Below are 144179 nucleotides of genomic sequence, written 5' to 3' on the forward strand. Positions count from 1 at the left end.
CGTGAGATGAAGCTCAAGCATGATCCTTTTCTGGATGGACATGAAGAGCATGGATTCCCTCGATAGAGAAAACCATGATGGGACTGAGAAAACTATCTCGTCGAAACGAGGAACCTCGTCGGAACAAGGCTCAGGTTTAACCCAAACCTAAGCGGAAGATACCTCATGGGGTGAGGTTCAGGCTTAACCCTTAAACTGAAAGGGACGATACCTCGAGGAGGGAGGTTCAGGCTTAATCCTTATCTTGAAAGGGACGACCATACAGAATCTTCGAACGAAAAAACCATGATGGGACCTTCGGAATTTGGACAAACAAATCCAAGAGGGGTTTGCGAAAGGAGGAAAATGGGGTTCCCTAAAGCTTGGAAAAAGGATGATCTTGGGCGCCTCATTGCTGAGACTAAATCAGCTTTTAAAAACATATGACCTTTCGCAGAAAATTCAGGTTTGACCCTTAACCTAAGCGGGTGGGCAAGGAAAATGAGATAGTAAGAGGAAGGTGAATAAGGCAATTCTTTTTTAAAAAGGGTAAGGTGAAAATCTATCAATGCGAACAAATGAATAGGGAGACATGAGGCAATTCTTTCGACAATGCGAAAGATGAAAATAAGAAAACATGAGGCAATTCTTTCGACAAATGCAAAAGATGAATGAGGCAACAGGAGGCAATTCTTTCGACAACGCGAAAGATGAACAAGGCAATTCTTTCGACAATGCGAAAGACGAATAAGGCAATCCAAAAGGAGCAGGGTGATTCTTTCGACAATGCGAAAGACAAAATAAGGCAATCCAGAAGGAGCAGGGTGATTCTTTCGACAATGCGAAGGACGAAAAAGGCCATCCAAAAGGAGCATGATGATTCTTTCGACAATACGAAAGATGAATAAGGCAATCCTTTCGACAGGAGCAAGGCGATTCTTTCGACAATGCGAAAGATGGGTAAGGCGATCCCTTTGACAGGAGCAAGGTGATCCTTTCGACAATGCTAAAGACGAACAAGGCAATCCTTTCAATAGGAGGAGGCAATTCTTTCGATAAAGTGAAAGATGAAGAAGGCGATCCTTTTGGCAAGGAGAAGGCAAATCTTTCGACAAAGCGAAAGATGAAGAAGGTGCTTTTTTTTGCAAGGAGAAGGTGAATCTTTCGACAAAGCGGAAAATGAAGAGGGTGATCCTTTTAAAAAGGAGAAGGCAAGTCTTTCGATCAATACGAAAGATGAAGGAGGCGATCCTTTTAGCAATGAGAAGGTGAATCTTTCGGCAAAGCAAAAGATGAAGAAGGCGATCCTTTTAGCAAGGAGAAGGCGAATCTTTCGACAAAGCGAAAGATGAAGAAGGTAATCCTTTTAGCAAGGAGAAGACGAATTTTTCGACAAGGCGAAAGATGAAGAGGGTGATCCTTTTAGCAAGGAGAAGGCAAATATTTTGACAAGGCGAAAGATGAAGAAGGCGATCCTTTTAGCAAGGAGAAGGCGAATCTTTCGACAAAGCGAAAGATGAAGAAGGTAATCCTTTTAGCAAGGAGAAGACGAATTTTTTGACAAGGCGAAAGATGAAGAGGGCGATCCTTTTAGCAAGGAGAATGTGAATCTTTTAAGAAAGCGAAAGATGAAGAAGGTGATCCTTTTAGCAAGGAGAAGGCGAATCTTTCGACCAAGCGAAAAGATGAAGAAGGCGATCCTTTTAGCAAGAAGAAGGTGAATCTTTCGACAAAGCGAAAGATGAAGAAGGCGAATATTTCGACAAAGCGAAAGATGAAGAAGGTGATCCTTTTAGCAAGAAGAAGGTGAATCTTTCGACAAAATGAAAGATTAAGAGGGCAATTCTTTTAGCAAGGAGAAGGCAAATCTTTCGACAAGGCTAAAGACGAATAAGGCAATTCTTTTAACAGGAGAAAGACAAATCTTTTGGCAATGCAAAAGATGAATAAGGCAATCCTTTTAACAGGAGAAAGGCAAATCTTTCGGCAATGCGAAAGATGAATAAGGCAATCCTTTTAGAAAGGAGAAAGGCAAATCTTTTGGCAATGTGAAAGACAGATAAGGCAACTCTATGAAAGATAGATAAGGCAACTCTTTCGACTATGCAAAAGAAGGAAAAGGCAACATCAAGATGTATCAAAATGAACATCAAGTTTTTATTTCTTATCAGGAAAGCTGGAAAATATTACCAAAATGACAAAAATGATAGTTGATTCAAGGTAATTAAAGGCAAGCACACTTGTTTTAAAATATATTCCCTCTTTTACCTAGAGTATTACCTCCAACTGGGCTAACTCTGTAGAATCAAGAATCAGATTTAAATTTGTTGTTGTTGAGTTTCTTCAAGAAAGCTATCCATTTCCTTGATATGAAAAGAGAGGAAATATTCTTAACTTCATAAAAGCAATTGAGTGAAAAGATATTGATAGAGGAATTTCACATGAATAAAGAAGATTCTTGGCAGTTTTGGCAGTTTGATATCCTAGGGTTTTTCCCATGATGATCTTTTTGCACTCTTTTTTTGAGTCATTAAGCTCTCTTGGGTTTCAAGGAGAAGTTTATTACATCATCCTTCATTTTGGAGATGTCATGACTTTTCTTTTTTTCTGAGAAGGGTACGTCACAAACTCCTTCATCTTGGAGATGCTCTGATCCTTCTTTTTCTCATGAATTATACTGGTGATATTGGCTCATTGGTAAAAAATCTCTAGATGATAGTAGAAATCAAATATCTTTTAGGGTTTGTTGGGAGGTTCGTCGTATCCGCCTTCATCTTGACGGTGATCTGAACTTTCCCTGGAAGGATCCGTCACAAACTCCTTCATCTCGAAGATGATCCAAATCTTATTTGGCCCTGGGGGTCTAGCTCGCATATTCGTCTTCATCTTGACGACAATTGAGAGATCCCTTTTACAGATATTTGATTGTAGCTTAAATGACAAAAGACATGGATTGGGTAGATTCTTTTACTGCCCAGGATATTTTCACTGCCTTACTGTCAGAAGAATAGTCTTTAAAAATGTGCCATAGCTATGATCAATATCGATTCACTTATGGCTTTTCAACATCTTTGAATTTTCTTTTGCCGGTCATATCGAAGATTTTTCTTCATCCTCTTGGTTGACCAACAGAAAATCTGAATTTTGAGTCTTTCTTCACAAAAGCTTCTCCCTTTTGGAAAGAATACTAATGGAGACTCGAGGAAATTCTTTATGCAATAAAAGCTTGAGATCAACAACTATTTTTTATGGCAATTTGGCAAAATATTCCTGAAATTCTTAATGACGAAAATTGCTTAACATCGAGTCTTGACACATCAGTGGGACTCTAGAGGAAAATCCAACACGAAGCCGAATTCTGAAGGTAAATACAAAATTGGAATTCTGAAGGCAAGCCTGGCACAATACTGGATTTTGAAGGTAAGCCCAACTCAGAGGTTGGTTTTGACAGAACATCTGAATCAGAACTCGGATTCTGCAAGGAAAGCTGGAAAAATTCGAGTCAAAACTTGAGCCTTCAAAGGAAAGCTAGGAAGTTTGGTTTATAAGGAGAGAAAATTTGGGTCGAAACCCAAATCTTCAAAGGAAAACTAGATCAACTTGGATTTTGAAGGAAAAGAAAATTCGAGTCGAAACTCAAATCTTCAAAGGAAAGTTGGAAGGTTCGAGTCGGGGCTTAAATCTCAAAGGAAAACTGAAAAGTTCAGATTTTGAAGGAAGGAAAACTCGAGTTAAAACTCAAATTTTCAAAGAAAAGCTAGAAACTTTGAGTCAGAGCTCGAATCTTAAAGGGAAATTGGAAAGTTTGGGTCGAAACTCGAATCTCGAAGGAAAATTGGAAGTTTGAGTCGAAACTCGAATCTCGAAGGAAGATTGGAAGTTCGAGTCGAGCTTGAATCAAAAAAGGAGAGTTGGAAGTTCGAGTCAGAACTCGAATCCCAAAGGAAAATCTTTAATCAGAAGATTGAATTTTGAAAATCGCCAGAGCAAGGACTGGGATTGAAAGTTTTGAGAATGACTAGTTCGAGGATTGGATTATTTGACTTGCAATGAAGAAGACCATCATAGTTAATTGTATGTGGTCTTATTTCAGGATTAACCCCTTATCCTGAATGAGGATGGATAAAATTATGGAGAATTAATCAAAAGGGATAGAAATTGATGAAAGATTGACAGAAATTGAGGAAAAATCAGGAAGGATTGATGAAGATTGTAACCTGAAGGCTTGAAATTGAGAATTGGATGACCCGAAGGTCGAAATTGAAATTAGAGCTTTGATCTTTGATAAATGGTTAGTGCAAAGACAGAACCTGGGGGGCCAACTGATCAATTAGCCAAACACTAGCACGAGCGCTAGGCATACCAGTACGAGCACTGGATTTTTGCAAATGTACCAGAACGATCCCTGGATTTTTTAAAATACACCAGTTGCTAACTCAGAATTTTTGAAGATGCATCAGTACGAGTACTAGTTTTTTTGAAAATGCCCCAGTATGAGCACTGGGTTTGTGAAAGATGTACCAGTACGAGCACTAGATTTTGAAAGCATACCAGTACGAGCACTGGATTTTGAAAATGCACCAGTACGAGCATTGGATTTTGAAAATACACCAGTACGAGCACTGGATTTTGAAAGATATACTAGTACGAGCACTGGATTTTGAAAGCGTGCCAGTACGAACATTGGATTTTGAAAATGCACCAGGATGAGCACTGAATTTTGAAAATGCACCAGTATGAGCACTGGATTTTGAAAGATGTACCAGTACGAGCACTGAATTTTGAAAATGCACCAGTACGAGCACTGGATTTTGAAAATACATTAGTATGAGCACTGGATTTTAAAAATGCACCAGTACGAGCACTGGATTTTGAAAGATGTACAAGTGCGAGCACTGAATTTTGAAAACATACCATTACGAGCACTGGATTTTGAAAATGCACCAGTACGAGCACTGGATTTTGAAAATGCACCAGTACGAGCACTGGATTTTGAAAATACACCTGTACGAGCACTCGATTTTGAAAGATGTATTAGTGCGAGCACTGGATTTTGAAAGCATACCAGTACGAGCACTGGATTTTGAAAATGCACCAGTTGCGAACTATGGATTTTTTAAGATGCATGAGTATGAGTACTAGTTTTTTTGAAAATGCCCCAGTATGAGCATCAGGTTTTTTAAAGATGTACCAGTACGAGCACTGAATTTTGAAAGCATACCAGTATGAGCACTAGATTTTGAAAATACACCAGTACGAGCATTGGATTTTGAAAATACACCAGTATGAGCATTAGATTTTGAAAGCATACAAGTACAAGCATTGGATTTTGAAAATGCACCAGTACGAGCACTGGATTTTGAAAATGCACCAGTACGAGCACTGGATTTTGAAAGATGTACCAGTACAAGCACTGGATTTTGAAAATACACCAGTACGAGCAATGGATTTTGAAAATACACCAGTACGAGAACTGGATTTTGAAAGATGTACCAGTGCGAGCATTGGATTTTGAAAGATGTACCAGTGCGAGCATTGGATTTTGAAAGCATACCAATACGAGCACTGGATTTTGAAAATGCACCAGTACGAGCATTGGATTTTGAAAATACACCAGTACTAACACTGGATTTTGAAAGATGTACCAATGCGAGCACTGGATTTTGAAAGATATACCAATGCAAGCACTGGATTTTGAAAATGCACTAGTATGAGCACTGGATTTTGAAAATACACCAGTACGAATGCTGGATTTTTAAAAATGCACCAGTACGAGCACTAGATTTTGAAAAACACACCAGTACGAGCACTGTGTTTTGAAAATGTATCAGTATGAGCACTGGATTTGGAAAATGCACCAATACGAGCACTAGATTTTAAAAAACACACCAGTACGAGCACTAGGTTTTGAAAATTTACCAATACGAGCACTAGGTTTTGAAAATGTACCAGTACGAGCACTGGATTTGGAAAATGCACCAGTACGAGCACTGGGTTTTTAAAGAAGAGACCGACACTCCTAAGATATTTGGAAATCGAAGCGGGAATGATTGTTGGTGTTTCAGGATTATCCCTTATCCTGAAGGGAAAGAAAGAAATAAATTGACAAAATTTGACACAAGTTGATGAAGAATAAAATTGATAAAAATTAATAACTAAAAGATTGATAAAGATTGACAAAGCATCAATAAAATTGATAAAAAATGATAAAGAATCAATAAAATTGATAAAAATTGACAAGAATAAAAATTGACAAGAATAAAAATTGATAAAGACTGACGAAAGTCTAGTGAAAAATTGGTAAAAAAAATGGTGGAAAATTGAAAGATGATAAAAGATTTCAGGATTATCCCTTATCCTGAAGGGAAAGAAGAAAATGCCTTGACGAACAAGGTTCAAGTGTATCCCTTAACCTGAGAGGGAAGAAGGAGATACCTCGAAGGCCGAGGTTGAGGTTTATCCCTTAATCTGAAAGGGAAAAAGAATACCTCGAAAGATGAGGTTCAAGTTTATCCCTTAACCTGAAAGGGAAAAGAATAAAATTTGAGGAGAACAAAATAAAAAAAGTTTGAAGAAAAAATGTTTTGCAAAAGAATTCTCATAGGTAGCAATATTGCTCCTATGAGGGGTCTCAGGATTATCCCTTATCCTGAGTGGGAAAGAAGAAAATACCTCGAAGGCTGAGGTTCAGGTTTATCCCTTAACCTGAAAGGGAAAAAGAATAAAGGAATACCTCATGGGAAAGAGGCATTAGGTTTATCTCTTAACCTGAAAGGGTATTGGGAATAAAGATTGATAAAATTTAATAAAATTGATGAAGAATTGATAAAACTTTATAAACTTGATAAAATTGATAGTAAATTGATGAAAATTTGATCAAATTGAAAAATGAATAAAATAGATGAAACTAATAAAGATAACAAGATTAACTGAAAATTGATAAGATTTGAGAAAAAAGAGTTTGTATGATCCTGCCTGCATATGGGATCTTTAAAGTGAGAGGAGAATATTCATTTGAAAGACAAGTGAGAAATCCACTTTGGGAAGAAGATCAACCGCAAGGTTGATTTTGAAAAATGATCAGCGCGAGAGCTGATCTTTGAAAGGGGAATCAACACGAGGATTGATTTTGAAGAGAGATCAACATGAGGGTTGATTTTTGAAGACAATGGTTCGAAACCAATTTTGGAAGAGAAGATCAACACAGGGGTTGATTTTGAAGACAAATGATTTGAAACCAATTTTGAAAAAGAAAATCAACACAAGGGTTGATTTTTGAAGATAATGATTCGAAACCAATTTTGGAAAAGAAAATCAACACAAGGTTTGATTTTTGAAGATAATGGTTTGAAACCAATTTTGGAAAAGAAAATCAACACAAGGGTTGATTTTTGAAGACAATGGCTTGAAACCAATTTTGGAAAAGAAAATCAACACAAGGGTTGATTTTTGAAGATAATGGATCGAAACCAATTTTGGAAAAGAAAATCAACACAAAGGTTGATTTTTGAAGATAATGGCTCGAAACCAATTTTGGGAAAGAAGATCAACACAAGGGTTGATTTTTTGAAGATGATGGCTCAAAACCAATTTTGGAAAAGAAGATCACTGCGATGGTTGATTTTAAAAAGGATTGGACCAAAATATTGAGCTCTTGGTGATCATAACAAAGATTTTGCAGAAATTTTCAAAATTTTATGATTTTAAAAAAGCCCTCATAGGTAATTTCATTTCTCTCATGAATGATGTCGGGATTGTTCCTCATTTTGAAAAGAATAGGAATTTAATGTGGCCTAATGGAAGCCAATGGCAAAGAAGATTCTTGAAATGAAAATATAATTTTTCAAAAATAAATACCCCTAGTGTGGCAATGGAAAGAAGTATTTGATATCAAAGATATGAAGAAAATTGACATTTCATTGATAAGTAAAGCTGATAACAAAAGACTGTATATTTACAAATACTTGACCAGAGGTCACAAAAAGGACTGGGGCTAACTTTCCCCTACTAGCAAAAAGGGAAGAAAGCAGACAACTTTGGCATGATCAATTTTCTGAGTGGTCTGGGAAAGGCTTGGTCATGATGGCCAGCTCGTCTTCCTCTTCGTCTTCAATAAGGAGACTCTCATCAATGCGGTCATGAACAATATTTTTAAAGACAAAACAATGATCAATGTCATGCCCTACTGCCCGATGGAACTTGCATAACTGATTCATGAACCTTCTCATGATTATGGGAGGATTCGTGGCTTTTGGGAGTTTCACTAATCCCTTGGTAACCATGAATTCAAGGGCTTCTTCGAGTGATTGTTTCAGAGGAGTGAATGCACGATCATTACTCCAACCTTCACGCTTTATCTTTTTCTTTTGTGGAAAGTTAGACTGAGACGACTTGTCATTCTGCTTGGAAGACTTTTCTCCTTGAGTTGCATTGTGGTTCTGTCCACTTATACTGTTATTTTTGTTTCTTCTACTGTTGTTGTCATGATCATTGCTGGAGGTATCAGCTGAGTGAGTGAACGGTGTCTTCTTCTTCTGGTCTTGGATATTTTTTACCAGAGGCATGCCCTCGTAGAGCCCATTTTACATTCCTTACTCGAGTCATTCGGCTCACTCAATCAATTTGATGAAGGATTTCATCGGAAAAGTGGCGATGAGGCTCCTTAGAGGCTAAGAGAAATTGTTGAGGATTATCTGCAGCGCGTGCTCCTCTGGAATGGTAACCTTCATCTTGTTACATGTGCTTCTCCACCTGTGTATGAATTCTCTTACTCTTTCACTCTCATTCTGCTTCAGATTATACAAATGATTGAGAGTGGGTGAGGCCTCAACATTAAACATGAAGCGCTCGATGAACAAGTTCACTACTTTATCGAACTCTCGTAATTCGATAGGGTTGATGTGGTATGCATACCACCTTACTGTCGTTCCCTCCAGACTGCGAGGGAAGCAAATGAACAGGCCCTGTTATCCTTCCTGAAATGATTGTATTCTGCATAGAACATGGTCAGATGATTTTTCAGATTGCCCGTTTTGTCAAATTCAAGGAATTTGCAAAGAAGATTCTCCAGATTATCATCCCCGTCGAGGCCATTGTAGAAATCTTCGCCTGAATATGTTTGCTTGTCCTTGCTCTTGGCTTGAATATCTTTGATTGATTGAGTCATTTCCCTCAATTGCTCGCGCATCGGGTCCTCAGTTGGAGTCCCATACTTAGGCTTGTTCACAGATTTGGGCTCTTCAGTTGCTATCTTCACAAGCTGCCGCAGAGGATTCTGACTAAAGACAAACTGTTCTTCCTCTTTTGACTCTTCTTCTACTACTGAAGACAAACTGTTCTTCCTCTTTTGACTCTTCTTCTACTGATTCAGTATCTTTAGAAGGTTTGTTTGGCAGAACCTTCTTTTTTATGATCCTGGCATGCTTTTTCGCAGCTTTCTTTTTCAGTTTGCTCTTAAGAACTGCCTTTTTCAGATTGGCCTTGGCTTGCTCTGACATCATCTTGGCCATCATCTTTTGGAGCAGACCATACATAGCAGGATCATCATCATCCCCCTTGTTCTAATTTTGTCCTTTGGATGCCTGGGGAGAATCCATTCCTTCTATCTCACTGTCGTTGTATTGCTGAGCAGTCTTCTTTCATGTCCTCGTCTGAACCATATTTTTTCTGCAGAGTATAGGAAGGGTTTAGACTGAAAAATTTTTGTGAGAATTTTTGACAAGAGAAAGAATCAGGTTAAATAGATCTGAAAAAAATGATATCCCATTACTAGGGATTGAGTCATCACAGAATTCGTGACAATTGTGTTGTTACTCCATTTGGAGGAATAAACAACTGAAAATATGAAGAACGAATGCTATTTTGAAAAGAGCTATCTCTTGATAAAAGGCGACTTAAAAAAAATGCGAAAGAATTTCTTGGAATAGAATCATAAGATACGTTGGAAGGATAGGAGGAAAAAGGTTTGAAAGTAGAAGGCAAGGTTTTTTAAAATTTTGAAAAATTGCAGGCAAGATTAGAAAAATTGAGGAAATCAAAAGAAGAAAAGAAAAAGTACACCTGGGTTTTGAAAGTAAAGAGAAAATTTTGAATAATATACCCAGGGTCTTTGGAAAATATAAGAAAATAAAATAAATATCACAGAATCACAAATGTACAAACAAGGATGCACAAACAACAATCCATAAAGCCGACTCTAAATGCAATATTTGAAATGGCTTGTAGGACCTTAATCCTAACCTTAGGGTTCAAATCATCTGATTCCAATCAAGGTACGCCAATATACTCAAGCCGAAGCTCGAAGTACGTGGCAAAAAAATATTTCTCCGGTTCTAAGGTAATGGCTTCCCAACATCCTTGAGCACCTACCGATATACTTCAGACTATGGCCCTTAAGTACGTGGTAGGGGGCATTTAACCCAAATAAGTGGTCCAGTTGTGAGGCTCTCTCCCAAACTATGGTTCAGTGAGACAACCCAACAACGTGAAGACCGAGACAATATAGGTAGGGATGTTTTCAAAAACATGTTCAACATTCAAGAAATCAGATGGCTCTAATGCAAGTCATAAAGAAATAGAATTTAAAATGAAGAGAAACATACACTGGCATACATTGTTTGCATTCAATCCATAGAATTGAGGAGAGTTATATTTCAGACCTAAGTCTAAGTGAGCATGAAATAATCTCCTCAATATGGTCCTACCAAACCATACTTAGATCCTATATGCATTATGTCTGCTAGGACATCATCTAGGCTCCTAAGGTTTGCATGAAAATGAAGCTGACATTTGTAGAATAAAGACTTTAGATAATGTTAAAGCAAAGCAAAAGACACAAATTCAACCGAACGGAGACGAGGTTTCATCTCGGTCGCCAACTTCTGTGATCATTGTAAAAATTTTCCTCTTATTATTTCTCTTCATTCTCTTTTCTTTTCTAGCCTCTATCTCCCTTTTGAAGGGGAAATCAAAGACAAGAAAAGAAGAGAGAAAGAGAAAAGAAAAGAAAGAAGAGAGGAACTCTTTTGCAAAGGTCTCACTTGACCTTAATTTTGAAAATATTTTGAAATTACTTGCCTCCGTTTTGAAAATTTTGTGGGAAAATAGAGAGTCGAGATTCGCTCGTTGGTACGAGGTTCGATCGTTCTTGGCACCTTTACCAAAGGTAATCGAACCAAGGATCAAATTTATACCTTTTGCTTTGCCTAAATATTGTCTAAGAATTTATTCTAAGTTTAAAATGCACAAAGAATCATGCTTGTGCAATAAAAATGCAAAGATGTATGCATTTGAGAAAAATAGTTTAGAAATTTTGGGATTTTCTAAGTGATTCTGAAATAAATTTGATAATGTAGTTAAAAAATGATTCAAAGAGTTGAAAATTGGTTTGAAAAAGTTAGATTTTTTAATCTAACTCAGAATTTGAAATAGATCCGGAAGAAGAGACTTTGAAATTTTAAGTCTTAGGATAATCAGAGTAAATTTTGAATGAAGAAAAAAGGAGAATTGGAATTTGAATTTAGAAGTAAGAATAAAATTTCAAATTCAAGATGAACTTTGAATTTGGATCAATTTTCAAGAATCGATTTTAAAAAGGGATCTTTGGTCTTGAGTTCTGGATTCAGAACCTGAAATAGTAATTGAATTGGAATTGAAATCCAGATAAAATTTGAAAATGAGACTGGATTTGAGAAATTTGGATGAAATTTGAAAATGGAATTGGTTTTGAAATCTAGAATTCAAGATAGAATTTGGATTTAAAATTTGGAATCCTAAATGGAGTTGAATTTGAAATATGAGGTCTTAGATGGAATTGGATCCGAAGTCTGGAATCCAAGATGGAAATAAATCTGAAATCTGGAACCCTAAATGGAATTGGATCCGAAGTCTAGAATCCAAAACGGAATTGAATTCGAAATCTGGAATCCTAAATAGAACTCGATCTGAAGTCTGGAATCCAAGAGGGATTTGAATCCAAAATCTGGAATCCTAAATGGGATTGGATTTGAAAATCTGAATCCAAGGTGGAATTGGTTTTTGAAAATCCAAATGGGACTTTGAGGATGGATCTGGATTTTAGAAATCCAGATCTGAATTTAAAAGCGCTCTTTAAACTTAAGGAAAATCAAAATTTGAGATTTTAGAATCAATCTCAAAACTTTGATTTGAGAATCAAGATTTAAATTTGAAATTGGATAGAATTTTTGGAATTTTTTGATTTTTTGGAAATAAAGAATAAATTTGATTTTAAACTTGAGTTTTGAAATCAGGAGATGAATCAAGAATTTCAAAGTTAAATTGAACTTTGAAATTTGATCTGAGGTGTTAATTTGAATTTTGAAATTGAATCCTGGAAATGAAAATGAATTTGAATTTTTAAAGTTGAATTGAACTTTGAAATTGGATTTGAATTGGAAATTGAATTCGGAATATGGAAGTGAATTTGAATTTTCAAAGTCAAATGGGACCTTGAAATTGAATTTTTGAATTTTGAAATGATACAGAAGGCTGAGTTGAAATAAAAATTAAAGATTGGTTTGAGAAATGAAGAAGATATTTGAAAATATATCTCAAAAATCACTTGGATTTGGAAAAGAAATTTTTGAAAATAGGATGTAATTCTATCCTAAATGATGAATGAATTAAAAAGAATTTGAAATTGGGTTTTGAAAAGCATATTTCATTCTTTAAATGAATTGAAATAAGATTGAAGATATAATACATTTCTAACTATGGTTATAAAATGTGTTATATAATAATCATATTTAAATTCAAATGAAGAATAAAACACATTTTGGTGCCTTCATAGAGTTTAAAATAAAATTAATTCTCAATATATCCTGACTATGGCTATTGATATATATCTTGAGTAAATTTTAAATTAAACTCTGATAAAGGAAAAAAATATTTTTAAAATATGATGGTTTTTTAAAAGGATCGAATGTGGATCCAATGTTATCCCATAAAAGATGAAAATCATAAGTTTTGGTCACACCCTGACTATGGCCATTGATGTAAATCATCAACTTAGGATTTAATAACCTTTTATTATAATGGTGCACGTGCCATTCGTATTCTCATTTGTGAAATTTTGTAATAAAAGAGGAAAATAATATGAAAACAAGCAATTTCTAAGATATATGCATGCTCATACATTCTAATCTAGTGCTTGAAATGTAAAATTCTCATTATAGTCTAGCTATTACAATTCAAAATTGAAACTGAGATTACAACTTCTAAGCAAAGAAGATAAGTCACCCTTTTCATACATTCTCTGCAAAAGGTAGGGCTAGCATCCAAGCAAACACAGCATATAGAAGGAGAGCTGAAAGTACAGCATCAAAACCAAAGATATATTAAGATATCTATCATAATAGGGAAATGCATACCTCCCATGCCATTTTTGAGCTAAATGGAAAAATGCATATGGCATATCTAATATAAGATCAAAAGAAAGAAGAATCCATATGATGTGGTGAAATGGAATGGAGATGATGTATGGGATGCAGTAGACTTACAGAAATTGTACTAAATGTGTATAACCATGCCTACTACAATATGATATACTAGATGTTGGGTGATATTGGGTGTGTAAAGGGTGAAGGTGACACACAAGTGAGGTGATACTTAGGTGCAGGATGTATGTGATAGCAATACATGGTGCTATATGCTTATTGTAGTACAGGGAAATGATACACAAAAGAATGGATGTTGTATATTTTGACAGGTGAGCCTAAAGAGGTGTGTGCCAACAGGGCACAAATGCCGTTACAATGATGTCTGCAGGAAATGTAATACTATGAATATATGCAGGTGGAGAAGGTAAGTGGGCCAGTGTGCTGATGATGGGAGGTCTGGGCAATGATGTTTTGTAGCAGAGAGAATAAGAAGGGTGTAAGTGCACAGCAATAGCAATGGGCAATGAGTAGTATGCCGAGGAATAGTCTTGCGGTGATGGAAGTGCAGGGAGCTGTGATAGTAATCGGTGAACATGCTGAAAATGCAGTGGAATGTGATGGTATACACTGTGGTAGGCTCACTTAGATTTAATTTACTATGAAAAATGAAATGAAGTTCCTGTTTTATATATTTTTTTACAAGTTTAGTATAATTTGTCCAACTGAGACAAGTTGTGTATGACCCCTTTGATTTTAATGTTTTTCAGGTGATGAATAGTTGCTTACATGTGAAGGCAGAAGGTTGTGATGGGGACCGAGCCTACCTTTCCTTTGCCTTCACAAGAATTTTGGACTCTAATTTTATTTTAATTCAATTCAAGGGCAATTGTAATAAATTTTGGATATTGTGGACATTTAATTTTATTCTATGCATGGTTAATTAGTTGTTAAATTCTAAATTCCATAATTATATGTTTGCAACTGTTCATGTGAAGTAGCACGCCAAATTTTTGACCCGATGTATTTTTCTGCTATATTTGTTAAAGTATTTAAAAAAAAATCTACCATTTTTCAGGTTATAAAAATTAGGGTGTTACAACTAAATTCAAGTCCAGATCTGACCTACATTCGTAAAATAAAATCCACTTTCAATAGACTCTAGAAACTCAAATTTAAATACTTGAATATCAATTAATACTTCAAATTTAAAATACACACTTAGTTCAAATCTCGTCTAATATTTAAAACTCAAATTATGATTCGATAAAAATAAAAAACCTGATCCATAATAAATTCTCAACTCGAGATTTATTCTGAATATGAATTAATACTTGAATTATAATTAAATTTCTAGCTTAATTTTGAATAATATTTTAGCCTTAATTTACTATTATTTTTCATAAAGTATCAAAAAACTATGGGTTTTACATCCTTCCCTTCTTAAAGAAATTTCATCCTCAAATTTTAACTAAGGTTATTTATCAAATGTTTTGTATTTATTAATTATTTGTTTAATAATTATAGAAAATCTACAAGTATTACAATTGACCCCTACCAAATTACAAGCATTGAATGATCTTCCAGAGTAGTGTCGGGAAGCTGAGGTGGAGTCAAAGTGTAACGACCCCAACTCATCTTCATTGAAAAGTGATTTTTTTTTAAACAATTACAAAAACAATCTCAGAGACCTGAGGTCTTACAGTCATAACCACAACCACCAGGGAGCTTACACCACCATTTTTCCAAACCAAAACAACTTTATTCATTATTAATGAAAGTCTAAGAACAATAGCAATGAATGTCAAATAAAACTAAATGGAGCCACTTTGTCCAAAAGTGAAATGTTCATTAGTCTTATGGTCCCCGTAGCTTGCAGTAGCAGTCTGTCTCATCACTCATCAGAGGTTGTGAAAAATATAAGAAATACGGTGTCACAATTATAGATTCTGCGTACGAATTCATCTAATGAATCAAATAAGCAAGAAGGGCATAAATCAAATTCATGCAACATTTTTAGAAGAAATATAACAACTATCTCATACTTCAAATAATCATTTATGCATTTTAAGAACAAGAATCATGCAACAAAAACATATCATATGTAACAAAACAAGTAAAGATGCATGATCTAATGCAGAACAGTAAAGATGCATGCAATCAATGCACATACATGAATAACTTATTAAGTTATTATCAGAGTTTTATTTTGTATGCATGTCCCTATCAAATGCACACACTTTTAGTTTTACTTTCATTAAAACTCGCGGATACTAAAAAACGGGTACAACAAATTTCTGAGTTCAAGTTAGGTTCCAAGTTGTAGCTTAACACATAATTTATATTTTATTACTAGGCCCCACACTTGGCCCTCGACCAATATCAGAAATCAACAACATCCATCGGAATATTAGAAATCAATATCTAATGTCGGAACACTAGGAAAATCAGCATCCACTAATACCACTTTCTTGGCATACCAATAACAACAGTTGTGTCTACACATCACCCCCAGGCAAAGTGGTAGAATCTCTCTAAAACCATGACCGAAAGTTGAACCACCTAGTTGGGTTCAGGAGCACAAATGCACGCGGAGTTTTAGTATCCTCACGGTTCCCAAAAACTACAGTCTTGGATTCCCACACTAAAGAAGGGCTATTCAGAAAAAAACATTAATTACACTATTTTCTTTTTTTATCTTTTTATCAAAGAATGATTTATTTCACAACACTCATTTTGCAAATCAACCTGCAAAACACAACAACATTCGTTTCACAAATTAACATAAGAAACTCATCACGGGACCTTAGCCCATTACAACATAAAACAGTGTAATTTAATTGAAAGAATATCAGTTGATTTTTGCGATGTACGAAAACTAAACATGGAGCAACACTTTCTTGAGGCCCACATGGTCTACAGTGGTTCACTTTTGACTACTGATGCATCTAATGCAAAAACCATAATGAGCATGCCATTTATAAAATCATTCAACATGCTCTCACATGCACATTCACACAACCAAATAAGAATATACAAGAATAACAATTTTTCACATGTATATGATCACATGATTGCAAAGATACATCTTTCTTTTCATGATTCATTTTGTGCTCAATGTGCAATCATATGTGTGATCATATGAATGCAACACAAACAGACGTTTTGGGGTTCGCGTATTCATTTCATGCATAAGTATGTAAGCATTTTATATAAGTGAATCTGGAAATAACATAAGCATTCTACACATGTGAAGCTGGACATAACTATGTGTATTTGACATATGAAATTCCAAACATAATAAAAAACATTTACATATGTAATTTTGGACGTCTAGCATGCATATTCACGAGCATAAAATCCGATCATACTTGTAAATTTGCACCTTTATACAAATCTGCACATATATGTAAGACTGCATACGCATGTCATTCTGGTCATGAACATGAGTACTTAACGTGGGAGATTCTGGACTTCTAATATGCATAGGCATGAGTATTTAACCTGAGCATACATGTCACCTTGCATATTCACTATTTATTTTGTAAACTGCCCAGTCCTTTCTTTTCAATTTATGTCTCTATGTGATTCTTGAACATGCCTTATTTATTTATTTTTTCTACGTTTCAGTGTGATTCCTGACAGAATGTGAATTTGTCCGGCCTGTACCAATGTTGCAGGCCTACTTATATATTTTGTGTTCTCTGCTCAGCCAAACCGAGTTGGGTTGAGCCTGACAAACTGCCTACATGCCCAGATGAACTCAGATCGGTTGGGCCTGACAGACCCAATACCTGCCCAACCGAACCTAGAGCGGCTTGTCCTGGCAGCCTGTATGCCTGCCGAGAAATTCCTTTCATTTTTTTTGTATGATCAGCTAAACTGAGTTCGGTTGAGCCTGACAGATTGCACACTTTCCTAGCCGAACCCAGAAGAGGTTGGGCCTGGCAGGCCATATACCTACCCAGCTGAACATAGAATCGGTTGGGCCTGGCAGGCTGCAAAATGACCTAGTGTCTTTTTTTTCTTTTGACAATTGCACAGTCATTGTCAGTCGACTAGGCCTATTAGTTTATAACCCTGCCCAGCCGACTGTGTCAGTTGGGCTTAGCAGCTTTAGAAAGTGTAGGTTTATTAGCCATGATAAGGAAAGAAAGGTTAGAAATGCATTGAATCTATTGCATAATGAGTCTGTAAAATTACAGTATTCAATAAATAGGTTTCTTAATGACACTTAAAAAAACGTGATGATGCAGTAGGCCTGATCATATGACGGGAACTTTAATTTGTTTTTCACAAAAACATATTGCAGAAAAGTTAGAACCTGATCATACGATGAAGCTAAGGGCATCGATGAGTGGGAACCTACTAATTAGAGAAGAAGATAACCCTGGAATGCAACTTGCGACCTAATGTCTTCCCTAAATGACGATGAACTTATTTTTGTTCTTTTGCAAGTGGATATAGACTAGAGCATATGGGTGTTGGCTTCATTTATCAATTTCATAAAGGCTTATGAGATCTAATTCTGTAGTTAGATTGACTTTCATTGAAGTGTTCTCTCTGTGGTTGTTAGTTGCAGCCAAAAAATTCTTTTTTTTTTACAAGCAAGGTACTGCCCAACCGATAGTTGGCTCGGCCCGTTTTCTGACTGGGACTCAGCCCAACTGAACATAGTCAGTTGGGTCTTATCAATACCCAGAACTGTCCAGCCGATCGCATGGAGTTGAGCCATGTTAATCCAGGCTAGCTCATTATATATATATATATATATATATATATATATATATATATATATATATATATATATATATATATTCAACTCTTACTTCCCAAAAAGAGAAGTCGATATCAAGTAAATATACATATACATTGATGAGAAAGAGTAAATCAGATTTCTTCATTCTTTTGTATTTCCACTAATATGCTACATAGAACTTGATCTACGCACTCTTTTTCTCATTTGAAAGAAGAGAAACCGTACCTTATTTTTAAAGTTTGAAAACGATGCTGGAAAACTGTTGAATGATCGGAGAAGAAAAAACTCCTCCTCCTTCTTTTCTCTCTTTCTTTCCTTCCTATCTTTATTTTCTTTCTTTCTTCTCCTTTTTTTTTAGTTTATATAGGGTCAATAGGGGGTGACACCCCCCCCCCCCCACACACACACACACCCCACCCCAGTTTCTTCTAAAAAGGGACTGGAGAGAGGACTTCCCATATGGGAGTCCTTCTTCACCCTTCTTTCCAATTTTCTAAAACTCTAAGTTTGACTTTTCTAAAATTTCTTTCCTAATTTCATAAAAACTTTATTCTTTCTATATTGTTTCCTTACCTTCTTTTGATTCTTATCTCTTGGCAAATTTGGACTCTTCTAGATACTTACCATTAGATGACTACTGAAATTTTGAATTAATTATTATTTAATATTAATTTAATTAATTACTAATTGTTTATTAATAAATAAATATTCAAAACCTTCTAGAGGGTGTCTTATCCCTCTGAGAGTCTTTTTAACTTAAAATATCTTCAAATTAGACCTGTATTTTAAACTTAAGATTGTATTTTCATTGAATATGGATTTTGGATCTGAATCGAGATACAAGATCCAAACCTATTTCCAAAATTCATTTGGATTTTAAGTTGGATTAGATCCTAATTAATATGGGTCTTGGACTGAGTCCAGATCCATATTAATTTGGACAATATAGATTGGATCCAGTCCAATCCAAATCTGGACCCAGCCTGTCGAAGCGGGCCCTTTTTTATAAAATTATGATTTTTCGGCCAACCGTAACCCTAATTTAGAAAAGTAAAATATTGTTGAACTCAGAATTTTGACGCGCATCTAATGGTATATAATTTGAATTTTGCCTCCAAAATTCGATTGAATTTAACCCAAATTTTGCTTGAATTTTGCTTGAATTTAAAGGTTGAAAGTAAAACTTTTTATTACCCTTTAATTGGCTCATTTAGGTATTATTGATGAGAACTAGGCCAAGCTCAAACTTAATTATTATATTCCTAATATCAAGGGTTTTCCTATGTTTCTTCAACACAGCCAAAATTCAAAAATCTCACAATTTAACTAAGTGTAAAAATATTTGATATTACATTCCTACCCCCTTAAAATAATTTTGTCCACGAAATTAGAACCTACCGAATAAGTGTGGGTATACATCTAAAACATGAAAAGTTATTAAAATTCTATACCATGATCTATCCTCCCCCCTTAGGATTGATACCCACAATAATCAAAATCATGCAATCATATCAAATTCCTAATTTACACAAAAAAGAATTCAATTAAACTACTCATGCATGTCATCATAAGAAATTCAAACATTCTCATAAAAAGTGTCTAATAGCCTTACCAGTGATTAAGACAGTCTGGAGCATGAGACGTGACTTACTGGCATCTCGGACAGGGTTCAACTCACCAAAAAAAAATGGTACACAAAAATGGTTAAAATGTAAGATTTTATGGTGTGCTCTGATACTAAAGTTGTAACGACCCCAACTCATCCTGGTTGAAAAGTGATTTTTTTTAAACAAATATGGAAACAATCTTAAAGACCCAGGGTCTTATAGTCATAACCACATCTACAACCACAAGAGAGCTTACACCACCAATTTTTCCAAACTAAAACAACTTTATTTATTATTAATGAAAGTCAAAGAACAATAGCAATGAATATCAAATAAAACTAAATGGAGTCACTCTATCCAAAAGTGAAATATTTAGTAGTCATATGGTCCCCGTAGCTCACAGTAACAATCTGTCTCATCACTCATTAGAAGTGAAAAACATGAGAAATATGGTATCAGAATCATAGATCCTGCGTACGAATTCATCTAATGAATCAAATAAGCAAGAAGGGCATAAATCAAATTCATGCAATATTTTAGAAGAAATATAACAACTATCTCATACTTCAAATAACCATTTATGCATTTTAAGAACAGGAATCATGCAACAAAAACATATCACATATAGCGAAACAGGTAAAGATGCATGATCGAATGCAGAACAGTAAAGATGTATACAATCAATGCACATGCATGAATAACTTATTAAGTTATTATCAGAGTTTTCTTTTGTATGCATGTCTCTATTAAATGCACACAATTTTAGTTTCACTTTCATTAAAACATGCAGATACAAAAAAATGGGTACAACAAATTCTTGAGTTCAAGTTAGGTTTTGAGTTATAGCTTAATACACAATTTGTATTTTATTATTGGGTCTCATACTTGGCCCTCGACCAATATCAAGAATCAACATCATCCATCAGAATATTAGAAATCAACATCTAATGTCGGGATACTAGAGAAATCAACATCCACTAATGTCACTTTCTTGGTATATCAATAACAATAGTTGTGTCTATATTCCACCCCTAGGCAAAGTGGCAGAATCTCTCTAAAATCGTGGTCGGGAGGTGAACCACCTAGTTGAGTTTAGGGCACAAACGCACATAGAGTTTTAGTATTCTCAAGGTTCCCCAAAACCGTAGTCTCGGATTCCCACACTAAAGAAGGGCTATCCAGGAAAAAAACAGTAATTACATTGTTTTCTCTTTTTATCTTTTTATCAAAGAATGATTTATTTCACAATACTCATTTTGCAAATCAACCTGCAAAACACAACATTTGTTTCACAAATCAACATAAGAAACTCATCACGGGACCTCAGCCCATTACAACATAAAACAATGTAATTTAATTCAAAGAATATCAGTTGATTTTTGTGATGCAGAAAAACTAGACATGGAGCAACAACTGCTCGAGGCCCACACGGCCTATAGTGGTTCACTTTTGACCACCAATGCATCTAATGCAAAAACCATAATGAGCATGTCATTTATGAAATCATTCAACATGCTCTCACATGCATATTCATGCAGCTGAATAAGAATGTACAAAAATAACAAATTTTCACATGTATATGATCACAGGATTGCAAAGATACATCTTTCTTTTCATGATTCATTTTGTGCTCAATGTGCAATCATATGTGTGATCACGTGAATGCAACACAAACAAACGTTTTGGAGTTCGCGTATTCATTTCGTGCATAAGTACGTAAGCATTTTACATAAGTGAATCTGGAAATAACATAAGCATTATACACATGTGAAGCTGGGCATAACTATGTGTATTTGACATATGAAATTTCGAACATAATCATAAACATTTACATATGTAATTTTGGACATCTAGTATGCATATTCACGAGCATACTTGTAAATCTACACATTTGTACAAATCTGCACATATTTGTAAGATTGCATATGCATGTAGTTTTGGTCATGAACATGAGCACTTAATGTGGGCAATTTTGGAATTCTAATATGCATAGGCATGAGTATTTAACCTACATGTCACCTTGCATATTCACTATTTATTTTATAAATTGCCCAGTCCTTTTTTTTCAATTTCTGTCTCTATGTGATTCTTGAACCTGCCATATTTGTTTATTTTTTCTATGTTTCAGTGTGATTCCTGATAGAATGTGAATTTGTCCAGCGTGTACCAGTTTTGCAGGTCTGCCCATATATTTTTCTTTCTCTGCTCAGCTGAACTGAGTTGGGTGAAGCCTGACAAACTACTTACATGCACAGCTGAACTCGTATCGGTTGGAACTGACAGGCCCTATACCTGCCGAGCCAAACCCAGAGCGTCTGGGCCTGGCAGGTTGTGTGCCTGCCCAACCGAACCTAGAATTGGCTAGGCCTGGCAAGCTGCATACCGACCCAGTGGTTTTTTTTTTTGCTTTTGACAATTGCACAGCCGATGAGAGTGGGTTGGGCCTATTAGTTTGTGACCTGCCCAGCCGTCTGTGTCAACTGGGCTTAGCGGCTTTAAAAAGGGTAGATTTATTAGCTATGATAAGGAAAGAAAGGTTAGAAATGCATTGAATCTATTGCATAACGGGTCTGTAAATTTACAGTATTCAATAAATAGGTTTCTTAACGACACTTAAAAAAAATGTAATGATGTAGTAGGCTTGATCATATGATGGGAACTTTAATTTGTTTTTCACAAAAACATATTGTAGAAATGTTAGAACATGGTCGTACGATGGGCTAAAGTCATTGATGAGTGGGAACCTGCTAATTAGAGAAGAATATAACCCTTGAATGCAACTTGGGAACTAATGTCCTCCCTAAATGACGTTGAACTTATTTTTGTTCTTTTGCAAGTAGATATAAACTAGAGCATATGGGTGTTGGCTCCATTATATCAATTTCATAAAAGCTTATGAGATCTAATTATGTAGCTATTGACTTCTATTGAAGTGTTCTCTATATGGTTGTTAGCTGCAGTCAAATTTGTTTTTTTATAGGCAAGGTATTGCCCACTCGATAGTCAGCTGGGCCCATTTTTGACAGGGACTCAGCCCAGCCGAACACAGTCAGTTGGGTCTAATCAGTACCCAAAACTAGGGGTGGCAAAACCTGACATGACCCGCCAACCCGCCTCTTAGGCGGGTTTGGGTTGGGCTTAAACTAACTCGTTTAATAAACGGGTCAACCCGCCTAACCCATTTATTAAACGGGTCGGGTTCGTGTTAGGGGTATGCCAACCCGCCAACCGGCTGACTCGTTTAATAAACGGGTTCGGCAGGCGGGTCAACCCGCCAACCTGACACACCAATCTGCCCGCCAACCCATTTACCCGACCCAACCCATTTATTAAACGGGTTGGCGGGACGTGTCGAGTTACACAGCCGGCCCGTTTAATAAACAGATCGGGTTCAGGTTGAGGTATGCTGACCCGCCAACCCGCCGGGTCGACCTGCCAATCCGACCCGATTGCCACCCCTACCCAAAATTGTCTAGCCAATCGCGTCGGCTGGAGTTGAGCCATGTTAACCCAAGCTTGCTCATATATATATATATATAGATATATATATATATATATATATATATATATATATATATATATATATATATATATATATATATCCAGCTCTTACTTCCTGAAAAGAAAAGTCAATATCAAGTAAATATACATATACATTGATGAGAAAGAGTAAATCAAATTTCTTCTTTCTTTTGTATTTTCACTAATATGCTATATAAAACTTGATTTGTGCTCTCTTTTCCTCATTTGAAACTAGAGAAGAACCTTACCTTGTTTTTAAAGTTTGAAAACGATGCCGAAAAACCATTGGACGATCGAAGAAGAAAAAATTCCTCCTCTTTTTCTTCTTCTTCTTTTCCCTTTTCCTTCTTCTCTTTCTTCTCTCTGTCTCATCTCTTTCTTTCTTTCTTTCTTTCTTTCTTTCTTTCTTTTTTTTTTAGTTTATATAGGGTCTATAGGGGGCGACGCCCCCACCTTTTCTATTTTTTTCTAAAAAGGGGCTGGAGAGTGGACTTCCCATATGGGAGTCCTTCTCCACCCTTCTTTCCAATTTTCTAAATCTCTAAGTTTGACTTTTCTAAATTTTCTTTCCTAATTTCATAAAAAAAAAAATCTTTCGATATTGTTTCCTTACCTTCTTTTGATTATTATCTTTTGGCAAATTTGGACTCTTCTAGAGACTTACCATTAGATGACTATTGAAATTTAGAATTAATTATTATTTAATATTAATTTAATTAATTACTAATTATTTATTAGACCTGTATTTTAAATATCTCTCTATGAGTCTTTTTAACTTTAAATATCTTCAAATTAGACCTGTATTTTAAATTTAAGGTTGTATTTTCATTGGATCTGGATTTTGGATCTATATATGAATCGAAGATCCAAATCTATATCCAAAATCCATTTGTATTTTAAATTAGATCAGATTCTAATAATATGGGTCTTGGACTAAGTCCAGGTCCATATTAATTTGAGCAATATGTATTGGATCCAGTTTGATCCAAATCCGGACTTGGCCCATCGAAGCGGGCCTTTTTTTATAAAATTGTGATTTTCGGGCCAACCGTAGCCCGAATTCAAAAAAGTAAAATGCCATTGAACTCAGAATTTCAAGGCGCATCTAACAGTATATAATTCAAAATTTGCCTCTGAAATTTGCCTGAATTTAACCTAGATTTTGCTTGAATTTAAAGGTTGAAAGTAAAACTTTTTATCACTCTTTAATTGGCTCGTTTAGGTCTTGTTGATGAGACCTGGGCCAAGCCCAGACTCAATTATCATATTTCGAATATCGAGGGTTTTCCTATGTTTCTACAACACTTAGCCAAATTTTAGAAATCTCACAATTTAACTATGTGTAAAAATATGCAATATTACATAGAGGGCCAGATCATTTTCCTTTCCTGGTGGCTGGATTTTTACAACTCCTGTTATTTTCTTTTTGAGAATTTTAGTTTTGTTTATTTACATGTTAGACAATACTCGTGAAAATGAAAGTTATTTTATGTTTGAGCATATTCCTTTTAATACGAGTATGCTTGATTGATTTGTAACCCGCCCAAGGTTTTGATCCAAGAAGTTGAAAAACAAGGTTTTTGATGATTAAAAGAAAAGAAAATTCAGATTTTTTGGGTTAAAAATCTTGGGGTGTGAAAATATTACCAATATTCAAGTAATGAGTATAAAGCTGAAGAGATGGTGGAATGTTGCAGTTAATGCCAAGAATCAAAATCTTTAGACCTGGTATTCATTTTTTTAAACAATTTATGATTTGTTAAGACTTGTTATTCTATTTAATTATGTTTTCAAAAGTTTCAATTAAATTTATGAATTATTGTTTCATTGTTATCTTGGATATCAGATTCTTGAGTTAGAACCAAATTACGAGTTGGACCTAGACTCAAGTCCAATACAAAAATTGGATCCAGTCCCATGCTGAGTTTAAATACTTGTAACCCACCCAAAATTCTAACCAAAACAAAAGAAAAATAAATATTTTTTGTTGTGTTTTCTGTATTTTATTTTGAGAAAGGGATCTTGTCTTTGGCGTCTCTTTCACGAACTTAGTTCTAGTGGGATGTTAAATGCTAACGCTTGTGTACAAGTTGACCCCTTAGAGCTTAGTTCGGTTAGAGCAGAATCCGATTGAGCATCTTGAAAATCTGCACATTGAAGGCAAGTTGGATCCATATCCAACTCATCAGATTCGATTCAGGATGTGATCTATGGCAGATCCAATCATACAGGACTATCTGGGTCCAATTCGATCTTCGCATACCCAGATCCACTTTGAATATCATGTTCCAATTTCTAGGATATTTTGTTTGTTTCTCAGAAATTGTGTTTCTACGTTTGATTTCATTTTGTATGTCTGGAATTATTTAGACTTTTTTTATATTTTATTTCTATTATTTTTCTTTTTTTTAAGTGTCAGATTCTACGGATCCGGATAGTTTTAGTGCCCTGTAGGATCTTTTTATGGCACTAGAAGGTGTACAAGGTAATTGGGTAGTTTTATTTTTGTTTTTTATAATTTTAATGTCGGATCCAAAATAATATGTGTGTAAAGATCCAGTTTGAGTATTAGATCTTGTAACAAGATCCAATACCACCACCTGGATCCATATTGGTAGAGCTACAGCAATATGGACTTGGGTCAATGATATTCAAGCTTCTCTTGACCAGCCACATCAGCCCATCCTCATTGGCCGTGATTGAGGTGCCGCCCAGCTGGTCCAATTAATTCAAAAGGGTGTGGTACCATTGGGCCAACTTGAGGTGCAACGAGAGTTGGAACTTGTTTGAATTAAACTTTCATTGGCCTCAAAGGAGGCTACCCTCATTGGCCTCAAGGGAGGCTGCCTCTCATATAGCTAATGAGAGAACTTGCTCTCTTTATGCCCCTTAAATTCCAGTAGAAAAATTAGTGGAGGGTTTTTTTTGTTGTCTAAAGAAATTTTTTGCAAGTATTCTGAAGAAGAAAGAAAAAAACGTGAAGAAGAGTGGCCTTTGTGGAGCTTTTGCCTTTGAAGAAAATTCAAAATTGTGAGGAGACATGGGAAGAAGGTCAGCGACTTGAGGAGGAGAGATTTTTGTTTGATGGTGGACTGCTGAGCCTGAGCCCTAATTGTCTTCGTGGAGTGCTCTTCAACCTTGTTGCTGCCAACAAGATAACATCTGTAGACTTAGTTTCCTTGGTGTTGTTTGCTTGTGTTCTGTCATTTTCTATTATATTATGTATAAAATTTATGAGGTTGTTGTCTAAGTGAATGTGATACAGTTATAAGTTGCTGATTATTTCAAATCTCATTTTCAATTGACGCATGTTTGAGTGTTGTTTGAATCTCGTTTCTGCAAGAAACACGTTGTTTTGCACTCGGGTTGTCAGACACGACCCCAGTGTTTCGATCGTATCAGCCTGGATACTGGTCTAAATTGGGAGTTTTTTAGCTTGCTGGAAAGCTAAGATCTATCCCGACATCTTTATGGTTGATGGTTTCATGTGAATCACCTTATTTAGTCTTCCAAAATTGCTAGCAAATTTTGGATAGACAGAATCATTCTGAGTCATGTCCTTTGCAAAACACCTCTACAATTGTTCTATATTTTCATCGTATTTTTCTGACTACTGAATAAAAGTTTGCAAAGTTTATTTGAGTGGAAAGTTAATACATAGGGCTACAATTTTCATGTTTATGAGTTTTCTTAAATCGCATTCATTGTTAGCCTAAAATAGTCGACAACCTCTGCCTGTAGAAAGTTATTTTGCTCTGTCCTGTCTGTCTTATTTCCTGATAGTTCTTCGTATTTGCTTGATATTTCTGTCATCCATGCTTAGTTTCATGATCTAAAACTTGTTCTAAATAGATATCGCTCTATCAGATTTTTCTCATGTTTTGAGTTTCTGATGAATTGATTGTTTGTTGAGTGGAAATCTTGCTTTCTTTTCTGCATGCTTGGAACTCAGTTTTCTAATTCATTTATCTTGAAAAAGAAAATACAACAGAGTAAATTAATCACAAACCTCAAAATATTTACCCAAAAATTACAAATTTTGGTGTTCTGGAAAGATCACAGAGTGATCTACGATTCATCTGTTCAAAGTTTTATGAAACTCTTTCGTCTGAAGGTTTGAAAACCTTCTCGAAGACAACTATATGCTTTCGAGTCAGTCTATCAAAGATCAATCCTACCGGTTCAGAAATCTGTTCGTGGATCGAATAATCCATATCCGATTTCTAAGTTCTTGCATTCATTGAAAAGGTGTGGTTGTCGTGCATATTTTCTGTGTTTATCATTTCTATTGAAATAGAGGTCTACTACCTTGAATTGACCCGAGACTGAGTCTTGTTCGGACTCAACAGTCAGTCTTCTTAAAGCTTCCCCGCGTATAGAGATCCAGTTGGATCTTGGATCGTGGATCGGCTCTTGTGTTGGGGCAACCGTCATTATTTGGTATCAAAGTCGGTTGTCAGGTTTCTTAATCCGACACAATTTGTGGGTCTAGAAGTCAGAGCGAGGGTTGTCGGGTTTCTTAATCTGACACGATTCTCGATGTTGTTAGAGGTCAAAAAAATTTAGGATCTATTCACCGTGGATGTGCCAATGAGTTGGTGGGATCGTAACGAGAATAAAATTTGGGATCTGAAATCTCAACTTCTCAAAGTGAAAAACGACCTTTGTAGTTATGATATAAAATTGCATGAAATAGAGTTAGAGGAAGAGCGTCGATCCAAGTTTGGGGTGCATGGATCCCTGAGGTCCTATAGGTGGCATGACTATGTTTGTGAGTCTGACCTGCATCATTTCTTGTATTCGGATAAAGATGGATCTGCCCAGAAGATCCATTTGGGAGTCCCGTGCTCCAAATCTGAAGGCCATATATGCTAATTCTTCGCATAGGGAATCGTGGCAGAGTCCTCGTATGCTTGTGTCATTATTTAGGCCCCAACTCAACCCCACCTTATTCAAGAATATTAATGCTAGGGTCAGGTTAGAGGAAACCTTGTATGTGAGTTTTGAGGATGAAGAAAAGTCTGTTTCTTATGACTTAGAACCTCAAAAAATCCAAGAAGTCATAGGCGAGGATTTTGAAATTGATTCGATAGCGAAAAGGTGTCCTAGTGTGATGAAATTAATTGCACTCTTGTCATTTCCATAAAGAATCCTCCTGAGGTGCATTTTCAAGAAATTATTGGTGACCCAATATTTGATGAGGAACATATTCTCGATGTAGCGTTCGATATGTTGTCCGATGAAGTTGATAAAATCGAGAAGGAACCCTCACCTAAAATTGAGGATGTTTCTATGTGTAAAATTCTTGATGAACCAATTTTTGAGAAGATGTATAAGGATATGTCCCACATTTCTTCATTTTAGAAAATTGAACCTATAAGAGACCAGTCTAGTGTCAGTCCTAATGATCCGGTCTTCGAGAAATTTTATGAGCACATAGAAGAAACGGCTTTCCCTCAAGATGCAACTGACATTATTGTCAACAAAGACCTTCCAAGTCTCATTAATGAATCCATTTTCTGAAAAGATGTCAAATTTGCAAAGTCCTCTCAAAGTATTAAAAATTCTATTGAAATGCATGTCAATGAATGCTTAAACATTGAACATTCTCATGTTGAATCGTTTGAGAGTTTAGAGACTCATTCTAGTCTGAAAAATGAGTCTACCATATTAGGTCTTGTTAACATTAAAACCCCAAATTTATTTTGGAAACATCAGGATTTCATAGATAAGGTGGATTTTGCATCTTTAATAAATTCTAATAGTAAGTCTAAATTGTTGCTTCATTATATTGTGTGTGAACTATCGTGTGATTATCAACATCTCAGTATCAAATTTAAAATATTAAATAGCATTATTCATAGGCAAATTTTATCTGTGGTTGATCCAAATTTTTTTACTATTTGTAGAGTGTTGATGCAAGGTAAGGTTGTTAAATTCAATGTCTTAGATGCTTTTGTACTTCAATCGCATTTTTCTAAATTTTATGTCGTAAAGAATATTAAGTTGCATTGCATAAATTATTATTGTCATTCTTATATGAAATTTCTTGCCCTACATAGTTTAGTTCTTATTGCCTTGGACAATTTCTGTGTTGATTATATTTTAAATTGGTGCAGGGATTATGGAGTTGCCCTTGAGAAGAACCAGGCTTCGAGGATGAAGCCTTTCGACCTAGGAATGAATGATGCAGAGCATTCTGAAAATCCGTGCATTATAGGTGCCAGATTTTACAGATCCGGATAGTTCTAGTGCCCCGATTGCGCATCCTAAAAATCTGCACATTGAAGGCAAGTTGGATCCATATCCAACTCATCAGATCCAATTCAGGATGCGATTCGTGGCAGATCCAATCGTGCAGGACTATCTGGGTCCAATTGGATCTCCGCATACCCAGATCCACTTTGAATATCATGTTCCAATTTCTAGGATATTTTGTTTGTTTCTCAGAAATTGTATTTCTATGTATGATTTCATTTTGTATGTCTGGGATCATTTAGACTTTTTTGTATTTTATTTATATTGTTTTTCTTATTTTTTTAGGTGTTGAATTCTATGGATCTGGATAGTTCTAGTGCCCTGTAGGATCTGTTTGTGGCACTAGAGGGTGTACAGAGTAATCGGGTAGTTTTATTTTTGTTTTTTACAATTTTGATGTTGGATCCAAAGTAATATGTGTGTAAAGATCCAATTTGAGTATTAGATCTCGTAACAAGATTCAATACCACCACCTGGATCCATATTGGTACCCTAGAGCTGGACCAATATGGACTTGGGTCAATGATATTCAAGCTTATTTTGACCAGCCACATCAGCCCATCCTCATTGGGCGTGATTGAGGTGTCGCTCAGCTGGTCCAATTAATTCAAATGGGTGTGGTGCCATTTGGCCAACTTGAGGTGCAACGAGAGCTTGAACTTGTTTGAATTAAACTCTCATTGGCCTGAAAGGAGGCTACCCTCATTAGCCTCAAGGGAGGTTGCCTCTCACATAGCCAATGAGAGAACTTGCTCTCTTTATGCCCCTTAAATTCCAGGAGAAAAAATAGTGGAGGGTTCTTTTTGCTGTCTAAAGAAATTTTCTGAAAGTATTGTGAAGAAGAAAGAAAAAAACATGAAGAAGAGTGGCCTTTGTGGAGCTTTTGCCTTTGAAGAAAATTCAAAATTGTGAGGAGACATGGGAAGAAGGTCGATGACTTGAGGAGGAGAGATTTTTGTTTGATGGTGGACTGCTGAGCATGAGCCCTGGTTATCTTCGTGGAGTGCTCTTCAACCTTGTTGCTGCCAACAAGATAACATTTGCAAACTTAGTTTCCTTGGTGTTGTTTGTTTGTGTTCTGTCATTTTCTATAATATTATGTATAAAGTTTATGAGGTTGTCATCTAAGTGAATGTGATACAGTTATAAGTTATTGATTATTCCAAATCTCATTTTCAATTGATGCATATTTGAGTGTTGCTTGAATCTCGTTTCTGCAAGAAACACATTGGTCTGCACTCGGGTTGTCAGACATGATGTCAGTGTTTCGACCGTATCAGCCTAGATACTGGTCCAAATTGGGAGTTCTTTAGCTTGTTGGAAATCTAAAACCTAGTTTGACATATTTGCTGTTGATGGTTTCATGTGAATCACCTTATTTAGTCTTCCAAAATTGCTGGCAAATTTTGGACAGACAGAATCATTCTGAGTCATGTCCTGTGCAAAACACCTCTACAATTGTTTCGTATTGCAGCGTATTTTCCTGACTACTGAATGAAAGTTTGCAAAGTTTATTTGGGTAGAAAGTTAATACATAGGGATACAATTTTCATGTTTATGAGTTTTCTTGAATCGCAGTTATTGTTAGCCTAAAATAGTCGACAACCTTTGCCTGTAGAAAGTTATTTCGCTCTGTCCTGTCTGTCTTATTTTCTGATAGTTCTTCTTATTTGCTTGATATTTCTGTCATACATGCTTAGTTTCATGATCTAAAACATGTTATGAATAGATATCACTCATTTTTCTCATGTTTTGAGTTTCTGATGAATCGATTGTTTGTTGAGTGGAAATCCTGCTTTCTTTTCTGCATACTTGGAACTCAGTTTTCTAATTCGTTTATCTTGGAAAAGAAAATACAACAGAGTAAATTAATCACAAATCTCAGAATATTTACTCAAAAATTACAAATTTCAATGTTCTGGAAAGATCACGGAGTGATCTACGATTCATCTGTTTAGAGTTTTGTGAAATTTTTTTGTCTGAAGGTTCAAAAACCTTCTCAAAGACAACTGAATGCTTTTGAATCAGTCTGTCAAAGACCAGTCCTACCAGTTCAGAAATCTGCTCGTGGATCAGATAATCTAGATCCGATTTCTGAGTTCTTGCATTTTTTGGAAAGGTGTGCCTGTCCTGCACATTTTTCGTGTTTATCATTTCTATTGAAACAAAGGTCTACTACATTGAATCAACCCGATACTAAGTCTTATTCAGACTCTACAATCAGTCTTCTTAAAGCTTCTGCATGTATGGAGATCCAGTTGGATTTTGGATCGTGGATCGGCTCCTATGTCGGGGCCACCGTCATTACCATTTATATAGCTTTCATACATTCAATTCATACAACTGCCTACACCAACAACAATTATTGTCTCACACTGAAAACCAATATGTTCAACCTTAATTGCATTACCTCAATTGAATGCTTGTGCAGATACAACCCTAACCCCATTACCCTAAAATAAAAACAACTATAAATGTACAATCCAATGCCAAATATTAAATAAAACTTAAGCTAACAAACATAAGTCATCATCAACAATAACCAAATGCAAATACTACAAGGCCAACAAATATATATCTTTAAAGAAGCCTTAATCCAACAAGAAAACATATGGAACTCACTCTTCATCTTAAGTTTTTGGAGATCAAAAGCTGAGAAAGGTTGACAAAAAAGTTGTTGCAACCTAGCCAGAATGTTGCAAGATGAAATGACTAGGAATCGAAGTAAAGATAGAAGAAAAAATGTTAGGGTTCTAAAGTAAAAAGGGTTAGGGTTCTAACGAGAAACATAAAAAAAAACTTGTCAGTGACTTTATATATAAATCAGAAAGCATGTGAAGGCAAGAACATTTACACGTTAAAATAGATTGACATTGCATTAATAGGAGGTTCGCAACACATATTTGTGAAATTCATGACATATATTTGTGGGCGTATGTCCAAACTTTATGTGAGTGTTTAGTTAAAGGAGATTTGCATGGTATCTATGCAAAGGTTATGACGTCTGCAAATGTGTGATGTGAACTTGCAATAAGAAAACATGTGAAGGTAAGGACACATTTGCAAATGTCAGACACACATTTTCATACGCACATCCAGACTTTATGTGTTTTTAGTTAAAAGAGGTTTGCATGGTATTTACGCGAAGGTCATGATATTCACAAATAGGTAACGCGAATCTACTGAGCTCAAATCAGAAAACATGTGAAAGTAAGGGCATTCACAACAGACATTTGTGAAGGTCGGTTAGACATTTGCAAATATACATCCTAACTTTAAGCGAGTTTTTAGTTAAAGGAGGTTCGCATAACATCTGCGTGAATGTCAAGACTGCCATATATGTATGGAACAAAACTGCTAAGCTCAAACTTTTAAAATCTATAAGGTTCGCATTGGGCTTGCGAATATCAGAAGATTTGTGCATTTCAGATGTGAATATCGTATATTGTGATTCAAGTTAGTCATGTTCAAAAATACTTTATGCAAATTTCATCATATCTGTGAAATGTTCATGTGAATCTCCTTTTTATTGAGATGTTGCAACCTTCGGATGACATACGTATCTATTATGTGAATATTAGCATGTTCGCTTGTGCGAAGGATAAAAATATTCTAAAAAAGTTAGGAATCAGTTTGGCATTTTCAAAATCGCGCCATTTTATAAGGGCAATAAAATAATTTTTCTCCTAGAATATAAGTGTCTAATCGTTATGAGCTAACCAAAAAAACACAATCTATAAATCCTTTGTAAGCATAGAGGGTTTTGATCCTTTTGTTACGAGGTAAATAAATTATCATATTGCAGCTGGCATTTTAGATATACTAGTGGATCTATTCCATCTTAGTATCTGCCCACACCAACATCTATACAAAGTATTATGTATGGGCAATATTGAAACTGTGTTTTTCACTGCTGTGCTTCTTGCAGAATTCATTGTTATTGGAGCTATAAGGTATGGTTCAGCAACTAGTTTGATCGAATTATTTGCTCCTATTCGTTATCAGTAGGATCAAGGATATTTTCAGCAAAAAATATATCAAAGAGTCAACACCGGGTTGGCCAAATATCTAAGTGCTACAAGTGTGAATTTTCCTCTCATCAGAAGAAAGAAGGGTCATCCAAGTATCTCTATTTTTGGAGAAACAAGCTTTGTGTTACGATGTATTTTAGTTGTTTTGAAGGCATAAAAAGGCCACCAAGCCATTTCATGCTGGCTATCGATTCATTTTTGTCTTGAATCACGAACCGACAGGCTTTTAGTTAACCTTTTGGAAGCTTGTTGGGTATTCTTACATCTTGATTAAGCAAAGACTGGTTCCTAATGAACCACAGATTTAGCTCCATCTTAAATCTAATTAACGTGGCATTTACTCCATCTGCAGTGAAACCTTAATCAAGAAAACCTTTCCCGTTTTTATTAGCAGTTTCATTATAATCTGCTGTAGGTTGTTAGCTCATTAATGCATATTAAACCAACTATGGATTCTTTCTAACTAACCGTTCAAAAGTTTGAGGCTAGACCAGCCGCTTGTAAGAACTCAAAGGCTCACATCCGAGACCCATTTACTTAACCCTTTGGAAGCTTGTTGGATATTCTTACATCTTGATTAAGCAAAGAATGGTTCCTAATGAACCACAGATTAGCTCCATCTTAAATCTAATTAACGTGGCATTTACTCCATCTGCAGTGAAACCTTAATCAAGAAAACCTTTCCCATTTTTATTAGTAGTTTCATTCTAATCTGCTGTAGGTTGTTAGCTCATTAATGCATATTAAACCAACTAATGATTCTTTCTAACAAACCGTTCAAAAGTTTGAGGCTAGACCAGCCACTGGAAAGGCCTCAAAGGCTCACATCCGAGACCCATTTAGGATACAATGAGTGTCAAGACCGAGAAGCAAGATTTTCCAACCAAGTCTATCTAGACTTTCCCCGTCATCCAGTCATCTGCATTCCAACTTACCTGAATTTTCTATACAAGGTTAGATTCATATCATATGAAACATAACCAAGTGCATCAACTGCAACATTTCTATCAATAACAACAATTTAATGAGATCTCTCCCGCAGGGTCGCCCAGTTGGTTAGAATGAGTGCTGGGTGTCCAGAGGTCCCAGATCTCACTAGTTTGATTCTTCCTAAGATCAAACCCAGGACAGCCATGAAGCAGCTCTGTGGTGCCGGTTCAGTTTCTTGGGGTTTGGCAGTATAGGGTGGGACCAATTAGGGGTCAAATTGAAAACAGCTTTACCATTGGATATGAGTTTAGGTAAATTAAGTTGTTGTATACAAACATAGAATGGGAAAACTATAATGACTTGGCAAGTTACTGTCTTTCCTGGTTTCCCATGTCCAAAAACCACTTCACCTAAGCAAGGTCAAGAGGCAGCTCTTGAGCTAAACGAGTCAACAGCAAGCAACAATATTAGCCAGAATTGATATAACCAAGAGTGATTGACTTCAACTAAGTAATCTATTGTATATCAAAACCCAGCCAAGTTGATCAATTCTCAACTCAGCCAGTTTGCATAATTTTGATTTTAAATTCTGATAACAATGAAGGATTTTTTGGCATCATATAGTTAAAAAAAAAATTGTGATGTGCAAAATAATTGATTTCTTCCTCTAACTTGAAAAAAGAAAACTTCGGACACCACCAGTTGGAGATATGAAGCACATACGGCACAATTCAAGAAGGCCAAACTCTTCTTTTCATCGGCCAACTGATCCTTTTAACAGGAAGAGATAATGGTCACTGCAAAATGTTGGCCCTTGTCCTCACTTCCTGTCACTCTGTGACCATTCCATGGCTCACAAGCTCTTCTATCCCCTTCCTTAGCCTCCCAGCAGCAGCAATACAATCTTCTTCTTTCAACCCTCCAAAGGATACTCTGATATATCCTGGACCACCGCTTGCACTCCCAGGAATCACGACTACGCCATGCCGTTTAGCGAGCCAGTGGACGACAGAGAAATCATCAGACAAGTGGTTAGGAAGCTTTGCCCACAAGTAAATAGCACCCTCTCCACCTTTGACAGCATCATCACCTAGTGGTGATAAAGCATCCCGGAGCAGGTCCCGACGCTTGACCAGGGTTTGGACCTTGGCTGAAATCCACTCACGGCCATCTTCTAATGAGTAGAGAGCAAGGCGCTGGCTGATAATGGAGGCACAAATGGGGATGTTGTCTTGGACCTTGAGAAGTTGCTCACCGAGCCCTTCTGCACTTGAAGGATAGGCTATCTGCACATATGCATTAATCGCACATGAGAGATAACTAACATATCAAAGTACTGTAAGCTTGAAACATTTATAAAAAGATGTTCTTATGGATGTAAAATGTCAAATGATGCTGCACTAGGTAGTCCACAGTGACTCGTTAAGTTGATCACATTGAGCAAATTGGATTGCAGGAAAGCTTTCTGATAGACTTACTGATGCATATGCCCTCTAGCTAAAGGCCGGCATGAACCATGGGCTTCCATTATATATTTCCTACATTATATTCACAAGAATGGAAGGTGCAGGAATCTGCCAAGATTTTAATTTCCAATACAGGAAATGGCTTATATTTTATATGAATATCCATCAGCTGGAGAGATACAGATCTCTCAATGAAATGCCCTCACGATCACCAAGTCAAGATGATGAGCCAAGCATCTCAGACACCAGATGTATCATTTTACTAAAGAAGTTTAGACTCTGTAACTGATCAGAATATGATCATGCTATGCCTGCACCGAGCTATTGTAAATAATCTCACAAATAATCAAGTTTATAAAAACTTGACAAGAACATTCACTCATCAAATGCACTAAGGCATAAATATTACAAAGTACACTGAGGCACAAATATCACAAAGTGCACTAAGGCACAAAACACATGAGAAATACCGAATAATATTGAGAGAAAAAACTCACTTGAAAGATGCTTTACAAAGGGAAAATAGTCCATTATTTATAGACATGAGAGAAGGCTGTAGCCGTTGAGCTACTTCCCAACGGCTCTAATTAGAGCCGTTGGGAACAGCCCAACGGCTGGTCAACTAGTCAAACTTTGACTATTGACTTTGGCTAAAAAACAAAAAAGACAAATAAAATAAGAAATATATAAATACATATTACAAAATTGTATTTAATACGTATAGACTTTATATATATATATATATATATATTCATACATATTACAAAATTGTATTTAATACGTATAGACTTTATATATATATATATATATATATATATATATATATATATATATATATATATATATATATATATATATATTCAAGTATATACATATATATATGCGACTTTCTAACAGTCCCCCTCAAACTTATGGTGCAATCACCGAAAGATTGTCAAGTAAAAAATTGAATCTTGGTGAGCACAGTGTCGTGGTGAAGAAATCAGCAAGTTGATATTCTGATGTCACATAGGGAAGATCAAGTCTTTAAGTATTCTTCACGAACGAAGTGGCAGTCCATTTCTATATGCTTAGTCCTTTCATGAAACGTATGATTTCGAGCAATATATATAGAACTCTTGTTGTCAAAGCATAATCTTATAGGTTTCTGAAGATGAACTCCCATATCTGAAATTAGTTGTTTGAGCCACACAATTCTCATGGTAGTAGTCATCGTTGCTCTATACTCTGCTTTCGTAGATAATAGTGACATTTTTTGTTGTTTCTTGCACTTCCATGAAATCAATGATTCACCTAAAAACACACAAAAACCAGTTGTTGAGCGCTTGTTATTTGGATCCCCTCCCCAATCAGCATCTCAGTATGCAATAAGATCTAATGAGGAAGAAGAGGATAAGAAGACTCCCTTATGTATTGTACCTCTGATGTATTTGATATTTCTCATGATTGCACCCATATGAGCTGATGTTGGAGCATGCTGAAATAGACTAGCTATAAGTACAAAATGAGCGATGTCAGGTTTTGTAATACTTAGATACATAAGAGATCCCACAGGTTGTCTTAAGGGAGTTGGGTTGTCCAAAGGAACTTTATCATCCGCTCGCATCTTCATTCTAACAATCTCTGGAGTGTCAACGACTTTGTCATCTGATAATCCTGACTTGTCAATGATATCTAAAGCAAATTTTATTTGTGACAATATATATCCTCTGTTAGAATATGACACTTTTATCCCAAGAAAGTATCTTATAAACCCAAGATCAGTCATTTTAAAAGAGTTTTTAAAAAACTATTTTACTTTTTTAGTTTCTTCTTTGTCACTTCCTGTAATCAACATATAAAAGTAAAATTATAATACCTGCAGAAGAGTTCTTAATAAATAAATTTGAGTCAGTGTAACATGGTTTGAAACCATATCTTGTAATAACATGGTTGAATGTGTCAAACCAAGCTTTATGCACTTGTTTGAGTCCATACAATGCCTTTTTTAATTTAAGCACTTTACTTGTAGGAACTATCAATCCAGGTGGAACATCCATGTATACTTCTTCATTGAAATTGTCATTTAAAAAGAGATTTTTAACATCCATTTGAAATATATTCAAATTTTTAATAGTTGTAATAGCTACAATAGCTACAGGAATTCGAACAGTTGTCATCCTGGCAACAGGAGCAAAGGTTTCTTCGTAATCTACTCTATATTCTTGAGAATAACCTTTGGCAACTAACCTGGCTTTATGTCTTTCCAAGGATCCATCGCTTTTTGTCTTAACTTTGAAAACTCATCTACAACCTATGGTTTTCTTTCCGATGGGTAGACTTAGGATTTCCCAAGTGTCGGCTTCTTCAAGAGCATCAAATTCTATATGCATGGCTTTTACCCATTCAAGTAGATTTTTGGCTTCATTATAACAGTAGGGTTTAAAATATGAATGAATAGCTATAAGATATGCTCTATATTTAGGAGAGAATGAGTCATAAGAAACAAATCTATTTGGAATCCTTGAGGTTCATTCAGATCTACGAATGATGATTTGTTCAAACGAAATTTCTAAGGCTTCATGATTATCTTGATTTATACTTTCACCGGATATATTTTTATTTCTTATAGTGTATAATACTATTGGTTCAACTGTTGTTCTATTCTCAATAGAGGGTTCTACATAAGCATCTTCATCATTAGACAGTAGTTTAAATAAGAAGGAATAGTCAGAATTTATGTCTTGAGACATATTTCCTTCAAATCCACTTTCATTTTCAACAAAGTTAACATTCCTTGAGACAAAGAGTTTATCACTTTTGATATCATAGCATTTAAACCCTTTTTGTGTTTCAGAGTAACCAATGAAAGCACAGGGAATAGCCTTAGAAGATAGTTTATCTCATTTATCATTTATGAAATAAATGTCATTGCGGTTGAAGGGGAAGCTTGGTGAGCAAGAAATAGCGGTGGATGACTGTTTCAAATATTTGGGATCTATCATTCAAAAGAATGGAGAAATTGATGGAGATGTAAATCATAGGATTAAGGTTGGGTGGATGAAACGGAAAAGTGCAACTGGAGTGTTGTGCGATCATAGAATGTCATTGCAGTTGAAGGGGAAGTTTTATAGGATGACAATTAGACCCGCTTTACTATATGGTACGGAATGTTAGGCTACCAAGAGACATCATGTTCAAAAAATGAGTGTAACTGAGATGCGTATGCTTCGATGGATGTGTGGAAATACACTAAAAGATAAGATTCGAAACGAGAAAATACGTAAGAAGGTAGGCATTGCATCCATTGAAAATAAGATGAGTGAGAATCGTTTACGATGGTTTGGGCATATTCGGCGAAGGCCTAATGATGCTCCGGTTAGAAGGATGGAGAAATGAAAAAATATATTAGCTAAAAGAGGTTGGGGTAGGCCTAAGAAGACTTGGATGGAGATGATAAGAAAGGATATGAATGCTTTGAACCTCACCGAGGACATGACATTGGATAGAAATGATTAGAGGAGAAGGATTCTTGTGGAGGACCCATAATGATTTTCCTTTTGGTTCATATCGCCGACCCCAATTGTTTGGGATGAAGGCGTTGTTGTTGTTGTTGTTGTTGTTGTTGTTGTTGTTGTTGTTGTTGTTGTTGTTGTATCATTTATGAAATAACATTTGCAACCAAAGATTCTCAGTCTTTGATAGTCAGGTTGGTATTTGAATAATTTTTCAAAAGAAATTTCATTTGGATAAAGTTTTTTAATGCATCCTATTCATGAGATATACTAAAGTTAAGGTAGCTTCAGCTCAAAGATTTTTAGGAACATTCCTAGCAATAAATAGTGTGCTTGTAGTTTCCATAATATGTCTATGTTTTCTTTCTAAAATCCTGTTTTGTTGTGGAGTTCTAAGACACGATCTTTGATGCAAAATTCCTTCATTTTCTAAGAATTGTTTAAAATCATTTGACAAATATTTTCCCCCAGAGTCAATTTTTAGGATTTTGATCTTGCTTTCAAATTGATTTTTAATCATGTTATGAAAAGTTTTGAAGGTTGCAGATACATCAGATTTAAACTTAAGAAAGTAAATCCAACAATATCTAGTGAAATCATCGACAAATACAACATAATAGGTGATCATGCATACATATTCGCATTTTACACATCTCTATTGATGCATGATCCATGATAAAATCGCATTAAAAACCCATCTTTATCGTGGTTTTCGAGGTTTTGTTTTAAATTGAATTTTTCGGGAAAATATCGCATTTTCTGATCTAGTCCTGCATTTTTAGTGTTTTTAGCTAGTTTAGAATTTTCTTAATTGTAGTCTAATTAGATTAGGACTTAACTAACTAATTTTAATTAATTTAGAAAAACCTCTTTTAAAAAACACGTTTTTGAGGAAGACCCTTTTTGGAAATTGTAAAATTTTATCGAACTTTTTATAAAAAAACATGTTTTGCCCTAAGAGGAGTATAAATATTAATTTTTTTCCCAGCAGCCTTGTTTTTTCCACCTTAAGAATCACGCCCCCTCTTTTTGTCTCTCTCCTCTTGTTCTTTCTCTTTTCTCTCTCTTTTCCCTCTCTCTACCAGCCGGTTTCTTCTTCCCCTCTCTTCTACTTCTTCTTCCTCTTTTCCTCTTTTTCTTTCTCTCCTCTATTCTTTTTCCTCACCGGCGATCTTCTTCCTCTTTTCCTCTTTTTCTTTCTCTCCTCTATCCTTTTTCCTCACCGGCGGTTTCTTCTTCTTTCATCAAAGGTTGTAGCGTGACGAGCCTAGATCGTGGACGACCGCTCTTTTCTCTCAATCCATCTGTTGGAAGCAGACCAGTAGGTACGTCACTTTCTCCCTCTTTTCCTTACGCAGTATTGCATGCATTAGCTTTCTAGGTTCTTATTTATTCTTTTTCTTTTGCTGCATAATAGAAATCCCTGTTTCATTAATTTTTAGCATAGGTGGTCTGCCGTCAGTTTGGTTAATCATAATACTAAAAAGAAAAGAGCTGTATTGCACAGGCTGCGTGCTTGTGTCAGATTGGGGCAATCTAATATTTTGATCGGATTGACCAGATTTGATCCGATCTGCTGCCTGGGCAGCCGAGCAGCCTGATCTGATCAGGTTGTGGGTTAGTAGTGGTTGTATAACACAAGGCTCAGCAGCACAACGTGCGCAGCAATCAGATCAACTTGATCGGCCATTGCTGGCCTGAGTCCAAGAGTACATCGATCATATTTTGCTTCAGGTCGGCATAGCTGAATATCCTGCGTCAATCAGAATAGTTATTGTGTTAACCACTTGACTTCTCTAGATAGATTTAATGTAACTTTGTGCACAGTCAGTTAGGCTGGACATGTTTTATTGTTATTCTTTGGCATTTAGTTAGTTTGCTTAGATTCTGTCATAGTTCATACGTGTAATCCGCTAGGTAAACTGAGTCAACATTTTATTCAATTTAGCTTGTTTTGATTTGCTATACGGTAGTTAGCTATAATAGTTTTAATTCTTAGTGTAGTCGAATTATTCTTGAATCATTAGTAGTTCAATTTGTTTCACCGTTAATTATTCTCAGCTAGTAGATTAGATCAGAATAGTATAGTATATTACTTCATATCCTTCATTAGGTAGACTGCTGTATGTTTCTTAGAGTTAGTTTTGACTTTGTTTTACAATCGGTTAGTTTATTTTAGATTGTTCTATGGTGATTGCATTGTGGTTTGATTAGGTAGATTTGCTAAATTCTAATGTACACGTCCCTTGTTTAGTGTCTAATGCATTCAGCTGTGGGTATTTGTTTATTTCAATTCTAGTCTAGTGTGCTTCAGATTTTTTTTATTAGCTTTGCATCAGCATGTTTTCAAGGTAGTCATATAGAAGTTACTTAGTTTGCTGCATAAGTAGTAGATTTAATTAGAAGTGATGAATGAATTAAAGTTAGATTCACGATTTTCTGGAATTAGAATTATTAATCTATTTTAGTTTCATTCGTACTAAGATAGATTAAGTGAGTTCATGTTTCTTTTTATTTCTTTATGAATAGTTTGTTTAATAGCTGCCTAGTTTGGTCTCAATTAATTCATAGTTAATTTGTTAGTTTCATAATTTAGTGCTTTAGTTGTTACAAATTAGTTAGTTAGTTAGTTTCGCTATTTCGTCTTGTAGTGTAATTTGATTCTTGTTTTTACTGTTTTTAAGCTTAGGTTTGTTTTAGTTCTACTCGTTCGGTTGTGCTTTGTGTTTTTTATTTTTGCAGGGAAGCGATCGGGCGTGTAGTGAGCCCCTTTTCGTACCCCCGAAGAGCTCTCTGAGGTCCCTAAAAGGTCCCCTCAAAAGGCCCTCAGAAGAGCTCTCAGAGAAGCAAAAGTTCAAGAAAACAAGCATTACCTGAAGAGGACTACAAAAGACTCGAAGCACTGAAGACTTATTTTTTTAGATTAGGATTTATTTTATTTCATTAATTGGGTTTGTAATAAGGCGCTATTATTTTATTTGTTTCAGCCTTCCGCAGAAGGTCACACTCTCTTATTTATTTATTCAATCAATTCTTTTATTTTTGACAATAAAGAGTAGTTAAATTGTTTGATTGAATACAAAGTATTTTCCCGTTCCCTGATTTCGACCCGGACTTCACCACTAGTGTGAGCCGGTTTTAGTGTCCAGCTTTTACATTGTTTTTACATAAAATATTGTTTTAAAAATCATTTTCATAAAACTCACACTAGTAGGAGAATCCTCCTTTAAAAGTCGCAAGAGCAAGACCCCACACATCCGAATGAACCAACTCAAAAGGCATGGAGGAGTAAAAAGTTCTTTAGCCATAAGGCAAAGATGCCATTTTTCCAAGTAAACATTCCTTACATTCAAAATTATCTTTGCAAAGATCTTTAGTAATAGGTACAAAATTCAATTTCCTTATATTTGGATGCCCAAGTCTATAGTGTCAAACTTTTATATCTTTTGTTTAGGCAATATTACAAAAATGATTCCTTTGGAATATAAAGAAAGTTCATATAATAAAGATCTCCTTGCCTAGAACTTTCCCCAATCAATTTCTCGGACTGGCGATCTTGCACCCAACATTTGTTTGATGAGAATATGACATCACATCCATGATTCGAGATTTGAGAAACCAAAAATAAATTAAGATGTAGTTTTGGTATAAGTCTTACTTTTGAAATATAAAACTTGTGTTTTGTCAAATCATTTTTAAAAATCCCAACACCCTTTATTTCCAAGAAAGTTTCATCGGCAGTGAAAACAAATGATGAATTTGAGTTAGGTTGATACTCGGATAAAATAGACTTGTGTGGGGTCATATGAAATAAAGCCCCTGAATCAAGAAGTCAAGAGCACATACCAGGGGTTGAAGATGATGCAATGGCCGCTCCTGATGTAGATCCTTTAAGCAATGGTTGTAATGCCTCCGTCAATTGGGATAATGATTTGGTGAGATCTTTGAAGTTTAGAGTATCATCTTCTTGTTTTGACGGAGCCACAACAACTCTTTTTTCTTGAGGTCTATAGCAGAGTTACCGAAAACGCCTATAGAATAGGGGAAGCGCGCTTCCCCGGGACGCTCTTCGGAAGTGCGAAACGCAGCGCTTCCGAAACGCGAGGGGAAGCGCAGGTTCAATTGAGGAAGCGTGTCCCCCTTTAAAGGGAAGCGCGCCCCCCTTTAAAGGGGTACGCGTACCCCTTTAAAGGGGTACGCTATTATGGAAAGGTCGAATTTGCCCTTAAATTTTTTTTTTACACATGAATATATTTTTTACTGAGGATAAAATGGGTATTTTACAAAACCCGTGAAAAAATAAAATCGAAAGGGGCTTAGGGTTTTGTTTTTTCACGCGTATCTTCTGACTCTCTCTCTCTCTCTCTCTCTCTCTCTCTCTCTCTCTCTCTCTCTCTCTCTCTCTCTCTCTCTCTCTCTCTCTCTCTCTCTCTCTCTCGAGTTTTCGGCGAGCTCCGAGTTCCGGCGACCTCAAAAAATTCCGGTGGCCTCCACCGACTTCCGAAGATAAAGATGTTCAGGACCTTCAGGTACGCTATCTTCTCTTACCCCCCTCTCTCACGCTCTGTCACTCTCTCTATCTCGAATCTGGATCGGTCGGGTCCTTGGTGAAAAGGGGACGGCAAGAAGCAAGGGTTTGTAACTTCGGTTGGAGGGGTTGATGGCGGTTGGGTTCTGCCAACTGCGAGCCCTAGGGAGAGGAGGACCTCTCTCTGACCACCTGTGCATGGCAAGTGGCTTGGGCATGGGGGGGGGGGGGGGGGGGGGGGGGTGGCTCGACAGAGACACACAAAGGGAGAGAAGGTTGGGGAAGGAGGCTTCAACAGGGAGCACCACCGGCAGTGGCATAGCTAGGATTCATGTGACGGGGGGGGCGCAAATATGGGTGTAGCAAGAAAAAAAATTGGTGTGATAGGGGTTCAGGGGCAGCATCCTCCTTTTTTTTTTGAGATAAAATAAAAATGGCTACAATTATTAATAAAAATCTATTTCATATGGACAAATCAAACTATTTGCTGCAGTCAGGGTTGGGCTACAAAAATGGATAAAAATCTATTTCATATGGAATCGGAGCTGGGCTAGTACTGAGCTTTTAAATTTTTTTTTTAACTGGACCGGGAGGCCCATATTTTGCTTTGATGAAGAGTTTTTGAGTGATATAGGGTTGGTGTCTGACTTGTGTGGTGTGAGGTTCAGCTCGTGAGCAGAGGTTTGATTCCTTCATTCTCTCTAGAAAGTACATTTAGAGAACATGGGATTGTTAGAGACTATTTGTTTCATTTTTCCGTTGCAATAACATGATGGTCTTTATCTTTTGTGTTATCATATGATGATCATTTATATTCTTATTTGAGACCCATGAACAGTATATTGGTTGAGAAACATTTCACATTTTGTGGTTTAACTGAATTTATTTGGTCGTCTTTTTTAGAAATAAGGGTTAATGCAGTATTTTTTTATCATTCTTGTAGGTTTTAACTTTTAAGTCATTTTGACGATTGCTTGAATCCTGATTCCTGATCAGATTGACTGGATCACTTTTATTATTCTTTTACTATTGGATATATATGGATTATTGATTTATTGTTTTCAATTTCAAAGTCAATGAAAAACATGTTCTGCCTCCAATAGTTGTCTTATGGTTTCATTATGGTGTTTGATCTTGCAGACTTCTAGAATCTATTCTCTCCTTGATCTCTTGAACTGATTTTGCTTTATGTGAATTCTGAACTTACATGTTGATCAAGTGAACCAAGCATGATAAAAGAAACAAAACAAAAGAGATACTTATAAGTATCCTATAATATATAAAAAATATATTATAGGAAAATTCTTGAATTCATATTATAAAAACATATTATACAAAATGTATACCAAGCATGATTGAGCTTATCATCCCTATTAAGTATGAATTCTTTGATATACCGAGCGTGGGCACACCCAGGCTCGGCTCATTTACTCTATCAGAAGAGTGGGGCAACTAGTATGCTGCAGCTAATTGTTTAAAATTTTAAATAAATAGCATTATTGCTAGTAACAGTCGGCCAATATGAATTTTGTTTTTCTTCGTTGTTATGTTATCTTATTTTGGCATTTTTTCATAAATGCAAACTTTTGAAAGAACTTTTTTTTTTTAAATTTTGTTTGCTTTATCATAGTATATTATAGAATCATAGATCTTTCACCTCCTTAAATGATGTTTATTTATTTGTTTTAGTAATTGGTAAATTATGAGTAATGATTTGTGTTCTTCACTCTCCATCATTTACTGTTAATAATAGCTTTTTTTAAGTGTTTTAGGTTGATTCTGATACTTTTATGATGCAGATATATTTGCATGTTCTTTGCTTCATTAATGACCATCTCAAGCTATGATCACGATAATTCTGATGACGACGATTCTTTGTACAATTTGGAGCATGAATCATCTAGTGGTGTTGGGAAGGGCAAGAAGAGGTCTTCTGCTTGTCCATATCAGTTTGAGGACCGAAACGAAAATTGTTTTGATGAGGAAGATGAAAAAGAATATGACTTGGATGACTACTATTCTGAAGATGACCACGATGATGAACCACCTAGCATGCATAAAACAACAGTGCTATGGCGCCATGTATTGAAACAAAAGAAGAGTGGGCAAGGAAAGCAAGGTGGAACCCAAGTTTTTATGTGCAGGCAATGTAAAAAAATTTATCATGAGTCATATACTCGAGTTTTTGCACATCTCATGGGATCTCCAAAGGGAGAAAGTGTTGGGATTGCCTTTTGCCCTGTAGTTGCAAAAAATGCAGAATTGGCAAAAAAAAATAAGAGGCAAGTTCGTCGAGTGGAGGTTTCATCAAGTGCTTTTGAGTTGAGGAGATCAAGAATTGATACTCCGAAGAAGCCTATTAGTATGACTACATCATCTAGTGGAAGCCGAAAAACAATTGATATTCGTGATACCTTTAAAAAGGTAGAAAGAGATGATGTAGATCACAAAATTATCAGATTTTTGTGTGCAAATGGCATACCTTTCAATGTGCTTCGATCACCATATTGGGAAGAGATGATATCTGCAGTTAGTAAAGTGCCCGGATATAAACCCCCATCATATGAAAAAGCGCGAACAACGTTGCTTGACAGTGAGAAAGAGTGTGTTCACAGGGAGTTAAATGAATTTCGAGAAAAGTTTGAGGTGTTTGGAGTTTCCATTGTCTCAGACGGTTGGACAAATATCAAGAACAAACACTTGATAAATATACTTGCCTCAAACTGTTTTGGCTCGATGTTCTTATATGCAAGCGATTTTTCTAATGTGCAACAGTCAGCTGCAAACATTGCTGAGTTTTTTAAGACGGGATTTAAACTTGTGGGGCCTTCTAATGTAGTGCAAGTGATTACAGACAATGCAGCAAATTGCAAGTTAGCAGGTGAAGAATTAAAACAAACGTACAAGTATATTTTTTGGTCACCTTGTGTTGTGCACACACTTAATTTGATCTTCAAGGATTTGGCACATGAGTTTCATTGGTTGGGAGAAACATATTTGCAGAGTAAAGAAATTGTGAAGTATATCACAAATCATTCAAAAGCACTAGCAATCTTTAGAAGCAATGAAAAATTAGAATTAATAAAGATTGCAAAAACAAGGTTTGCTTCACATTATATTACTTTGAAACGCTTGCTTGATGTGAGGGAGAGCTTAAGGCTCACAGTAATTTCAGATAGATGGAGCGATTGGAAGCAATCATGCACGGATGACACTATGAGAAAAAGGGCTGTTACAACAGAAACAACTGTTCTTGATGAAGAATATTGGGATTCTGTACGTTTAGCATTATTGATTACAAAACCCATCTATAAGATGATTAAATTTTGTGATCAAGAAGGCCCTATAATTGGTGAAGTGTATGAAGGCATGGACAACATGTTGGGGGAAATCAAAGACAATCTAAAAGGACAACCAGATTTATATGAAAAGATTCATAAGATTGTCTCAAATAGATGGGATAGAATGAATGTGCCTCTCCATAGTCTAGCCCACATGCTTACTCCAAAATATTACGAGTCAGAGTATCTCAAAATCCCAGCAACAGGAGGGGTCAAACGAGTTTCTCCTGGTAAAAATTTAATTCTATCTATTTAATAAAGTTTAAAGTTAAATGATTTAATTATTTTATTATTTCATTTGCATTTTCTTGTTATAGTTACTAAACATTTTTTTTTTGCAGAAAAGGATAATGATATCTTAGACGGTGCAATGCTCGCGCTTGAAGTCATATCTTCTGAAAATGAAGAGCTATCTACACTTTATAGGTCACAACTTATGGCTTTTGCATCAAGAAGTGGAAGATTTAGCCGAAATGCAGTAAGAATAGATGCATTGAATCCTACAATGTCAGTGCTTAATTGGTGGCATTTTTATGGTGGTGATACACCTGAGTTGAGAGCATTAGCCATTAAAGTTTTATCTCAACCTATTAGCACATCTTCTGCAGAAAGAGTGTGGAGCACCTATAGTTACATTCACAATGTTAAAAGAAATAGACTCAATGAAGATCGTGTTGATACCTTAGTGTATATTCATTCCAATCTTCGATTGATTGACAGGTATAATTAAACTGTGTTGTACTTTTGTTTTGGTATTTTTTTTTTCTCTTTTTTTATCATTGATTGTTTATTAACATTCATATTTCATATTCTTGTTATAAAAGGTGCAACAATCGCTATAAAGAAGGGCCTAGTCGAAAATGGGATATCAATCCAGAACTTCCTATTGTAGAAGAAAATACGTTGAGATTAGAGGATATGCGATAGAGAGATTTGGATGATAGTGCACAACAATCAAGCACTATTTCTAAATCCAAACATAAAGATGCACAACCAAGAGCTCCATTACCTCCAATAATCATACGTACAAATGAAGTTGAAGAGGATACAAATCAATCCAACAGAGCTAGTAGAACTGCAGATATACAAGAGCGACCATCAGTTCCTCATGGTCGGATTGATCGTTTCTTTAGCAGGAGACCTAGGCAAGGTATGTTGATATTGTGTTTTTTATATTTTAAATTATGGTTTTTGAACATTTTAATTTTTTAACGTATTCATTATAGGAAATGAAGGAAGGAGCAGAAGACATGGTCGTGGAGGACAAGATGCACGTGATGATGCAGAAAGTTCGCGATTTATTGCTGACTTGAAGGGGAAGAGAAAGATGACAGATTAATGAACTCTTGAATTATTAATTGTTTTTTTAATGATGTAGTTCGAGTAGTCCAACTTAACTTTTATGTTATTTTTTTGTCATGGTCTTATAATATTTTTTTGGTATACTTTTATTTTGAATCTTGCATGATGAAGTGAAGTAGTGGATTATGTTAATTTTAAGGTTAGACTTAGAGTTTAGAACTTTGTAGCTTATAATTTACAATTTAGAAATTTATAGCTTCTTAGGTCGCTTCCGGTTCGCTTCCTATGTCGCTTCCGAGACGCTTCCGAGACGCTTCCCGGTTCGCTCCTAAGTGGTCCCACGCTTCCCGCTTCTTAAAATTTTGAAAGTGCCTCGCTTCCCGCTTCCGCTTCCGCTTCCCGTATCGCTTCTCGCTCCCGCTTCCTCGACTGGCAACTCTGGTCTATAGTCCTTGAATCTAGGACAATGAGGTCTAATATGGTCGGGCTCATGACAATTATGACAAATGATTTTTGACTCTCCTCTATTCTTATTAAAATGAAAAGGTCTATATAGTTTGATATAATGTCCCGGTTTGAAGACGACAAGCGTACAATCCTCTTCTTGACTATTGCTAGAAGTAGCAAGAACACTATCACTCTTACTTATGTTTAGCCTAGTCTCTTCTCCACTAAGTTTAGTGAGAATCTCATGAATAGGAGAAGGCGAGGAGGATGATAGCAAGGAAACCCTAGTTTATTCAAACTCAGGTCTCAATCCATAAAGAAAAGCAAAGAGTCTATCTTCTTCAACTTGAGCTCTCCGCATCTCAATACACTTACCTTTTCATTTGGGTTCAAATTGAGCAAGTTGAGTCTAAATGGATGATAACTCCATAAAATAATCTCTAACATTCTTATCTCCTTATTTAATATTTCTAGCATTTTCTTAGAGATAACACTTATGGGCCATATCTTTTTCGGTAAACATACCTCTAAGATATTCCCATGCTTCACTTGCATTTTTGTAACACAAGAGATTTAAGGCAATTTTTGTTTTGACTCCACTTAGCATCCATGAAAGAATCTTGGCATTTTTTATGTCTCATTCATCTAATTTTTTGTAATATTCTTTCATTGCTTTGTCTTTTTCTTTAAGACTTGTCTCGACACCATTTTCACATATTGTAATTTTAGGAGTGGGTTCAAGAATAGTACCTCTCACGTATCCCCACAAACCTTGACCTTTTATGAATGTCTCCAAATGTCCGGCCCAAATGATGTAATTGCTTCCATCAAGTTTGAATGGTGGAATAAAGTTGAAGTCGCTTGAATTGTGTGGGAAGAATTCACCCATAATGATAAAGAGAAGAAGTGGACCACGACCAAGGAAGAATTACGAACACGCTTCACGAGGCAACCCACCAATGCACACTTTACGAGACAGCCTTTATGAGTGAGTATAAACCAAGATTTGATACCATGTAAATAATCTCACAAATAATCAAGTTTATAAAAACTTGACAAGAACATCCACTCATCAAATGCACTAAGGCACAAATATTACAAAGTGCACCAAGGCACAAATATCACATGAGAAATACCAAATATTATTGAGAGAAAAAACTCACTTGAAAGATGCTTTACAAAGGGAAAATAGTCCCTTATTTATAGACATGAGAGAAGGCTGTAGCCATTGGGCTACTTCCCAACGGCTGGTCAACCAGTCAAACTTTGACTATTGACTTTCGCTAGAAAACAAAAAAGACAAAAATAAAATAAGAAATATAAAAATACATATTACAAAATTGTATTTCATACGTATATACTTTAAATACATATATATATATATATATACATATATATATTCAAGTATATATGTATATATATGTATATTCAAGTATAACAGCTGTCATTGCTTTCAATTTGAGTTAAGATTCTCAAAGAAAAAGTGATGTTAAGGAAACACAACACAGGCATGATGAAGTTTGTTGGTGATAGTGATGTCACCAAGTTGACAGGATGTCACAGGTTCAAAATCCATGGGTGGTACCGCAAGGCTGAAGCTAGGTGTACTCCCTGGTGGGCAGGGGGGACCTCAAGGGTTCTACCCACCGGAGGCCAGCCAATGTGTGATTGGTGATGGGTTTTTTTTCCTTGGATTATCCAAAAAAATAGTCATAATGAACGTTTGTTGGCCAACTCTGGATTACAGTCCAGCATAACTTTCTCAAGAAACTAATCTGAAGCCTTAGTGAAGATGCAGCAAACATCTCTAGCATTTTCTGGAACTATTGCTGCACATTATTTGACAGGTCCTACACCGACCACTGGCCGCATGTGAATTGAGTGTCAGCAAGGGCCCCTCGTCTGATCATCCACATTGTTGGCCTATGTTTCCTTGACACTTCTGGAGGGCCAAGGTGTCCACGTCTGACACTTTTGGACATTATCACTGAGCGACACTCCTAGACACTTCATTTTCTGAACATACAAGTGTCCAAGAAAAATTGACACTTGATGTTGCATGTTCGACAGTTTTGGGTGTCTTAGACACGAAGTGTCTGATGCCCGGACACTTTATGCCTACCTTAATTAAACCCTATTTTCTCTCATTTTATATATGGAGGTGTTGAAGAATCAAACCTACATGGAACCTTGCCAATCATCAACCTCATTTAAGAGCCGAATTTCCTCCCCTTTCATGATTTTGATGCACATCAAAATGTGCAGTGCTACATATGAGGGATGGAGAACTGAGACCGTCTCCCTCTCTTTTTTTCTTTTTTTTATAGTTCTTTTATTCTTTACTTAATTACTTCTCTCTTACATATATATAGTATTTCAATGCTCGCCATGTCTGATACTTCGTACCCGTGTCTGACACTAACACCACTGTCACTGTCAAGTAACATGGACATTCGTAGAATTGATGGTTTGCTGTTCTTTTATGAAAAATATGCTAATAAATAAAGAGATAAAAAGTCATACATATCCCACTCGCCAGCCCATCATCCCATAGGCCTTTGAGAAGGAAAAGAGATTGACAACATGCTGGTCCTCTATGCACGAATGCTTTAGTTCATCGTACATAAAATACCTGGACAAGTACAGAGAAAATATACATCAGTTGAATAGTAACAAAAAAATCATGACAACAATATGCATTCTACATTAAAAAAAATGACAACACCCGAGAAGATAATGTGCATTAACCTAATAGGCAATAACAGTTTACTTTGTGCATGTTGCCTGCTATCTTCTGGCCACATATCAACATGATTGAATAAGTCTTGGTGTTCCCAGACCAAAGATGATGCAGCATGATCTGTGCCATCCACTAGATACTGGAGAACAAAGCAGACTTTGGCACTCTTTCTTCATGAGTGAATAGCAATTCCACTTAACTATCTATTTGAGATGCGCAACAGATATCATGTAACACCTTTTCTTCTAGTAAAATCAGACCAGAAGACCTTAAAAGAAGTTTCTTGGAAATAATTTCTCATGGATTCGTTTATCCTATTAACAGATTTTCTTTTCACAAACTGTTGAAGTCTTTCTCTAATGACTAACAGTAGCTGTCTCTGACAAATTCAACTATACAAATACCTAATGATGCTTCAATTGAAGTGATTTTCATGAGTTACACTCATTTCTGGAAATTTCAGGGAATATTACTATAGATATAAAGGTGTTCATGTATATTTACCATGACTTGCTACACACCCATACATCATATTCACAAAGGAAATCCTTACTCATAGGTGTTATCTACTACAAGCCAAGCACCAGCTCTTCTACAGATATTTGAGATTCTCTGCATGATATGTTATTAAGGAGTTAGTGCAAATTTGAAGAACATTGTCAACCATCCAAAATTGCAACCTTCACCTTCAGAAGGGGCTCCGATATGTAGGTCCCAGATGGGTTGCCTGGGTTTACAACAGTGACAAGCTTTGGAGTTGGCTTGTTCTCATTCTCTAATAAAGTCCTCTCCAACCAGTCTGTAACATCATTAAATTTTCATAAAAAAACCAATAGCACCCATTGCTGAATGGTCATACAGTATTCATGCAAGCATTTACAAGGAAAACAAATAAGATAGCCGGATGGTTAGAATCATACTATCCTAACCAAGGAGTCTTGGGTTCGAATTCCAGCACCTAGCTCAACTATATAAAACAGACGAAGTGCCTAGATCTGAAAGAAAACTAAGGTAGCCGCTGACAAGCTAAACAAATTAAACTGATTACAGTAAATATTCCAATTACTAACACATTAATTTGGTTTTATGGGTTTCTCCCTTCCAATAAATTTTAAATTAACCATTAAAAAATCCCCTTAAAACTTCAATGAATGTGAGTTAAGCTTAAGCGTTAATATCATCATGATGCAAATTCCAGCTAGCTTGAGCTGTTTTAGAAATTTTGTATTGATCATCATGTGAAATCTATATGCACTTTTTGGACATGAATGCTTAAAATAATGTGCAATTTATATGAATTATCAACATACAAAAACATGCATCACTACTATATTATGTGAAAAATTACTTGAAACATTTTGCCTCTTCTTTTCTTAACAATTAGAGCCAAGTTCAATCAATAAAAATTAATTAAACAAGCAAGAAAGTTTCATGGAAGAATAATATAAATACTACTACGGTTAATGTTCATCTACAATTCCATAAATACCAAATATAAAAATAATAATCATACAATATATGAAAATCAAAGCAAAGGCAATTATGACAATTATTTTACATAACATTTCATAAAATGACAGGATCCTACAGTTATTATTCATGGAACTCTAAATTTTTTGTCTTTTCTGTTCATATAAATTGTTGCTTGCAGCTCTAAAAGTAGATATCCCTGTGGAAAAGGTGGTTAAGCAACCAAAAGGTCTTCATCAAAAGAGACATCCTCTCCTTATAACTTTTCAAGAACTATAAATTTCCAAATGTAAATCGCTACTGCTCTCAAGATAGTTTTGGTGATAGGTATCACTCTGTCTCTATGTATTACGTTACATTTATTAGCTAATACCCACTTATTCATTTGTAATTATGCTAAACAATAAAAAGTGTTAACTCTTCTTTCTTCTGATGAGAGAGGAACAATTCACACTTGTAACACTTGGATTTTTGGCTAACCCAGTGTTAACTTTTCGATATATTTTTTGCTGGAAATATCCCTGATCCTACTGATAACAAACAGGAGCAAATAATTCGATCAAACTAGTTGCTGAACCATAACTCATAGCTCCAAGTTGTACAGAAGACAAACTGAACTTAGGTTTTATTAACCAAGTTGTACAGAAGGCCATCATTAACAAAATGCATCACTTAGAAACTAGAAAAATATTTGCATACAAAGAAATAGGAGTACGTTAGAACCTGCATCTGGCTGGAAAGTTTTAGGATTTCCAGGGCCAACCAATATGTTTGTAATGCCTGTCATCTGAAATGACATATATGCATTGAAATAGTATGGTGCAAACATTACGACGTAATCCCCGGGATCACAAAGTGTAAGGACAATATTTACAAATGCCTGTTCAAGCAACAAAATTATGAGATCAATGCAAAGAAGAGCTATGGTACCATATTATTGAAATTCAAACTTCAGTTTATGCACATCAATTTGAAAAAGAAGAGACTGATTCAAGTTTGAGTATCATGTTTTGTCCTTAGTTGAACAAAAATATCAAAATATCTGAAAAAATAGTCAGTTCAACATTTGGCTCAAGAACAGTTAAGAAGATACAGAATGATTGTTTTATATGAAAAAAGTTGAATCCAATAAAACACCCTCAATGAATTGGGGGAACATTTCAGATCATTTAAATAGTAAACATTAATGACTGATGAGATGCAAAACAAGATAAACTTGTCCGCATGCCAAGGAACGTGTGGAACAGAGGCACAATTTTTGGAAATAAAAAAATACATAGGTGATGAATATGTGATATATTGATGCAAATAGGTTTTAGTACAATAACCATAATACCAAACTCTTCAAATTGAAAACATCAAGTTGGTCATAGTTTGAATGAATATAAGTTAAAACTTTCAACTCTTATCAATCTAACCAATTATTCTGTGCATTTAACTTTTGCTATCATTCATAATCATTACACATTAGGTTCAACTAAACTTTTGTAATTTTTGGGTGCCTGTGGGTAATACCACCTTGCACTCTGGAAGCTTTCACACTCCCAGTAAAAATATATATAATCATATCTTCTACAATAAGTGACTGTTCTGGTACATATTTCTTTTTTGTTTAAATATATCTTCATAATTTTCCCATATTTAAATTGATGATATGCTTACATCTATATCATCTTGCTCTTAAAATTTTCCCAACTTCCCACTTGTATTTATCAATACTTGTAATTTCTACATCAGTGTTGTAAAAGGCATTCATTTCAAGGATTGAAGCACACGCTTCAAGGAAAAGTGTATGCTTCATGTTAAGATAAGTCGACCACTTTAAAGTAAAGTTTATTTAGTCTTAAGGTTGTTTTTTGTATTTTATACATAATGAGGGACTCTAATGTAATTTTGTTCTCTTGGCTAATCTCTATTTAAACTTAAGGATATTAGACCTAATTAAGTTTCTAAGTTCTTACTTTCTCTCTTTCTCGTTTTCTGGGTATTCTCTGAGCCTTTCCATCTACATGGTATGAGAGCCGTCGATCTGGGGAGGGCGATCTCAAGTTCTGCATCAAAGTTCGAGTGAAGGGTATTAGATCACCTGAAGAAGATCGAAAAAAAAAATCACGTGAAAAAGATCAGATAAAAAGGTGTGTCGTTCTTTTTTTCTCGAGTGGTACAGATCTGATAACAGATCTGAGGTCATGACTCAGATCTGTAATCAGATCTAAAAGTCGCGTGGATTTATGGGTCTCTGTCTACCAAACTGAGTGGATACAAATATGGGTTTTGTGCTGAAGTCGTAAAGAGGTGATGTCAACGTGATCGTGAAGTGGGTGACGGTAAATTTTTTTTGGTATCGTGGATTTTTTCTGTGACCGTATGCTCTGGGTATTTCAGATCTGATCATAAATTTGAATGTAGTGGAGATTAAATATGGTTTTCAGTCGTGGATATGCATATTTTGGTTGGGTTCGTTCAAATCTGGTTGTTGTGAAGAATATTCATATTAAATAGTCATGGATCTGCAACTTTTTCAGAGATCTGATCACAGATCTGAGTGTGGTGAAGATTTAATAATTTCTTCTGTCCTGGACCTGCATACTTCTGTTACTTTATATTAAATTGTCGTGGGTTTTTTTTTTATCTGATTACAGATCCGACTCCTTTGAGTGTGGTGAAGATTGGATAACATGTTCAGTCGTGGAACTGCATACTCCTATTTTGGTTCACTCATATCTGGTTGTTGTGAAGAACAAGTTATATTCAATAGTCGTGGTTTTGTTTTTATCAGATAAATTGTTATAGTTGGTTCAGATCTGATTGCAGATCTAATGTCATGGTGAAAACTTATCATAGTAGTGGATTTGCACAGTGTGGAGCTGATCTCTATCAGTTTTTTAATAAGTGTGTGTGGAGGTTTATTGCAGCAGCACTATTCGTGGTGACTACTGCGGAAGTGGTATTCCATATGGGGGACGTCTCTAAATCTGATTTCAAGAATGAGGCTATTGGGGACTATAAAGCCTTTGCAAATCCTTTCTCCTATGGTTCTTTTGTGAAATTATGCACGGTGGTCCAGAACTTTTATGATGTCGGTGTCTGGACATCATAGAAAACACATACTGTTGGAATCTGAACCAAATGAGAAGACAGGAAAATACATTACTTGGGAAGAAGATAATAACATTGTTATGTCATGGATCATGAATAGCATTGAAACTCATATTGGAGATGGCCTAATTTACTACAATACGGTTAAACAGATGTGGGACAATCTTCGAGATACGTACTCTCAAGAGACTAACGTGAGCCGTATTCTCCAAGTTGAACAAGAAATATATAATTTGCATCAAGGTGATCAGACATTGGCCCAGTATTATGCCTCTGTCAAAGCTGCTTTTAAAAGACTTAATGCTCATAGACCACTGTGTTGTTCAAAACATAAGGATCATCAAGAACAAACTATGGTTGCTCGGTTCCTCACAGGACTATCTTCAAAGTTCTCAGTTGCTAAAGTCCAAATGTTAACCGGGTCTGATGTTCCTACTCTTGTTGATGCATACAATCGGTTGAGTCGACTTGCCATCTCTCTTCCCCAATCTCAACCTGCATCTCAGTCATCTGCTTTAGTTGTTTCATCTAGTTATGGACGAGGAAATGTTATGAATGTTAGAGGAAGAGGTCGTGGAAGAGGTATGGGAGGTAGAGGTAAACTCCAATATACCTTTTATGGAAAATCAGGACATTTAGAAGATCGTTGCTGGGATAAACATGGAAGGCCTGTCTCTTCTCCATTAAAGCCTAATGTTCCAAAAGCCAATGCTACTAAACTAGAGGTAGCAAATGACACCACTATCCCCAGTGATTGTATCACTCTTAGTCGTGCAGAATATGATGAACTGGTTGCTCATCGTCCTTCAAGTTCATCTTCTCATGTAGCTGGTGTGGCCTACTCAACTGGAGACCATCTTTCTCCCCATGATAGTAAGTGGATTATTGACTTTGGTGCATCTAGACATCTATGCGGAAATTCTCAAAATTTTACATATCTAAAGACTAGTACTGCACATTGGGGTGTCTCATTAGCTGATGGGAGTTCATCCCCTGTTATTGGTCAGAGAAATGTTTCTATATCTTCTTCCTTACAGTTGAACAATGTCCTTCATGCTCTGTCATTTCCTCAAAGTTTACTCTCTGTTAGTTGCCTTACAAAAGAGCTAAATTGTAGAGTGATATTTGATCCTGTGTGTTGTCATTTTCAGGATTTGCTGACGGGGAAGAAGATTGGTGGAGGCTATGAAGAAAATGGAGTCTACTATCTACATCACCCTGTGGGAAACATTTATGCTGCAGTCGATGATTTTTCGAGTCCGTTAAGTGGCATCGTCGTCTCGGACATCCGTCTTTGTCAAAGCTCCGTCATGTCATCCCTCAAATTTCATCTACTACATCATTCTAGTGTGAAGCATGTCAGTTGGGCAAGCATCATAGGAGTTTGTTTCCTTCTAGTTAGAGTCAATCCAGTCATAAAGTCTTTGAACTTCTTCATGCGGATGTATGGGGTCCTAGTAAGATTCCTACCAGGACTCAATGTCGTTATTATCTTGTTATTGTTGATGATTTTTCAAAGTTATCTTGGGTGTTCTTAATAAAAGAAAGATCTGAAGTTCCTAGTATTCTTAAATCATTGGTTATTGAAACAAAAACCCAGTTTGAATCAGTTGTCAAGATTATCCGCACTGATAATGCCCTTGAGTTTAAAACAAAAGCATTGTTGCAATTTTATCGGGACCATGGTATTCAACCACAAACCACGTGTGCCTATACTTTCCAACAAAATGGGGTGGCTGAGCGAAAACACAGCCATCTCCTTGATGTAGCCCGCACCCTTATGATTCAATCCAATGTTCCTGCTTCATATTGGGGTGATGCGGTTACCACAACTTGTTTTTTTATCAACTGCATGCCTTTATCATCCGTGGACGACCAAATTCCCTTGCGAATTCTGTATCCTAATGTACCCCTCTTCGTTCTTTCGCCCAAGGTATTTGGGTGCGTTTGTTTTGTGCACAGACTCGGACCTGACCGTGATAAATTAGCCACTCAAGCCACTAAGTGTATGTTTATAGGCTATCCCAAAAATCAAAAGGGGTATCGATGTTATGATCTGATTTCTCGTCAGGACTATGTCAGTGCGGATGTATCTTTCTTGGAGTCTATTCCATATTATTCCAGTACTGGTGATAGGAAGCAAGTTGATCAAGATGACTCCTTTCCTCTTCATATCCCTCCTTTTCCTTTGGAATCAGTGCCCCTATCACCGACTCCAGCTCTATCTTCCTCACGGTTTCACAATCCTCCATTGGTGTATGTGCGTAGAGCTCCAACCCCTCCAGTGCCTCTATCTTCTTCTTCTCCTGAGGTAAGTACTCCTGACAATAATGATATTTCTGTTGATGACAACAGGCCAATTGCTCTGCGAAAGGGGACACGGCAATGTACCATATATCCTATGTCTCAGTTTGTGTCACATACCAGAATTGGTAATCAGATGACAGATTTTATTTCAGCTTTATCTGCTGAAACTATTCCTATGAATTGTCAAACAGCAGTACTCGATAGCTGGTGGAAGCAGACTATGCAAGATGAAATGGATGTTTTACTGTCTCAACAAACATGGGATCTTGTTGATCCTCCATTGGATGCGGACATTGTTAGATGCAAATGGGTATACACCATTAAATATAACTCAGATGGTTCAATTGAAAGATACAAGGCCCGGTTAGTAGCAAAAGGTTATACTCAGACATATGGTGTTGATTTCTTTAAGACATTTTCTCCTGTAGCACGTATGGGCACCATTCATCTTGTTCTCTCCGTAGTTGTTCATCGTGGATGGAGTTTGTGTCAACTAGATGTGAAAAATGCATTCCTATATGGGGATCTGTATGAGACAGTCTACATGCAATAACCTCCTGAGTTTGTGGTTTAGGGGGAGTGTCAGAAGGTGTGCAGATTAAGAAAGGTGATATATAGTCTAAAGCAAAGTCCTTGTGCATGGTTTCAAAAGTTGTTTGAGATTATGTCAAAGTTTGGTTTTAATAGGTCAGCGTCAGACCACACATTATTTATTAAGAAAACTAGCTCAGGCATAGTTGTTATGGTGGTATATGTGGATGATATCATCCTTACAAGAGATAACATGAAAGACATTGCAGCCACGAAGTCTCATCTTCAAAAATATTTTGTTACAAAAGACCTTGGTTCCCTTTAGATACTTTCTGGGCATTGAAGTGGCGAGGAGCAGTGAGGGTGTAGTTCTGTCTCAACGGAAGTATGTTCTTGATTTATTAAAAGAGACAGGAATGTTGGGAGCTCAACCAGCAAATATTCCCATGGATCACAAAGTTCATTTTTTTGATGAGGGGTCAAAACCTGTTGATAGCAGGAGTTATCGCTCATTGGTAGGGAAGTTATTATATGTGACAGTGACTAGACCTGATATTGCTCTGGCTGTAAGCAAGGTTAGCCAATTCATGGACAAACCGACTGAGATACACTGGAATGCTACAATGATGATACTCAGGTACTTAAAATCTTCTCCTGGAAAAGGGTTATTATTCAAGAAAGGGGGTACCCTGGAAGTAGTTGCTTACTCTGATGTTGAATATGTTGGGTCTATAGAGGATAGGAAATCTACCACAGGATTCTGTGTATTTGTGGGAGGTAACCTAATCTCTTAGAGAAGCAAGAAGCAAATCGTGGTTGCTAGGTCGAGTGTCGAATCAGAATATAGGGTTATGGCCCAAATGGCAGCTGAATTAATGTGGGTTCGCACTGTGTTGACCGATCTTCAGGTTTCATCACCTATGGTGATGATGTGTGATAACAAGGCAGCTACATATATAGCCAATAATCCTGTATTTTATGAGAGGACAAAACATATTGAAGTTGATTGTCACTATATAAGAGATATGGTTCAAGCTGGACATATCTCTATCAAGCATGTAATATCTGAGGATCAAGTTGCAGATATTTTTACAAAGCCTCTTGCCAGGCCCAGTTTCTCAAAATGTTGTGGCAAGCTGAGCATGATTGATATCTATGCTCCAGCTTGAGGGGGAGTGTTAAGATAAGTCGACCACTTTAAAGTAAAGTTTATTTAGTCTTAAGGCTGCTTTTTGTATTTTATACATAATGAGGGACTCTAATGTAATTTTGTTCTCTTGGCTAATCTCTATTTAAACTTAAGGAGATTAGACCTAATTAAGTTTCTAAGTTCTTACTTTCTCTCTTTCTCGTTTTCTGGGTATTCTCTGAGCCTTTCCATCTACACTTCAGACCTCAAGCGCTAGCCTGAAATATAACCTGCATTGAGGCACGTGCCTCAGGATTGTGAAGTCATCCTTTGTCTTGAGGTTACTCCACACAATGAGTCACATGACTCAGTTAGTGGGAGAAGGTACTTCCAATTTTTCAGTGTTTAGACATCCCAATTTACTTCTTGTCTTCATCCAATCCTTGCTAGTTTTCTTTCCTTCAAGATTTCATTAGAATACTCCTGCTCCTACAATCTCAATGGTGGCACCTGAGCCAATCAATGTCTGTGATCTCTAAAGAAAGCAGGTGATGATGAAGGCACAGTGCGATGAGACCACCATGTGAGGATGGGAGCTTGAGAGAAAGAATGTTTCCATTTTCTTCTCGAGAAACAAGATATTTGCAAAATTGTGCTCAATTTCATATCTGGCAATTCCACCAAGATCTCTTGTTAGTTGGGGAAGAATCAACATGAATTATAATTTTGAGGAATGCATCGAGAGAGAATTTGACTTCTTTAGACAAGATGTGGTTAGTAAACAAAGACAAGTTTTTTAGCAAGGTATAAAATGTATCATCAAATATTCAATATGATTCCACAAAATCTATTTTTCGTCCAAGTAATGGATTCTAGACAATTGAAAGGATCATTTGATCAATCTAGAGAAAATTTGAATCCCATTCGTGATGAGGATTTGACATGTTAGACATTGATCAATCTAACAGAGATTCAACAACTAAAAGAAAGATTGGTCCTTTGGGAACCTTCCCTTCTTCAAATGGAATGAACAGAGATAGAATAAGATCAATTTACGAAATACCCTTTTGGATGTTCTTCAATGCCCTGATTATTCACAGAACATGAAAAGCAGATGAATAATCATCTGTTTCAAAATATTCCCTCTGTGACTTCAATTACGTCTGAAAATGACTTGTAAACTTTATTGTGACTATCTCTCATTGGTGCTCATTCCAGAACTACAACAAAGAGAAGTGTCTCCCATCTGTATAGGTGGAAAATATTCAAATTTAAATAACTGGCATGAAGGGCTGCTTCACTCACCTGGTTTGCACCAGCAGTGACCATTACTGAAGAATTGAACAACTTGTTTTCTCGGCGAAGCTGCAATTTGTTAAAGTACTAATCAAGATTAATGATGGGACCTTTACAAATAATTATTATTTTGAGAAAAAAATCATCAAAATGTCAAAGAATATTGCACAAATTATGAGATGCACTGCAAACATCTTCTCCAAGGCTTTCTTTAAACAAAAAATTTCCACACAACTTCAAAGTCCCACCAATGTATTGGCATACTATTAAAGGTTTAAATGTTGCTGTTTGATACACCTATATTTATAGGTCACATCATATAAATAAAATATTTGTAGACATCACAACAAAGTTTGCTACAATAATGCCATGTTGTTACAAAAGAACAATAGATGATGAACCCCTAACCAATGAGTTACTAATTCAACTCACAGTTTCCTGATCAAGCATCATTTGTTCCATGTTTACAGTGTAACAGTATCAGTTATAACATAAGATTATTAGTAGGAATAATCTTATAGAAAGCTATATATTTCATCAATCAACAACGAGTGGTAATCAATTCTATGCATACATTAAAGCCAAAAAGAAACGATTAACCATGAGTCCATGACTACTATATAAAATGTGCATATGCAATTGGTCAATAAAATTACTTGAATGCACAAATTAGTGAGCCACCTTAAATACTAGACATGATGTGATCAACACCAAAATATACCAGGACAAGTTACAAGCAGGATTGAGGTCAGATTTACATGCAAATTAGAGGAGTTAAAGGAGAAATAGGCATATGTTAAAGGATCTTGAAGGTTTTAAAAAATCTTAGAAACAGCTTGCACAAACATGAACAGCGGACTCAACATGATAAACTATTGATTTCAGTGAGAATAGGCAGATCAGACTCTTATTGATGCAGGAGCATGAGGATCCGCGCCCCCACATGCAAGGAGTGGGAGCGAGATCCAAATCCAAATCCAAATTTTTTATCCAAAATGCAATACCAAAGTTACCCATTCCGTTTCCTATCCATTTGGGCCAATTAGGGACCCAAGGGTATTTTGATAATTTTACCCACAATAATTTTATGAGGATTATGCTTAATATATCTCAGAAAATTCATTTTTGTATTTAGTTCCTATTTTGCGAATTTCGGAACCTCACAATATTGTAATAATTTTTTTATTTTTGGTAGGGGCCGGATCTTACGGATCCGAATAGTTCTAATACCCGGTATGATCCATTTTGTGGTATTAGAGGGTGTAGTGGGTTCATGGGTAGATTTTTATTTTTTAAGAACTGGATCTGGATCCATTTTCTTGATAAAGCCCCACATGACAAGTGGTTCCATTTGTTTGGGCCTTGAGGGAGGTGCCCACTTGTGTGGCCAACCATGGGTTAGCCACCTCTCCTCAAAGCCTCAATGGGCTGGAAAGGATGTGCCACCTACCTTGGCCCATCCTCTTTTGGATGGCTCCTCATTGGTCAGTCAAGAGGAGAATAGGACAAGGAGATTCAAACCTTGGCTTCTCATTGGCCTCCAAGGAGGTGGCCACCCACATGGTCAATGAGAACCAAGTTAGCTATCTCCTACATTTAAAACCATTCCAGCAAAAATCAAAGGAGTCTTTTTCTAACATTGAAAAAAATCTGGAAAATAATTGAAGGAAAAAAATAGAGAGAAAAACGTGAGTTTTTGTTTAGAGAACTTGTGAGGTTGAGGGAGTGAGTTCGAGATTGATGGACGAATCTCCTTCAACCCTCTATTCATTGGACGCCATACCGAGTAGAGTCCTTCCCTTGGAGCTGTTGTATGTGTTTGCTTGTTGGACCAAGGCTGGACGAGTTGTTAAAATAGAGCATGGATCTGGATCTAGATCCATACGCACGTCAATCCTTTTAACTATGCAACCGATGTCTTTTTCATTAATGGCATTTATGTAATATGATTGTTATGGTGTGATTTTTTAGTCCCCATTGTAAAAGCGTTTTAATGTAAAGAGATTAGAGCTTGGAGGCTGAGTTTAGTTTTACCGCCCCAGCCATTGTACATCTCCCTCTCTCCCTTTTCTATGTTTCCTATGCAGGCTGAACAAACCCCTCACCATATCTTAGATGGTATCAGAGCTTCGGTTGCGGAACCCTACCATAAGCATGTTCAACGAGATCTAAAGAAGCAGGTTTTAATTCATCTACGATAAGTAGGATGAGAGGTCTATGATTACCTCAAACGTGCAATGGCACGTTGTTGAAATCACACAATGGTGATGTTTCGCCTTCATAGGAAGATGCTCGTGATGGTCTAAAAGGACCAGAGCACATCAAATTTAACTAGAATGAGTACACCATGTATTTTTGCAACACTTTAATATAAGGGTTTCTTTTGAGAAATCCACACCCCTCTCATCGTGGTGGTACTTTCTGACAGGTGCATTACATACTACGATGAGTAGAATGAGAGGTCTGTGGTTACCTCGAACGTGCAATGGTACGTTGTTGAAATCATATAATAGTGATGTTTCGCCTTCACAGGAAAGATGCTCGAGTGGGTCAGAAGACCAGAGCATATAAAATGAGGTCTTCAGTTAAGTAACACCTGATGTACCCATTTGACCCATTGTTGTCATCAAGAGAGAGGATGAATTGGTACAAAATTTTGATGGACAGGTTGTTAACAACTACCCCTCGGGCAAATGACTCGGTATCCCCAATCATCGGAGTTAGGGGACGAAACTACCAGAAATTATCCTAGGTGGTAGATCTCATAGACTTTTGTATCTGTTGTCTGCGAATGCTTTTGGAGAATTCTCTCTCGGTCACTGGTCGTCCCCTTAAGAGCGGATTCAGCTAGCTAACCAGGGTATCGAAAATACATGGCATAATAAACCCCTGAATTAGTCTCAATTGTTTCTACGTATTGTGCCTTGTGCATACCCGTAAGGCCAGCTAATATCGAAACAAAAGTTATCATGCTCACATTACTGTTGAATCTTGTGTTAATTAACTATTTATCTGTGCTATTTAACTGCTTATAGCTTGTGATTATGAACTACTTGCGATAGTTAACTGCTCATTTGCTTGTGTAATCAATTGATCATGCTCTATAGCTTATTACTTGTTGAAATCGCTTAACATGTTAAGAACAACATGCATTGCTTAATTTTTGTTTCATATTGTCTTATGCACCTACCAGTTTTTCATGAAACTGACCCATTTTATGGGCACAAGTGACGAATAGGTTTTTCAGACAACCGATGGCGTGATGCGAGATGGCTCGAGATCTCACTCTTCTGCTCGCAGTTTTGTGTCCTTGATACTGTTTTGGTTTTGAGTTTTATATAAGGGGAAACCCTAAATTTTGTATAACTGAAGTTTATCATTAATGTATATTTTGCTCACTAATTATCGTGTTAAAATGCATTTGATAATGATGGTTTTAATGATAGATTTTTACGGTAACGTGCCCAAAATTGTCAACTTGTTTTGCTTTTCAAAAAAATCATTTTCGCTGATAAAAACTTTGAAAAATGTAAGGTTTTCCAAGTTTTTTCAAAAGTTTATAAGTTTAAAATTTTGGGGTGTTACAACTTGGTATCAAAGCGACATGGAAAATAGTGATTTGTAAGTAAAGCCTTTTATGCTTTTGATTTACTGCATAGTTTAGGCTAAATGAGTTTCATATTCCTATTTAAAGTTTTTGCTTAAGAATATGAACCCTCCAGATGATGCCTGAGCGTGGTCACTCAGTAGGGGTAGAGGTTCTGACATAGAAAGGAACGGACGTATGACGTCCTGGATGGACTTTTGGGTTGACAAGCCGCCCCCACCCACGTTTATTGATGCTTGAGGCTTTGTGCCCCTTATTGCTTACCGGGCACTGCTAGCCGCGACTTGGGCAACGGTACACTTTCGGGAGGACGATTGTGTGTCGTCACATGTTCATGTCAACCACAACGGCACATCTAGTGCGTCGGAGGTGGAAGGCTCCCTGAATGCATAAGAGGAGTCTACGAACTCCTTTGCTTTTGCAGATAATTTTTCCCTTTTTGCATATCTACCAGCTCCGCTGGGATTTTGTATACTACTTACGATAAATATACGAATATGAACCATTCTTTTGACTTCGTTCTTCCAAGTTCCTTTAATCCTGATATGTGCATCCTTTAACATATAAAGGATGGTGCGGAGCACGAACGATGATCCGGTAGACAAATGGTTGAAACAACGGAGATTCGTGAACCCTTAGTACCCTGGCTGAGGCGATACGAAGCCAGGTTCGCTTGCAACGGGATCAAGCTCCCTTTTCTGAGCCAAGCCAGCATACGACAACGTCATTTGAAAAGTTCCTAAAACTTGATCCTCCGGCTTTCGCCGGCAAGACAGACCCAGATATGGTCGGAAACTGGGTGTGAGCACTCTAAAGTAGCAAGTCTCATCATTGAGTCTCAGCAATTGTGAAAAACACAAGTAGGGTGTCAGAGTACGAGATCTTGCGTACGAATCCCTCTTTCAACTCAAATAGGAATAAGAGAACATAAATGAGATTCACGCAGTATATTAGAGAAAATGCAATGACTATCTCATGCTTCAATTGATCATTTATACATTCTAAGAACAAAAGTTTTGTAATACGAGACAATCACATTCCAGAAACCAATAAAATTGCATGATCTAATGCAGATCAGTAAAATGCATAGATTCAATGCACATGCATGAATAACTTATTAAGTTATTATCAGAGTTTTTTTATGTTTGCATGTCCCTATTAAATGCATACATTTTTGTTCTTCTTTTTATTATCATAACCCGCGGATACTCAAAATGGGTAAACGATTCTCGAGTTCAAGTTGGATCCTCAGTTGTAACTTAACACACAAATTGGTATTTTAATATTGGGTTTCCTACTTGGCCCTCGACCGACTTTAGGATTCAGCACCATTCATCAGAACATTAGAATTCAGCATCTAATGTCAGGACATTAGGGAAATCAACATCTATTAATGTCACTTTCTTGGTATACCAAAAACCGCAGTTATATCTATACACCACTCTCAAGCAAAGTGGCGAAATCTCTCTAAAACCGTGGTCGGGAGGTGAACCACCTAGTTGGTTCAAGGACACAATCGTACACAGAGTTTTAGTATCCTCATGGTTCCCCAAAACCGTAGTCCAGGATTCTCACACTAAAGAAGGGATATCCAAGAAAACATTAATTACATTATTTTCTCGTTTATCTTTTCATTTAAATAATGATTTATTTAAATTCTTTGTTTTGCAATTCAGCATGCAAAAGCCAACGTTCATTTCGCAATTCAACATGCGAAACTTATCACGGGACCATGGCCCGTTAATACATAAAACAGTGCAATTTGCTTAAAACACTAAGTTGATTTTTGTGATGCACAGACTAAACATGGAACAATACTTGCTCAAGGCCCACACGGCCTACGGTGATCCATTTTGACCACCAATGCATTCAAGGCAAAAACCACAATGAACATGCCACTTATGAAATCATTCAATATGCACTAAATTGCACATTCTCTTTTATTAAACAAGGTTATATATGAATAACCAATCTCTCATGTATATGATCACATGATACAAAAATACAACTTTCATTTTCGTGATTCTTCTCATGATCATTATGCACTTATCCATGTGATTAGGTAAGTGCCATAACAAAAAACTAAATTCCATGGTGTACATCTTTTATTTCATGCATATGTACGTAGACATCACTTTAAATGTCAAAGGCATGCATAATTGACATGCCCTTGCCATTTTGGTAAGCTCGGGGTACGACACTCATACCTACTAAGGTCATACTATTGCTACCCCGTACACGGAACAACATTGATAGATATATTTTCGCCTTCAAATGCTTTCATGACATATGCATAATAGCTCAATAAATTATATTCTTGTCCTATTCGTAGTACAGTCCGAAAGATGGATTTGTTTGCTGGTTCTAGTGGTAGTCACGGTAGGGGCACGCGTAGGTTGCGTGGCCGTTCTGTAAGGGGCAGACAGGAGAGGCTCGGGGCTGGTTATTGGGCTAACCGCCCTCCTCTACCCACCTTTACGGATGAGCAAGGCTTCCCACTACCAATCACCTACCAAATACACTTGGCAGCAACGTGGGCTGAGGTGTATGCTCGAGAAGGTGGTTTTGCGCCTTCGCACGTTCGGGTGCACCATCAGACACCACAAGAGTCATCGGGAGATTTTGTTCCCCCTTAGTTAGCAGAGGAGTGTGTATTCTGTGGAGAATCAGGGCACACCATGAATGTTTGCCTCCGCAAGGCCGAGTATGATGGCAGGATCGCAATTTTGACAGCAGGCGAGCAACCACCACCTCCAACAGACCCAGTGGGCGGTGTATCACCCACATACACGTCTGCGACTGATTCTTCAAGTTATAGTCTTGGCTCACCGGAATATACTCCGACGACGCCCCTCTACGGACAGGAAATCTCCTATGAGGAGCCACCTCCCTTCACCCCTAAGCGCAGATTCAGGCGCACAGGCAATAAAAGAGAATATCTTAGGAAGTACTCTAGCCGTCCCTAAGGAGAGGTAGCACCTACCAAGTTTTGTTGGAATCTGTGAACTCATTTATCATTACAGAATAGAACTTTTTGCTTGTTTACCAGCACTACTGGATTCGAAATAAATGACTTTCGTAATAAAGACCTATATTTTTGCCTTTACTCCTATACTTGTGCCTTCTTGTGCTTCTTTAGTATTTTTGAGTCTTAACCTTGGTTACTTTTTAAGGATGACGGGGAACTCAAGCAATAACATAGCTGATGAGTTGAGTGAACAGAGGGGATTCATGATGGATACCCTAAACTCTTTGGCAGAGGCGATTCGTAGCCACGGTCGCCCCCAGCAGGATCCGGGTTCCCTTATTGGAAATACACCAACCGCCACATATGAAAAATTTATGAAGCTTGACCCTCCTACCTTCTCTGGAAAGGTTGACCCTGACTTGGCAGAGAGTTGGGTCAAAGAGGTGGAACGGGTGTTCCAAGTGTTGTCTGTTCCTGACGATAAAAAGACGATGTTCGGGTCCTTTCGATTGAAGGACGATGCTCGCGAGTGGTGGGACACTACCCGAGAAGTGCAGTTCCCAGGTGCTGAGGTGATCCCTTGGGAGGCCTTCCGGAGGGCTTTCCTCGAAAACTACTTCCCTCCTCATGCGAGGGAAAAGAAGGTGGAATTTTTGAAGTTGTGTCAAGGCAGCTTAAGTTTGAACGAGTATATCGCCAAATTTCAATGGTTGGAGCGCTACTATCCCCACCTGTTCGAGGATGATCATGAGCGGGCTGGGAAGTTCATTCGTGGATTGGAGGAAGGACTTAGGCATAGGGTTCTCACAAGCATGCTCGCGACTTTTTTTGCGTCTGTAGCAGCAGCCACCCTACTGAACGAGGATTGGGAGCGTTCAAAGAGTGTACAGGCGAAAAAGACACCTGTGACAGGTGGTGATCAAAAGAGGACCTATTTCGGCGGGCCAGGGCAGCAACCACCACTACCTGTGAAGACCGAAGGAGGGAAGAAACAGTTCCCTCCGGCAAAGCGCCAACGACAACAGGGCCATCCACCGCCCAGACAACCGTTTGCAGATAGCTGCCCCAAGTGCAAGAGGCCTCACGTAGGACAATCTTGTCCGCGGGACACTGGCGGATGCCTGTACTGTGGCAAGATGGGTCACTTCATACATGACTGCCGAAAGAAAGCAGTTGATGACCTCAAGCGAACCGGCAACGTATCTCAGCCTCCTCGACCACCTCATCAGCAGCAACAGCGAGCACAACCAAGCAGTGTCAAGGAGCAAGGTCGAGTTTATGCAGCTACGGTCAAACAATTGACAAAAGGGAATCTCGTTCAAGGTACCATTCTTGTTGTTGGTGAAGCAGCTTTTGCACTCTTTGATTGTGGTGTCACCCACTCGTTTGTTTCAGAAAAAATTGTAGAACAATTGCACATAACTGTAAAACCACTTGACAATGCTTTAGACGTATATAACCCCGTTGGGAAGAACACGGTTTGCACCACTTTCATACCTGAATTGGACATAGTTGTGGCAGAGCAGCACTTGCCTGCTTGTGCTATCTTGCTTGAGATGACAGAATTTGACGTCATCTTAGGCATGGATTGGTTGCACAAGTATCATGCCAAGATATTTTGTCGTGATGGCAAGATCGTTTTATCACCTCCAGGCTCTCCGAGAGTAGAATTCAGAATTCTCAGACCTGTGCAAGCAAGTCGGATGATCTCGGCGCTAAAGGCGCAAAACTTCTTGCGAAAATGATGCACTGCCTTTTTAGTTAGTGTTATCCAATCGGATCCAATGCATTTTCCCATCAGTGAGTTGGATGTTATTCACGATTATCCCGACGTTTTTCCTAAAGAGTTGTCGAGACTTTCGCCGTATTCAATATTGAATTGCTACCAGGTACGACGTCAATCTCTAAAGCACCTTACAAGATGGCGCTAACTGAGCTTGAGGAGCTCAAGAAGCAGTTGCAGGAGCTGTTGGATCAGGGATTCATTCGCCCCAGCGTATCTCCTTGGGGAGCTCATGTGCTTTTCGTGAAGAAGAAGGACGGGACCTTGCGTCTGTGCATCGACTATCGAATGTTCAACCAGGCCACCATAAAAAACAAGTACCCATTGTCGCGTATCGAAGACTTGTTCGATCAGTTACAGAAGGCTAAAGTTTTCTCGAAAATCGATCTTAGGTCTGGATACCATCAACTCAGAATTATGAATGATGATATTCCTAAGACGGCCTTTCGGACGTGATACGGACATTACGAGTTCACAGTCATGCCATTCGGACTGACCAATGCCCCTGCAGTTTTCATGGACTTAATGAATAGGGTGTTCAACCCATTTTTGGACACCTTCGTGATCGTGTTCATCGACGACATCTTGGTGTACTCAGAAAGTCGAGAACAACATCGGGAACACCTAATCATCGTGTTGGAGACCCTGCGAAAGGAACGTTTGTATGCCAAGTTCTCTAAATGTGAATTCTGGCTCGAAGAAGTTATGTTTTTGGGACACGTTATTTCTAAGGAAGGAGTGTTCGTGGACCCTGCAAAGGTTGAGGTTGTACTCAGTTGTCAACAACCGAAGAACGCACGTGATATCAGGAGTTTTCTGGGATTAGCTGGTTACTACAGTCGATTCATTCAGGATTTTTCAAAAATTGTGTTACCCCTGACGAAGTTGCTGAAGAAAGAGGCTAGATTCTTATGGGACGAGAAGTGTGAGGCGAGTTTTTAGTTATTGAATGAGCGACTTACCAGTGCTCCTATTTTGACCTTACCTTCTGGTAAAGACGGATTCGTGATTTATACTGATACCTCTAGGTCAGACCTAGGGGTCGTGCTGATGCAGAATGAGAAAGTGATCGCTTACGCCTCTCGGCAACTTAAAATTCACGAGAAGAACTACCCAACTCATGATTTAGAGTTAGCTGCGGTGGTGTTCGCACTAAAGATATGGCGACATTACTTGTATGGGGAGCAGTTTGAAGCATTCACCGATCATAAGAGCCTTAAGTATCTATTTTCGCAGAAAGAATTGAATATGAAGCAGCGGCGTTGGCTAGAATTCCTCAAGGATTATGACTTCACCCTCTCCTACCACCCAGGAAAGACGAACGTCGTGGCTGACGCCCTCAGCCGCAAAGCACCGGAAGTTTCGATTAATACCTTATTTGCTGGATGGAGGTTGGTCGAAGACCTAGCCTCTTGGGAACCTTTCGCAATCACTCAAGGTTCAATCGGTTTATCCTACCTTATTGCTCAACCTGAGCTACTAGCGAGGATCATCAATGGGCAGAAGACGGATGCACGCTACGAGAAGTTGAAGGCTCAAGCGATACTGGCAGATACACCTTTTTGTCTAAAGGAGGATGGAAGTATATGGCTGAAGGAGCGCCTTTGGGTTCCTGATGACCCGATCTTACGAGATTAAATTCTTGCAGAAGCCCACAAGTCTAGATACACCATTAACCCTGGTGGTACGAAGATGTTCAAAGACCTACAACGGAGTTATTGGTGGAACGGAATGAAGCGAGACGTGGCTGAGTATGTCTCGAAGTGTTTGACGTGTAAGCAGATCAAAATCGAGCACCAGAGACCCGGTGGGGTCATGCAGCAGATAGAGATCCCTTTATGGAAGTGGGAAGATGTCACCATGGACTTCATAGTAGGCCTACCGAGGACGCGGAAGAAGCATGACGCGATTTGGATGATCGTCGATAGACTCACCAAGTCTGCTCACTTCCTATCTATCCGTCTCAACCAATCGTTAGATAGTCTCGCTGATCTCTATGTTAGAGAGATTGTGAGACTGCACGGTGTTCCGGTCTCGATTATCTCCGATCGTGATCCTAGATTCACTTCGAGGTTTTGGGGACAACTTCAACTGGCTTTGGGCACAAAATTGAAGTTCAGTATTGCGTTTCACTCTCAAACTGGCGGGCAGTCGGAATATACGATTCAGACCTTGGAAGACATGCTCCGAGCTTGTATGATGGACTGGAAGGGAGAGTGGGATTCCCATATCAGTCTGGCGGAATTCGCGTATAACAACAACTATCATGCGAGCATCGAGATGGCCCCATACGAAGCTTTTGGGACGAGGTTAGCGAACGAAAATTGGAGGCACCTATAGTCTTGCAACACTATACTCAACAAGTGCAAATGATTCGGGAACGACTCCGTACCGCTCAGAGTCGGCAGAAAAGCTATGCAGATAGGCACCGACGAGCGCTTACCTTCGAAATTGGCGAGATGGTTTTTGTTAAGGTATCTCCGACGAAGGGTGTATTTCGGTTCGGGAAGAAGGGAAAGCTAAGTCCTAGATACGTTGGACCGTTTGAAATCCTGGAGCGGATTGGAGAAGCAGCTTATCGCATGGCGTTACCTCCTCAGTACGCTCAGATCCATAATGTTTTTCACGTATCCATGTTGAGGAAGTACGTTCACGATCCATTGCACATTATCCATTATGATGATGTGGACATTAGAGGGGACTTGACATTCGAAGAAAGACCAGTGGAGATCGTCGATCGTCGTGACCAAGTGTTGAGATCAAAAGTATTTCACAAAGATATAATGTTTTTGAAGCTCTGCTTTTGACATTCTTTATCTTTTGAAACCGCTAACAACTTGTGCCAACATCTGACATGTGATTTTCTCGAATCTCCTCTGCTATCGCGGTATCTACATGCCTCGCATGACTCGATACTGGCCTCGATGAACGGGATACGAGTTCTCAATAGAACCCCTTGCTGTTTTTGACAGGGGCTCATCCCCTGTCGCCCCGCTGTCGTCGGCAGTCAGGGGATCACTCCCTGCCGCCTAATCCTACCCTTACCCTCGTCGCACCATTAATTATATTAGCATAATTGAATATTTCACACTCTTGCAGATTTACGCAACGGGTCCAGTTCGCGCTCCGCGGCCCGACCCTCGTATCATCTACACTCGTAGACGCACGCAGTTGCACGACATCCCGAGGTAGGGGAAAGTCGCACGAAGAGTTTGTATGAATGAATTAAAATATAAGGATTCTGTGATACAATAGTTTATTTGGCATACATGCTTACCTATAGGATTACTTAACTTGTGATTGTCTGTTTTGCGTTTTCTCATTCTTATTCTTTTGAAATTGCATGTTTAATGTAAACTCTATGGGTAGACTCATTTCTAGAGAGAAACTCACGATAATTGCTTTTGTAATCGAACCTTAAGACAGATACGGTATAAATTTTATGAGAGGTAATGAAGTACCTTAAAGTGGGAAATCAACACCTTATAGATATCAATGAGATAATGTCGGCCTCCACAGGCTAATTGCTTAAAGAGCAATACATGTCATGTATGAACCAAAAGAATCACAATACATTAATTGTTGCCCTCTCATCGTAGTCGTACCTATAGGAAAGGTACGATCGTACTTTTGGACAAGTACATCCCATGTGGGTTACGATGTTGGGATGACGAGGTTGTAGCAACCTCGAAGCGTGCATTTAGCACAATGCTGAGATCACATAAATAGTGACAACTCGCCCTCACAGGCAAGATGCTCGAGTGAGTCTATTAGACCAGAGCATGTAGAATGGAGCGGCGGTTAAGAAATCCCCGTCGTACTCATTCGACCTTCACGGTTCATCAAGGGAGAGGATGAATGGTACAAAAATTCCGATGGACAGGTTGTTAACAACCACCCCACGGGCAAAAGACTCGGCTTCCCCAGTCATCGGAGTTAGAGGAATTGGAATTACCATAAATTATCCTAGGTGGTAACTCCCAGGTACTTCTGCAGAAGTTGGATGCATCCATGGGCCACGAATGCCTTTGGGTGGTCACTGACTGTCCCCTTAGGAGCGAACTCAGTCAGCCATCCGGGTTAATGAAAACACCTGACATAATAAACCCCCGGATCGGTCTCGGCTGTTTCTATGTTTCGCGTCTGTGCGTACCCACCGGCCAGTTAATATCAGAACTTAAAGAATATCTTTTAAATAGTTGTAGATGATTGAGAGTTACACTCCTTGAAATGCTTCAAACAATAGCTCTTTGCATATGTTACACTTGTTAGAGTAGATTACAATTGTATTTGTTGTTTTAATATAATAAATTGTTTATCTCATGAATGTCCTGCTTTATTTTATTCTACTTATTTATTCGTGCACCTACTGGTTTGTTATGAAACTGACACATTTCATGGGCAGGTGAGGAGTAGGACTTCACTGGCGGTCGATGGCGTGGTGCAACATGGATCAAGATTTATCTTCTTTCTACTGGCGGCTTGGCTCTGGGTCTTTTTGGAGTTTTCTTTAGATTTATTGAACTTTGGAACAAAATGCTCATTTTGTAATAAACTGCAGATTTTTAATCTATTGCCTTATTTCTTAAATTTCTTTAAGTTGTTGTACATGTGAATGATGGTTTTTCAGCTAACGTACCCAGGATTGTTGACTTGTGCTCATTTCTAAATGTCTTCCAATGTCTCTTTTAAAAGTGAAAACTTTAAATCTTTGAAAGGTTTTTCGATAATGTTTTTTAAATCACAAGTTGAAATTTTGGGGCGTTACATGCTTAGTGTGGTTTGCTTGCAGAAGGAAGAAAATAATGGTTCATGAAGATGATAAAGAATCTGGACACTATGACGACATATTCTACTGATTGAATTTAGACAGTATAATGTCAGATTCTGTTGATCGAATCTGAACACTAAATTGTCAGATTCTGCTGATCGAATCTGGACACTATGATATCATTAGAGAAAAAAAAAATCGTTTCTTTTCAAGACCACACACCCAAGATCTGGACCAGATCTGCTCACGTTAAACACATGGCAGATCTGTCCAGTTCTATGGATGAATAGCACACTAAGGTGTTTAGACATGTATATGTGTACATATATATGAAAATACATATATGAATACACACATGCAGTTTTTATATTTTTTTTTCTTATAGAGTTTTGAAAAAAAAAGGAAAAAAAAAACTTAGCGTCCACTATGGGTCTTAAGATGGATATCAACATTCACACTTTTCTCACTAGATTTCACTAAAATATTCCATGGAAAGCGAATTCGTACTCTTTTTCTCATTCGAAATCAAGAGAGGAACCCGTACCTTGTGTTTCTCTTTTTTTTTGAAATGCAAAAGTTGAGGTGAAAATGCGTTGGACGATCGGAGAAGAAGGTGAACCCTTTTTCTTCTTCTCTTTTCCTTCTCCTTCTTATCCTTCCTTCCTCTCTTTCTCTCTTTTCTCTCTCTCTTTCTTCCTCTTTCTTTCTTTTTCTTTCTCCTTTCCCCTTTTCTTTATTTTTTTTTTATAAAGTGAGAGAGAGTGGGGTGACGCCCCCCCCCTTCTCCCGCCCTCTTTAGATGGGTTGGAGAGGGAGGGTTTCCCCCTTGGGACCCTCTTTCACCTTCCTTCTTTTTCAAAATTTCCAAACTTAAATTTTTTTTTGACTTTTCTAAAACTTTCCAAAAAAAAATTTGAAAGTCCTTCTTAAACCCTCTTAGCTCTTTTTAGGTAAGTATGAGGACCCATCTTAGGAAGCTCTAATCAGCCCTAATTACAAACTCGGAATTAATAAAAATTAAATAATTAAATAAATTTTTTTGTATTATTAATTATTATTTGTTTAAAAGCTTCCAAAAATAGTCAAATTGACTAGGAAGACTTTTTATACTTAATTAACTTCAATTTAAAGCCCCTAACTGAATTAAAAGCTTGTAAAAACATTGGGCATTGGATTTGGATCTAAATCCAAATCCAAAATCCAAACTCATACCCAAAATGAAAATGGATCAAGATCTGGATTAAATCCAGATTAAAGTAGGTATTAAATAAGATCCAAATCCATAATAATTCAGATCATACGCATTGGATCCAACCTGATCCAACTCCGAATCCGTTTCGACAAACTGCTCAATTTTTTAAAAACTGCGATTTTCGGGCCAACCGGAACTCGAATTCAGAAAAGTAAAATGTCGTTGAGCTCAAAATTCCGAGACGCATCCAACGACATATTGCACGAATATTGAATTCTGAATTTCGCCCAAAAATAACTCGAATTTCACTTGAATTTTGCTTGAATTTAAAGGTCAAAAATAATACTCTTTATCTCGCTTTGATTGGCTTGTTACGACTTTGTCGATGAAACCTGGGCCAAACCTGGACTCAAAGAGTCTAAAAATTGAGCCTCAAACGATTTTTCTCCCAGAACTTGCTCTCCTTGACTCTCCATTCTCTCTCTCCCACCTTCCCTTTCTTCAAAGAGAACCAAAAATGACAAGTCAGTTTCATTTTCTAACTTTTCTCGATACTGACTAAAGTACATCATATTCTCCTGAAAAACATGACTCGATACCCACACTCTCTTTCTAACAGGATCATAACACTTGTGTTATTTTTTACCCTCAGCAAAACCAAGAAAGCAACATTTGACAGCTTTAGGAGATAACTTGTCTTTGTATCTGTCAGCTAGCAAAACAAAACATACACAACCAAATACCTTCAACATATCATAGTTTGAAACTTTTTCATACATTTTTGAAAGGGAGATATGCCTTTAAGTACTCCATAAGGCATGTGATTTATCCGATAAATGCTCAGTTGAACTGCATTTGCCCAAAGCACTTTAGGTACTTCTCCACCAAACAGAAGAACTGTTGTTGTTTCCAAGCTATGTCACATGGGTGTGGGTGTGGGGATGCGGCGCTTCCAAAAAACCCGGGTGCGGGGGTGCGGCAATATATATATATATATATAGGACTTATAACCAAGGTTTTTTTTGCTGGTGTGTTTGTTTGAAGACTTGTTACCCACGTTCTGCTTGTTGTGTACTTTGGCGCAACGGGACAAAATTGATGAACCGAAAGGATTGGCAATCTGATTGACCCAGCCTGTTGCGTTCTGCTGACTGTCATGATTCAATCATGTCTGAAACTCCCTGGTCTTCACGAAAAAAAATATAAGCGAAAGGTTTGATGTGGTTTGTTGGAGAGAGAGTCTTCACGAGGCCTACGACTCCACTGCCACTGTCACGCCACTGCCTAGGGTTCTTCAAATTTCATTTTATATACAGTTGCACACAGATCTCCGGTCTGGACTCTAGATGACAGCTAAAAGAAATTTATTGGATTTGACATATGGAAAAGAGAGGTCTACACCAGGCTACGATTAGAGCACTCATCTCGTCAGGAGAAAAGTGAATACTATTAGCCACCAAGGCTACCACCACCATTATCATTTATTATGGAGAGAGAAAATCCTTGACGAAGAAAGATCTGGATGGTTGAAGGATAAAGACTTCAAAAGGCTCTTGAATTTTGGTTTTAATTTTTGAGGAAGATGGATCATCATTTCCAAGTTAACAATATGTTTTCCAACGCTGCGAATTCATTGTTTGGAGGCAGGAATAGCATGGGATGCCAACAAAGCTCGTCAGATGTTGTGGACACAAGTGCCCCTTTATAAAACAAGAGCAGCAGCAGCAAGCAGGCATCCACGCTTCGGATGTTCCGTCCTTTCATTCTCTCATCACTACCTGCAGGGATCCAACAAGGGGTGGGGAGAGGTGAAGAATCTAGAAGTCCTCGTCAGGGAATAGGCAACTGTAAAGAGACTGAAGCTATCAAGGCCAAAATCAAAATCAAAATCCAGCAAGGGGCGGGTCCCGCTGCACGGTCAGCTATCAGCAGAATTTTTTTTTTTAAATTCTGCAACCCATTTCACAGGGCAAAATTTAAAAAAAAAATCAAAAAATTGGACCAAAATGACCCTGGGTTCGGTCAACGCACCGAGGGTTGGGTTGACCGCACTCGATGCCGCACCCGCATCGCGTCGCGTCAACGGAAGTGCGGCACCTGTCTGGCCGAATCCCTGTGACAGTTTCCAAGATATGTTTGTTTTTCCTCTTAGCTATAAAATTTTGCTCAAGAGTGTAAGGACAGGACTTTTGGTGAACCACACCTCTCTCTTTTTCAAACACAGCTAACATATTCACCACCAGAATCCGTATGCAAAGTTTTAGTCTTGGCTACAAATTGAGTTTCAACCATGGCACAAAAGCTCTTAAAAAATTTAAAATATCACTTCTATTTTTCATAAAAGATATCCATGTAAACCTTATACAATCAACTATGAAAGTAACAAAAATAGGATGATCCTCCTTTTGACACAACAGGACCCCATATATGTAAAACCCAAAAAAAAACTTGGATTCGGGTCGGATCCAGACCCGAACCCGACCCGAACCCATCCAGAGGCACCGCCCCTCCCGTGCCTTCTGAAGACAGTGAGGCAGGGGAGGGGTTTCAAAATAGAAACCTCTCTCTCTCTCTCTCTCTCTCTCTCTCTCTCTCGACTCTCTCGGCTCCCCCTCTCTTTCACTCTCAGCCTCCCCTGACTCCCATCTCTCTCTCTCTCTTTCTGCTTCCCTCCTCCCATAACCCTCTCCCTTCTCTCTAGGATTAATCCGGCAACCTCAGCCACCGGCGACAGCGTCGCCGGCCTCCCTACTGTCCCCCTCTCTCGTCCGACCCTGCGTACTGGCAGCTTCTCGATTGGCGCTCTTCGTCCGGCGTCGCATCTTGCCAGAATCCCAACGTCAGGTTCCCAGGTACCCCCCACTCTCCTTTTTCTTTTCCCCCCTTCCTTTTTTCGGATGGTGGACAAGATCCACCGTCGTGGGTGGCTCTGAGTCTGTCAGATGGGGAGGAGTCGAGGCCCTCTCCTCGTCTTCTCCTCCTTCTGTTGTTTGCAGCTGGGGGGGGGGGAGCCCTTCCCTCGCTCGCTTGGGGTCTTCTGGCAGGGGAGGGGATAAGCCCCTCCCTGAGCCCTCTGTTGTAGGGGAGGGGCCGAGCCCCTCTTTCCGTCCTTGTACGCAGCGGAGGGGTCGGGCCCCCTCCCTACGTCCTCTGTTTGCATGGGAGGGGTTAATCCCCTCCCTACCTCCGGGTTTTTGGCAGGGGCTTCGCCTTTGCCGCTTGGATCCTTTGGCTGGCAAGGGCTTTGCCCATGTCGCTCATCCTCCAACAGGGCGACAGTGGTCGAACCCCTGCCGCCTAGCTTTTTTTTCCCTGTAGGTCGGCAGGGGTCGAGCCCTGCCACCTTCGGTTCCTCTGGCAGGCCAGCAAGGGCACAACCTTGTCGCCTCCATCCTTTTTTCGGTAGGCCGGCAAGCGCCAAGCCCCTGCCACTTTGCGTATTCGGCAGGCAGGGGCGAAGCCCCCTGCCTCCCTCTTTGTGGCTAGCAGGCAAGGGCCTCGATCCTGCATCTTTGCTCTTCTGGTTGCCTCCCTCGTTGCCTTCATCAGGCAGAGGTGCCTCTGTCTGAACCATCGTCAGGCAGGGGTGCATTCCCCTGTCTCCCTATTTCTCGCTGACAGTAGGTCAACAATGGCTCGCAGCCCCTCACCCTGTTTCTTGCACGTAAAGCAGGTTTGTCGGGGGCATGCTGCCCCTGTCTCTGCTTCTTTCACGTCAGGACAGCGGCAACGCCCCTGTCCTCTCTACCTTTCTGACTGAGATAGCATGTTGACGTCTCGTTTTTGCAGCTCGTACGACGGATCTCGCTCGCGCTCCGCGACCCGAGCCATCAATTGCTTACACCCGCAGACGCAAGCAAGCTTGCAACTCCCCAAGGTAGGGGAAGATTGCATGAAGGACTTGGACAATTGAATTGAGTTCAATTAACTAAAAAGGACAATTAAATAAATATATATATATATATATTTATACGAGTACGCAGTTAACTCAAGGACGTGGTTTCGCAATCTTTGTCCTTTACTTTCTGTCAGTCTTTCCTTTGTCGTTGGCCCAGGCTTTGCGTTTGCACTCCTACTCACAGTCTTTACTTTATCGTCGCGCTCTGCGCCCAGGCTTTGCGTTTGCACTCCTACTCACAGTCTTTACTTTGCCGTCACGCTCTGCGCCCAGGCTCCCGTTTTTGTAAATGTTTCGTTACTGTCTTGCCATTGCAGATGACGCTCAGGTTTTTCGCTTATTGCATGTGCTATAAAGGCATCCTCGTGGAGGATGTAAGAGGCATTTACCACTCTCCCTCTTGCGACAAGAATTGAGTAGAGAGCTTAGCGATACATCTTCGTCTAAGGAGAAGGATCCCTAACAGGGATCGTGGCTTTTCGAGGGGGCAGTCATGTAAAGTTGACTTGAGAATTTAGGGAGTTGTGTAAAAGCATCAAAGACTTCCCAAATCGAAATATTTGGAAGAATGTGTTTTGGCTGGTTTTGTTCGTCTATTCGGCATATCTCGAATAACCCCGAATTGAGGCTTGAGCGAACTTTTTAGTGGGGGTTCTATTGAGAAACTCGCATCCCGTTCATCGAGGCCAGTATCGAGTCATGCGAGGCATGTAGATACCGCGATAGCAGAGAAGATTCGAGAAAATCACATGCCAGATGTTGGCACAAGCTGTTAGCGGTTTCAAAAGATAAAGAATGTCAAAAGCAGAGCTTCAAAAACATTATATCTTTGTGAAATACTTTTGTTGAGGCTCCTACTAAGGAACTATACCTCTTTCATTATAGAGTACTTGTAGTCGTGCACTACACGCTAGTACTGGGATGATCGAATGAGACAGTCGTGCAACCTCGAATAGTGCTAAATGCACAATGTTGTAATCACATAAAATGGTGACTATTCGCCTTCACAGGCAAGATGCTCGAGTGGTTTAAAGACCATAGCATTAGAATGGGTCGTTAGTTAAGCAACACCTAACGCACTCATTCACTTCTTGTAGTCTATCAAGGGAGAGGACAGAGCGGTACAAAACTCCAATGGACAGGTTGTTAGTAACCACCCCACGGGCAAAGATTCGGCCTCCCCAGTCATTGGAGTTAGGGGAAGGGACTACCAGACATTATCCTAGGTAGTAGATCCCATGAACTTCTGCAAAAGTTGGATGCATCCGTTGCTCAGTACCTACCTTTGGAGAATCCTCTCTCGGCTAAAGTCATCCCCTTAGGAGCAAACCCAACTAGCTATTCGGGTTATTGAAGATACATAGAATAACAGACCCCCGAACTAGTCTCAATTGTTTTTACGATTTGTCTGTGCGTACCCGCAGGCCAGTAATATCGAAACATAAGTCTGTTCACACTGGTTGATTGCTCATAAGACTTTCGTGTGCTTTGGGTACGTATTTTTTGTCAAGTAAAAGTTTATCGATGAAATTACATATGACTTTGTGTGTCTCCAAGATTCTTATGATTATGATGCTTATGTTAGCATATAGGTGGATGATATGTCACACCGACAAATGATTAGTTTAGACTATTTAGGTGAATAATATATCACGCCTACATAGTTTTATTGCGGAGAATTGTGTTATGATTGCCTAAGTGAATATAGCATACCTGTATAACATGATTGATAAGTATCTTGAATTTGATTGAAATGTCTTGAAGATATGTGCGTGAGTTACACGCTATAAAGGTCGAATGTGATGTACTTTGAGATAAGAATTGTGAATGCATATGATGATGCAATGATCTGAATTGTCTTACATGCATATATAACTTGAATCTTTTGTAAATTTATTGAACTACGTAGGAATTACGTATGTTGATGTTTAGTTGATTCATATTATGTAATCTACATGTTCCCATGTGTTCTTTATGCATGCTTTGAGGTCCTATTTGAGGAATGCAATGTTGTTTGTGGCAATGATACGATGCGTAGTATTATATGCTTCTAGATGATGTGATTGAAATGCCACGTGATAAGAAATGTTAAAAGCATGCGATAAATATTCATGGTTTATGGAACCTTATTGGAAGAATGTGTGATCGTGTGATTTGTTTTACCATGTGAAGTAATACGATGCATATTGCTGATATACATGCTTGTGCCCATATTGGTGGCTACTGACCCCAAGAGCGGTCAATTGTTCGGAGAAGTCGATTGTATTGATGCATGTATGACTGTGTATGGTATTTGTTGAGGACCTGATCTCCAAAGGATTATCTATGAGGGTATGTATGTCCAAGATCAGGTAACCGGCTAGAGTGGTAGATTCTCTGGATGTACACTGTCCACGAGCGGGTAGCCGCAAAGACGGCAAACTCCTGTGAGGAAGTGTGTTGTCCAAGACCAGGTATATCATCTATGGCGGTAATTCCTTATGAGGTTGTACATTTTCCAGACCAGGTGATCCGGCGTTGATCTTGTTAATTATAATACTGGCTATCGACCTTAAGAGTGGTCATTTGTGTTGATGCGTGTATCGCAATAATTTTCATTGAATATGGCATTTATTAAGGATCGGGTTTTCAAAGAAATCTCTGTGAGGAAGTACAATGTTTAAGAGCGGGTAGCTGCAAAGACAGTTAAATCCTGTGAGGAAGTGTATTGTCCAAGATCAGGTGAGCAAGTTAGAGTGGTAGATTCTCTATGAGGATGTACACTGTCTAAGAGCTTGTAGCCGCAAAGACGGTAAACTCCTGTGAGGTAGTGTATGGTCCAAGACCAGATATACCATGTAGGGCGGTAATTCCTTGTGAGGTCCTACATTTTTCAGACCAAGCAATCCGATGTGAAACTTGTCTTTTTTATTACCATAAAAAATTATGGTGAGCTGTGATAATCTTCTAAGATTGATATTGATAGTCAATTATGAATTTATAGATTTGGTGTTCTGTTATAGCATGATTTCATGCAGGACTCAGATGTGAGAATCAGATCTTTATTTGATTTTAGATCATGATCATGTTTTGGACCTTCTATGGAAGGCTAGGTTTTTCTGAGAAATTATGACGCCTTAAGCGAGTCATAACAGGTGACAGTTGGCCGCGTAAGGCCTTAAGAGATGAGAATAAATTAAGGTTGTTCAGGACAAAGAGCTTGTTAGAAATAGTGAGAGCGACAAACGGTAGCCTGATAATAATTAAATGTAGAGACCCCGTTCAAGGAACGAAAACAAGCTTGTTGCGTGGTAGTTCACAGCTTACGATCAAATGAATCGTCATGCTACGTTTGACAGTTGCACTGCTTACTTGCTTTGAAATGCTTACCTATTTCGAACTGCTTACTTGTTTTGATACGGCTTACCTGTTTAACTGTTGATCTGCTTTAAATTGTTTAACATGCTGAATTAAATGTACTTAATTCAGTTTTTTGTAGTCGCTCTTGTGCACCTACTAGTTTTTCGCAAAACTAACTCATTCTATGGGTACAGATGATGATTAGGTACACCACTGGCGATGGCACGATGGCAAGATGGCTTCAAGATTTCCTTTTTCCTGCTCTTAGCTCGCGTCCTAGACGTTTTTGGGTTTTGTCATAGGTTTTCCTTTGGATATCCGAATTTTGTACTTTTTGGCTCTTTTAGCTAACGTGCCTAAAGTTGTCAGCTTGCCTTTCTAAATTCAACAAAAGAATTATCTTCCGTTGATTTCATAAACTCTGAAAGGAAAGAGATTTTCTTCTAGTCTCTTGCCAGTTTTCTGAAAGGTTCGCAAGTTTGAAATTTTGGGGCGTTATAATATATCTGAATGTACTAAGTCAAAAGGACTTCCTGATTACCTATCACTAGACTTGAATGACAAGGCCCAAACAAACTCATCCAAAACTAAAGCTCCATATCCAGTTCCAACTTCCCTCTGCTCCCTCATATCAATCAAATTCAGATAGTACATATCTCATTTTCTATGGCCAATCTTAATCTTCTTTCCTGACAACTGATCTTGCACAACACAACCAATAGAGGAGAAGATAACATTACAGTTAAGTTTGATGGAACATGATAAACTTGAGAAAGATTGAATTTACTACCAGGATAAGAATCGAAAATAATTGAACCTACTTTGGAAAACAGGTATAGACGAACCATCTACAGTGTGAAAGATGCCACTGCAGAGATGACAGTCAATAAGGACAAACTCATGAGATGTTATATCAACCAACCAGAGGAAGGGCCTGAGATACCTGAGAAAGCAGAACCAAAAGAAGAGGCAGGAGTGCAAGAAAAAGAAGGGACAATGGTTGACTGAGCAAGAAACTGCAGTTGCTAGATCTGATACTGAATATGTTGCTGAACATGTTCCAATCTCTGAAGCTACCCACTACTCATCACTTCACCACCAACTGATGAAGAACCAATTGACTGCTCAACCTTGGGCATTACGCCCTCACCCTCAATTGAAACTGCATATGCACCACATCTCTTTTTCTTGAGAATGGGACAATAATTTTTTATATGACCAAAGCCCTTGCAATAGTGACACTGAACAAAACTAAGGTCACCTCTTCCACCAAATCCCATCTCTCCTCGTCCTCCAGACCTACCTCCACCTCTTGGATTCAATTTCACTGGAATAATTTGAATTCCCTCTTTCTCCATAGTTTACACAACCCCCAACTACACGCACTAAACAACTACAATAAACCAAGGTCCAAGATAGAGAATACAACAGTATACCAACACAAATTTCAATGTGCAAACATTTATTTCCACCAAGAACCTCACAGACTGCCCCTACCAAGCAGGAATGAGAACAAAAAACAAAACAAAACCACTCTGGTAGCACCCAAGCATGACCAAATCTACACGATGTGGTTTACAAATGCAACTCTGCTGCAAAATATGTCCACCTACAGTAGCCAAGCTAAGCTATAACATCGACTCTACTGCTAATTTCACTACTAGAAGCATTGAAAACACTTCAACAAACACTAAAACCCAATCAAACTGCATGATATGCCTTGCATCCACCAAGAGAGAGGTTAGGGTTAGAGGAGACTCAAGATAGGAGAGAACAAATATTCATTATCATGCTCTGTCGTGAGAGAACTCTCTTACATATTAAAAAGGGTCGACCCCCTTTAGAGTACATTAAAAGAAAATATAAAAGACAAGTATACCCCTTCACTATAGGGTAGGTACATAATAACTTTATAAACTTACTTTACACATGTTTATACTACTCTATATTACATATACTTTCAATAGATATGTCTTCAGGTTTCCAAAAGAATTTTCAGTCATCAGTCAAAACTTCACAAAAAAATCAATTTTTATAAAAATAGACCTAAAACATGTTTCTTACTAAACAAACCATGATAAAACATCTACATGGTCTAATTGACTAAAAATGTCTCTATAAAGACTATGGTATCCTCTAGGATACCAAAGTAAATCTCTCTCTCTCTCTCTCTCTCTCTCTCTCTCTCTCTCTCTCTCTCTCTCTCTCTCTCTCTCTCTCCATATATTTGATTTCATTATGAAAAATGTGGCTATATATAAACATATTTTGATAATGAAATTGAAAAATTAAAATATTGATCATCATTACTGTTAGAGAATTTACTTATTAAATAGTTGAGGTCCGTAGGAAGGGTGATAGGATTTTACTTATTAAATTAGTATTAGGTACGGATATTATTAATATTATTAGTATTTATGCACATCAAGTAGGTTTAGATGATTCCATTAAGCGTCAATTTTGGAAAGATTTAGATGGAGTAGTACAAGGGATATCTTATGGATAAAAGCTTTTCATTGGCGGTGACCTTAATGGACATGTAGGCATTAGTAGGGATGGATTTGAGAGTATCCATGGAGGCTATGGTATAGGAGAAAGAAACGAAAATTGAGAAAGGATTTTAGATTTTGGTTTGTCCTATGATATGATCTTAGCAAACACTTGGTTTACGAAGAGGGAGTCTCCCCTAGTAACATTTAAAAGTGGGGTTAATACGAGTCAGATAGATTTTTTCCTACTTAGAAAGAGAGATAGGGGTTGTTGCATCGATTGTAAGGTTATACTGAGAGAAAGTGTAGTTACACAACATAGAGTCTTAATTTTAGATCTTAGAATTAGACAATGCCGCAAAAGGGATAGACATGAGATAGATCCTAGAATTAAGTGGTGGGCACTGAAATGAGCTAAACAAGGTATGTTTGTAGAGCAGGTAGTTAAGGAAGTTGATTGGTGTCTCGAGGAGGATTCAGAATCAATGTGGAATAAGATAGCGGGTGGCATGAGAAAGGTGGCTAAGGAGGTATTTTGTGAGTCTAAAGGCGGTGCACCGCTAGGTAAAGATACATCATGGTGGAATGAGGATGTCAAATTAGCTATTAAGGTTAAAAAAGAGTGTTATAGAAATCTAAGTAAGAGTCGTGATAATGAGAATTTGGAGAAGTATATGATTGCAAAGAAGGAAGCTAAAAAAGTAGTTCGAAACGCGAGGGATAAGGTATATAAGGAGGTTTATGACAAGTTGGATAGCAAAGAGGGCGAGAAGGATATTTATAGGCTTGCAAAGATGAGAGATAGAAAATCGAGGGATCTGGGTATGGTTAGATGTATCAAAGATGAAACGCAAAGGGTTTTAGTCAAAGATGAAGAGATTAAGGAGAGATGGAAAGATTATTTTGATAAGCTATTTAATGGAAGTCATGCTCAGGATCTTGGAGACTTCTCCATTGTAACGCCCCAAAAATCCAGGACTTGTAACTTTTAGAATAGTTTAGAAAGCTTTGAAATCATACAATAATCAGAGTTTAAATAATACTTCAGCGGAAAATGATATTTTTAAAATCGCAAGTCAATGGACCTTGAGCGCATTACAGCGTAAACTTTCCTTTGTCAAATCCCGCACAACCATTGAAATCAAATGGTTTAGAAATAGAGTTTTAATAATTGAGAATTCGTTTGTTGAAACCAAGAAGAAGCTTACCAAAACAGTTTTATTAACTCACGGTTTAATAAAAGAGAAATTTTGAAACACACTTTATACCAAATTTACCAACATGTTCTCAGGAGCGAAACGTCAGGGAAAGAGCTCTATCTTGACCTCATCACGTCATCGTGCCATCGCAGACTGTATTACCTATCCATTACCTGCCCATAAAATGGGTCAGTTTCGCTAAAAACTGGTAGGTGCACAGACATGACAATATTGAACATAATTAAGCAGAATAATTTAATATGTCAAGTAGACAGACAATTATATAGCAATTTAATTTCAACAGATTCACAGAGCAACTATCATGAGCACAATGCTAAAATTATTACAAGCATTTTACTGGCACAAGTAGGCTAACTATTACAAGCAAAGCACTGCACAAGAAAGTTAACTAGCAAAATACAATGCGTCATCAACCACACACACAATTCCATAAGTATTGAACTTGTTGTACCCTATAACTTTCATACGTGCATAACGGAACACATTGCGATCAGATTATGTTTCGATATTAACTGACCAAGCGGGTACGCACAAGGCACGACTCTAGAAACAGCCTAGACTGAACCGGGGGTTTATTATGCTATGTATTTTATGATAACCCGGATAGCTGACTGAGTCCGCACCTAAGGGGACGGTCGGTGACCAAGAGAGAAATCCCAAAGCAGCATAAACAATGGATGCATCCCAAACATGAAGAGCTACCACCTAGGATAATTATGGTAGTCACATTCCCCTAACTCCGATGACTGAGGAAGCCGAGTCTTTTGCTCGTAACTACCATTAATGGCCTGTCCATCGAAGTTTTGTACTTTCCTGTCCTCTCTCCTGACAGGAGTCAGCGATTCGAATGAGTACATCAGGGGTAGCTAACTGAAGACCCATTCTACATACTCTGGTCTTTCGACCAAACTCGAGTATTTTGCCGGTGAAGGCGAAAACATCACTTATTTAGGTGATCACAACATTTTGTTATTTGCACCCATCGAGGTTGCCACAACCTACTCATCCAATCATCGCAACGTAAGAAGATGTACTTGTCAAAAAGTACGGTCGTACATGTCATAAGTACGACTACGATGAAAGGGATATGGTTCCACAAAAGAAACCCCAACAGATATTATCTGCAAAAGAATTAATACAACACAGCCTGGCAAGATAAGTCTTGAATTCACTTCAACAACATTTTTCATATTTCATGATGCAAGGTCATCTCGGATCTCTCGTCCGATCAACAAAGTACTTAACATGTTGTGCATGTCTAAAAGTACGCTATACTGAACCAGGGAGGTCTGTGGGCTTCTCAAAAAGAATACCCAACACACAACTTCATAACAATTCAAAGAATATAGGAGTGCTCATTTGGCACAAATCATCATTAAAAGCCATAATGCCATATTAAGTCATTCACACAAGACAACACTATCAATCTTACATCCAAAATTTATCTTAGTATCGACATGTGACACTAGATTGATAAATAAAGAATGGGTCCTTCAACAGAACCCCACTCATCTATAGGCTCATGCCCCTGATCGGGGTTATTCGAATTCGGTCGCAACTCGAATCGGGGTTATAAAATAGTTCTCCCAAGTGTGTTGACCTGGGAGGGCCTATATGCAACTTCGAAATCCGACAGGACTTAAAACTTAACTTTGCAAAAGTTGTGCCATTTGAAGAGCACTGGGTTCGCAGAAGGAAATCCTCTTTAAAAGAACTATAGCGCACAAGTGCAACTTCTAGTGTTTTGAAAACAAGTGGTAACAGGATAGGCACAAGACTACATTTATGTAAGTACATATTTACCATGAGTGTGAGCATATGCAGGTTATAACATGTCAACAAATAACTCTTGACTTGTGATGCTGCACATCGAGGGAAAAACGCATAAGTAACACACGAGGTACCAAAACCATACCTTGACCACTTAGATAGGCAAACACATAAGGTCATAAGTAATACACGAGACACGAAGTCGTACCTCACTCAAAGGAAATGTGCAAGCAAACAAGGGCGTATGTATTTCAAGAAATACGAAACCACACCTCAAATTCATAAACAACTACACAAAATAATAATCGAAGAATGAAATTGAACCTCAACCCATGAACATGCAAAACAAGAAAATACGCATTTCAGAAGCCATATAACTCTAAGCATGTCTAGCATGGGCATCTTAATTATTTCAACTTAAATAGGTTCATTTATTGCCCTTTGTACGACTTTACCCTACCTCGGAATGTCGTGCAGCTGCGTACGCCTACGCGTGAGGATAATACGAGGGTTGCGCCGCGGAGCACGATCGGGACCTGTTGCGTAAATATGCAAGAGTGTTTAATATTCAATTTTGCTAATATAATTAATGGTGCGACTGGGGCATTGGTAGAATTAGGCGACAGGGGACGAGTCCTTGCCCACGGCACTAAGGCGGCAGGGGGCGAGCCCCTGCCGACAGCGGCGAAGCGTCAGGGGGAAAAGCCCCTGCCAACGACAGCGAATCGACAGGGGGGGCAGCCCCTGCCGATAGCAACGAAGCGGCAGGGGTCGCGCCCCTGCCGACGGCAGCGAATCGGCAGGGGTCGAGCCCCTGCCGACGGCAGTGAAATGGCAGGGGTCGAGCCCCTGCCGACGGCAGCGATTCGGCAGGGGTTGAGCCCCTGCCGACGGTGGCGAATCGGCAGGGGTCGAGCCCCTACCGATGGCAGCAAAACAACAGGGGAGGCAGCCCCTGCCGTCAGCACCGAAGGGGCAGAGGGCTAGCCCCTGCCGACGAAAGAGGGATCGGAGCGGCAGGAGCCATCAGCCTCCTGTCGACCCCTTCGCAGATCATGGCAGAGGGGAGGGTGACAGGGGCCAAAGGCCCCTGTCGGGCTTAAAAAGAAATGGCAGGGGCCATCGGCCCCTGCTGGGTTTTAAAAGAAGAGGGGTCGGGAGACAGGGGGACGACCGACCTCCTGTCGGTCGCCCGATCTCTCACAGGGAAGAGAAGGAGTAGACAGGGGCCCCGTAGGCCCCCTGTCGGCCTCTGATGGATACGCAGGGCGCGGTAGGGGTCGTGCGCAGCCTGTCGGCCTCCCTGCGAACCCCTAAGAAGGGGGAAAAAGAGGGAGGTGAAGAGGGAGGGCACGACAGGGGCCAACGGCCTCCTGTCGTGCCTTCCGGCGAGATGACAGAGAGAGAGGTGAAGGGAGGAGGCGACGTACCTGGGAAGAGGCCGACGACGATGGTCGGCGTCGTCGATCGGCGTTGGTGGGGGTTGCAGCAGCGGCGGCACTAGAGGCGTGCGCAGGGAAGAAGGAGATGCAAGGGGGAGGTGTGCCTCCCCTTGTCCTCCACTGGTGCTCTTAAAGAGCTCGGGGGAGGATGCGTGAAATCGGGAAACCCCGATTTCCATCCTTATCGGGTTGAAAAAGGGGGGGGGGGGGGGTTGCGGCGCACAGGGGAAAGACCTCCTGTGTCGGGTTTTTTTAAAAACCCTAACGACAATGGGCCTGGGTCGGGTCCGGACCCGACCCGGCCCGGGTCCGATAAATTTTTTTTTTTTTTAAATTCGGGTTTTACATCCATTCCTTTTCATGAGATGAATTGTGACTTCATGCGCAAGATTCAAAAGAAAGAAATTGCAGAGGCTTTGAAGAAAATGAAATCAAGAAGGGCAGTTCGCCCAGATGGTATACCTATCGAGGCTTGGAAATGCTTGGGAGAGAAAGGTTTAGAATGGTTGACAAATCTTTTTAACAAGATTTGGCAGACAAATAAGATGCCTAATGAGTGGAGGAAGAGTACTTTAGTGCCTCTATATAAGAATAAGGGTGATATACAAGATTGCGCAAACTATCGTGGTATAAAACTCATGAGTCATACTATGAAACTTTGGGAGAGGGTGATTGAGTCTAGGTTGAGGAAGGTTGTCATGATATCGGAGAATCAATTTGGTTTTATGCCTGGACAGCTATGGAAGCTATACATCTTCTTAGACAACTTATTGAGAGAAATAGAGAGAGGAACAAAGATTTGCATATGGTTTTTATTGATTTGGAAAAGGCATACGATAGAGTACCTAGGGATGTTCTCTGGTGGACAATGATGAAGAAAGGTGTTTCTCTCAAGTACATTAGTATAATTAAAGATATGTATGAAGGAGTAGTAACCAATGTCGGCACTTGTGGAGGGGTGACAACCAATTTTCCTATAACGGTTGGGTTACATCAAGGATCTGCTTTAAGCCCTTTCCTATTTGCTATAGTGATGGATGAGCTTACGAGATCAATTCAAGAAAATGTGTCGTGGTGTATGTTGTTTACTGATGATATCATTTGGATTGATGAGTCTAGAGATGGGGTTAATGCTAAGTTAGAATTATGGAGACAGACATTGGAAGCAAGAGGTTTTAAGTTGAGTAAGAGTAAGACAGAATATATGGAATGTTGGTTTAGTAAGCAACGAAGTAGTGATGGGAGTGTAGTGAAGCTTGGTGAGCAAGAAATACCGGTGGATGATGGTTTCAAATATTTGGGATCTATCATTCAAGAGTATGGAGAAATTGATGGAGATGTAAATCATAGGATAAAGGTTGGGTGGATGAAATGGAAAAGTACAACTGGAGTGTTGTGCGATCGTAGAATGCCATTGCGGTTGAAGGAAAAGTTTTATAGGACGACTATTAGGCCCGCTTTACTATATGGTACTGAATGTTGGGCTGCGAAGAGATATCATATTCAAAAAATGAGTGTAGTTGAGATGTGTATACTTAGATGGATGTGTGGAAATACAATAAAAGATAAAATTCGAAACGAGGAGATACGTAAGAAGGTAGGCGTTGCACCCATTGAAAATAAGATGAGAGAGAATCGTTTACGGTGGTTTGGGCATATTCGGCGAAGGCCTAATGATGCTCCAGTTAGAAGGATGGAAAAATGGGAAAACATATTAGTTAAAAGAGGTCGGGGTAGGCCTAAGAAGACATGGATGAAGATGATAGGAAAGGATATGAATGCTTTGAACCTCACCGAGGACATGGCATTGGATAGAAATGATTGGAGGAGAAAGATTCATGTGGAAGACCCAGAATGATTTTCTTTTTTGGTTCATATCGCCGACCCCAATTGTTTTGGGATGAAGGCGTAGTAGTAGTAGTTGTTGTTGTTGTTGTTGTATTACTGTTAGAGAAAGTACAATAAAGTCACAAGCTAGAGGAAAATGCAAATACCCTCACAGGCCATAATAGTTTATTTGGGGCCATGTGTTGCTTGCTTCTTCTCTGAGGTAATCACGCTTCATACACTTCCTAAAAGCTTATTAAGAAGTAATTTGGTTCTTCAACCTCATAGGGATTTAATATAATGCATTTATAGATCCTGTGGATCAAGTTTTTTATTAAATATAAATATTTGTGCCTGTTCTTGAACTCAATGAAAAGAAAAAGGACAACTCACTATTCTGAAAAATGGCTAAATATAAAATGACCATGAGGCTCAAAAGAGAAAACTACTATGGGAGCATATCGTACCATATCCAAATAACTGAACACGCTAAGACAATTCCGTAATCAGTATGCCATCATGTCCTTTTCACATTCATGAAATCTGTTTTACAAATTTGAGTTTAAAGTATGATATAATTTTGTTTTGCATCCATATATGTAGTATCTACTTGTCAATCATATAATACTATTGTTTTACAGTATTGACATCATCTACTTTTTGTATCTAATGGCCAAGCATATAATAACGAGTTTGTACACATCATCTAATATGCCCTGGATTACAAACTTTCTCTGAACTGCACCCTCCAGATAATTGCCCAGCCTTATGTTTACTTGCATATAGATTAGTAGGTATTTTATTGTGAAACTAAGCTTAAAAAAGTAGCATCAGTAAGATTGACTGAGCACATCATAAATGAAAGTCATTTGGTATCTCACATGCCAATCCATCAAAATTGACATCATAGTGGGAAATCATAGGACTTCCCAAAAAATATACCATTTTAACATATACCTTTTCAGTCAATGCCTCTCTAAGTTCTGGAAGACCTTCATCAGCACCATACTGGCTGGTCGAGGGATGCCATACAGCTTCTTTGACCTTTTCTAAAGCCTGCTCTGGTGGCTGCCAATAAACTACTCCCTGTACGATGATCAATATGAAAGTCAAAGAAACTTCAAGAAGAATATGATAAATATGATGCTGCTGCAAATTATTAGGGAAGGCACAGACAAAAGCATATAATGCACTGATACATCTCGAATATTTATTGTTAATGACGGAATCCATTCGTTATGTTCATTATTAGGGAAGTAAGGCATAGGCAAAAGCATATAATGCCCTGATACATCTCGATTATTTATTGTTAATAATGGAATCCATCCGTTATGTTCATTATTACAGTTACAATGTTTGATTGATGGAATAATTCTCGAAGTTACCATAAACAGGAAGCACCGTTAGACTACCATGTAATCAACCAATAACTTGAATATAATCTTCCCCTGGAGATTGCTCATGTTTCATTTTCTTCTGGTATATTTTCCTCTCATTTACTGGAATTTTTTTTGCTCATATATGGCATTATAATAGGCTCCATTTAATACCATGTCCCTTTGATCAGAGGTAAGTTGCTATCTCCTCCACTGATCTGTTACATCTGAAAAGTCCTTTTCTCCATTGTCTCTCTCTGAAATAGCCTAGCTCTATATCTTTGCTCCTGTTACATCTGAAAGATCCTTTTCTCTAGTATCTTGCTCTGCAAAAGCCTAGCTCCATATCGTTGTTCACATTTTTTCTTTTTGGGGAAAGGCAAGCTTGGGTTAGGCAGGACCCCCACCAGTTATACAATCATAATATTGGGATTTGAACTTGCAACGTCCCAACATGAGGTGGCATGCACTAATTGCTCCTACCAAACAAGTGGTGCCCCCGTTGGTACGTTGTTCAGTATATGAACATTCAGAGCCTACTGTCCAAATCCTGCAGTAGCTGAGAGAGCGTGGGAACATCACATGGAGGATCTATATGGGTACTTTTACAGCAAGCACCCAGAATAGAGTCACATGCACCAGTAGGAGAATCAAGATATTAAAGGTGAACCTGCCCATTTGATACCTAGGGATCTTTGTGTCGTTTATTCATGAGCATATTGCTAGACATCATGGAGGAATAGTATGTGCATTCATGTGAGAGGTTCAAGTTATATTTCCTTCACCACCAGAAGTACTCCTAGACAAAGTCCAACCAGTCTATGAATTCCACATCACCTCCAAACAAAAGAACTGAGTAGCCAGAGTTAAATGAAGCTTAAGAACCTAATTAATAAGGCAAGAGACAAGGGATTGGGCATCATGGATTGCAATGTCTTCAAATTTCTACTGATAAAAGGAGAAAGGGCATCAAGAACCCTGAGGAACACAATCATGCTGTTGTCTTGATGGTGGCAATATTCTACAGGCATGGAAAGTCACCAGCATCAAGGTATGATACAAGTTCTTGGAACATCTTATGTGCTCATTGTGCAACTACAAGTAAAGTCGGGGTCGGAAAAGTCAGGGTCATGGTGTTGCAGGTTTGATAAATTAAAACACGGAATGGTCTCCATCAGGTCCTCAGGGGACTCACAGCACGAAGAGGCCTCTCTTGCAATTTTTCCACATTCTTGGATGGCCAAGAATGGACCAGCTTGAGAAACCTGCCATCTGATGTTGGGTCAGATTCAGAAAGAGACAGACAATTTATGGTGTTGGTAAAAAGTGCCAAATTAATCTGTTCCTTAGCAGTGAGAATAGTTTCTTGAATTGCAGAAAGGATCTATTGTCCAGTGACGGACAGCTCAAGGCCCTAGTTCACCAGCTATAAAGTCCAAAGGCAATGGTTTGGGTGTCAGGCCCTTGAGAAGTGCAACTTTTTAAAATTTCCCTTGTTAATATGTTGGCTGGAGATTTACAAGCAGAATAGGTTTTCATGGATGGGCAAATGTTTGGTTAGTAATTTGACTATGGCTTTGACCATCTATAAGAATCTGTGACTTTTATTAAAAGCTTTTTATTTTTGCGTGGGCAGAGGACCATAAAACTCATTCGCTTAGAACAATTGGATAAAATTCGGCAAAACAGAGACAATTTCTGAAAGTGCTGACTGTTGTGAGCCAGTAGTATCTAAAGCTAGAATTTAAGTGCAGCCTCAATGCTGCTCTATCCACATGCTCATCTCAAACAAGATCAGAGTGTGTAGATCATCTATATTCAAATATGTCAACTAGAAAGTCAACCTGTAGAGCAATATGTTAATTTTCTTACATCAATTAAAGATTAAGGCTTTGTTTGGTACCAGCAGCCGGGTTGGAAATTGAAGAATTGAATTGGAGTTTGGCCAGACTCCTCTGCCAATGATTATTCGGAAGAAAGGCATTGAGGAGACATTTGAGGAATTAAGAAAGCAGTTATAGGACTTACTCTTCTGTATTTGCACCCAAAAGTGGAGTTGGCAAGTACCACCTCCTAGAGGTAGTACCTGCCAATTCCAGGAATTGAGGGCTTTCACTTCCAACTCAAATCCCATCCACCGCCCAGCTCCCAAACAGAACCAATAATTACATTTCACGTATATATTTTATCTTCTTTCATGATATTTCCTGCTCATCCTTAAAAGATAAAACAAACAAGTCTGTGACACATGATTGAGACAATCAGAACCCAAAGAATTGCCTTCTCTTTAATCTTTTTGAAGCGACTGTCAATTTTCCTTTTAGCTAAAGCGTCCAAAAGAATATTGCCACTCATTCAGCACATTGTTTCAGGATTTTCTCAGAATTCCAAGTATGAACAGATGATGTGATACCCTGAAGCACACAAGCTAAATTTCATATTAGCTTATGTTCTCATGATTGAGACTAGTAAAATGATCAAAGATTACAGGCTGGAAATTTTTTACTGGAGCAAGTGCAATCACATATGTTGTGTAATGCTTCGGCACAATAAATAAGTGGCTGAGAAGTATTTTATGCAGCTACCAGATCAAAAGACCAATAAGATGCTATTATATATCATGTTTTCTTAATTAAAATTAGAACCAAACAATTTGCATCAGAAAACACCAAGATGAAGGTCTCTTTTATCTTGGTTAATACATTAGTTCAAAAACATTGTGTTTCGTGCCAAGCAATCCAATGTACATGTCAACTCAAGTATTTGCCACAAATTTGATATAAGTATTAAAAGCTTTCTGACCAGATAGCTTTTCAACTTAAGGACATCAACCAAAATGTCATTTTTGGAAAATGCAAAAAGATATAATGACTTGGATAATTCCCTAAATACCTGTGCTAGTGAGATTGCACCCTTGATTCCACGTATCAATTGTTGTATCTGCAGGAATAATGTAAAAATACTTTATGCAACAAAAAAGAATTTGTAAAGGAAGAATTTCTTAGGCTAGATGTGAAGGAATTACTAGGGGTTTTCAGGAAGACAGGCACTACTTAGATACCAAAGGACTCTTAAGGAGAAACCAAGCGCTGACTCCTGAACTGGCTGCTAGGTTTACCAGGGGCTTTATAAGCTAGGTTTTTTATTTGTTGAAGTGGCCTATACATGCGAATGGTCCCATTTTCTCCTGCATGTGTTTTGCTAAGTTCATTTCAGTTATGTTTGTTCTCGCAGGTGCATTTTTTCCTTTTTGATTCCTAAGCATGCTTAGATCTGTGTTTGCTTTCTCGTTTCAATCCGAAGTGTATGTTTGGATATGCCTAAGTTCAACCATGTTTCTGTTCCTAACATGTCAAAATTTTGATCCAAACATGCATGCTTGGCCTTTTAAGTGTAATTCTATGTTCGGCTTTGGATTCCCTACATTTCATTAACCTATTTCTTGAACCGCTATGGGTGTGTGTTTATGCATGCTTTGCAGGGTTTGGACATCATGGAGGCTGATTTGAGCCTGTGGAAGTAGAGGGTCCGGGTGATATTGCAGATATAGTAAGGGATGTGGTGACCATAACATGGCTGTGGGTGCCGTGGTTAGTGAGGCAGGAGCAAGTGAGGATGACCAGCAGACATTCAGCCATCTTGATACTCGAGAGAGCCAAAGAAAATCTTATGTTTTTGGTCACACGAAGAGAGACGTTTAAAAAGAAGTGACAAAAGGAGCCATATTAAAATACCAAGAAAAGCAAGAAATTCAGTATATTCTTTGCCAATGATGAGCTTTTCTATGCCACCAGGAATGGGCATGCCTATTTTCTCGAGATGGTAAGAGCTGAATCGTTCTTTCTTATCAAATGACACAAGAATCAGAAATAAAAACACCGAAGCACCCAAAGAAAGAAATTAGTACTCTTTGCCATTAAAATTGTCTAACAGAGACATGATGTCTATAGTCGACGATGGCACACCTGGACCATGACTGGAGTTTCGGTCTCTAGAGCCCTCCTTGATAGATTTGCGTATGTTGCCATCCCGACCACACTGAGAGCTGCTACAGATTGGGTGAATGTTAAAACACCCGAGAGAGAGAGAGAGAGATCAAATATAAAAATAGCAAAGCATCGCAAAATCATTAGCTTACCCTATAAACAAGAGAGAGAGAGAGAGACTCTAATAAGGTGGCTGTCGAAACCCCTCGGTGAAATGTAACTTGGAGGAATCTCTGGGCAAAGGAAGTAAAAAGGAAAGTGGAAAGCAAAAAGGACTAGTAAATCCAAAACCATGGCAACCACCTACCCCTGATCACGACACCGATAAGTCAAAATGACGGAAATCCCCGCAACAACCTCAGCCATTCAAAACCAAAACATCTTTAAAAACTCTTGAGAGTGAAACGCAAGCACCATTTGACCCTCTCTCTCTCTCTCAACTCAGAAGAATTGAGACGCGAGTGCTCTCTCTCTCTCTCTCTCTCTCTCTCTCTCTCTCTCTCTCTCTCTCTCTCTCTCTCTCTCTCTCTCTCTCTCTTTCTCTAAATGCAGGATTTCAGCAGAAGAAGAATACAGAAAAGACTATCCTGGTTTTAGGTAGATATCCAAAATCCAAACAAGAATCTACAAAAATACAGACTTGGGATTTCTACATCAAGCTCCCAACAACAGATAATCATATAAGAACTGTGTTTTTCTTTCTTATTACCAAGAACAGACAATGTTACACACTTGAAGACAAATAGAACACCTTTGTGACTGAAATTACAGGAAATTTTTGACGTAGAATAACTTAGTTTCAGTTTTCAGGACAAAATTAAATCCAAAGTATAGCTTCGAGATCAAGAAGTTCAAATTTTGAATTCTCATCATGCTTTCCCTGACTACAAACTTCTTTAGGTAATTTTCTCCTTATTTTTCCTGTTTTCTCTACGTTTTCCGATTGGTCTTTAGTAAAGACAATAAGACCAAGTTCACCTTATATTCCGAAACGAAATCTCATAGATTCACAAAGAGTTTAGGGGAAAAAAACTATTTATGAACTAAATCACGTTTATTTTTAGTTCCGAAAGAGAAATTCCGAAATTTTCGGGAAATAGGCCAAGTAATACAAATACTGGATTTTTTTAGTTCTAGAATCGAGACAAGTCGAAGAACCAAAGAAGACGCTGAAAACGAATAGCAAAATCACGTCTCGAGCAAAATCCCGAACTGATACCGAAAACCCAAAAGATTTCTCCAATAGATCAATGCGTTTTTTCCATCACTAGTGATCCCCAAAGATCAAGAATTTACGAAGAACGACCACTGGAAACACAATTTTAGACCAAAAGTCGTGACGTAGATCAATAAGAACAACACTACATCTGAACTTCTCTTCAAATCTGCGGAACTTTTTTGTTCGGGATCTCAAAAGTTCTCAACTTTCGAATCAAAAATCCAAAAAGCTTACCCCTGGAAACACGATTGAATGAAGGAAAAAGACCCACGTTTTCCGCAAAATCCGGAAAAAAACCTCCCGAATTATTCAGTAATTCCACGGGCTTCCATTTTTCCTTTGTACCTGAAATTTCGTAGATTCGGAACTCCGAACAGCAAAATTTCCTCTCCCGAAAACGCAAAATCTCCGCTCGTCTGAGTGATGAAAACACGGCCACCCGTTAAACCGGCGAAAAAGATGCGATCTCGGCCGTCTTTTTTGGTTTTCTCTAAGTTCCCGATTTTTTTTTTCTGTGGAAACAGACAGACAACAGAAGCAGAGTTGCAGACCACCAGCACTTTTTTTCAGCGATTTCTGAAACACACCGATGTCGGCAAAGTAAGCCAAGCTTTTAAAAAAGGGTAATTTTTCTGATGAACCCCATATTTACACGTAATATGTAACCGTGAGGAACGCTTTAAAGTGGTCCGAAATTCCTATTCTATCCTTGTTAATTAAAACTGCATGAACTAAACTTATTTCTACCTATTTTCGGTTTTAGGGTAATTTGTCCTAATTTGGGTCAGATCCATGATAAATATATTTAGGATTATCTGGGTCTGGGTTGAAACCAAATTATCATTATAATTGTATTAGAATCAGCCGAACATTTTTCAAAATGAAAATCTTTTAGTATAAAACTCATAATTTTTAAAAATTATTAATAAATAAAGAACTTATTTTTTTATCTCCAAATTAAAAATGTGTTTCTAGCTTTTGAATTTTATTTATTTATTATATATTCATTTATTCATTCAAGCCAATCATGGTATAATTTACATTTATAAAACTATTTTAGGCTATAAATCACTATTTATATATATATATATATTATATTTAAATATATTTTTGATAGAGTTTGTAAATTATTGGAGTGTATTTGTATGTTATTTGGATGATAGTAATGATTTTATAGGATAATTTGTTATTTTTGGTTGATCTTTTTATAATTGGCATTTTTTTAGTTTTTGGCTTTTGGGATCGCATATGAAGGGTTCGTTGTATTGCTTGGGTAGCAATCTTTGCGGACTTTGAAACTCCTCAGTCTTTTGAGTTTTAATTCATTGTTCTTCACATTATTAAGGTAAGATACGAGCATGTTTAGGCACTAATTGTGTAAGCATGATGTTGCACTGAATATCTAAATGAATTGCAAATACAAGTTATGCTAACATACTTCACTTAGTTGTGGATATCTAAGACTCTTGTAATTGTAGTTTAGAGATCATGCTTGTAGTTAGCGAAGTATGGAGTGTGTTTGTTGCAGGTACACTTGTGTGTGGGTTTGAATGTCAGTGCACTTACGAATGTATAATATGTACATAATGTGTATCATCATATTTTAGTTTGCGCATACTATGTTGCTTTATGTGTTTGTATGAATTTGATACATGGTATACATATAACTATTGTAGATATATATAAGTTGTGTTCGATGCATATTGTGAATGTTATATATATTGTCTTGTCATATGATGGACTCATTTATTCTTGTATAGAAGAAAGCATGTGAATGTTATAAATTATTTTGAACTTGTTTGCTTGAGAAATATATGCGTATAATGTACGGTAGGATGGTCAATGAGATTTTGACCAACCCTTACACAATTATATCTAAGGTGATATATCGATTCATGTGGTGAAAAATGCATACGACTTTTATCGTGTGTGCAAATCTCAAACTACATAGGAGTTATGTATGTTGAGGTTTAGTTGCTTCGTATTATGAAATATGCATGTTCACGTATGCATGCATAAAACTCATGTTTTGTTTACGCATGCTTCGAGGTTCAATTTACGAAGTGCAATGTTCTTTGTGACAATGATATGATGCGTAGGATAATATGCTTATGTATGATATGATTTAAATGTCACATGAAATGAAATTATGAATGAATGTGATAAATGTTTAAGTTCAATAGTGAACTTTGGTTCATGAAGCCTTATTGGTTAAATGTGTGATTTTATAATTTTAATGCCATATGAAGTGATGTATGAGTTAATGTTTTGATTGTATATATGTTTATGCTCGTGTTGATGGCTATTGACCATGAGAGTGGTCAATTGTATTGATGTATATATCATAATAGTTTTCATTGGATATGATACTCATTGAAGAACTGTTCCCAAAGGATTCTTTGTGAGGGTATGCATGACCAGATCAGGTAATCCGGCTAGAGCAGAAAGTCTCTGTGAGGAAGTGCATTTTCCAAGAGCGGGTAGCCCGCGAAGATGGTATATTTCTGTGAAGAAGTGCATTGTCCAAGACCAGGCAGACCATCCGTCTAGGGCAGTAACTCTTTGTGAGGTTGTACATTTCCAGACCAGGTGATCTGGCATGGATTTTGTAAATCTTTATTATGAATAAATGAAATGTTATGATGAATTGTGATTGTAAAACCCACAAAATTTCGAGAATTATCAAAATAAATAAATACCATCATTCTTGTTAATAGATATGCTAAAGTGATAGGGAGTCAAACCAATTGGATCTTGAATCTAAATTGGATCAAATGGATCCAGTATCTGGATTCGGGTACGATGAACGGATTCAGATCCTGAGTGGATTTGAAACCCAATTAGAATCCAATTGGGTCTTAATGGATCCAAATATGGTTGAATCTCGATCAAGATCCAAATATCTAGTTAGAAAGTGCAGCAGATCTAAAATATATCTTTGAGCCAACTCGTATTTGAGATTCGTCGAAAACCCTTTTCATATATAAATAAATTAATAAAGATGCCATATACGCTTAAAAGAAATGAACGACGAACAAAGAGCAACAAGTGATGGAGTAGCAACGTGGTGGGGCGCACTACCAGAAGAGGGGACGTCCTAAGTTCAAAGCCTTGGACTAAAGAAAAAGACGTGTGAAAGCATTCTTTTTAAGGATTTTGGAATAACGTTGGAAGGAGATAAATGAAATAGCGTTGCAAGGTTATGCAACAAAACAGGCTGTAGTGCAGTGGTCAGGGTGCTTGTCTCTTAGGGAGAAGAACTCAATTCAAATCTCGTGGGTGCTAAGTATAAAATTTTATTAAAGAAATTTCTAAAACTTTTTGGAATTCGAAAAAGTTTTCATAACCCCTCAATGAAGAGGACTTTAAATGGGGAGGGGAGTTTGCTCCAAAAAAAAAGGGCTGAACGATCAGCCAGATTTGGGAAAAACAATAGATATTTTTAGAAAGGCTCCCTTCCCACCTTTCCACGTTTTTTGAATTGGGAAGGGAGGGGTCCAAGATAAGGTAGGTGGAAAGGCTGCACGTTCTTTTTTTTTTTAAAGAAAAGAAGAGTCATACCTACCATAATAAATTAGGTTTAACGTAAAGAAGCAAAAGACGTTTTGATGAAGGCTTTACAAAAAAAAAATGGTGGAGAAGGGAAAAGTCTTTCTTCTTCTCCCACTGAAATTTTTGTATAACTTTCACCTCTCTTCCCCCTCTCAAACCCTCTTTCTCTTTCTCTCTCACCTCCCCTCTCTACCAGCCGTGTGACTCTCTTTTTCGTATCCCTTCCACCATTGCTTCCGATGAGAAGTTAGTGCAAAAAGGATGGACGTCCACCATAGAAAAGAGGCTATTGCGATCGGGTTCATGCTCTCACGAGGTAAGGAGCATTTTAATTGTATATGCATATTTGATGCCATGTAGCACAAGTATGTTGCAGCACCCTCCGTAGGTATAACAGTACCTACTTCCATCCACTTGAGTAGCCACAGTTTTAGCCAACGTAAGGAGTGAACCTATTATTTCTTTGTTTTAGAGCAAAATATCTTCAGTTTATTGTACCTGTTTACATTCTGTTTTCCATACTGTTTTTTTTTATACCAACTCTGAGGTTTTCTCTTGTAATATTGACATGTTTAAGAAATCTAGAAACTCTCTTCTTTCCTCGCTTGAACTCTGAACAGAGAAGTTAATAGTTAAAACTGAAGGAAAAAGAGAAAAGAAGTCTTCCATCTCACCCTCATTTGCATCTCCATATGCTTTAATGATATCGTTCTCCCTCACATGCGATGTCACCGGCATGGATGTGACATTACTACAATATATATGCAGTGACTTCGAATGAATATAACAAGAATGGGGATGATGATGATAATTTGTTATCAAAAAAATAAAAAAATAAAAAGATCTAGGATCATAAATTTGTGTATACATGTCGGAAATGTCTTTGTTTGAAGAGAAATGGTGTTAGAGAGATGACAACGTGCCAAGGCAATTGATAGAGCAAAACCAAGTAAAGTATGTAAATAGGGTGTGATATTAAGAATTACAGCTTAGATGTCATTAGTTTTCAGCCAGCAAGCTATTGCTAGAAGAAGGATTGTCTTCTTTCCTAGACTGATTATTACTAGTAGTTAGTAATAACAACCTAATCTTCAGATAGTAATGAATTAGTGAATATAAATACCCTTCTGCCATAGTGATTATATGAAACTTTATATATACAAAAACATACTATTGAGTATCAATAACATATTATAAAAATTGTAAATGCAGATGTTCTAATAGCAACAGAATTATATTGTAACTTAAGATCTTATTACGTGTTAAAGTACAATTTTATTACATGTCTATATCGACTATTTGAACAACAATATGAAGTTTTAACATGTTAATAATTATAAAGAAACATATAGTTAACAGTCAATCACCATATTTTGTGGAAGTATTGGACCACTTATCACCATTTATTTGGCAGGTAGATCTTTTAGAAATTATTGTCATATTATATACTATATGGTTGGTACCATTCGTGCCACTGGAAACGTCAATAATAACTCTCATTTGTATAAGGAAATGTTTGCAGGAATGAGTTTAGCTCCCCCTTTCAGTGTACTTTTCACCATTTATGGTGTGCTGGAAATGCATGAGACGTTTGTACTTGGTACAAATCCAGAACGCTAGAGAGAAAGACCGTCTGGAGCAATCATAACCAAATCCATAGTTAATTGTCATCAATAATTGTTGAAAAAAAATCATGAAACATTGGACCTTCTGGAACAATCATAACCATCGTCCCACTAGTCATTAGTGTTTGCGCTTTCCTTCATTTTAATGAGTGAGTACATTTCAGTTCCTTGACAAATCTGATTATGAAAGAACTATTAGCTTCCAAACAATTGTATGAAAGACCAGATTCCAACATGCTTTCAACCAGTCGAACTTAAAATAGAACAGAAACCCACGATGCTATTTCACTCTGCTTCTAAAGTTATAAGTTGCTTTTTAGTCAAGTTGATTCTTTGGTCCATGGTGGGTTGTTAAGTCGCCATGGTCTTGAACCCTACCCTCCAAATTGGTGATTTGTTGCAAGCTAAGTCCTTTCTTATGTTGCAATGCAACCATAACAGACACGTCCCTATGAGCATGTGTTTTGCGAAGCATGTGTGCGAAGAATTGTTTGAGTGCTTACCTGCACTTGGACAATCCACTTGTACTGGTCACCACCTGAATGAAATTGTTGTACACTGTATAATGGCGACAGACTGGGGCTAGCATAATCCCCTCTACCACAAAAGTTCTCCCAGAGTACATAACCGTTGAACTTGCTTGGGTGCAATAAGTAAATAAATAGCTAACCAGCCCCGTAAAGTGTGTGCATACATATATACATAGGTGTGTGTGTGTGTGTGTGATAAAACATTTTGAGAAGATAAAGGGACTCAGTACAATCTTATAGGAAAATAATTTCATGAATTTGCAAAACGTCAATAGTATACGTATCTTTGTTCTATGTGATACTCATATATATATATATATATATATATATATACAAATTTGAAAGGTTTTGGCCATCATAATGTACGCATACACATTGTTGCAAAAGTTGCAGTTTCGCACTGTTGGTTCTTGGAATGAATATCTCATTCTTGAGTTGTTCAATGCCAAAAGTACTTGCTATTTTCCCTACAATAAAATGTTTGTTACATTTGAAATTCACTATTATGCCCTAATTCAGCATAGGTTGGTCATGCATTGATGCACACATACATTGGTTAGGGCAAAGGCTCACTTTAGTGCACATGTTTAAATAGCATAATGAATTTATTATATGCTTGTGAAAAGAGGGGTATTCGTCAATGAATGTAGAATATAGATGAGATATTGATGACATATTCATGTTAAACATGCTTTACATATGTAATTACCATCTGAAGGTTTCGATGCATGAATTGCTTGTGGTTAAATACATAATCTGGTTATAATGGCACCAATAAAAGAAAAATTACAAAGGCACGATGGTACAATTTTGAAATTGAGCATGTCAAATCCTTGTGATGTCTTATGGGCACTTACAATGCTATGTGAATTGCATGTACTTGAATGATGGTTTTATGTTATGACATGTTTACGTGCCAATTGATCTAGGTTTGCATAATATAGGACATTTTCATGCCATGCTCATATGAAAGCTTAAAATCGAGCTTACAACTCCGCAGAAAATTGATAGTGCCCTAATGAGCACTTATGAATTGTTAAAGTTGGGTTATGCCAAGTGGCAACACAACCAGTGGGGTACGATATGTATACCCTAGCACCAAAAACAAAAGGCTAAACTAATACATGTTTACATAAATGAAAATTTTAGACTCTGGGTATACCCGAAAGATGGTATATGTTACCAATTTCTATTTGGGATTCTGGGTATATCTGAAAGATGGTATATGTTACTGGATTTTTCCCAAAGTTCTGGGTACACCTGAAAGATGGTGCATGTTACTGGATCCAAACAAAACGAGAATGAGAATTATGCACATATAAAATAATTAAAGGATTCTGGGTATACCTGAAATACGGTATATGTTACTGGTTTCCCAAGATACTGGGTATACCTGACAACGGTATATGTTACTGGTTTCCCAAGGCTCTGGGTACACCTGAAAGATGGTGTATGTTACTGGACCTAAGGTCTACCTTGGAGAGAGTAGATGGTACAAACTACGTGGGGCATTCTAGTTTTGTGAGAGCGAGGCGTCTCACTCAGTCCCCAGTCCTCGGAGTTAGGGGGGTCAGGACTACTAATTCGTCCTAGGTGGTAGATCCAAGTCTTCTGCGGAAGTACAGGGTGCATGCTAATTCTAGTTCTAGCCATTAAGGAGTACTCTCTTGGTCGTGAACCGTCCCCTTTGGATATTCGTACGGCTAGTCACACAGGTTATAAAATAATAGACCCTCTTGTGGTCTCGGTCTGCTACGATGTCGAATGCCTGTGCGTACCCACAGGGTAATTAACAAGATGAAACATAAAGTCAATGCATTAAGAAAAATCTTCAAGTAATTGCATACAGCTTGATGTTGAAACTGTTGGAGTAAGCTGTGACTCCTGTAGTGCATGATTCAAATTAGTTTTCCGTTACATGAAAATTGTGATAACTTATGAATGATGTGTTGAACGTTGATGTTTATGCTTTATACATACTTTACATGAATTGCTTTAGTTAAGTTAGGTGTAGATCCTCATTAGTTCCAAAGTTGTTATGGCTTATATAAATATGATTCATGCATATGATGTATTGTGCTTTGACGTTGATGGAATAGATCATGAAATACTTGACTTTAGTGACCTGTACATTTATCACTTGTTAAATGGTTATTAGTTCTATCTAGACATGTTGCACATATACTTGTACACGTGGCACTGTGCACATTCATATGGATATTATGTTTCTTACTCAGACGTGGTAGTCTGACCCTTTCTGAATTAATGTTTTTCAGGAAATTGAATGACGAGCAATTGCGATCGTCGCTGCGACAGTGCCATGTGACCATATCTTCTTCGGATGTCCTGAGGATTTTTGACTTGTAACAATTCATTAAGTTGTAATTTAAAACTTGTGGTATATCAATGCAAGAGTTTATTTTACTTAATGCCTGGAGTCTATGCTATTACTTGTAACCCACCCAAATAATTTGACTAAGGATTTAATAAAGTTTTTTCATTGTTCTTTAGGAAAAAAAAATTATTCCAAAATTTTCAAGTTAAATATTTGGGGCGTTACAGTGATGATCTTCTGAGTTGATTGAGATAGCCAGTTATGAATCTATAGATTTGGCTTTTCTATTATAGCATGCTTATATATTAAACTCAGATATGATAATCAGATCCTTATTGGTTTTAGATCTTGATATAAGGTTATGATTGTGATGTTTATGTTAGCATATAGGTGAATGACACATCACACCTACAAATGACTAGTTTTGACTTATTAGGTGAATGATACACCACGCCTACATAGTTTCATTGCAAATGTTTGCATTATGATTGTCTGAGTAAATATATCACACCTATGTATCATGATTGATGTGTATCATGAATATCTAACTAAATTACTTATAAGGTATGTGCGTGTATTTCACATTGGAATGATCAAATGTGATTTGACTTATTGTTTATAAGAATTATGAATGCATATGAAAATGATGCAATGATTTGAATGTCTTATATATATATATATATATATATATATATATATATATATACATATGCAATAACTTGTATAACTTGAATACATATAGATTATGCTTTATTACGTGAGTTAAGGTTGAATAGAATATTAAGTGATGAAATGATTTTAAATGCTTTATATTCCAATGCTTGAAATGAATGACTCATAGGACGTTGTTCCCTTATTTATCACTTGACGATGGATGAATAATATATCTTTAGCTTTAAATGCTTGATATATTTTTTTTAAGTTTAAGTTTGAGTTGCTTTACCAGACTTTAGCGAGTCTGACCCCATTTTATGGGGGACAGGTAATGCATGTAAAGTATGATGAGTAGTTGGAGCGAATGGCTGATTGAGTGTTATCATCGCAAAATTTTTACTTTTGCAAGTCAAACTGACCTTTGAAAAAGTTTTGGAAAATAACTCGCCGCTGTTTTAAAATGCAGGATAATTCCGAAGAATGGGACTCGTCTGTCGGTACAAGGTTCAACCGTTCCTGACGCCTTTACCAGAGGTAATTGAACCAAGGATCAATTGTGTGCTTAGCTTTGCTCAACTTGTCTAAATCATGTTCTATTTCCTAAATGCACAAATAATCAGGCATGTGCTATGATTTTCTGAAAATGCATATTTGAAAACATGATGTTTGATTTGAATATTGGAAAATATTTGGAGATTCTTAGAAAAGATAACACTTGGAAAATCATGAGCTTAGTGAGAGAATATTTCTAAGGAAAGTGAAAATCGATTTTTGAAGAAATCTTGCAGTTTTGTGAAAATCGATTCTGAGGAATTTCAAATATCTTTGAAAAACTTGATTTCTTTGAATTAGAACTTAGAAATTGAAGCTATAACTTCAAATTTTGAACTTTGAAAAATACTTGAAATATCATTTAAAAACTTAGAGTTTTGAGAAAATCGATTTTAGAATAAGACTTAGAAATTTTGAGAAAATTGATTTCTCTGAATTGAAATTGGAATTTGCAAATGAATGAATTGAATGAATATGGATTTGAAAGACTTGATTTTGAGGAATTGAGAAAATCCTTTTTGTATTTTTGAGAAATGCAGTGCATTTTTTAAGTTAGCCTAAGAGTGTAGGTTGAATGTGGCTAATACGAAGATTACAAATCTGGGTCTCATTCGTATTCTGACTATGGTCATAAATACAAATTCCACCAAGTTTGTCAACTCCAAAAGAGCTTATGCACATGCCATTCGTGTAGACCACAGTGGATTTATAAAGAATGTGCATGAATTGGTATACATTGCAGTTATATATCAAAGTTTAAAACTATATGCAATGCAAATCCTAATCTAAGCAGAAATTGAAATTCTTATTGCAAATTTAATTACAATTTACATCACTAATTGAATTTAAATGACTGAAAATTAAAGTCTTCAATGTCCCTGCAAAACTAGAAAACTGGTTAGTGAAGGTATGTTGGCTTTTCTAGATTTATCCAGTAATATCTAGAAATTACTGGATTTTGCTAGATATAAGTCATTTTCCATATGATTCCCTTATATAAACTTAATAAAATATGAAATAAAACTAAATAAATAATAGAGATGAGATTTGAAAATTCGAAATTGGGGTCAAAATGACCAAAATACCCCTGATAGCAAGACTATGACCTTGAAATCAGAGTTTTCAGAAAAATATTTTGTAAAATGCAAGTTTTGAAATACAAATAAGGATAAATTAAACCAAATATGATATGACATGACTAAAAATATGAAAATTAGGGTTTAGAATTTCGAAATTGAGGTCAAATGACCAAATTGCCCCCGATAGCAAGACTATGGCCTTGAAATCAGGGTTTTCTGAAATAGATTTTGGTAAAAACTTGGGATTTATGATTGAAATAAACATAAAATCAAACATGAAACATCCTAATATGATTTTAAACATGAACAAACCCTAAAAACATGAACTTATACACGAAAATCAAGAAATATCACAAATATCATAATTTTGGCAGTGTTTTTGGATCTTTCAGGTACCCTGTTTTGCAATTTGATCTATTCAAGCCTCAAATGAATTCCAAATTTAATAAAAATCTACACATATACTTATTATAACCCTAAAACCAGATTGAAATTATAAAAATATATTTTTGATATTATTTCAACTCGAAAATTGCATTAAAACCCTAAAATAAGCTATTTTTATCCTTGGTCACAGACCAGTTCCAGAGTTAGACACGAATCAGGGGTCCATCTACCATGAAATTTTCTAAAGTTTTTTACAGGTAAATTAAAAAAAATAATAGAGATTTTCCAATTTACAGATCGGAAAAATCATCTCCAATGAGGGAGATATAGTTCCGGCAATCCAGACTTAAATATGACGAATCTAAAGTAGGTTAAAACAGGTACTTCTGATTAAAAATACAAAAACAAATAGCAGAATTCATCAAAAATTCTTGAAATTTTGGCATTAAATAGTAGACAGAAAAATAATGAAACTCTATTTTTACAGATCATGAATCGAATCTACGAACGGAGATCTATGATCAACACAAGTCAGATTAGGGTTTTGGTAAACCCTAACGAGTTTTAAATCTCAAATCTGATTCTCTTACAGAGGAAAAATACTAAACAGAAGCCAAAAATTACCAAAATTTCACAGTAAATTGTTCTCATCAATATGAAGCCAGTGAACTTTACGGATCTCGAATAAGATATCGGATGAGGAAAATAACACAACTAGAGGTTACCTATGAATTTCAATAATTATTCTAAATGATTGAAAATCATGGTTTAATCTTTTATTTTTTTGACAAGGTTCCCGATTTTCAAAACATTCGAAAATTTTACAGTAGTTCACTTACATACCCATGTATCACATATTAAAAAATCAGAAATTTAGAGTGAGTACTTCAATACGAAATAACATACTCTTTACTGATCTAAGCTTAAAACACACAGAAATTTAATAAAACCTAATAAAACATGCATTAATCAATGAAAACAATAAAGAAAATACTTAAACAGTAAAATAAAATTAATCTCTATGCTGGGAAACGTGTAATAAACATAATTAAGTAAAGAAATAAATAAAACATGAGGAATCTATGGCTGGAATTGCTTTTACCATTGAAACCATGGATTTAATCCATTTAATTGGATAAATCTCATGTTTTCTTGGTTAAGAATATAAAAAATAATGCAATAATCAATTCTAATGGATTAGAATCGTGGAAAATAGCATGGAACAGGGTTAGACCATCTTCTTGAATTGAACTTGAGGTTCTTGAGGTTGAATCCATGGTTAAATCCATGAAAGGGGAGTTTCCATGGTGAAATCTATTAAAAAATCATAAAAAACTAATAAAAAAATAAAAACAATATTATTAAATAACTCACCTTGGGGCTGCAGCTGCAATGGAGGAAGGTGGAGGTGCTGGAGAGGAGAGAGAAGCCACGAAAATTTGAGAGATAAAAGAGCCCCCTTTGACCCCCTTTAGGTCCCCTATTTATAGATTTTTTTTTGGATTTGTTTAGGAAGAGTTTTGATTTTTTGGACTCTTTTTAATTGTTTTTGATAAACCACATGGGGAGGATGATTTTTTTGGAGAATTCTAACCTAAATGGACTCTAATTAATTCCTAATTAAACCCTAGAAAGTCCAAATGTGGCACCACCTAGTATGGACCCACATTTGGTTTTTAAAACTTGAATTTAAAACCTTTAAAAACCAATGGTTTAAAACTTAAATAAAATGGATTTTTAAAATTGATTTTGACTCATCTAAACCCCTAATTTAACTAGGACAATGACTAACCCTAGTCTAACCTTGACTTCTTCAAATGTGGCGCCACCCCGAGTGGGCTCCACTTGAATTTTCAAAAATGATTTTAAAACTTGAAAATGAGAGGTTTTTTCAAAAGAGATTCAAAAGTAGACTTGAAATCAAAAGTTTTGAAATGACATAGAGTTTCAACTGGGTCAGAACTCCTCTGGATATGGCACCAACTAAGTGGACACCACATCAGAGTTTTGAAAATTTGAAATAAATACTGAAAATGGCTTTGAAAAGGGGTTAAAATCAATAGTTGAAATTCAAACTTTTGAAAGTAGAGTCTCAAGGGAACTGAAACTCCGGGTTAGAGTCCTGGATTTTTAGGACTCTATGATTTTGGTTTTCAAAAGTCAAATGAAGGAGTTTTTGAAAAGATTCCATCGAAAATGGCGAAACAAGTCAGAAAATACAGTCAGGGTTAGACTCCTAACTCAATCAGAACTCTGAAATAGAGTCCTGAATTAACTGGACTCTATAAAATGACCTAATTTTTTAAAAACAAATGAAAATAGAAGTAAAAGCAGACTCTAAAACATACTTCTGACTGGATTAGGACCTGGGACAGAGTCTTCATCGAATTGAAACTCTATTTTTTTTTGGTATTTTCTGAAAAACAGATGAAAGAACTTATGAAAACAGTGAAATCAATAACAAATATTAAAATAAAACAGAGTTCTGATTCAACTGAGACTCTGAGGACAGAGTCCTAATTGAACTAGGACTCTCCAATTTTTGGATTTTCTGAGAAAACAAATGAGAGAATTTTGAAAAATAGTTAAAAACAGGATGAAATTGAAGTTTTGGTTCAGAGTCCTGATCTGATTAGGACTCTGAGAAAGAGCCTGATTCAATCAGAACTCTAAGAAATTTTGATTTTTTGATAAGCAAATGATGAAATTTAATCAAAGCTTTTGAAAACCAGTGAAAATGAAGTATGAAAACCAATTTTGGATAGAGTCCTACTTCGATCAAGACTCTGGAGTAGAGTCCTGATTTGATCAGGACTCTGGGATAAAACCTCAAAATTTTGAAATTCTTTGATAAAAGTGTAACAATTTTGATAGATAGAAAGAATTTTGAAAGATTTTCTCAAAATTGAAATCAGGATCAGAGTCCTGATCCAACTAGGACTCTCTAAATAGAGTCCTGTTTTGACTGAAACTCTGAGTTTCTGACTTATTTTGAAAGATTTTGAAAGATTTGATTGAAAATGGATAAAATAGCTGTAAAAGATTAAAGTCCTAATCCGACTGGACTCTTGAAGAAGAGTCCTAATCCAACTAAGACTCTAGGATTTTGGCCAAAACAGAAGGTTTTGAAAGGTTTTCTCCAAAATAAGTAGAAAAGGTAGTAAAAAGTAGAGTTCGGATCCAACTGGGACTCTGGAAAAAGAGTCCTGATCCAACTAGGACTCTAAGATTTTGTCGAGAACAAATGAAATGGACAAGGGATATGACCATAACTGGTTTAAAATCAAAATGGAGTTTTGAAAATGTTTTAAAAAGATAAAAAAATAGAGTCCTGATCCAACTATGACTCTGAAATTTTTGAGAAATTTGATAAATGAAGGAATCCAGAAGCGACACCACCTAAATGGGTCTCATCTGAGAATTGAAATTTAGTTTGAACTGAATTCAGATTGTTTTATGAGAAAACACTTCAAAATATAAGGTCTTGGGGGTTGGCAAATGACATAATGTTGATTAAAAACCCAGGTTTTAAAATTGATTTTGAAAGAAAAGTTTTAAAAACCCAAATCTGGATTAAATATTTTTGAAAACAAGAGTTCTGAATCTCGATTATGAGATGTAATGACATGCAATGCTATGCAATTTAATGAAATGACATGTCAAATGCATGCAATGATATTACGACGATATATGAAATGTAAACACTGGATGAGGGTGAAAATTTGGGGTGTTTACAGATGCCCCTCTTTGCTACTAAGCCGGTATAAGGCCGAGCTTAGTGGCAAAGAAAACACACCAAATTTGGGCTATAAAATGCCCCAGTTAGAAGGATCTGACTGGATATAAAGAAATTAGCCCTGATGAAAATGGTAGATATGAAATGGAGAATAAAGAAGAAAGATTTTACTTCAAAAGAAGTGAGATTCAGGTTTTGCCCTTAACCTGGATGGGACGACAAATACCTCATGTAGAAACGAAGCTCAGGTTTGACCCTTAACCGGACTGGGAGACAAAATACCTCATCAGAATGAGGCTCAGGTTTAACCCTTAACCTGACCGGGAATAGAAATGGTAAGTTGGATGACAAATAAGACGACTTTCTTGAAGAGGAATAAGGCAACTCTTTCGACAGTGCGAAAGATGAATAAGGCAATCCAAAATAGCAGGGTGATTCTTTCGACAACGCGAAAGATGAATAAGGCGATGGAAGCAATTTTTTGACAATGCAAAAGATAAATAAGGCTATCCTTTCAGAGAAAAGGCTAATCTTTTAACAACGCAGAAGATGAATAAGGCGATCCAAATGAATAAGGCGATTCTTTCCACAATGCGAAAGATGAATAAGGCGATCCAAAGGAACAAGACGATTCTTTCGACAACGCGAAAGATGAATAAGGTGATCCAAAGGAACAAGGCGATTCTTTCGACAACGCGAAAGATGAATAAGGTGATCCATAGGAACAAGGCGATTCTTTTGACAACGCGAAAGATGAATAAGGTGATCCAAAGGAACAAGGTGATTCTTTCGACAACGCGAAAGATGAATAAGGTGATCCAAAGGAACAAGGCGATTCTTTCGACAACGTGAAAGATGACAAAGGCAATCCAAAGGAACAAGGCGTTTCTTTCGACAATGCGAAAGATGACAAAGGTGATCCAAAGGAACAAGGTGATTCTTTCGACAACGCGAAAGATGACAAAGGTGATCCAAAGGAACAAGGTGATTCTTTCGACAACGCGAAAGATGAATAAGGTGATCCATAGGAACAAGGCGATTCTTTCGACAACGCGAAAGATGAATAAGGTTATCCTTTTGGAGAGAAGATTAATCTTTCAACAACGCGAAAGACGACAAAGGCTATCATTTTAGAGAGAAGGCTAATCTTTCAACAACGTGAAAGATGATAAAGGTTACTCTCTCAAGGAGGCAAAAGGTGATGCCAGAATATGTCAAGATGGCCATTGAGCTCTTCACTTCATGTCAAGATAGTAAAAAAATATTGCCAAAATGTTAAAAATTGTTTGTTGATTCAAAATACTAAACAATGATGTATATCGGTACGAAAATATTTTCTCTTTTCTACCCAAAGTATTACCTCCAATTGGGCTAACTCCGTAGAATCAAGATTCAATTTCAAATTGCTTATAATTGGCTTTCTTTCAAGGAAGCTATCAATTTCCTTGATAGGGGCAGAAAAGAAAGTATTTTTGATATTGCGAGAGCTATTGGTGAAATAATATTGATAAAAAAATTTCACAAAATTAAAGAAGATTCTTGATAGATTCGGCAGTCTGATATCCTGGGATTCTTTTCTCAAAATGATCTTTCTGCACTCTCTTTTTGACAGAATTGAAGCTTTCTTGGGTATTCGGGGATTACATCATTCTTCATTCTGGAGATGTCCTGACTTTTCTCTCTTTCTCTTTTTTTTGGAAGGGTACGTCACAAACTCCTTCATCTTAGAGATGTTCTGATCCTTCTTTTCTCTCAGGGATTATATTGACGATTATTGGCTCTTTGGTTGAAAATCTCTTGATGATAGCAGAAATTAAATATCTTTTAGGGTTTGTCGGGAGACTCATCACATCTGCCTTCATCTCGACAGTGCTTTGGACTTTCTCTGGAAGGATCCGTCACAAACTCTGTCATCTTGGAGATGATTCAAATCTTCTTTGGCCTCAGGTTGTCTAACTCGCATAATTCATCTTTATCTTGACGACAATTGAGAGATCCTTTTTGCAGATATTTAATTGCAGCTTAAATGATTGAGGAGATATAGAGATTGAGTGGATTTTTCTGTATCACCAAGGATATTTTGACTACTTTATTTTCCAAGAATGATCTTTAAAAGTGTGCCATTGACTGCGATCAATATCAATCACTTATGGCTTTGCAACAACATTGAATTTTCTTTGCTGACCATATCGCGAATTTATTCTTCATCCTTTTGGTTGGCCAATAGAAAGATTTTGAATTTTGAATCCTTCTTCGCAAAAGCTTTGTCCTTTTGAAAGTAATACTGAAGGTAATTTTGAGGTAATTCTTTTATGCAATAAAGGTTTTGAAATCAACAAATATTTAATGATAAATTGACAAAATATTATTGGAATCTTTGGTGAAAGAAATTGCTTGATATCCGAGTTGACACATCAGTGGGATTCTGGATGAAGGTCCAACACAAACATAAACTCTAAAGCTAAATCCAATACGAAATTGGAATTCTAAAAGTAAGTCTTAGCACAATGCTGAATTTTGAAGGTAAGTCCAATTCAGAAGTTGGTTTTGAAAAAATGATCGAGTCAGGACTCGGGTTCTACAAGGAAAACAGGAAAATTCAAGTCAAAACTCGAGCCTTTGAAGAAAAGTTAGGAAGTTTGGTTTTTAAGGAGAGAAAATTCGGGTCGAAACCCAAATCTTCAAAGGAAAACTCGAGTTTAAAACTCAAAATTTTCAAAGGAAAACTGGAAGATTCGAGTTGGAGCTCGAAAAACTTGAAAGTTCAGATCTTGAAGGAAAGAAAACTCGAGTTTAAAACTCAAATCTTCAAAGAAAAGCTGGAAGGTTTGAGTCGGAGCTCGAATCTTAAAGGGAAATTGGAAAATTCGAGTCAAAACTCGCATCTCAAGGAAACTTTAGAAGTTCGAGTAGAAACTCAAATCTCAAGGAGAATTGGAAGTTCGAGTCGAGTTTGAATCTTAAAGGAAAATCTTTAATCAGAAGATTGAATTTTGAAAATCGACAGTGCGAGGACTGAGATTGAAAGTTTTGAGAATGGCTAGTTTGAGGACTGGATTATTGGACTTGCAATGAAAAAGACCATCATATTTAGAGGTATGTGGTCTGATTTTCAGGATTAACCCCTTATCCTGAATGAGGATATTAATAGAAATTGAAGAATTTTGGGGAAATCATGAAAAATGATTCAGGTTTATCCCTTAACCTGAAGGGGAAGAAAATGGATGCAGAATTAATGCAAAATGAAATGCAAATGCACATGAAATGTAAATGAATGCAAAATTAATGCAAGTGGGTGCATATACATGCAAAAAGAGAGATTAGTTTATCCTGCCTGCATACATGATGTTTTGAGGTAAAGATAGATTTTTCAAAAAAAAAATACCCCAGTGTAACTAGGGAGGAAGATTTTGAATACAAAGAAGGATAATCGAGGAATAAGATGACATGCTTCTTGATTGAGAGACATCCTCAAGGTCATTCCACACAAGAGACATATTGTGAAAAGGAAAGAGACACAAATAAAATGGTGCCAAACTATTGGCAAATTTGATGCTTAAAAATCGAGGAAAGGAAACAAAATTATATTATCCCTTTGAAATGATAAAAGCAAAATGAGAAGTGAGAAAGTGCTTGCACATGGGATCTTTAAAGTAAAAGGAGAATGTTATTTTTAAAGTGAGGAATCATTTTGGGAAGAAAATCAACTGCAAGGTTGATTTTGAAGAATGATCAGCGTGAGAGCTGATCTTTGAAAGGGTAATCAACACGGGGGTTGATTTTGAAGAGAGATCATCATGAGGGTTGATTTTGAAAATGAATTGGTTTAACAATAATTTTGGAAAAGAAAATCAACACAAAGGTTGATTTTTAAAGATAATGTTCAAAATTAAATTTAAGAAAAGATCACCACGATGGTTGATTTTTGAAAAAGATAAGACCGAAGTATTAAACTTTTGGGTGATCATAATGAAGATGTTCGTAATTTTTTTTTAAAATTTCACGATTTTTGAAAAACCCTCATAGGTAATTTCATTTCTCTCATGAATGATGTTGGGATTGCCCTTCATCTCGAAAAGAAAGGGAATTTAATGTGGCTTAATAGAAGCCGATGGCAAAGAGGATTCTTTAAAACAAAAATGTTACATTTATTTTGAAAAGGTGCCCTAATGGGACAAAAGAAAGAAGTATTGGATGAAGAAAATAGATATTTTATTGATAAGCAGAACTGATAACAAAAAGACTGCATATTTATAAGTACTTGACCAAAAGGTTGCAAAAACTGGGCGGACTTGCCCCTACGAGATGACTGGCAAAACGAAAGGAAGAAAGCAAGAAATTTTGGCATCATCAATTTTCTGAATGATCTGGGAAAGGCTTGGTCAGAATGGCCAGCTCGCCTTCTTCTTCATGTTCAGCAAGGAGGCTCTTGTCAATGCAGTCCTGAACAATATTTTTGAAGACAAAACAATGATCGATGTCATGCCCTACTGCCCGATGGAACTTGCAAAACTGATTCATGAACCTTCCCATGATGGTGGGAGGAGTTATGGCCTTTGGGAGCTTCACTAATCCCTTGGTCAGCATGAACTCAAGGGCTTCTTCGAGTGTTTGCTTGAGAGGAGTGAACACACGATCATTACTCTAACCTTCATGCTTTATCTTTTCCTTTTGCGGAAAGTTGGGCTGAGATAGCTTGCTATTCTGTTTTTCCTCTTGATTCACATGGTTACCCTTACTACTTTTGTTATCATTGCGACTGATGTTGGAAGAGAAGGTGAAATTGATTTTCTTTTTCGATTCTTGTTGATTGCTATTCTTGCTGAAGATGAAACCCTTATAAGATCCATTTTTCATACTCAACTCGAGCCATTCAGCTCGTTCTGTCAATTCTATAAAGGTCTTGGATGGAGAGGTGGAAATCAGTCCCCTTAGGGGTTGCGAGAAGTTACTCAAGATCAAAGATAGTGCATGCCCTTCCGATATCGGATCACACATCTTGTTACAAGCGGATCTCCACCTATGAATAAAATCCCTGACTTTCTCGTTTTCCTTCTGCTTTAGACTGCAGAGATGACTGAGAGTCGGGCGCGCCTCAGCATTGAATAAAAAGCACTCAATGAATAGATTGACCACTTTGTCAAACTCTTTCAACTCTATAGGGTTAATATGTTCTGAATACCACTTTGCTGCAATACCCTCCAAACTGCGAGGGAAACAAAGAAATAAGGCTCAGTTGTTCTTCCTGAATTTGGAACACTCTGCAAAGAACATGGCGAGATGTGCTTTCGGATCGCCCGAACCATCAAACTTGATGAATTTCTTGGGGAGATTGTTGAGATCATCATCCCCATCCAGTCTATTATAAAAATCTTCACTTGTGAAGACCCTTTTGCCCTTGTCACGAGCTTGAAGATCTTTGACCATTTTAACCACATCTCGAAGTTGTGACTGAGTAGGATCGTCAACAGACTGATTCCTGGACTTATAAGCCGACCCCTACCCCTGAGTCAACTTTCTGAATTCTTGTCGAGTCTCATATTCTTTATCAGTATCATCTGCTGATTCTGCTTTATCAGATGTTTCTTCATGACAACTCTGCTTTTTAGTGATCTTTACATTCTTGGCTGTATGACCTTTAGCCTTCTGTTTGACCTGAGTCTGCTCTGTACTGGCTTCAGCTTGCTCTGCCAGCATTTTAGTCATCATTTTCTTGAACATGACATACATTTGAGGATCAATGTCGTCCTCAACCTGCTGCCCCTGATTTCTGTCGGAATGCGGGGAGCCCATCTCTTCTTCTGAAGCTGCTGAGTGTGCCATGCCTTCGACTGGTGCGATTTTCTCTCTGGATCTTGTCTGAACCATTGAGTGTCACAAAAGCTTTCTTGAATGTCACTAACGCTCTCTGCAGAGCAGAATTGATGGTTAGGCTTTTGAAAAAGTTTTTGATTGGAGGAAAATATTTACTGAGAATTTTGGTAGATAATTGAAAGAGTATCCCATTACTAGGGATTGAGTCATCGCTGGGATTACGACAATTGCGTTGTCATTCCTTTGAAAAAATAAACAACTAAAAAATATGCCTTGTTACCTAGGCGAGGTCGTCAAACCAAGATAGGATGAAAATTAAAGAAATTTTGATTTTATTAATAATAAACTTGACAAAGGAGAGGGGGACGAACAATTTTCCACCACTCCTGATAATCAGAGGACACTCGATGACCAGGAAAAATAGTGAGGGTAACAAAAGAATCCCAGCCATGTCTGGTAGAATGGTATGCTCTAAACCACTGATCTGTTGTGAGATCGAACTCTGGCAAGATCCCTGATAGTAGATGAATTTCTATGCGCTTCTGTCTCTAAGAGAACTGCCTGACACACCGCTCTGGATGATAGTATGCGCAGAATAATAAGCCAAGTAACCTAAACCGCTTGCCGTATGCGTAAGTATATCTGAGAGGTGGTTTCTGACGATCAAAGTAGTCCCACACGACTTCTTCCTCCTGAAGGTTATCGATCAAGAACCAGTATCGCGCAACTGGGAGAAGCTTTTCACCATTGTATCTGAATGAACTAGCTCGGGCTGGCACATGCCGGAGGAACCAAGATTGCAATGCATAGGTGCACCCTTCGACTAGAATTGATTCTCTGAGTGTGAAACGGGTCAACCCTCGGTATAGAAAAGCAAGTTCAGCCATGGCTATGGAGAGGCGGCTGGTCTGTCGACTTCCCCATCTTCGCAGAAGTTGAACTATCCTGATATCCATGTAATTTCGTCCATCAGGAAAGAGAGCTAATCCCATAATGCATAGGGCCATCGCGTGCTGGATTCTCTCTCGAGCTGTTCGAGATAAGGAAATAACTTCCACAAATACCCCATACTGTCTGTAAATTTTGAGCAGGTCCACATGTTCGTTTCCATTTTCCTCGATCAATGGCCAAGACTTGCGTCCTGTTATGCGGGCTAAAGCGTCTCAGGGATCCAGACCCTTGACATTGATAAAAAATTGCTTCTCCAGTGGATCTCCAGGCTAACCAGCTGGTTCAGGTAATCCCATAATCTTCGAGAATTCGTCCATCAACAAAGTCATTTCCCCCCATGGGAACCAAAAGGTACTAGTGCTCGGATTCCACCGCTCTGCTAGTGCGTGGATCAAATTGCCGTTAACTGTCTGCTTTCCCACTGCGGATGCCAGTTTCAATCCACAATCGTCCAAATGGTCTGGAAACATATGAGAAAAGTTCTTGAGCCATGAATAATATCACCGGGGAAGGAAGGATCCGGTGTTGAGGACTCGATGTTCAGGAAGACCTTGTCGCACCTCGTAAGAGATGTGACCCTCAGAGAAGACTGAATCAAGTTGACTGGATGCCATCAGACTGGAAAACATGAAAATTTGGAATAAGACTTAGAAAAATATAGGAATTTTGAAAAGAATGCAGGCAGAATAAAAATGAAGCAGGAAATTCGAGATCTAGAAGAACAAAAGGATGGAAAATCACCTGGAGTTTTGAAGAAAATAAAGGAGAATTTGAAAAATCGTTCAGGGTTTGAATAAAATAGGAATTTTAGATAGTATATGAAAACAGATGGAAAAATTGGAGATTTTTGAAAATCGTCTAGTATTTTAGAAAACTTATGGAAAAACGTAATAAAAGAAACTGACATTCAATCACATCCTGTACAAACAAGTATGCACATACAACATTCCCTAAAAGCTGACTCTAGATGCACAAGTTTTGAAATAGTTGTAGGACCTTAATTCTAACTCTAAGGTTCAGATCATCTGTGTTCAATCATGCTATGCCTATATACTCGAGCCGATGCTCGATGTACGTGGCATAAAATCAATTTCTCCGGTTCTAGGTTCAAGTTTTCCAACATCCTTGAGCGCCTGCCGATATATGTTGGACTATGGCCCTTGGTACGTGGCAGAGGGCTTTTCACCCAAATAGGTGGCCCCGTTATGAGGCTTTGTCCCGAACTATGGTTCTGGAAGAAAGTCTAGCAACGTGAAGACCGGGTAAATATAGGTGGGGTGGTTTTTGAAAACATGCGCACATGCAAGGAAATCAGAAGGCTCTAAAACCTAAAGAGATGGAGATTTTAAAAATTTTGAAGAAGCAAACATTGTTTTCATACAATTCCTAGATTGATGAGGGTTGTATTAGACCTAAGTCTATGTGAGCATGAATAATTCTCCTCAATCAGTCCTACCAAACCATACCTAGTCTACATGCAATCCATGTCAGCTGGGTTTAAGTCTAGGCTCCTAGGTTCACATGATATCATGAAATAAAAGTTGACATTCCATGGAACACAATTTTGACAATTTGAACTAAGTTAAGCACATAATGGATCAGATGAAGACATGTCCGATCACGGTCGCCAAACCTGTTATCATCGCAAAATTTTTACTTTTGCAAGTCAAACTGACCTTTAAAAAAGTTTTTGAAAATAACTCGCCTCCGTTTTAAAATGCGGGATAATTCCGAAGAATGGGACTCGCCTGTCGGTACGAGGTTCAACCGTTCCTGGCGCCTTTACCAGGGGTAATTGAACCAAGGATCAATTGTGTTCTTAGCTTTGCTCAACTTGTCTAAATCATGTTCTATTTCCTAAATGCACAAAGAATCAGGCATGTGCTATGATTTTCTGAAAATGCATATTTGAAAACATGATGTTTGATTTGAATATTGGAAAATATTTGGAGATTCTTGGAAAAGATAACACTTGGAAAATCATGAGCTTAGTGAGAGAATATTTCTAAGGAAAGTAAAAATCGATTTTTGAAGAAATCTTGCAGTTTTGTGAAAATCGATTCTGAGGAATTTCAAATATCTTTGAAAAACTTGATTTCTTTGAATTAGAACTTGGAAATTGAAGCTATAACTTCAAATTTTGAACTTTGAAAAATACTTGAAATATCATTTGAAAACTTAGAGTTTTGAGAAAATCGATTTTAGAATAAGACTTAGAAATTTTCAGAAAATTGATTTCTCTGAATTGAAATTGGAATTTGCAAATGAATGAATTGAATGAATATGGATTTGAAAGACTTGATTTTGAGGAATTGAGAAAATCCTTTTTGTATTTTTGAGAAATGCAGTGCATTTTTTAAGTTAGCCTAAGAGTGTAGGTTGAATGTGGCTAATACGAAGATTACAAATCTGGGTCTCATTCGTATTCTGACTATGGCCATAAATACAAATTCCACCAAGTTTGTCAACTCCAAAAGAGCTTATGCACATGCCATTCGTGTAGACCACAGTGGATTTATAAAGAATGTGCATGAATTGGTATACATTGCAGTTATATATCAAAGTTTAAAACTATATGCAATGCAAATCCTAATCTAAGCAGAAATTGAAATTCTTATTGCAAATTTAATTACAATTTACATCACTAATTGAATTTAAATGACTGAAAATTAAAGTCTTCAATGTCCCTGCAAAACTAGAAAACTGGTTAGTGAAGGTATGTTGGCTTTTCTAGATTTATCCAGTAATATCTAGAAATTACTGGATTTTGCTAGATATAAGTCATTTTCCATATGATTCCCTTATATAAACTTAATAAAATATGAAATAAAACTAAATAAATAATAGAGATGAGATTTGAAAATTCGAAATTGGGGTCAAAATGACCAAAATACCCCTGATAGCAAGACTATGACCTTGAAATCAGAGTTTTCAGAAAAATATTTTGTAAAATGCAAGTTTTGAAATACAAATAAGGATAAATTAAACCAAATATGATATGACATGACTAAAAATATGAAAATTAGGGTTTAGAATTTCGAAATTGAGGTCAAATGACCAAATTGCCCCCGATAGCAAGACTATGGCCTTGAAATCAGGGTTTTCTGAAATAGATTTTGGTAAAAACATGGAATTTATGATTGAAATAAACATAAAATCAAACATGAAACATCCTAATATGATTTTAAACATGAACAAACCCTAAAAACATGAACTTATACACGAAAATCAAGAAATATCACAAATATCATAATTTTGGCAGTGTTTTTGGATCTTTCAGGTACCCTGTTTTGCAATTTGATCTATTCAAGCCTCAAATGAATTCCAAATTTAATAAAAATCTACACACTTATTATAACTCTAAAACTAGATTGAAATCATAAAAATATATTTTTGATATTATTTCAACTCGAAAATTACATTAAACCCTAAAATAAGCTATTTTTATCCTTGGTCACAGACCAGTTTCAGAGTTAGACCCGAATCAGGAGTCAATTCACCATGAAAATTTATAAAATTTTATAGAGGTAAACTAGAGAAAATAATAGAGATTTTCCAATTTACAGATCAGAAAAATCATCTTCAATGAGGGAGATATAGTTCCGACAATCCAGACTTAAATATGATGAATCTAAAATAGGTTAAAACAGGTACTTCTGATTGAAAATACAAAAACAAATAGCAGAATTCATCAAAAATTCTTGAAATTTCGGCAGTGAATAGTAGACAGAAAAATAATGAAACTCTATTTTTACAAATCATGAATCAAATCTACGGTCTGAGATCTATAATCAACACAAGTCAAATTAGGGTTTTGGTAAACCCTAACGAGTTTTAAATCTCAAATCTGATTCTCAGCTTGAATTGCTTGTGGTTAAATACATAATCTGGTTATAATGTCACCAATAAAAGAAAAATTACAAAGGCACGATGGTACAATTTTGAAATTGAGCATGTCAAATCCTTGTGATGTCTTATGGGCACTTACAATGCTATGTGAATTGCATGTACTTGAATGATGGTTTTATGTTATGACATGTTTACGTGCCAATTGATCTAGGTTTGCATAATATAGGACATTTTCATGTCATGCTCATATGAAAGCTTAAAATCGAGCTTACAACTCCGCAGAAAATTGATAGTGCCCTAATGAGCACTTATGAATTGTTAAAGTTGGGTTATGCCATGTGGCAGCACAACCAGTGGGGTACGATATGTATACCTTAGCACCAAAAACAAAAGGCTAAACTAATACATGTTTACATAAATGAAAATTCTAGACTCTGGGTATACCCAAAAGATGGTATACGTTACCAGTTTCTATTTGGGATTCTGGGTATACCTGAAAGATGGTATATGTTACTGGATTTTTCCCAAAGTTCTGGGTACACCTGAAAGATGGTGCATGTTACTGGATCCAAACAAAATGAGAATGAGAATTATGCACATATAAAATAATTAAAGGATTCTGGGTTTACCTGAAAGACGGTATATGTTACTGGTTTCCCAGGATACTGGGTATACCTGACAACGGTATATGTTACTGGTTTTCCAAGGCTCTGGGTACACCTGAAAGATGGTGTATGTTACTGGACCTAAGGTCTACCTTGGAGAGTGTAGATGGTACAAATTTCGTGAAGCATTCTAGTTTTGTAAGAGCGAGGCGTCTTACTCGGTCCCCAGTCCTCGGAGTTAGGGGGGTCAGGACTACCAATTCGTCCTAGGTGGTAGATCCAAGTCTTCTGCGGAAGTACATGGTGCATCCTAATTCTAGTTCTAGCCATTGAGGAGTACTCTCTTGGTCATGAACCGTCCCCTTTGGTTATCCGTACGGCTAGTCACACGGGTTATAAAATAATAGACCCTCGTGTGGTCTCAGTCTGCTACGATGTCGAATGCCTGTGCGTACCCACAGGGTAATTAACAAGATGAAACATAAAGTCAATGCATTAAAAAAAATCTTCAAGTAATTGCATACAGCTTAATGTTGAAACTGTTGGAGTAAGCTGTGACTCCTGTAGTGCATGATTCAAATTAGTTTTCCGTTACATGAAAATTGTGATAACTTATGAATGATGTGTTGAACGTTGATGTTTGTGCTTTATACATACTTTACATGAATTGCTTTAGTTAAGTCAGGTGTAGATCCTCATTAGTTCCAAAGTTGTTATGGATTATATAAATATGGTTCATGCATATGATGTATCGTGCTTTGACGTTGATGGAATATATCATGAAATACTTGACTTTAGTCACCTGTACATTTATCACTTGTTAAATGGTTATTAGTTCTATCTAGACATGTTGCACATATACTTGTACACGTGGCACTGTGCACATTCATATGTATATTATGTTTCTTACTCAGACGTGGTAGTCTGACCCTTTCTGAATTAATGTTTTTCAGGAAATTGAATGACGAGCAATTGCGGTCGTCGCTGCGACAGTGCCATGTGACCATATCTTCTTCGGATGTCCTGAGGATTTCTGACTTGTAACAATTCATTAAGTTGTAATTTAAAACTTGTGGTATATCAATGCAAGAGTTTATTTTACTTAATGCCTGGAGTCTATGCTATTACTTGTAACCCACCCAAATAATTTGACTAAGGATTTAATAAAGTTTTTTCGCTGTTCTTTAGAAAAAAAAATTTAAAGACTTTGTCGCTCGTCGGTACGAGGTTCGACCGTTCCTGGCGCCTTTACCAGAGGTAATCGAACCAAGGGTCGAATTTATGCCTTTTGCTTTGCTAAGAAATTATCTAAGAATTTATTCTAAGTCTAAATGCACAAAGAATCATGCTTGTGCAAATGCAAGGATGTATGCTCTTTTAAAAATGATTTTGGAAATCTCTGAGTGTTTCTGATAAAAATAGAGTGAAGAAATGGTTTTTAACTCAGAACTTGAGATTTAAAGTTCTAAGTATTGAAAATAAATCTTGATTTTGAAAGGAATGATTCTAAAGTTGAGATAAAAGGAGAAGAAAGGAAATTTCAAAGTCAAAAATGGACTTTGAATCAGAATAGAGATGAAATGGAATTGAATTCTAACTTTTGAAGTTTAAAATCAGAATGAAAATGTGGAAAAATAGAATTGAGCAATAGAATTGATTTGAAAGTTGGAATTTCAAGATGAAATATGAATCCAAAGTCTGGATTCTAAATAGAGTTGAAATTTAGAAGAAGATTGAATTCTGGATTTAGAATCCTAAATGGGAATTGGATTTGAATTTTGGGATAAAATGGAATTGGTTTTAAGAATTGGAATTGAGAATAGAAGTTGATTTGAAATCTGGGATTCAAGATGGATATTGAATTCTGATTTTTAAATGGAATTGGATCTAAGATTTGAGATCCGAAGGAGAATTGGGTTCTAGATCCTAGAATGGAATTGGATCTGAAGTCTGAGATCCAAAGTAGAATTGGGTTCTGGATCCTAAAATGGGTTTTGGATCTGAATTTGAGATCCAAGATGGAGTTGGATTCTGGATCCTAAAATAGATTTTGGATCTGAAATCTGAGATCCAAAAAGTGGAGATTCTACTTGCGAGTCTGGACCTAAGTTGGGATTAGGGCCTAACTTTGGATTTGGATTCTGAAGATCCAAATGGGCCTACTGAAGATGGATCTGGGTTTTGAAAACCCAGATTTTGAATTTAAGATTTAAGAAGAGTCAAGTTTTGAGATTCAAAATCAATCTCAAACTTTGATTTTGATTTTTGAAGATGAACTTGATTTCGAATGTGAAATCAGAAGATAACTCAGAAGTTTCAAAGTTTAATTTGAACCTTGAAAAATAGAATTGAATTGAATTTTGAATTTTGAACTTGGATCTTTGAAAACGAATTTGGAATTTCAAAGTTGACTTGAAAATGAAATTTTTGAATATATACATGATTTTCAAAGTCAAATTGGACTTTGAAGCTTGAATTTTGGAATTTTTAGAAATGAATTAAACTTTGAATTTGATTTCAAAACTGATAGTGGACTGTTGACAGCTACAACATGGTGAGGACAGTGTGGAAGATATTGTGAGGTGGTGAGATTGGGATTGGAAATGAGTGTAGGTGCTGTTGTAGGTAGTGGTGGCTCGAAGATGCTGGTACTGAAGTGGAAGGTGTGTGATGTGAAGAAAATGAAGTAGGTGGCATGACTGCATGTGCTGCAGTAAGTAAGTGTAGGGTGCAGGTGGAATGATGTGGTTGGTTGCAATATGGGGGAATCTGTGTTGCTAAGCATGGTCCTATACCCTCAATTAACAAGGCTGAGATCAAAGAAATTAAATGAATAAGTTGGAACTAATGGGGAAGCCGCCCAACCGATATCATACAGGTGAGTATTTGCAAAAGACATAGTCTGAGAGATGATGAAAATTGATGGCCGTAAAAGATAGCCAACAAGCGAATGCTCGACAACATAAATGTTGTAGGTGACCAGTACCTCTGTGAATGCCTAAGAGCAGTACCTAAGTGCAGTGTGATGGAATCTAGAGGCTATGAAGGTGGAACCTGGGCAGGTGCGTACTGTGCAAAATGCTATTAACAGGGTGTGTAGGTGGTACATGATGCTCGGCTTCGGCTATCTCTGATTTGGACACATCACCAAAATGGTTGAGATATTCAGCATCGTGGTTATGAATTTGTTGCCTGATTACCTGTCCCTCCTGGTTTGGAATTTTAGGCACTTTACGCAGATACAGAGAAGAATGCACCTGTTGATCAACTTCAACTTCTGGGATATAGCTGTCATATTTTCCTGATGAGTTTATATTGTCCAGCTGGCTCTGCAGATTGAGCATCTCAGCTTTCATTTTTTTTTTTTGCATATTACGCTGGCGCTTCTGGTCTTCCATTCTACGAATGTGCTGCAGCTGAGCGGTCCTCCAAGCAGCCTTTTTAGCCTTAGCACACCATATTGCATAAATTTGTTCAGCCTCAAGATATCTTGATACATAATCAAATTCCCTTAAACGAAAGATGTAAGACTGTGCAGATACTAGTATGAAAATGATTTATCTCAAACAGTGAAGAGTGAGATATGATTCTGAACCCATAATCATATTTATAGAATCTGATAACTTCATATATGTGGTCCATCCCTTTACAATTTTCAACAATTGTGCCACCAAAAAAAAAAGAGACTGGTAGGCAAGCGAGAGAACAATAACAGCAAAGTTGTATATGCACAAAAACTTGAAAATTCTATTCTTCTTCAATATTTCAAGTAGCATACAAAAAAAAAACAGAGCAAAACCAAGATATCCGAGATGTAATATATCATATTCTAGAATTCTTGTAACAAGAATCAGGCAAAGATCTACATCCAGCAAATGACAGTAAAAATAAAGCTTCAGATAGTCAAGGATGGACCACTCGCTTTTAATTTCAAATGAGAGGTCTCTCTAGACTAACGGATTGCTACGCTGAGATACCATTTGGCGATACACATGTGATTCACAGAAATTTCCTAAATGATCAGACCGGAGTTTAAAAGATGCAAAAATGAAAACAAGGTATTAGCTTACTAGCATTTCTGGATCATCCACAATAATCCCCAACCAACATTTTTTTTTGCAGCAGTCGAAATTAACATTGAACTTGCTCCAGCAATCATGACAACATATTTCTGCCTTCCTGGGCATCACTTGATTCCAGGGCATAAGATCCTCCCAAACCGCCAAGTATTCAAGGATTAAAATTGTCGCAAACATGAAAAAGAATATAGGCCATGGCTTATGGATAAGCTGCCGACTTAGCAGTTTTGAAACCAAAGGATCTGATGTTGATTGAGTGGATAAAAGGTAGTGAATATAATGACATTAAATGCAAATCGGGAATTAAAAGAGAAATAAGAAATCGAACTGAAAGGGATATTAAATGTAGGAAAAGGGAATGAACGAATTATAATAGAGCAAAACACAGTTTAAGTCAATGAAATACAGTAAATGAAACCTGATATTAAGATAGAAAATCGGATGTTGAGACACGATCCAAAAGAGAAAATAAAATATTATACATAAAAGACAATCGCCATTGAAAAAAAAAGGGGGAAAGCGGAGAAATTTAAATCAAAATACTTAGTCGATCATCAAAATAGAACCATGAATCCAATATTAATGAAAAATTGGAGTAACAAAAGAAAGTAAAATAAAACAAAATATGGATTGGTGTAATATACAGGCTTGAAAATATGCCGAGATATGGTTGTATGCTATAATGAAAATTCAATAGGTGAGAGTATAAAATCAGGTATTCGAATCATATAGCCACCGAAATCATAAAGAAACGAAGGGGGATTGTCGGGATGGGGCTAAGACTGAAATGAAAATACGAGAAGAACAAAATAGCAACTAGAGGGGATCCAATAAACTCCATGGATTATTGTTATACATTACCTGATTCATGGACAAAGGGGTATTCAATACCCAAAGGTGCCTCATCTGAATGCCAACAACAGAGTACAATAGACGACATATTTTAGGAATACCCAATGAAATTATAGAAAAACAGATTAGGAGAAAGAGAGAAAAATGAGTGAACGACAAACTGGAATGAGTAAAAGGTTCTCCGATGCAATTTTAAAACATAAATCAAATATATATATATAAAAAAGAATCAGGAGATTAGATGGTGGAATTAGTGGATTCCGTTAATGTTGCAATGGATGGATCGATCCTGCATATATTGCAGGTCGATTCCACCATTTTGCATTGTAATAAAAGAAAGGAAATAAAGATGAACGAAAATTAGAATAGAGAAACACTGAACACAAAGGGAAAGAAATGCTTACAGAAAAATAAAAATAGAGAAAGGTGGTCACTTGCCTGTGGCTCTGTTGCAAAAACTCTGAAGGAGGAAGGAGAGGCGATCATGAAGGAGAGGAAGGAAGATAATGAATCGATGCGTGAAGAGAAGAGGGGTGCTGGGGTGAAAACGGGTGAAGAGGGAGAGATCTGCGTGATCTTTTTAAAGGGAGGGAAGGAAGGATTGAGAGGGTCGTTCGTTGAGGATGAGCGACTGGAGGAGGAGGGTGCCGTTAGGCATCGATGGCGGAGGAAGGCTTCGGAAGAGGCGTTTGAAGGAGATGAAGCCGAAGAAGCTTCGTGAAGAGGGTTTCGGGCGAAAGAAAAAAAAAGATCGGGGGGTTTTGCGAGAAGCTTGCGTGTGAAGTTTTTGTTGATAATTTTTTTTTCGATTTCCCAAAAAGAGGCTTCTTCAAAAGATTTTTCACGGAATGGTTTTTAAAATGAGGTTTTTTTAGCAAAACAAATTTCAAAAAAAAGGTTTTGAACTTCACATTTTCTAATTTTTGGATTTTCTTTTGGCATTTTCCTATTTTTTTTGGTGTTTTCAAGATAAAACTCTGAAATTTATGAGAAAACAAAAGGATTTTTGAAATATTTTGTAAAATTTGAAAATATTTACAAAAGAAGGGTTTTTCAAGACTTTTAACGTTGTTCTTTGGAAAAATCCTTCAAAAAAAATGGTTTAGAAATGAAAATTGAGTCTTGATTCCAACGAATCCGAGAAATAAAGATTTTTATCAAAAATTGACCTCATTATTTCAAAAGACGGAGGTCAGGGGCAAAAGGGTCATTTTTACAAAAGTTTGAAAAATTTGGGGTGTTCACAGATGCCCCTCTTTGCTACTAAGCCGGTTGAAAGTCGAGCTTAGTGGCAAAGATAACACTCCACATTTTTTTAAAAAATACCCCAGTTAGCAAATCTGAACTGAGTGTGGAAGAATTATTTTGAAAATATGACTTCTCAGGCTTAAAACCTTATCCTGAATGGTTTTGGAGAGACGAAATCCTCGAAGATAATATGATTGAGTAGAAGATGAGGAAATTGTGATGGGACTTTGAGTGAAAAATCCGAAATGGTAGAAAATCAAAATTTTGATCAGGTCTCATGGGTGAGACAAGATACGCCTTTTGGAATGATTCACGTTTAGCCCTTAACCTGGATGGGACGAAGATATATCAAAAAAATGTATTGAATGAAGAAAGGAATTCATGAGAACCTTGATGGGATATTTTTGGAAAAATGCCTCGTGAAATGAAGCTCAAGTAGGATCCTATCCTGGATGGATATACAAAGCATGGATTCCTCGATGGGAAGAGCCATGATGGGAATGGAAGAAAACATCTCATCAAAACGAGGAATCTCGTTGGAATGAGACCCAGGTTTAACCCAAACCTGAAAGGAAGATACCTCGCAAAGCAAGGTTCCGGGTTAACTCTTAACCTGAATAGGAAATCTACCATACGGATTTCTCAAATGGAGAAACCATAATGGGACCTTCAGAATTTGGATGAACAAATCCGAAATGGGTTTTTGCGAAAGGGGAAATGTAGAGTTCCCTAAAGCTTTGAAAAGGGGAAGAAGTGGAGTGTCTCATTGCTGAGACTGAAATAACTTTTGAAATCAAATGACCTTTCGCAGAGGGTTCAAGTTTGACCCTTATCCTGAGTAGGGACACCATACAGAATTCTTGACTGAAGAAACCGCGATGGGACAGGAAGAGATACTTTCACTGAATGAGGCAATTCTTCTGGAAGATATAAACAACGCTAGGTTGCATCAAAATGGATATTGAATGTTTATCTCATTCTTGGAATAGCTAGAAAATTTTGTCAATAAGATAAAATTATAGTTGATTCAAAACGTTTGAAAATGTGCACGTATGTGCAAAGATATTCCCTCTTTTACCTAGAGTATTTCCTCCAATGAGGTTAACTCCTCAGGTCTAAGAGTCAAAATTCAAAATTTTAGCACTAATGATTTTCTTCAAGGAAGCTATCCATTTCCCTGATATGAGAAGAGAAGAAATATTCTTAATTTCATAAAAGCAAGTAATGAGAAGATATTGATAAAAGAATTTTGCATGAGAAGATATGACTTCTGGAAACTTTGGCAGTTTGATATCTAGGTGTTTCCCATGATGATCCTTTTGCACTCTTTTTGAGTCACTGAACTTTCTCGGTTTTTCTTATCATCCTTCATTTGGATGTGTCCTGACTTTTCTCTTTTTTTGGGGAAGGGTACGTCACAAACTCCTTCATCTTGGAGATGTTCCGATCCGTCTTTTATCTCAGGGATTCTATTGATGAAAAAGGTCTTTAGATATAGTTGGAATCAAATATCTTTTACGGTTTGTCGGTAGGTTCATCGCACTCGCCTTCATCTCGACGGTGATCTGAACTTTCCCTGGAAGGATTCTTCACAAACTCCTTCATCTCGGAGATGATCCAAATCTTCTTTGGCCCCGGGGATCTATCTCGCATATTCATCTTCATCTTGACGACAGTTGAGAGATCCCTTTTACGGATATTTGATTAAAACTTTAAATGAATGAGAAGATATGGGTTGAGTGGATTCTTTTTATAGCTCAAGATATTTCCACTGCCTGATTGCCAGAAAGTCATTTTTAAACATGCGCCATAGCCAAGATCAATATCAATTCGCTTCTGGCTTTTCAACACCATTGAAGATTTCTTTCATTGATCATATCGAGGACATTTCTTACATCCTTTTGATTGGTCAACAGGAAAAGATTTGAATTTTTACCTCTTTTTTCGCAAAAAGCTTCACCTTTTTGAAAAGAAATACTGGAGGTAATCTGAGGAAATCCTTTTGTGTAGTAAAAATGTTGGAATCAACAACTGTTTTTAGCAAATTGGCATAACATTCCAGAATTCTTTTGTGAAATAATCATTGAATATGAATTTTGATACATCCTTTAGCTGAAATTTTGGAGGAAATAACATGAAAATATTGGTTTTATCACACAACATTGGCACAACAGGGACTCAACCTAAGAGTCGTAAAGAATATTGGATCCGTAGGGATTCATCCTACAGATTGAAATTTTTGAAAAAAACTGAATCTTAATTTAATAGGAATTTCAACCTATGAATTTTGTAAAAGAATTTTTGACTAGTAAGAATTTATATATAGACTGAATTTTTAGAAGAATAAATTTGGTTCAATAGGATTTCAACCTAAGAACAACAAAAGAAATATGGATCAGTAAGAATTCAACCTACAAATTGGATTTTTGAAAAATGAATTTTGGTTAAATAGGAATTTAACAAAAGAATATAGATCAGTAGGAATTCAGCCTACAAAAAAAAAAAATTTGGTTCGATAGGAACTCAACTTAAGAACTGCAAAAAAAAAAAATATGGATTAGTAGGAATTCAAACTACAAATTTACAATATATTTGAAGAATGAATGTGGTTCGATAGGAATTCAGCCTAAGAACCGTAAAAGAATATGGATTAGTAGGAATTCAACCTACAGATTTACAATATAATTGAAGAATGAATGTGGTTCGACAGGAATTTAGCCTAAGAACCGTAAACAAATATGGATTAGTAGGAATTCAACCTATAGATTGACTTATGAATGGTATGAAGGGGATTCAAAATGAGAACTGCGAATTAGTAGGAATTTAACAAAAAGATCACGGATAGGTAGGGGTTCAGCCTAAAGATCGATTAGAAGAAAGGGGCCTAAAGGATTTCAACCTAAGGACTGCGAATCAGTAGGACTTCAACCTAAGGCTTGCTGATCAGTAGGGGTTCAGCGTAAAGATAAAAAAGAAATGGTCCTAAAGGATTTCAACCTAAGGACTGCGAATCAGTAGGACTTCAACCTAGGGCTCGCTGATCAGTAGGGGTTCAGCCTAAAGATCAAAAGAAATGGTCCTAAAGGATTTCAACATAAGGACTGTGAATCAGTAGGACTTCAACCTAAGGCTCGCTGATCAGTAGGGGTTCAGCCTAAAGATCGAAAGAAATGGTCCTAAAGGATTTCAACCTAAGGACTGCGAATCAGTAGGACTTTAACCTAAGGCTTGCTGATCAGTAGGGGTTCAGCCTAAAGATCGAAAGGAATGGTCCTAAAGGATTTCAATCAAAGGACTGCAAATCAGTAGGACTTCAACCTAAAGTTCGTTGATCAGTAGGGGTTCAGCCTAAAGATCGAAAGAAATGGTCCTAAAGGATTTCAACCTAAGGACTGCGAATCAGTAGGACTTCAACCTAAAGCTCGCTGATCAGTAGGGGTTCAGCCTAAAGATCGATGGAAGAAAAGGTCTTAACAGATTTCAACCTAAGGACTGCGAATCAGTAGGGCTTCAACCTAAAGCTCGCTGATCACTAGGGGTTCAACCTAAAGATCGAAAGAAATGGTCCTAAAGGATTTCAACCTAAGGACTGTGAATCAATAGGGCTTTAACCTAAAGCTCGCTGATCAATAGAAGTTCAGCCTAAAGATCGAAAGAAATGGTCCTAAAGGATTTCAACCTAAGGACTGTGAATCAGTAGGGATTCAACCTAAAGCTCGCTGATCAGTAGGGGTTCAGCCTAAAGATCGATGGAAGGAAAGGTCCTAAAGGATTTTAACCTAAGGCTGCGAATCAGTAGGGCTTCAACCTAAAGCTCGCTGATCAGTAGGGGTTCAGCCTAAAGATTGAAAGAAATGGTCCTAAAGGATTTCAACCTAAGGACTGTGAATCAGTAGGGCTTCAACCTAAAGTTCGTTGATCAGTAGGGGTTCAGCCTAAGATCAAAAGAAAGGAAAGGTCCTAAAGGATTTCAACCTAAGGACTGCGAATCAGTAGGGCTTCAACCTAAAGCTCGTTCATCAGTAGGGGTTCAGCCTAAAGATCGAAAGAAATGGTCCTAAATGATTTCATCCTAAGGACTGCGAATCAGTAGGGCTTCAACCTAAAGCTCGCTGATCAGTAGGGGTTCAGCCTAAAGATCGATCGGGTTAAGAAGGAATTTTGGTTCAAGAGGGATTTAACCTATGAGCCATATTGGTTTGACAGGGGTTCAACCTACGGGCTTTTGATTCTATAGGAATTCGACCTAAAAAAAATCTCAATTTTAAGAAGAAAGGATTCAACTTGTGGATTAAAATAGATCATCATAGTTAAGCTGTATGTGGCCTGATTTTCAGGATTAACCCCTTATCCTGAAGAAAGAAGGACCTCGTAGGATGATGTTTCAGGTTTACCCCTTAACCTGAAGGGAGAGGGCAAAGAAGAAAAAAAAAATACCTCATGGGAAAGAGGCATCAGGTTTATCCCTTAACCTGAAAGAGAATGTTTTTAAAATAAGAATTGACAAGAAGAAATAAAAATGGATGAATAAAATTTTAATAAAATTTGATAAAGGTAAATAAAACTGATAAAGATTGAAAGAAGATTTAAAAAATTTTGAAAAAGAGTTTGATCCTGCCTGCATGTGGGATCTTTAAAATGAAAAAATCATTTTTGGAAAGAAAGATTGACCACGAGAGCTAATCTTTGAAAGTGGATCATTCATGAGAGATCATCATAAGGGTTAATTTTTTGAAGCAATGATTTTGAAAACCAAATTTTTAGAAAATATGATCAACATGAGGGTTGATCTTTGAATGCAATGATTCAAAATCAATTTTTTTAGAAAATATGATCAACACGAGGGTTGATCTTTGAATGCAATGGTTCAAAATGAATATGATCAACACAAGTGTTGATCTTTGAAATGCAATGGTTCGAAAACCAAATTTTTAGAAAATATGATCAACACAAGGGTTGATCTTTGAATGCAATAGTTCAAAATCAATATGATCAACACAAGGATTGATCTTTGAAATACAATGGTTCGAAAACCAAATTTTTAGAAAATATGATCAACACATGGGTTGATCTTTGAAATGCAATGGTTTGAAAACCAAATCTTTAGAAAATATGATCAACACAAGGGTTGATCTTTAAATGTGATGGCTTGAAAGACCAATTTTGGAAAATATGATCAACACAAGGGTTGATCTTTGAATATAATGGTTGAAAACCAATTTTTGGAAAAGATGATCAACACTAGGGTTGATTTTTGAAAAGGGTTGGACTAAAATATAAAAAAATTTCATGATTGTTGAAAGACCCTCATAGGTAATATCATTTCTCTCATGAATGATGCAAAAGAATGTGAATCTGGTGGCAAAAGAATATTTTGAAGTGTAAATGAAAAAAATTAAAACAATAAAAGATGCCCCAATATTATGAAAAGAAATAAGAATTGAACCTCGAAGATAGGAAGGAAATTGACATTTCATTTATAAGCAAAAATTGATAGCAAAGACTGAAAATATTTACAAGTATCTTTGACCAAAAGGTCGTAAAAGACTCAGGCTGACTTGCCCTTACAGGATGGTTGGTAAAGAAAAATGGAAGAGAAAAACTCCAGCATTGACAGTTTTTCTTTGAATGATCTGGAAAAGGCTATGTCCGGACGGCGGGCTGCTCTTCAGTTTTCTCTTCTATCAGAAGGTGTTTATCGATGCAGTCCTGGACGATATTTGTCAGAACGAAACAGTGCTCTGTGTCGTGCCCCACTGCTCGGTGATACTTGCAAAACTGTTCCTTGAAACTGCCCAAGACTACTGAAGGATCGACAACTTTTGGCAGACGAATCATATTCTTTGTGAGCATATATTCTAGAACCTCATCGAGTGTCTGCTTCAAAGGGGTGAATTCGCGGTCAGGACCCCAATCCTTGTGCTTTGGTTTTTTCTGATTCTTTTCTCGGTGCTGAGAATTAGGTTGGGAAGGCTTATTGTTGTTGGAAGACCTTCCTTTTTGACCTCTGAATCCTTCTGAATTGCTGACATGATCATCCTTGTTACCCTTGTTGTCGGATAAGGGACCAACGGAAAGAGTGAAATGGGCTTTCCTCTTTGCATCTTGATTGCCCCTTGCCAGAGTGGTACCGTCATAGACTCCGTTATCTATTCCCATCTCGAGCCATTCAGCTCGCTCAGTCAACTCAATAAATGACTTGGAAGGGTATGAGAAAATGAAGCTTTTCAAAGATTGAGAGAAGTTATTGAGTGAGTTGAAAGGCATGCTCCTCTGAAATGGGGGTTCTCATCTTGTTGCAGGTATCTCTCCTCCTACGAATGAAATCTATTACCTTTTCCTTGTCATCCTGCCTCAAATTGCATAAGTGATTGAGGGTTGGCGGCGCCTCAGTATTGAACATAAATCTCTCTACAAACAGGTTGACAACTTTATCGAAATCTCACAGCTCGACAGGGTTGATGTGCTCCGCATACCATTTAGCTGCTACGCCCTCCAAACTTCGAGGAAAGCACAAGAAGAGGGCCCGATTGTCTTCACTAAACCTGGCACATTCGGCGAAGAACATTGTGAGATGGGCCTTTGTGTTGCCGGACCCATCGTACTTAATAAATTTTCGAAGTAGATCTTTCAGGCTGCTATCCCCATTTAAACCAAGGTAGAAGTCCTGTCTGGTATATATCCTCTTTCCCTTATCTCGGATTTGCAGATCTTTGACAATCTTAGTCAATACTTGAACTGAATTTTCTGTCGGCACTCCATCTTTAGGTTTGTTGACTGATTTAGGTTCTTCTGCCACTTTCTTGGGCTATCGCAGATGTTTTGGGATGAACACAAACTGTTCTTCCTCGGAATCCTCTTCTGCTGATTCTGTGCCCTCAGATGTGTTGTCCTGCTGGATCCTCTTTTTGTTGATCCTGACATGCTTCTTTACTGGCTTTCTCTTGATTTTGCTCTTAGGGATGTCTTCTTTGAACTTGCCCCAGCTTGCTCGGACTTCATTTTTGCCATCATCTTTTGAAAGATCTTATACATTGCTGGGTCAACATCATCTTTCTCTGAATTATATTTTCGGGACAATCTGGAAGAGTTTATTTCTTCCACTTCACTGTCATTGTGCCGCTGAGCTGCCCTTCTTCCCGCTCGCGTTTGAACCATGATGAAATGTCGACATTTTCTGAAGAAATAAATGAAGGGTTTAGGACAAAGAATTTGTTGAAAGGAAGAGGGGTAGTAAAAGAGAATTTTTTTAAAAGATCTCTCGATAAAAAGGATTTTATATGAAGAAGGTAGAATGTATGAAGAAGAGTATCTTGAAGATAAATGACAAGACCTTGAATACTTTTGAAAAATTGCAGGCAGGATCAAAGGTTTAAAATAAATTAGAAGAAAGGAAAGAAATATGCCTGGACTTTTTGAAAGATAGGAAGACTTAAAAGACATGTCCAGGTTTTTAAGAAATGAAGGAATAAAGAAATGAGAAATATACAATCCTGGATTTAAGAAAATAAAAGAATTTTTATGAAATACATATCCAGGGTTTTGAAAAATAAGAAGTTTTTAAGATAATATCTACAAAAGAATCAATTTATACAAGCAATGCTGCACAAAATAGCACTCCCTAGAAGCTGACTCTAAAATGCAATAATTTGAAATGGCTCGTAGGACCTTAAACCTAACTCTAAGGTTCAAATCATCTGATTTCAATCAAGATACGCCGATATACTCAAGCCGAAGCTCGAAGTACGTGGCATAAAAATATTCCTTCGGTTCTAAAGTAATAGTTTCCCAACATCCTTGAGCACCTACCGATATACCTCGGACTATGGCCCTTAGGTATGTGGTAGGGGGGCGCGAACCCAAATAAGTGGTCCAGTTGTGAGGCTCTCTCCCGAACTATGGTTCAGTGAGATAGCCCAGCAACGTGAAGACCGAGACAATATAGGTAGGGAGGTTTTCAAAAATATGCTCAACATGCAAGAAATCAGATGTCTCTAATGCAAGTTCTAAAGAGATAGATTAAAATGAAGAGAAGCATACACTTGCATACATTGTTTTGCATTCAATCCCTAAAATTGAGGAGAGTTGTATTTCAGACCTAAGTCTAATGTGAGCATGGAATAATCTCCTCAATATGGTCCTACCAAACCATACTTAAATCCTATATGCAATGATGTCAGCTTAGGATAGAGTCTAGACTCCTAAGGTTTGCATGGAAATGAAGCTGACTTATGTAGAATAAAAACTTAGAAAATATCAAAGCAAAGGAAAAGGCATTAAATTCGACCGAACGAAGACGAGTCCCATCACGGTCGCCAAACCTGTGATCATCGCAAAATTTTTCCTCTCTTGGTATTTCTCTCTCTTCCTTCTCTTTTCCTTTTCTGACATCTATTTCCTCCTTTTTGAAGGGAGAAAATAAAAAAAAGAAAAGAAGAGAGAAAAGAAGAGAAAAGAAGAGAAAAGAAGAGAGAAGAGGAACTCTTTTGCGGGGTCTCACTTGATCTTAATTTTGACGATATTTAGAAAATAACTCACCTCCGTTTTGAAATATTTGCGGGAAAACTAGGAGACGGGATTCGCTCGTCGGTACGAGGTTCGACCGTTCCAGGTGCTTTTACCAGGGGTAATCGAACCAAGGGTCGAATTTATGCCTTTTGCTTTGCTAAGAAATTATCTAAGAATTTATTCTAAGTCTAAATGCACAAAGAATCATGCTTGTGCAAATGCAAGGATGTATGCTCTTTTAAAAATGATTTTAGAAATCTCTAAGTGTTTCTGATAAAAATAGAGTGAAAAAATGGTTTTTAACTCAGAACTTGAGATTTAAAGTTCTAAGTTTTGAAAATAAATCTTGATTTTGAAAGGAATGATTCTAAAGTTGAGATAAAAGGAGAAGAAAGGAAATTTCAAAGTCATAAATGGACTTTGAATCAGAATAGAGATGAAATGAAATTGAATTCTAACTTTTGAAGTTTAAAATCAGAATGAAAATATGGGAAAAATAGAATTGAGCAATAGAATTGATTTGAAAGTTGGAATTTCAAGATGAAATCTGAATCCAAAATCTGGATTCTAAATAGAGTTGAAATTCAGAAGGAGATTGAATTCTGGATTTAGAATCCTAAATGGGAATTGGATTTGAATTTTGGGATGAAATTGAATTAGTTTTAAGAATTGGAATTGGGAATAAAAGTTGATTTGAAATCTGGGATTCAAGATGAAATTTGAATTCTGATTTTTAAATGGAATTGGATCTAAGATCTGAGATCCGAAGGGGAATTGGGTTCTGGATCCTAGAATGGAATTGGATCTGAGGTCTGAGATCCAAAGTAGAATTGGGTTCTGGATCCTAAAATGGGTTTTGGATCTGAATTTGAGATCCAAGATGGAGTTGGATTCTGGATCCTAAAATAGATTTTGGATCTGAAATCTGAGATCCAAAAAGTGGAGATTCTACTTGCGAGTCTGGACCCAAGTTGGGATTAGGGCCTAACTTTGGATTTGGATTCTGAAGATCCAAATGGGCCTACTGAAGATGGATCTGGGTTTTGAAAACCCAGATTTTGAATTTAAGATTTAAGAAGAGTCAAGTTTTGAGATTCAAAATCAATCTCAAACTTTGATTTTGATTTTTGAAGATGAACTTGATTTCGAATGTGAAATCAGAAGATAACTCAGAAGTTTCAAAATTTAATTTGAACCTTGAAAAATAGAATTGAATTGAATTTTGAATTTTGAACTTGGATCTTTGAAAACGAATTTGGAATTTCAAAGTTGTCTTGAAAATGAAATTTTTGAATATATACATGATTTTCAAAGTCAAATTGGACTTTGAAGCTTGAATTTTGGAATTTTTAGAAATGAATTAAACTTTGAATTTGATTTCAAAGTCAAAATTTGGACTTTTGAAGAGGAGATATAATTGATGAGTTTGAAGTAGAAATTGAAGAAAAGATGTTCAAAATCACTTGGGTTTTTGAAAAGAATATTTGAAAATATGATGCAATTTTATCCTAAATGATGAATGAATTTGGATAATTTTGAAATTAGATTTTTGAAAAGCTATTCCATCCTTTAAATGAATTAAGAATGAGGTTGAAGATATAATATATCCCTGACTATGGTCATTGGATATATTATATAATAACCACATTTAAATTCAAGTGAAGGATAAAATATATTTTTTGGTGCTTTTATAGAATTTAAAATGAAATTAACTCTCAATATACCCTAACTATGACCATTGGTATATATATTGAATTAATTTTAGATTAAATTCTGATAAAATAGGAAAATATTTAAAGAAAATATGATGATTTTGAAAAGGGTCCAGTGTGGATCCAGTGTTATTTTATAAAAGATAAAAATGCTAAGTCTTGTTTACATCCTGACTATGGCCATTGATGTAAATCATCAACTTAGGATTAATTACCTCTTACGAAATGGTGCACGTGTCATTCGTGTTTCACCATTGTGAAAGTTTGAGAAATAAAGGCAAAAATGCATGAAAACAAGCAATTCATGATGTTTACAATGCTCATTCATTCTATCTAAAACAGGAAATGTAAATTCTCATTAAGGCCTAACTATTACAATACATAAAATCAAATTTACAATTCCAAGTAGTGACATTTTCTACGTATTCCCTGCAAGACAAGGAATTAGCACAAGATAACAAAGATATAAGATATGAGCAAAAATTGAAGGTATCATATCAAACCCATAATACACGATTGTGCCCAATGATGATACTCGTGTAAAAATAGGAGAGGTATATACATAAAACTCGAGTGGCATGTTTAGGCTAATCTAGAAATATACATATGCATAACCGGAGTGATAAACTTAGACTGATTGGAAAACATATATGTAAAACCTAAACTACAATGGGAAGATACTTGAAAGGGTGATACCTAAACTAAGGGAAGCCTAGTGGTATGTGTGTAGGCAAAACGCAACAAAATGCTGCAGTATAGCAAGTGTATGATGGGTATGGGATGCTGAGCAGCTGTAAGCATCACCAGGGATGTTGCAGCAGTCATGACCATGGCAGGTAAAGATGTGCTGGAAGGAAACAACACTATGCACAGTGGATGGCAGGGGTGTGAGTGCAGGTGGTAGTATTTGAAGGGAACCTGCAACAGGTAATTTCAGCAATACACTATTGATAGTGGACTGTTGGCAGCTACGACATGGTGAGGGCAGTGTGGAAGATACTGTGAGGTGGTGAGATTGGGATTGGAAATGAGTGTAGGTGCTGTTGTAGGTAATGGTGGCTGGAAGATGCTAGTACTGAAGTGGAAGGTGTGTGATGTGAAGAAAATGAAGTAGGTGGCATGACTGCATGTGCTGCAGTAAGTAAGTGCAGGGTGCAGGTGGAATCTGTGTTGCTAAGCATGGTCCTATACCCTCAATTAACAAGGCTGAGATCAAAGAAATTAAATGAATAAGTTGGAACTAATGGGGAAGCCGCCCCAACCAATATCATACAGGTGAGTATTTGCAAAAGATATATGCTGAGAGATGATGAAAATTGATGGCCGTAAAAGATAACCAACAAGCGAATGCTAGACAACATAAATGTTGTAGGTGACCAGTACCTCTGTGAATGCCTAAGAGCAATACCTAAGTGGAGTGTGATGGAATCTAGAGGCTATGAAGGTGGAACCTCGGTAGGTGAGTACTGTGCAAAATGCTATTAACAGGGTGTGTAGGTGGTACATGATGCTCGACTTTGGCTATCTCTGATTTGGACACATCACCAAAATGGTTGAGATATTCAACATCGTGGTTCTGAATTTGTTTCTTGATTACCTGTCCCTCCTGGTCTGGAATTTTAGGCACTTTACACAGATACAGAGAAGAATGCACCTGTTGATCAACTTCAACTTCTGGGATAGAGCTGCCATATTTTCCTGATGAGTTTATATTGTCCAGTTGGCTCTGCAGATTGAGCATCTCAGCTTTCATTTTTTTTTTTTTTTGCATATTACGCCGGCGCTTCTGGTCTTCCATTCTACGAATGTGCTGTAGTTGACCAGTCCTCCAAGCAGCCTTTTTAGCCTTAGCACACCATATTGCATAAATTTGTTCAGCCTCAAGATATCTTGATACATAATCAAATTCCCTTAAACGAAAGATGTAAGACTGTGCAGATACTAGTATGAAAATGATTTATCTCAACCAATGAAGAGTGAGATATGATTCTGAACCCATAATCATATTTATAGAATCCGATAACTTCATATATGTATTCCATCCCTTTACAATTTTCAACAATTGTGCCACCAAAAAAAAAGAGACTGGTAGGCAAGCGAGAGAACAATAACAGCAAAGTTGTATATGCACAAAAACTTGAAAATTCTATTCTTCTTCAATATTTCAAGTAGCATACAAAAAAAAAAACAGAGCAAAACCAAGATATCCGAGATGTAATATATCATATTCTAGAATTCTTGTAACAAGAATCAGGCAAAGATCTACATCCAGCAAATGACAGTAAAAATAAAGCTTCAGATAGTCAAAGATGGACCACTCGCTTTTAATTTCAAATGAGAGGTCTCTCTAGACTAACGGATTGCTACGCTGAGATACCATTTGGCGATACACATGTGATTCACAGAAATTTCCTAAATGATCAGACCGGAGTTTAAAAGATGCAAAAATGAAAACAAGGTATTAGCTTACTAGCATTTCTGGATCATCCACAATAATCCCCAACCAACATTTTTTTTTGCAGCAGTCGAAATTAACATTGAACTTGCTCCAGCAATCATGACAACATATTTCTGCCTTCCTGGGCATCACTTGATTCCAGGGCATAAGATCCTCCCAAACCGCCAAGTATTCAAGGATTAAAATTGTCGCAAACATGAAAAAGAATATAGGCCATGGCTTATGGATAAGCTGCCGACTTAGCAGTTTTGAAACCAAAGGATCTGATGTTGATTGAGTGGATAAAAGGTAGTGAATATAATGACATTAAATGCAAATCGAGAATTAAAAGAGAAATAAGAAATCGAACTGAAAGGGATATTAAATGTAGGAAAAGGGAATGAACGAATTATAATAGAGCAAAACACAGTTTAATTCAATGAAATACAGTAAATGAAACCTGATATTAAGATAGAAAATCAGATGTTGAGACACGATCCAAAAGAGAAAATAAAATATTATACATAAAAGACAATCGCCATTGAAAAAAAAAGGGGGAAACTAGAGAAATTTAAATCAAAATACTTAGTCGATCATCAAAATAGAACCATGAATCCAATGTTAATGAAAAATTGGAGTAACAAAAGAAAGTAAAATAAAACAAAATATGGATTGGTGTAATATACAGGCTTGAAAATATGGCGAGATATGGTCGTATGCTATAATGAAAATTCAATAGGTGAGAGTATAAAATCAGGTATTCGAATCATATAGCCACCGAAATCATAAAGAAACGAAGGGGGAGTGTCGGGATGGGGCTAAGACTAAAATGAAAATACGATAAGAACAAAATAGCAACTAGAGGGGATCCAATAAACTCCCTGGATTATTGTTATACATTACCTGATTCATCGGCAGATGGGTATTCAATACCCAAAGGTGCCTCATCTGAATGCCAACAACAGAGTACAATGGACGACATATTTTAGGAATACCCAATGAAATTATAGAAAAACAAATTAGGAGAAAGAGAGAAAAATGAGCGAACGGTAAACTGGAATGAGTAAAAGGTTCTCCAATGCAATTTAAAATCATAAATCAAATATATATATATATATAAAAAAAGAATCAGAAGATTAGATGTTGGAATCAGTGGA

The 144179-nt window shown here is 37.2% G+C and overlaps 1 protein-coding gene across 7 annotated transcripts; it reads right to left on the reverse strand.

Moving 5' to 3' along the window:
* Positions 1-34976: 34976 nt before the first annotated feature.
* LOC149828481 (aromatic aminotransferase ISS1-like) lies at positions 34977-99104 on the reverse strand. Of its 7 annotated transcripts, XM_090017606.1 has the most exons (12): positions 98863-99104; positions 97451-97531; positions 97278-97357; positions 96205-96252; positions 92894-93022; positions 61640-61699; positions 55230-55319; positions 53992-54148; positions 52485-52597; positions 52352-52410; positions 51582-51690; positions 34977-35766 (listed from the first exon to the last, which is right to left on the reverse strand). In XM_090017606.1, exons 3-12 carry the CDS (start codon positions 97338-97340, stop codon positions 35311-35313), a joined length of 1284 nt encoding a protein of 427 aa, XP_089873732.1. In that variant the 5' UTR covers positions 97341-97357; positions 97451-97531; positions 98863-99104; the 3' UTR covers positions 34977-35310. The 7 variants fall into 7 exon arrangements, with proteins under 7 accessions (XP_089873732.1, XP_089873730.1, XP_089873731.1 ...); XM_090017604.1 differs by lacking the exon at positions 97451-97531; XM_090017605.1 differs by lacking the exon at positions 97451-97531 and having other exon boundaries at positions 97278-97360.
* Between the last annotated feature and the right edge of the window lie 45075 nt (positions 99105-144179).

Source organism: Nuphar pumila, chromosome 9 (genome assembly GCF_984573655.1).
Source record: "Nuphar pumila chromosome 9, dmNupPumi1.hap1.1, whole genome shotgun sequence".
Taxonomy (NCBI): Eukaryota; Viridiplantae; Streptophyta; class Magnoliopsida; order Nymphaeales; family Nymphaeaceae; genus Nuphar; species Nuphar pumila.

Excerpts from the sequence above, each read along its gene's own strand:
- LOC149828481 (XM_090017604.1), bottom strand. The coding sequence starts at position 97,340 with ATGGCAACATACGCAAATCTATCAAGGAGGGCTCTAGAGACCGAAACT. Across the intron at positions 96,253-97,277 it reads AAACTCCAGTCATGGTCCAG|ATACAACAATTGATACGTGG; the intron begins GTGTGCCATCGT and ends TTATTCCTGCAG. Across the intron at positions 93,023-96,204 it reads GTGCAATCTCACTAGCACAG|GGAGTAGTTTATTGGCAGCC; the intron begins GTATTTAGGGAA and ends ATCATCGTACAG.